General features: G+C 46.8%; 6 protein-coding genes, 1 long non-coding RNA gene and 1 pseudogene across 19 annotated transcripts in view; 6 read left to right on the forward strand and 2 right to left on the reverse strand.

Moving 5' to 3' along the window:
- The first annotated feature begins 320 nt into the window (after positions 1 to 320).
- On the forward strand, positions 321 to 25,712 carry RAD54L (RAD54 like). 3 transcript variants are annotated; one of them, XM_007077258.3, is made up of 18 exons: positions 321 to 1,116; positions 1,222 to 1,308; positions 2,559 to 2,678; positions 8,080 to 8,140; positions 8,862 to 8,997; positions 9,449 to 9,518; positions 9,618 to 9,906; positions 10,111 to 10,235; positions 15,569 to 15,719; positions 18,867 to 18,993; positions 20,198 to 20,272; positions 20,404 to 20,534; positions 21,068 to 21,178; positions 21,330 to 21,453; positions 21,810 to 21,888; positions 22,197 to 22,376; positions 25,117 to 25,280; positions 25,377 to 25,712. In XM_007077258.3, exons 1-18 carry the CDS (start codon positions 1,114 to 1,116, stop codon positions 25,585 to 25,587), a joined length of 2,244 nt encoding a protein of 747 aa, XP_007077320.1. In that variant the 5' UTR covers positions 321 to 1,113; the 3' UTR covers positions 25,588 to 25,712. The 3 variants fall into 3 exon arrangements, with proteins under 3 accessions (XP_007077320.1, XP_042852923.1, XP_042852924.1); XM_042996989.1 differs by having other exon boundaries at positions 21,363 to 21,453; XM_042996990.1 differs by lacking the exons at positions 321 to 1,116; positions 1,222 to 1,308; positions 2,559 to 2,678; positions 8,862 to 8,997 and having other exon boundaries at positions 8,088 to 8,140.
- Positions 17,913 to 18,758, reverse strand: LOC122241239 (annotated as a pseudogene).
- On the reverse strand, positions 25,706 to 45,451 carry LRRC41 (leucine rich repeat containing 41). The gene is given in 11 exon segments (XM_042996988.1): positions 25,706 to 26,403; positions 26,497 to 26,572; positions 26,794 to 26,916; positions 27,455 to 27,553; positions 27,643 to 27,807; positions 28,324 to 28,584; positions 31,255 to 31,449; positions 31,452 to 32,394; positions 39,841 to 39,911; positions 40,815 to 40,901; positions 44,997 to 45,451. Coding segments are annotated over 11 exon segments (2,439 nt in total). The 5' UTR covers positions 45,196 to 45,451; the 3' UTR covers positions 25,706 to 26,183.
- A 42-nt stretch (positions 45,452 to 45,493) lies between these two features.
- LOC102972429 (cytochrome b-c1 complex subunit 6, mitochondrial) lies at positions 45,494 to 53,456 on the forward strand. 2 transcript variants are annotated; one of them, XM_042996991.1, is made up of 5 exons: positions 45,627 to 45,692; positions 49,253 to 49,279; positions 49,768 to 49,915; positions 50,023 to 50,184; positions 53,241 to 53,456. In XM_042996991.1, exons 3-5 carry the CDS (start codon positions 49,853 to 49,855, stop codon positions 53,271 to 53,273), a joined length of 258 nt encoding a protein of 85 aa, XP_042852925.1. In that variant the 5' UTR covers positions 45,627 to 45,692; positions 49,253 to 49,279; positions 49,768 to 49,852; the 3' UTR covers positions 53,274 to 53,456. The 2 variants fall into 2 exon arrangements, with proteins under 2 accessions (XP_007077318.1, XP_042852925.1); XM_007077256.2 differs by lacking the exon at positions 49,768 to 49,915 and having other exon boundaries at positions 45,494 to 45,692.
- Positions 53,457 to 65,120: 11,664 nt separating this feature from the next.
- Positions 65,121 to 80,340, forward strand: NSUN4 (NOP2/Sun RNA methyltransferase 4). 9 transcript variants are annotated; one of them, XM_042996996.1, is made up of 7 exons: positions 66,254 to 66,341; positions 68,120 to 68,940; positions 69,476 to 69,819; positions 74,275 to 74,429; positions 77,623 to 77,783; positions 78,959 to 79,083; positions 79,666 to 80,340. In XM_042996996.1, exons 3-7 carry the CDS (start codon positions 69,530 to 69,532, stop codon positions 79,940 to 79,942), a joined length of 1,008 nt encoding a protein of 335 aa, XP_042852930.1. In that variant the 5' UTR covers positions 66,254 to 66,341; positions 68,120 to 68,940; positions 69,476 to 69,529; the 3' UTR covers positions 79,943 to 80,340. The 9 variants fall into 9 exon arrangements, 7 of the variants coding, with proteins under 7 accessions (XP_007077317.1, XP_042852926.1, XP_042852928.1 ...); XM_042996995.1 differs by having other exon boundaries at positions 66,255 to 66,341; positions 67,916 to 68,940; XM_007077255.3 differs by lacking the exons at positions 66,254 to 66,341; positions 68,120 to 68,940 and adding an exon at positions 65,121 to 65,229.
- A 13,465-nt stretch (positions 80,341 to 93,805) lies between these two features.
- FAAH (fatty acid amide hydrolase) lies at positions 93,806 to 118,900 on the forward strand. Of its 2 annotated transcripts, XM_007077254.3 has the most exons (15): positions 93,806 to 94,209; positions 102,229 to 102,342; positions 104,806 to 104,940; positions 105,171 to 105,304; positions 105,382 to 105,588; positions 105,840 to 105,880; positions 106,104 to 106,228; positions 113,348 to 113,473; positions 114,016 to 114,113; positions 115,591 to 115,690; positions 115,976 to 116,016; positions 116,786 to 116,825; positions 117,301 to 117,409; positions 117,976 to 118,121; positions 118,495 to 118,900. In XM_007077254.3, the coding sequence occupies exons 1-15, from the start codon at positions 94,015 to 94,017 to the stop codon at positions 118,621 to 118,623; spliced, it is 1,740 nt and encodes a 579-aa protein (XP_007077316.1). In that variant the 5' UTR covers positions 93,806 to 94,014; the 3' UTR covers positions 118,624 to 118,900. The 2 variants fall into 2 exon arrangements, with proteins under 2 accessions (XP_007077316.1, XP_042852933.1); XM_042996999.1 differs by lacking the exon at positions 105,382 to 105,588.
- Positions 118,901 to 122,766: 3,866 nt separating this feature from the next.
- LOC122241302 lies at positions 122,767 to 130,482 on the forward strand. Its single transcript, XR_006221361.1, has 4 exons — positions 122,767 to 123,438; positions 126,551 to 126,688; positions 127,287 to 127,474; positions 129,960 to 130,482. It is a non-coding gene; the product is annotated as an uncharacterized LOC122241302 (long non-coding RNA).
- A 1,018-nt stretch (positions 130,483 to 131,500) lies between these two features.
- The window catches only part of LOC102951924 (vitamin D3 hydroxylase-associated protein-like), a 14,937-nt gene continuing 6,911 nt past the window's right edge, over positions 131,501 to 139,526 (forward strand). The window contains exons 1-8 of the mRNA XM_042993845.1: positions 131,501 to 131,601; positions 134,219 to 134,411; positions 134,653 to 134,802; positions 135,125 to 135,258; positions 136,094 to 136,300; positions 137,532 to 137,572; positions 137,975 to 138,099; positions 139,301 to 139,426. Of these exons, the coding sequence (XP_042849779.1) occupies positions 131,501 to 131,601; positions 134,219 to 134,411; positions 134,653 to 134,802; positions 135,125 to 135,258; positions 136,094 to 136,300; positions 137,532 to 137,572; positions 137,975 to 138,099; positions 139,301 to 139,426 (1,077 nt within the window). The remainder of the gene's footprint in view (positions 131,602 to 134,218; positions 134,412 to 134,652; positions 134,803 to 135,124; positions 135,259 to 136,093; positions 136,301 to 137,531; positions 137,573 to 137,974; positions 138,100 to 139,300; positions 139,427 to 139,526) is intronic.

The following is a 139,526-nucleotide window of genomic DNA, read 5'->3' on the forward strand; positions in this document are numbered from 1 at the left end:
CTCTATCACTGCGGAGTAGACCTGGTGATAGGTAGTCCCGGCCGAGTGACTATCCCCATCCAGAGAGTGGGCGAGATCTGATTCCGACCCTGGACCACAACTCCAGGTCCAGCACAGGGGAAGTGCAGACACGTGCCGTCTTTCATAATACCCAGCCTTCTGCCGACAGGGGGCAACTCCTCCGCAGTCCAGTCTGATGCAAATATCACTTTATTTGCCTGCAAGCCCCGCTTGCTCCGCCCACCTCGCCCAACTGCGCACTTCACTGTTGGCCCCGCCCGTCATCCCTAAGTCCCACCTCCTAGCAGGTCTGTTTAGTCGGCTCTCCGGAGGAGTCTCGGCCCATCGGTGACCACAGCACTAGGCCCACCCCCTTCCTGGGGCCGCGAGCGCCGAACTCCTCGAACGCAGCCAATGGGTGATGCGGCGGCAGCACCGCGGGAGGTTCGATTCACTGGGCCTGGCGCGTCCGGAGAGTCCCGGTGGCTGTTAACGCGCGCTTTGCGAAGAGGAAAGTTAAGCCGGACTCCCTGGGCCCGGATTTACTTCTGCGGCTCTTTCCAGCTCTTCCTGGGATTCCCCTCCCAAGCCTGGGTGTTTTACTTGTTCTGCCTGGACCCCTGCTCGACCTCCCCTAGTCCTGGCCTGGCTGCCGCGCTCCAGACCTGGGAAAAACCCCTCCGCACTCGAGCGCCTAGCCCTCCCCAGGCCTCAGCTTTTCACCCCAGCCCCTTTCCCCTGGCCTGTGATTACTTTTCCCCCTCAACTACTGCCTGCCATCACGTCCGCTTGGACCATTATCCCGACTCTGCCGAATCTGGCACTCCATCTGCCTCCTCCCTCTATCCCAGACTTTTGCTCACCTTTCCTTGGATACTTCCTCTTTGGCCTGCTCTCCCGCCTTGGCTAACTGGCGACCGACACTCTCACAGTCTGGGCTCAAACTCCAGCCCCTGGCTGGATTCCCTCCATCCACACGCCCTCTTTAATTAGCTCATGCTTTCAATAATACAGCAGCCCGCTTTAATCCGCCCTGCTTCTGCATTCTCAGCTGTTGGGTGCCTTTGATATTTGGCTGATGGGTACTTGACATTTTATGATCCTGAGCCCAGGATGGTAAGTATGGGCATAAGGGAGACTGTGGGGAGCCTTGTGTCTGGGTCTAGTGGACTCAGGCTGCAGGATCTCTGGAGATGCTCAGTTTGCATTTTCCCCTTACAGAGGAAGAGCTTAGCTCCTAGCCAGTTGGCCAAGAGAAAACCGGAAGGCAGACCTGGTGATGAGGAAGATTGGCAGCCTAGGACAGTGGTGAGTACTCTACCCCACAGGGGTATAGGACAGGTGGGATGCAGGACTCTTTGGACAGAAAGGAATCCTGGACTTGGTTTCTGGGGTTACACGGAATGAAGCTGGTCACCTCCAGAAACCTCTTTGGTAAACTTTTAATGAGTGCTTACTTTGCATCATGAGGCATTGAACAAGATAAAATCTTTGTTCTCAAGGTGCTTACTAAAAGCTAACATAGCCTCAAATTTTCTGATAGAAAAGGATATCTCAAAGCCAAAGAGTTGGGCTTGGGTTGGGCCTTTTGGCTTCCTTGGGGGAAAAAATGGCTCCCCAATAGCAACTAGCTGCCTGCTTTTTTTCCTCTTTGTCCCCTGCCCAATATCACAGAATAGTAGAATACTATAGGGCCTGCCTTAGGGTCCTGAGCTCACTAGGGCTTAGATCAGAGGAGTGGTGCCCTTCTGGTCCCTCCTAATACTCAAGTACAGTTTGATTTTGATCTGGGTCCTGTGCTCTGTTGCCTGCTTTTGAGGCTTTCTGGGGTTGGCTGTGGGCAGGACCTATATAAATAAAAATCAACAGGATAATGTAGCATGTATTTCAGAGATAGAGAGGAGTTAAAGAAGGGCTTGGCCACTGGAACTTTGGAGGAAGGGATTAGCTAAGGAAGGTCTAGAAGACAATTTTGGGCAGGGGCTGTATGTGAGAGGGGAAGAGACCCGGTGTTTGTTTCAGGTGTGTCTCGTAGGATCATTGAAAGTTCAAGTACTTTTGGCAAGCTGCTACAGGCTTGCCTGATAGTTCCATGGGGTCTTGCTCTGTAGTTGCACCATTGCTGGTGTGTAGGAGGCTCCTCTACCTGTGAGGGACAAGGCTGCCCCTTGTTACTCACATGGGTCTCAGACTTGAATTTGGGGCGGCACTTCGTTGCAGCTGGGTCATAAATGTTTGCGGCTGGTTGCTACTAAAAAATGCTTTCAGTGCTAGTGTCCTCACTGCCTTGGTGTGGGCTGACTGGCTCACTTCATTCACTTCATCCAGTACCCTCCTTCAGATTGGACAAGTTCTGTAACCTCATTAACCTAAGGTTTTCTCACCTGCTAAATGAGTATAATAAATATTTATCATAGGATTACTGTGAAGATGATACACGATAATACATGTAAAGAGTTTAGCACAGTGCCTGGCATTTAATAAGTGTGTTAAATGTAGTTGTCATTTTGGTAAACTCTGTGGTCTTCCAGATTTCACCTTTCCCAATACTCTTCTAGACTCCCAAGAAACAGAAATCCAACAGTGGGACCCAGAGCAAAGAGTGTTTCCTGTCGCCTTTTCGGAAACCTTTGACTCAACTAACGAATCGACCACCCAGTCTGGACAGTAGTCAACATGTAAGTCAGAATTGCTACCTGCTGGTAAATGTGTGTGCCCTGTGGGGGCACCTTTCTTGCTTTGTCTAGGGAGGCTTCTACTGTGGGTCCACCCACAGCCTCGAGGGCCTGGAAGAGTCCTGGCCTTTTGCCTTCTGAGATATGTTCCTGACTTGGAATCTCCCCTTGTTTAGAGCTATTTGGGCACCAGATCTCAGGTGGCTCAGAATCCTGAGGAAAGGGAAGGCCATGGCAGGGTATTGGAACCACGATCCCCATGCCAGCTTAGTCTCTCACTCAGCCTAACTTACAGGTTTCACGTGTTTCCTATAGTAAAATCAAATGTAATCTTTACTATGACAGGTTCTGGACATTATCTCATGTAACTCATTTTTTAAGATGAGGAAACAGTCTCAGAGGGATTAAATAATGTGTCCCAAATTACAGTTGCAGAGTAGTCAGAGCTGCTTAGTTTCACCAAAGCTTTTTCCACCAAACTTTCTGAGGACTGTTGTATTGAGCTCTGGCCTGGACTTCCAAAAATGTTTGGAATTTCTTAAGTGAATAAGTAATAAAGGTGTCTTTTATTATTCATAAAAAACCCTTTCAGCTACACCTGAGTTTATGTTAATGAGATTTCATTTGTAAAGTGCCTAACCTTGATGGCTGCTTGCTAGGGGAACCAACCCACCAGTGGCCAATGTTTAATCAGTCATGCCTATGTAATGAAGCCTCCATAAAACCCCAAATGGTCATGGTTTGGAGAGCTTACAAATAGGTGAACAGGAACTCATCCATGTGCCAGGAAGTGGCACATCCCAAACTCCAGAGGGACAGAAGCTCCTGTGCGCAGGACCCTTCCAGACCTTGCTCTATATCTTCTGGCTGTTCATATCCTTTATTTTATTAAAAACATTTTTTTTAATGTTTGCTTATTTTTGAGAGAGTGTGCTCACGCGAGCCGTGGAGGGGCAGAGAGAGAGAGGGAGACACAGAATCCAAAGCAGGCTCCAGGCTCTGAGCTGTCAGCACAGAGCTCATCTCGGGGCTCAAACTCACGAACTGAACCATGAGACCATGACCTGAGCGGAAGTTGGATGCTTAACCAACTGAGCCACCCAGACGCCCCTGTTCATGTCCTTTAATAGCCTTTGTGATAAACTGGTAATCTAATGGGTAAACTTAGTTCCTGAGTTCTGTGAGCCACTCTAGAAAATGAATTAAACCCCAGGAGGGGGCTGGGACCCTCTGATCTAGAGCTTGTTGGTCAGAAGCACAGGGAGCAACCTGGGTTTCAGATTGGTGTCTAAAGTGGTGGGGAGAGGCAGGCTTGTGAGACTGAGCCCTAACATGTGGGATCTGATGCTGTCTCCAGGTAGGTAGTGTCAGAAATGAGTTAAATTATAGGACACCCAGGTGGTGCTGAATAATTTCTTGTATATAGAAAACACATCTGGTGTCAAGTGAAGTACTGTGGTAGAATGGGGGAGACATACGGGAGTGTGTTTTTCCTTTACAGGGACGTTTTGGAGGAAAAATGGGAATATATAGTGGACATTAGTTATTTGTGTGTTCAGCAAACATTTTAAAACATTTTTATGTAATACTTGATAAATACAAAGGAATATGCATATAACATGTGAGATAAAAAACACCTGTGAACCCGCCATCCTGCACTAAAACATCAAAGTCATAATCCCTTTTCCCATCCTGAGAGGTAACCCCTATCCTGAATTATCTTCATCATCCCTTGCTTTTGTGATAGTTATGTGTATATAATTCACTAAATAATACATTGTTTAATGGTTTACTGAGCCGTTAAAAATGGTGTGTAGTTCTCTGGGACTTTTTTTTTTTCTTTTAATTTTTAAAAATTTTAAAATATTTTTTTTTAATTTAGATTCAAGTTAGTTAACGTATAGTATTGGTTTCAGGAGTAGAATTTAGTGATTCATCACTTACATGCAACAACCCAGTGCTCGTCCCAAAAAGTGCCCTCTTTAATGCCCATCACCCATTTAGTCCATCCCCCCACCCAGCACCCAGCCAGCAACCCTCAGTTCTCTAGTTTTAAGAGTCTCTTATGGTTTGCCTCCCTGTCTGTTTTAATCTTATTTTTCCTTCCCTTCCTATGGGACTCTTCATTCAGGATTCATTCAAGTTGTCCTATGTAAGCATATGACATAAGTGCAGGTGTAGTGGGAGTATACAACAGGCGTCTAACCACCTGGAGGTTGGTGAAGACTTGAATCTGAGGGGTAGGACGATTAGGTTGAGTCCTCAAGGATATGAGGAGTCAGCCAGGTGAAGAGAGTGGGGAGTGTTCTAGGTGTGTTCTAAAGGCAAAAGTGCCTCAGGCCCAGAAAAATCTTACAGTGCAGCCCTGGGGATGAGCACTTAGATGTGATGTGTTTTGAAGTCTGATAAGATATCTAGGTTTGGGGATAGTTGCAAGTATAGGTAGGTGTGGAGCCTAAGAGGAAGCTGGGGACTGGGAATAGATTTGGGATCCTTAGCATAGAGATGATATTTGACACCTCCAAAGTGTATTGGAGTGTCACAGTGAGTGTGCATTCAGGAGCTGAGAGACAAACCCTGAGCCCTGAGAAACACTGACTTTTAAGGGGGTTAAGCAGAGAAAGAAGAGCTCATTAGGGGGCTGAGCATGAGGTTTTAGGTCCTGACCTAGAGGTCAGAATAGTAGGAGAGTGGTGTCATGGAATTCAAAGGCAGAGAATATTTGAGAAGAAGGAGTGGCCAGCTTTGTCTTCTACCAACATAAGGATAGGGACATGTCCACTGGAATTAAGGTCATGTAGGCCATTGGTGATCTTGGCCAGTCATTTCAGAGGAGTAGAAATGGCAGAAGATACGAAGAGTGGAAGATTAGAAAAGGGAGGCAGACAATTTGTAGCAGTTTGAAAGGGAGGAGATAAGAGGTCAAAGGAATTTTTGTTTTTAAGATAGTTAAGCATGTTTTGAACGCTGGTGGGAAAGTGGTAGTAGAGAGGGAGAGGCTGAGATACAGGAAAGATCTAGCAGAACTGATTGAGTGAATCTCTCTGGAAGAGGGAAGCTTTGACCTTGGTGGGAAGGAGGGATACTCTTCCTTTTCTATCAGAAGGAAGGGATGGTATGAATTTTCAGTAACTAAACAAAGTGAGAGCATGCTCTCTCCCCTGCCTCTGTCAGTCTTACCAGACCAGATTTTCTGAAGCAGGCCATTGCAAGTCTTACAGGCTGTGCCCTCGTGTTTTTGACCAGGGATGCTCATGCTAGTTGTACAAACTTGCAGTTCTCCCTGCGGACTCTATGGTTACTGGGTTTTATTGAAAGTCTTGCTTTTCAAATCTGTGCATAAGTTTTTGGCTACCCTGAGCCTCAAATCTAGCCTTCTGTATTGAACATGTCATGTCATGTCATTTCTTCTTAGGGGGAGGTGCAAGTGAGTGAGGGGCGGAAAGAGAGAATCCCACAAGGGGCAGAGAGAGGGAGAGAAGCAGGGCTTGTGCTCACCCAAAGTGGGGCTCATGCTCACCCGAAGCGGGGCTTGAGCTCACCCAATGTGGGACTTAAAAAAAATCTTAGGGGAGTCTGGGTGGCTCAGTTGGTTAAGCATCCAACTTCGACTCAGGTCACGGTCTCGCAGTTTGTGGGTTCAAGCCCCATGTTAGGTTCTGTGCTGACAGCTCAGAGCCTAGAGCCTGCTTTGGATTCTGTGTCTCTCCTTCTCTCTCTGCCCCTCCCCTGCTTGCACTCTGGCTCTCAAAAATAAATGTAAAAAAAAAAATAAATAATTTTTTAAAAATCTTTGAAAAAATTCAGTTTTAGAATTGAAGCTAAATTAGAAAGGAGAGTCCATCTCCCTTCTTTTCCTCTCCTTTGAAGAGTAACTTTTTGATAGCATTGTTCATATATGTTTCTCATTATCATTGCTATTCATAATTATAATAAGCATAGTCAATATGCTTATTATAGTCAATAAAAGATTTTATTCAGCTGCAAAGAAATATGCAATTAACAGAGAATTTGGGCCTTCCTCCAACCTTCCCTTGTCATGTTATTTAATGTGATGAAGTTCAGTTCTCCACATTCTTTTTCTATCTTCCAGTAGATTGTCAAATGTGTTCATTACATTTTTCCTATTTAAAGTACACTGAGTTTCTAGAAATTTATGATCAGTATAGCATTGGGTCAGAATAAAAAGGTAAAAAATTTCAGGGCAAGACAGGTGTGCTTTTTTCCCTATTAAACCTTTTTGTTTGAAGGGAGTATTTTTCATTATTTCTTTTTCCACTAATGTATTACCCATTAAAACTACTGTGAGGGGTTCTGTTTTTTCTCTTTGCTATCTTGGGTTTTAGCTCTTGTTTTGTTGAGGTTCACAGGCCATTGTAATTCCCCAGAGGGCTCAGGGACATTACACACACACACACCCACACCTACACCCACACCCACCAACCCCAGAACTTTAATGGGAGTTGTCAGAGTTGGCTCAGGGGCTGGTGCTATGGACTCCCCTACCTTCTCTCCTGCCCCAGCCTGACGTGGGTCTTGAACTCATGAACTGTGAGATCACCACCTCAGCCTAAACCAAGAGTTGGATGCTTAACCAACTGAGCCACCCAGGCACCCCTCTGGTATTTTCTCCTTAAGGTGCTGCACCCTAGGGAATATTTAATTGTCCTCACTGACATGGCCTTTCATGAGCGGATGGGTCTAAGCCTTGTGGTTGATTGAGGTTGGTTACTTTCCAGTGGCACTCTCCTCTCCCTGAGTATTTGTGGAATCTTATGTAAAGCCTCAAAGATGAAAGCTGTTGTATAAAACCTAATAACCTAATAAGGAACACATGTCCTTATGTTTTTTTTTTTCTTTTAAGTTTTTATTTATTTTGAGAGAGAACACATGCATGTAATCTGGGTAGAGACAGACAGAAAATCCCAAGCAGGCCCTGTGCTGACCAGGGGTAGGGTGGGGTGGGGGAGCTCAGTCTTATGGACCATGAGATCATGACTTGAGCCGAAATCCAGAGTCGGACGCTTAGGTGCTCAGGTGCCTAGGTGGCTCAGTTGGTTAAGCTTCAGACTTCAGCTTAGGTCATGATCTCCTGGTCCTTGAGTTCCAGCCCGCATCAGGCTCTCTGCTGACAACTCAGAGCCTGGAGCCTGCTTTGGATTCTGTGTCTCTCTCTCTGCCCTTTCCCCATGTGCACTGTCTCTCAAAATAAATAAGCATTAAAAAAGTCAGACGCTTAACTAATATGCCCCTCCTTATGTTCTAAATGCATCTGAGTGAGATGTAATCAAAATATAATACTCTGAATGTATTTATTATCTTTAAATTTTAGACTGCATTTGTAGAAATATTATCCCCAAACCTCACCAATCAGTCCTGAATCCCTGTTTCTTTTTCTTTTTAGGAAGCCTTTATTCGAAGCATTTTGTCAAAACCTTTTAAAATTCCCATTCCAAATTATCAAGGTAAAAATAGAGACTTTTCTGTCTTTTGAATCAATCATGTGCAAATGTATGATGAAATGAATAGAGGAAAACCTCTCCTTCTGTAATACATGCTTACTTTGGAATTGAAGATGCCAGCCCAGTGGTGTCTGTGTATGGAATGGCTACAGAGGCTTGCATGAAGGCTGTATTTGATAGTTTGAGCAAGGGCTGCCACACCTGACTGCCCCTCATCTCCTTGGTGGGGATGTGCCTGTGCTCAGGAATCTCCTGGTGGGCCCAGGTGGTTGACGGGCCCAGGCTTCATTCAGTCTGAGTAATTTCAGTAGCATCTTGTGTCTGAGGTTGGCTGTGTCTGAGACCTGGGTTCTACAGCGTTTTCCCTGACCTTTGTAGAGCATATTATTGTGCTAAAACTGGGACTGGAGAGGGAGGAGGCCAACTTTCAAGAGCCCTCCATCTTGAAAGGCCCTTTGGGTTCCACACCTTTCTAGGATTGACTTGAGATGAACAAGACCCAACCCTCCAGAAGTTTATAGTTAAATGGAAGAAACAAAATGGGGAAAAACTGATCTGAAGCAGGTTGGGATAATGGTTAGGTAGAGGTGCCCCGCTGGGTTTGGAGAGGTTCTGGGAGAGAGAAGGTCATATGCAAGCTTAAAGGTCATATGAAAGATAAGTATTTAAGCTAGGCGTGCTGATCTCAATATAGAGCCCCAGGTGACAGATTGTTGGTTTCTAGGTCCTCTGGGCTCTCGTGCATTGGGCCTCAAAAGGGCTGGGGTCCGCCGGGCCCTCCATGACCCCTTGGAAGAAGGTGCCTTAGTTCTGTATGAGCCTCCCCCTCTGAGCGCCCACGACCAGCTGAAGCTTGACAAGTATGTGCATTGGTATTTCTTGAACAGGTTTGGTTTTCTGTTAAGTGCACATACCTGGGAGGGCAGAGGGAATTTTGGTATGACTTTTTTTTTTCCCCCTTGGGATTGGCATGCTTTCAGAGTGCTGTCATGACCACTGCATCATCTAGAGAGTGGGTAGGTGGGGAAGGAGAGTGTGTGGGGAAGAGCTTGTGGGCATGTCCAGTTGGTGGGGGTTCCTCACCCTTCCTGCCAAGCTTGCTCAAGGGAGCAGGAGGGATTGATGACACAGGGGGCCCTCTCCTCACCTTCTAACTCCTGGAGCAAAATTTTGCTATGGTTTGATTATCAGGCTAAGAAGGTCTTCTCTTAGGCAGCTGCCTCTGGCCTCTGGATCAGCAGGACACAACTTCCTGAGGGTGTGGCCTTGCACATGTCTGAGCACTATATTTTCTTTGCTGTGTTTTCTCAGGGAAAAACTCCCTGTCCATGTGGTTGTTGATCCCATTCTCAGTAAGGTCTTACGGCCCCATCAGAGAGAGGTAAGGGGAGCTGGGGTAAAGAGGTATGGGATGGGAGGCTGTCATCCCTGGGGCTGCAGCAGTGTGGATCAAAGTGGCCTGAATGCTGTTGTTCCCCAGGGAGTAAAGTTTCTGTGGGAGTGTGTCACCAGTCGGCGCATCCCTGGCAGCCACGGCTGTATCATGGCTGATGAGATGGGTCTGGGCAAGACGCTGCAGTGCATCACGTTGATGTGGACGCTTTTGCGCCAGAGTCCAGAGTGCAAACCGGAAATTGACAAGGCAGTGGTGGTGTCACCCTCCAGCCTAGTGAAGAACTGGTACAATGAAGTTGGGAAATGGCTTGCAGGGAGGATCCAACCTCTGGCCATTGATGGAGGCTCTAAGGACGAGATAGACCAAAAACTGGGTATGGAGCCTAACTCTTCCATAGAGCTTGCTCGCTTCTTGTGTGTATGCTCACTGATGGCCAGCAGGTTGAGGGCACTGAGGGGGTGGAAGAGAATTCCATGGAAAATAATTGAAGTAGTTTCAGGCTAAATTAAAGAACCGTGAAACTTTTTTTGTTTAAGGTATTCTAAGATTTGTTCCCTTGACCTGTTTTCTGTTGTAGAAGGATTCATGAACCAGCGTGGAGCCCGAGTGCCTTCTCCCATCCTTATCATTTCCTATGAGACATTCCGCCTTCATGTTGGAATCCTCCAGAAAGGGAGTGTTGGACTGGTCATCTGTGATGAGGTACTTGCCTCTCAGCAGTCTGGGTGGTAGGAGGAAGTGTTGAAATCTCCTAATAACTGCCATCCAAAGGCTGTGCCAGTCACCAGGGAATATTAAGGACAGAGCTTGTTGCCTTAGAGGACGCAAGTGCGAGGGAGAGCCTTTGATACCAGCCTGCCAAAAGGGATTAAGCAGTGCTTGGAACTTGAGGAGGGTGAGGTACTGTGGGCTGTTTGATTGCTTCCAGTCAGTATTCTTAGACTGAAGAAGGACTTTGAAGGATGAGAGGGATTTGGATAGGTGGAGACAGACTGTAAGTGTTTAAGGGAACAGGTTCTGGAGTCAGACTAGTTTTGTTTGTTTGTTTGTTTGTTTTTTAATATTTATTTTTGAGAGAGAGAGAGACATGGAGTGTGAGTGGGGGAGGGGCAGAGAGAGAGAGGGAGACACAGAATCTGAAGTGGGCTCCAGACTCTGAGGGGTCAGCACAGAGTCTGATGTGGGGCTCCAGCCCACAAGCTGTGAGATCATGACCTGAGCCAAAGTCAGACACTTAACCGGCTGAGCCATCCAGGCACCCCAAGAGTCAGACTTGTTTTCAAATTCTAGCTCTTCTGCTTACCAGTAAAATGACGTCGGACAAGTTACTTAACCACCCGAGCCTCTATTTTCACGTCAGTAAAATGGGCTTATAATATTTGTTTCATGGGTTATTGTGAGGGTTAAATGAGGTAAATGAGGGAAAGCTCTTACCAAGTGCCTGGTATGTCCTAAGACTTTGGTAAAGGTCATAGAACTCTGTTTTTTATTCTAGGCTGGGGGAATGCATATGAACAGAAGCACAGAGGTAGGAAAGTCCAGTGTGGACAGTCCATACACCTTACACCGGTCCGTATTGACTCGCTGGGACAGAGGGAAATACGGCAGTAGTTACTAGCCTTTTCCACCACTATGCATGAATGGTGGTAATGATGCTACTACTTAGAAAGGAATGAGGGTGGTGGGAGCTTCCCAGTATAAAGAATTTTCCAGGGGCACCTGGGTAGCTCATTCAGTTAAGAGTCCAACTCTTGGTTTCCGCTCAGGTCATGATCTCATGGTTTGTGGGTTTGAGCCCCACGTTGGGCTCTGCGCTGACAGTGCAGAGCCTGCTTAAGATTCTCTCTCTCCCTCTCTCTGCCCCTCCCCCCTGCTCGCGCTTTCAAGGTCTCTCTCAAAATAAATAAACTTAAAATATGAATTTTCCAGGTTTTCAGGGTGCTTGGCTACCCTGAGGCTGCTACCATTATTTGTACCTCTTGGGAAGAATTAAGGCCACCTTGCACACCCCTGGGTCTTTAGTGGAGATGTGGCTGAAAGACTTGGCCCCCATTTGTCAACTGATTGGGAAGCTTGACTGTGCTCTGGGAATTGTAGGTTATTAGCTCAGTATCCGAGGGACTTTTGGGACAGGACAGAGAAGAAAGTCTTACTTTTGGGATGCCATGCTTGCTACTTATAAGCTCTTTCCCAATTAGGCTTTTTCCTTAATAAAGAGTTAGTCATTGTTGGGCAAGTGTGCCAACTTCTGATACCTTGATGGGCTGTTCTTGTAAGAGTAAAGGATATAGGAGGTTGAGGTAGGGTATATGTGTGATAAACCCTATGAAGCTCAGGGTCCTAGCCCATCTGGATTTTATTCTGCTCTGTAGTGTTTCTTTTCTTTCTCATTCTCTCTTGTTTTCTGAGCTGACTCTGCAGGGCAGAAGGGACCAGGCTGCTGCTTGTCACACTTAGCATCCTGGCCTGCCTTTTTACTCATCTACCTTTTATTTGTCAGCAGTTTGTCAATTGTCAGAGACCTGAGGAAGCCAGTCCTGGAAGACTGCCTACTCTAGGAGGAGTTTGTCCTGTTCATACCCACAACTTCCTTCTAGCTGATGGGTCTTTCTGGAACACAGAAGTGCTGCGTAATAACTCTGTGTACAAAATCTTTGATCCCTCACAGTAACCTGAGCTAGGCAGGGCAAGTCAGAAGACATGGGGTCAGCCTTGGTGTTGCCACTTGTAAGCACAATGCAGAAGAGACTGCTCAGAGACTCAGTGACTTCTGTACAGTGGATGGCACAGGGTATACCTGAAAGGGACACGATCCTGATCAAGAGAGATCTATGGAAGCATTTTGGAAAGTGTATGAATAGGTGAGGGATTGACATCATTGTCATCTCCGTTTTGGAGGTTAGGAGTGCAGTGACTTGCCTAGGGTTTCCCCTGTGAGGACCTAGTGAGCTGGGACTTGAATTCAGGCCTGGGGTTTTAAGACCGGGCTCTTATCCCTTACTGCCTTGGATATAATCCAAAACGTGGTATAGGAAGCTTGGCTTAGGTATGGAAAGACTGGCCCTTTTGTCTTTAAAAAGGATAAACGGAGAACTCTGCCAGAATAGAAATTCAGCAGCAGCTTATTAATAAGAGCTCTGACAGCTTTTCATCTGGCCAAATATTTGATTTGCTGAGATGCCAGAGTTTGGGTCTTATTTTTATTATTTTTTTAAAATTTTATTTTTAAGCAATCTCTAACACGGGAGCTCAAACTGAGGACTCTGAGATCAAGAGTAGCATACTCTTCTGACTGAGCCAGCCAGGCAACCCAGAGAGTTTGGGTTTTAAATCTGTGGGTGATGGTGGGAGGAGCTGGGTCTGGAGCTGGGGTGTTCCCATAGGGAGCTGGTATTGGCTTTCACTTCCACAGAGACCCACAGGGATAGTGTGTCAGCCCAGTTCATTTGTTGGATTATTTATTAAGTGCCTGTCATGCATCAGGCCCTGGGAATCCCATTGATATCTGCCCTCAGGGAGCTTCAGTTTAGAGGGACCCAATTGTTGACCCCTATTTCCCTAGGGTATTTTTTGGGTTTTTCTGTTTGTTAAAAAAAATTTTTTTTTAATGTTTATTTTTGAGAGAGAGAGAGACAGAGCACAAGCAGGAGAAGGGCAGAGAGAGAGGGAGACAAGAATCTAACGCAGGCTCCAGGCTCTGAGCTGTCAGCACAGAGCCCTACGTGGGGCTTGAACCCAAGAACCGCAAGATCATGACATAAGCCAAAGTTGAATGTTTAACTGACTGAGCCACCCAGGTGCCCTTCCCTGGGGTCTTTTGGGGAATTTCCTCACAAGCTTCAAGTTTTATTTCCCTCTTTGACTCCAAAGTCTCAGCCTTCTGTTTTCAGAACTAGTGCTTGGAGCCTCTAATCATTTTTTATTTTTTTGTTTTGGATGTCTTAAAAATTATTTTAATTGAAATGTAATTGACATGACATTGTATTAGTCTTAGGTATACAACATCCAGTCATTTTTTTTTTTTTTAACGTTTATTTTTATTTTTGAGATAGAGAGAGAGACGGAACATGAATGGGGGAGGGTCAGAGAGAGGGAGACACAGAATCCGAAACAGGCTCCAGGCTCTGAGCTGTCAGCACAGAGCCCGACGCGGGGCTCGAACTCACGGACTGCGAGATCATGACCTGAGCCGAAGTCGGCCGCTTAACCGACTAAGCCACCCAGGCGCCCCCATCCAGTCGTTTTTAAAGATTAAAATTCTATGTCTAATTCTTCTTTAATAGCAACGTTGGTTATTCTTTCATTTAACAAACATTTACTGAGCAGTTCTCTGTGGGGGACTCTGTCATGTACACCAAGTTATATAAAGGCAAATCTGACATGGTCTCTGTTTTAAGAAGTTCCTGTCTAGGTGAGGAGATTGAGTACATACAGTAGAGTATGATTAGTACTCTGTGTAGCAGTAGACGAGAGGCAGAGTAGTACAGTGCCCAGATTTTGGAATCACACAGACCTGAGTTCAAATCCTAGTTCTGCTACTTCCTTAAAAAAATTTTTTTTTATGTTTATTCATTTTTGAAAGACAGAGAGCACAAGCAGGGGTGGGGCAGAGAGGGAGGGGGCACAGAATCCGAAGCAGGCTGCAGGCTCCGAGCTGCCAGCACAGAGCCCGACGTGGGGCTCAAACTTATGAACCGCGAGATCATGACCTGAGCCGAAGTCAGACACTCCACCGACTGAGCCACCCAGGCACCCCCTAGTTCTGCTACTTTTTACCAGTGTGGGATTTTGGTGTGTTCACCTTTCTGAACTTCATTTTCTCTAAAATAGGTATTACAATTCCCACTCATCTAATTGTTATCTGGATTATAGAAGAGAATATACAGGAAGTGCTGCTTATTAGTCCAGTGCCTGGCACTTGGAAAAGATTTAGTAAACAGCTATTATGTACAGAGTGCCATAGGAGCATGGAAGTGGGAGACACCAACAGCTTGGGGTCAGTGAGGAGGGCTTTGCATCGGAGGTGACATTGAGGAATTTGCCTGTGGGAGAGAATTCTGGGCAGAGGAGAGAATGGCATGGGCAAAGAGACCTAAGGAACTCCAACATTAGGAGCGAGGAGGAGTTATGGCTTCCTGGACTAAGACGAGCTGTGAAGACTTGTCACAGAAGTTAGCTGGGGTCTTACTGAGAAGTGCTAAACTAATGAGCTTGGACTTGATCCTAGACACAGGAGGGTCAGTAGAGGGTCTGTGTTTAATTTCATCGTACAAGGCTATCCAGAGGGAGCATGCTGACTTGTTTGTCCATTCTTTCATTGGTGGTTGCATTTGGGGCTGAAATGGGGACTGTGGATAGAACAGGCGCAGGCTTGATCTTGCCCATGTGGTTCTTGGGGAAAGAGGGAAGATGATAGGGTCCTTTACCACTTCCTTGAAAAGGGCTTAAAAGAGAGAAGTAACAGGGTGTGTATGAAGGATGGGTGACGAATTGGGGACGAGATACAAAGGGAGGAAGAGAGGCTCTTAGGATTCTGCAGGGAGCGGGAAGGAGGAGCCTGGGCCAAGTCCAGAGGGACTTGGACTCTGACAACCCACACATGGCCTGTAAACCAATCCAGAAAGCATCTGGCTCAGGAGGTGTTCTGGGTTGGTTTGGCTAGTGGGAAGGGAGGATTCCCTGAAAGCATGGGTCACTAATGTGGCTGAATGTCTCTGAAGAGGATAGGCAGGCTGCTAGGGCTCTGGAGGTTAGGGCAGGGAAAAGGAGGTGAGGTAATAATCCAGGGAATAGTTCTTTTATGGATGTATGTAACACGAGTGGTCTGGAAACTGAAGGTCTATCTCTTGAACATGACATTTCTCCATAAGCAAGCAGGTAGGTTCTCATTCTTGCTGTGCCCTGCCCAGTTCCTAAGGTGCCAGAACCTGTAATGTTTGATTCCTCTTTCCTCTTTTCCTGTCTACACAAGACTTTGCTATCATTAGGGATGCCTTATCATGCCCAGGCCTAAATGAGAATTAATTTCCTTGCAGGGACACAGACTTAAGAACTCTGAGAATCAGACTTACCAGGCCCTGGACAGCTTGAACACCAGCCGGCGGGTGCTTATCTCTGGGACCCCCATCCAGAATGATCTCCTTGAGTATTTCAGCTTGGTACATTTTGTTAATTCGGGCATTCTAGGTAAGATTCCAGCCTTGTCTGCTACATTGGAGAGGAGCCTTGCCTTGGCCTTGGGAGTATAACTCTAGCTGAAGGGAGAAAGGAGAGAATGCTAGTTATAACATGTGGGTCACTAGTCACTCTTGTAGGAAGGCTTCTCTTGTCAGGGAGTAGCAAAGCCATTGGGAGACCGTGGTTCTGCTGAACAGCTCAGCAAGGACCACTGTAGCCATTTTTCCAGTACAGAGGTAGCAGGGGCTGTGCACAGTATGGTGTCACTATGAGCTGGGGGTGGAAACACTACCCCTAGGCATTTTTGCTCATTGCATTGTAGCTGCCTCATGAGAGCTTTGGCCTCAGAACAGACTGTCTTAGGCTGTTTTGTTTTGTTTTAAACTACTTTTTAGTGTACAGTTCAGTGTCCTGAAATATACTTACATTGTTGTGCAAATATCACCACCATCCATCTCCAGAACTTTTTTCATCTTTCAGAACTGAAACTCTACCCATTAAATAATAACTCCCCATGTCCCATCCTCCCTCACCTCCCAGCCTCTGGAAACCACAGGTGGACAGTTCTTGCGCTTAAATATCTATGGGAGGATGTCTTAGTGCCACCTCAGCTTGCTGTTGCTCAGGAAGATGGCTTTAGGCAAGAACCAGCTAAGCAGTAGAATTTTCATGTGAACACATTTGTGTAACCACTATCAGATCAATTACTGCCGCCATCTCAGCGGCACCCCCTTCTAATCATTATTCTCACCTTTTCCCCCAGAAATCTCTTCTGACTCAAGATTGGTTTGTCCTATTTTTGAACTTTTGTAAATGGAATAATACAGTCTTCCTTGGCATCTAGTTTCTTTTTGTTCATTATGTTTGTGAGATCAATCCATGTTGTGCAGTAGTTTGTTTTCTTGTTTGTGTATTTCATTTTCATGAATACACCAGGCTTTATCTGTTCTGTTGGACAGTTGAGTTTCCAGTTTTTTATTCTTTTGAATAATGATGTAAACATTTTTGTACATGTCTTTACCTGAGCATAGTATGCATTTCTGTTGTGTACATATGCATTCTCTGTCCTATGAGTGGAATTTCTGGGGTATGCATGTGTTTAGTTCATGTGTTATGCATGTATTCAGCTCTAGTAGATACTCTGGCTTTCTTTCCGAAGTGTGCCAGAAGTGTATGAGAATTCTAGTGTCTCTACACGAGGGGTCAGTAAATTTTTTCTTAAAGGGATAGGTAGTATTTTAGGTTTGCAGGCCTGTCTCTGTTACAACTACTCAATTCATACTGTAGTATGAAAGCAGCCATAAAGTATAAATGAATGGGCATGGTTGTGTTCTAATAAAACTTTATTTACAGAAACATGTGGCTGACCCATGGCTGTAGTTAGCTCACCTCTACTCTATACCATGACTAATATTTATCTTAAGAAAAATTTTTTCTGCCCTCCCTGCCCTCACCATGGACTTGTCAGGGCACTGATGAGCCGAACTTCAGGGCCACATGGGGGCCAGTCTGTGATGCACTCTGAGGGGAGGGGCCTCGTGCCTGCATTGAACCCGGTGAGGGCCCTGGCGGCTGACGTTTGTCTCCTGTTTGTAAAGCTCAGGTGTCTCTCGAGTCCTTGCACCAGGCAAGGAGAAAAATTAAAGATTTGGGGTCCCCCCCAATTTTTTTTTTAATTTTAGTAATTCTAGTGGGTGTTTAGTGATACCTTATTGTGTTTACCTGATGTTTAATAAAGTTGAATACCTTTTAATATGTTTATTGGCCATTTAGAGATCTCATATGTGAGATAACCTGCCCTTTTTATTCCTGGCCAAAAGAAAACTCTGTACCCATTAAACAAGTATTCCCTGTCTCTCCTTAACCTCAAACTCTGGCAACCACCAATCTTCTTTCTATCTCTATGAATTTGTCTATTCTGGACAGTTCATATAAATGGAATTCTACAATATGTTACCTTTTGTGTTGATTTCTTTTACTTAGTATAATATTTCAGCTGCATTGTAGCACGTATCATACATGCTACTTCATCTCTTATGAGCAGCATATAGATGGGCTTTAAAAAAAAAAAAAGCCCGGTCTGACAATTGTATGGTCTTTTAATTGGATTATTTGGTCCATTTATATATAATGTAATTAGTTATATATTTGAGTTTTAACCTATTTGGCCTTTCAAGTCTCCACTGCTTTGGTTAGCTTTCTGATCCATTCAAACAGAAATTGCCTATAATTTGTTCAGCTTTGTTCTTGGCAGGAAGGTGGTCTGTAACAAAGCAGTCTGTCATTATTGGCAGTGGGATAATCATTCTGGTTTTGTTTTTTTTTTTTAATTAAAAATTTTAATACAGTTCTAATCAGTGTGCCAGGTTCATTTCAGCTCCTTCACTGCCAGACCTGGGGGTAGGGATTGCTTCAGTTTCTCTGCCTTTTTTTTTTTTTTTTTTTTTTTTTTTTTTTTTTTTTTTGTGATGACCAAGCTGCATGAAACTTTCACCTTCACATTATCCTTATGTTTTCCTTATGTTTTCAATTTTTTTAAGAAGGAAGTTGATATAGTATTTTTTTTTGTTTTTTGTTTATTTTTGAGAGAGTGCCAGAGGGGCAAAGAGGGAGACACGGACTCTGAAGGAGGCTCCAGGCTCTGAGCTGTCCACACAGAGTCCCATGAAGGGCTTGAACCCCTGAACCATGAGATCATGACCTGAGCTGAAGTTGGAAGCTTAACCAACTGAGCCATCCAGGCACCCTTTTTTTTTTTTTTCCCCTTGAGAAAGAGAATCCCATGAGGGGCAGAGAGGGAGAGAGAGAGAAGCAGGGTTTGAGCTCACCCAAAGTGGCACTCGAGTTCACCTAATGTAGAACTCAAACTCACAAACTGTGACATCATGACCTGAGCTGAAGTCAGGTGCTTAATGACTGAGCCACCCAAGCGCCCTTACGTTTCTTGATCTTGGCAGATTTGGCATCCTTTCATTTGGCTGTGAGCAAAAAGTCCTTGATTTCTTCAATTTTGTGAGGCCTGGCTAGGAGGGGTGCAGGGGAACACATGGCAAAAAGAGCAAGTGGCTAGAAGTGGGATGTAAAAGAGCGAGACTCCCCCACTTTTTTTTTTTTTTTTAATGTAGTACTTTATTTTTCCCTTCTCTCTTGTCTTAGGAACTGCCCATGAGTTCAAGAAGCATTTTGAGTTGCCAATTTTGAAGAGTCGAGATGCAGCTGCCAGTGAGGCTGACAGGCAGCTAGGAGAAGAGCGGCTACGGGAGCTCACCAGCATTGTGAATAGGTAATGGCGGGGTGGGTGCTGGGCTAGGCAGTAGCACCTTTTTTTTTTTTTTTAAAGTGTTTATTTTGAGAGAGAGGGAGAGACAGAATCCCAGGCAGGTTCTGCACTGTCAGCACAGAGCCCAACGCGGGGCTCAGACTCATGAACCATGAGATCATGACCTGGGCCAAGACCGAGAGTTGGACACTTAACCGACTGAGCCACCCAGGTGCCCCAGCAGCACCTTTCTTTGGGATTTTCCCCCAAGTTAGGTCATCAGAATTGCCTACTAAACTATCCAAGTCCAATCCTTTGGTGCTTTGGCCCATGAGGCTGGGAAGGGAGTGGGATCTGTGCCCTGACTATAGCCACTGAATAAATGGAGAGGTCTTGCAAGCCAAGTTCCTGCTTTCTTCCTGGCCTGGGCCCTGTGGTCTGGCTTTGGGCTGCTTAGCATCCTGCTGAGGAAGCTCTTCTCTCATGCTGGTCTCCCTGAACAGAATATCCCTTGGAGCATTGTTAATACTTCAGAAGCTTCCTGTCAGTCAGTCTTAGACCTAAAGCACCAGGTTTCCCTTCTCAGACCCCATAGTCTTCTGTGACAGGTAGAAATAGATCTGACTGATGGGTGTGGCTCCCAGACTAAGAGGGCTTTTCCATAGGGTCCACATAATCCAAAAGGCAAGTACATTCTAGATTCCCTGTTGTAGGTAGTACACTTGATTTATATCCTGGAGTCCCGCCCTCTCTCCCTCCCAATTTTCGATGGCAGGAAGGAGAGTCACTATATTCTTAGGAGCTGCTCCTTAGGTGTCTGATCCCTGTCCTTCCTGGTCGGCCAGGAGGTATGGGCTTAATTTCATTGAACCTTGGGCTATGTGGTATTTGGGCAAGTGCAAGTAGAAACTCCTCTAAGGACTTGGTGGTTTGCAGCTTCCTTCTCCTGTCTGAGCACCAGGCTTAATGGGAGATCTTGGCCTTCTCTTGAAGACTAGCTAAACTTTTGAAGAGGAAGAGTTGTCACTGTAAGCTAGACTGTTCGAAAGAGTCTCTGTTCCCATGACTGAGACCCTGATAAAGATTTCTTTGCCATAGAGCTGATGTGTCTCTGACATTTGATTCTACAAAAGAGACAGTCTTTTGGGTTCCTTGGGTAGTAGCTTTTATTCTAGTAGTTAGCAGGGCATTTTTACCAGCCTCTTGCCTTTTTATCTTCTCTCCCCAGGTGCCTGATACGGAGGACCTCTGATATCCTTTCTAAATATCTGCCTGTGAAAATTGAGCAGGTGGTTTGTTGTAGGTACTGAACTCAACTGAGGGATGTAGAGTGTGTAAAAACTCAGCCCTTGAGGCATGGCTGGGCTCTCACAGTATTCTTAGGGCAGAGGTGTCGTCCAGCCTTTCCCACTAACCCAGCTACCCTTTTTTCAGGCTGACATCCCTTCAGACTGAGTTATACAAGAAGTTTCTGAGACAGGCCAAGCCAGCAGAAGAGTTGCGTGAGGGCAAGATGAGTGTGTCTTCCCTTTCTTCCATCACCTTGCTAAAGAAGCTTTGTAATCGTGAGTTGGGTCCATGTCCTGGGGTCCCCTGAGAGAGGAAGCAAGGAAGGCTAGGCTCCTGTAAGGTCCAGCCACCTTGACCAAAACTTGTCTAGAGTCCTCATAAAGGCCACCTGTGATTCCAGCCCTCCCCAAGGCATGAACCCTACATTTTGTACTCCGTACCAGACCCTTTGCTTTGGAAAATTTTGCTTACCCTTTGCCCAGCCCATGCTTGATGCTTGGGAGTATATGGGACTTGTGAGTATATGGGAGTATGCACGCACACCTGTGCATATAAAATGTTGGACAGGAGGAAAAATAACAAATCTTGCCCTCTGTGGTATAGTTCCCTTCTTGCTGGGAGAACACACTAGTAAGCAAGGTGGTCCTAGATGGAACTGACTGCAAACTGGGAATTGGGACCTGGTAAGTCTGGCGCTGAGGAAGGTCTGCTGGGTAGGCTTCTAGAGGAGATTCCAATGAGCATCGAAGTGGAAACTGGAAAGCACTGTAGCTGGCATTTTGGGTTTTGTTTTTGTTGTTATTTTCAGATCCAGCTCTAATCTATGACAAGTGTGTGGAAGAGGAGGGTGGCTTTGAAGGTGCCTTGGAAATATTCCCCCCTGGTTATAGCTCCAAGGCTCTAGAGCCCCAGCTATCAGGTAAGCCAGTCTTTGGGCTCCTCTGGGAGGAAAGGTGGGAAATTGTCTCTTTGTGCTAGATGTATCCTTGCCTCAAGGCATGATATCAAAAGTAAGAATCCTGGGCCATGGGGATGGCCTGTTGGGAGCTAATGGTTGATGATTTCCCCAGGTAAGATGCTGGTCCTTGATTACATTCTGGCAGTGACCCGAAGCCGCAGCAGTGACAAAGTAGTGCTGGTGTCCAATTACACTCAGACATTGGACCTCTTTGAGAAGCTCTGCCGGGCCCGAAGGTAGGGAAGAGTCAAATCAGTTTGCCAAAGGAGTGCCTCCCCTACCATCCCCCTAGGAAGAGTAGATGGTAGGTGTTCTGATTGGTGGATATGGGCAAGAAATGGGTGCAGGGGGGACTTCCCAGAAAATATGTTCTTTTACTGTGATGATCCTGACTCCATCTCCAAGCAGAATAGCCCCTGGCCCTTCAGGTACTTCCAGAGGACAGAGTCCTAGCCCTTAGTCCCCTGCCTCTCCCTTTGGGAATTTAGGCCCTCAGGCTCTACATGAGTAGCCTCAAGCCTGGTTAGTTCAAGTCCTTCAGTAGCAAGCCTCTGCTTCCTTCTTGGGTTTTGATGTTTGAATTCCCCTTCAGGTACTTGTATGTCCGCTTGGATGGGACAATGTCCATTAAGAAGCGAGCCAAGATTGTAGAGCGCTTCAACAATCCATTGGTAAATGTACAGCCCCTGTTTCCATACTACCAATGCAGTAACATCAGAATCACTGGTTGATAGAGAAACTAGATGGGTGCTCTGCTTTAGGGTCTCTCTCTCTCTCTCTCTCTGTCTCCCTCCGCCCTTGGTGGGTGTGGTGGAATTAGCCTGGTTGGTGATGGTGGGGCTGGGGAATTGGTAGGCAAATTGGTGGTCCTCACAGCATAAGAGTACAGATGTATGAGAGAGAGAACTGTTGGCTGGACTGAATAGGATTCCAGTTCAGGCTGCAAGAGGTTCTTTTCTCCTGCTTCCTTTCTTTCCAGAGCCCTGACTTTGTCTTCATGCTGAGCAGCAAAGCTGGGGGTTGTGGCCTCAATCTCATTGGAGCAAACCGACTGGTCATGTTTGACCCTGACTGGAACCCGGCTAATGATGAACAAGCCATGGCCCGGGTCTGGCGTGATGGTCAAAAGAAGACCTGCTACATCTATCGCCTGCTGTCTGTAAGGATGGTGACAGTGGTCAGAGTAGGGGTGGGTCATGAAAAAGACCTTTAGGACCATCTTGGGTTTTTTCTCAGTACCTGTTTTGCCTCTGCCTCTAGCAGTGGCCAATCTATGGGCTTAGCCAGACCCCTGTATTTTTCTGTTCTTTCTCCCTCTCTCCACCCCATTCCTTCAAAACCTATGCCTCCTGATACCTGTTCAGTGGTTGACAAACTCCCCTGTGGCCTCATCTCTTCACAGGACACCTGCTTTCCCTCATACCTTGATTTCTACTGTGCACTTGACTTGTAATCTTCTCATACTCCATGTGTCCCCTGGGACTAAGAAGTAGTATTGGCATTCTCCCAAGTTCTCAGTGATCAATCATACAGACTGTAGTTCTCTTTTAAAGCTCATGTTCTCTGACTTGACTACTCTCTTTTCTTCCTTGTCACTGTCATCTACCCTATGCTAGTTTCCTAATTCATTGATGACTTTGGATACCAGCCTAGTCTAGTCCTTCATTTCTTCCCCAAATTCAGTTATCATCTTGACTTCAAGGACTATGCAGTTATCTAGCACTCCGGCTTCCATGTTTCCTTGACCTCATCTCTAATGACCAGTTCAACTCCTTCCCATTTAGTTACTTCCAAGGCCACACTCTGGAACTTTAGTAATACCAAAACTATACACAGTACCCAAAACTATCATTCTATTCTCAACTTCCTGTCCTTCCAGTTTTCTCATATCTCCTATATCTGCTTTAGCCTAAATGTCCCTAGTACCTCACCTTTCCCCCAGTCTGGCTTCACTTCTCTTTGTTTGGCCTGATTCCTACTGTGCATCCTTTCAGTCACTCTTTCTGTAATACTCCAGTTGGATCACTACAACTGTTCTCAAGTTCTGCACCAGATAAAATTTGCGGGTGTAGATTAGCACTACCACAAATTCACATATTCCATTTTGGGCTGGGCTGTATCTCGTTTCTTTCAACAGCCACTTCAAGCCTTCACCACTTCCCTCAAGTTTCTTACCTAACCCTGTCTCTCATTCTTTTTGCAGAGACCTTGTCTTCTGCTTCACAGAAAAAAATGTAGGCTACCAGGCTTGAGTTCTCTTACCTGTCTTTTTTGTATCTCTAGACCTGCTCTTCCCTTCCCATCTCAGAGGAAGATAATTTCCTTCTTTGAGCTTCATCATTCCAGCTCTGCCCTGGATTGTTTTCCTTCTTTCTTAGTTGATTAAGGTCTCTCTTATTTACCTAAGTCTATAAACATGCTGAGGGAGCTCTCACCATTTAACTCTCTGTCCTATTGTAGCCACTACCTTGGGTTACTTTCCATGCGTTCACCGTCACATTTTTCCAAAGCCTACAGATTAACTTCACTTCCTCATCTTCTATTCACTCTTCAGACTGCTTTTGAACTTGCTTTTGAATGTAATATTGGCTTCCTAATTGCCAGAACAAGAAACTCTTGATCTGACACTGTGTATCTGACACTGTTGACTACTAGTCTTTAAAATTCTATTCTCTTTGGAAATTCCACTCTGGTTTTCCTATCTCTGTGATTACCTACACTCATTATATTGACAAATCTCTAAATGTTTAGCCAAGATCTCTTACCTGAGTTTTAGACCCATATTTCCATCACCTATTGTACATTTCCACTTGTATGTCTCATGAACACTTTAGATGCAAGGTGACTAAATTCATTTCCTTTCTGAATTTTGTCATTTAATGGCTCCATTATCCAACCAACCCAAATCTGGGTATCATCCTACTGGACCATTCCCTGTCTCCTAACAACAAATCACTATTTGTCTTCTGGCAATTTCCTTATCTAACCTTCCTCTTTACCCTGTGCTAAAGTCACAGTTCTCTTTCACTTGGATACTGCAGCAGCTTCCTAATGCTTTACCTTTGGTCTTAACCTGTTCTTCACATATTGCTTCCAGAATGAACTTTCCAAAAATCCTGATTTTGCTTTTCATCACTTGCAGGATAAGGCCAAGCTCTTTCAGCCTGGCATCCATATTTCTCCGGTATGGCCTCTGCTGACTTACTCAGTCCCAGCTCTTACTATACTCCCACCATCCTCAAGACAGGCTCAACTCCTCAGTCCTCCAGTAGGCCAGGCTTATGCCTTTGTCCTATGTGGGGCCTACGAGCTTTCCTTCTCTCTTCCCTTGTAAACCATCTATTCATTTTTTATGATTCAACTCAAGGATCATCTTTACTTCAAGCTTTTCATCACTTTCCCCCTCTACTACCCCTCTTGTGGGCCCTTGGGAATCCTATGCAGGTTTCTGTTATTGTGCCAATTAGTTTATGTGTCTCTCCCAGAAGCCTAGGAGTTCAGGAATAAGGATCATATTTAATTCTTCTTTGTATCCTAGTGTTGGCACAGAGCCAGGCATAGGATACCCAAATGATATTTGTTGAGTGTGAGAGGCCTGGGCTTGGTGTGGAGGTCTGGTGAAGCTGCTGCAAACCTCAGCTCACTCTGAAAGAATTTAGCCAAGACATGAAACCCTCCATTCGTACAGAAAATATCCTGGGTGAGCAGTGGCTACAAGTCATGTTCCCAAGAGACAGATTGGGAAAACGGGCTCAGCTGAGCAGATGTGTTGCTATAGGACTTTTACTTCTCATTCATTTCCCCTTCTCTTGGGTGGCTATAGTTTCAACCCCTGGGTATTCCTGCCCCCTATGTTTGGGAATGACTTAGCTGTACATCATTGGGCACCCCCACCCCAGGCAGGAACCATTGAGGAGAAGATCTTTCAGCGCCAGAGCCACAAGAAGGCACTGAGCAGCTGTGTGGTGGATGAGGAACAGGATGTGGAGCGGCACTTCTCTCTCGGCGAGTTGAAGGAGCTATTTACCCTGGATGAGGCTAGCCTCAGTGACACACATGACAGGTGGGTGGGGTGCCCTTGCTGGCCATTACTTCTGAACTCCCTGCACAGCATGGAGACGGGCTCTATAGTTACCATGGCTCTGTCCTCTGCCCCCAGGTTGCGCTGCTGCCGCTGTGTCAACAATCACCAGGTCCGGCCACCCCCTGATGGTTCTGACTGCACCTCAGACCTGGCTCAGTGGAACCATAACACTGATAAACGGGGGCTTAAGGATGAGGTACTCCAGGCCGCCTGGGATGCTGCCTCCACAGCCATCACGTTCGTCTTCCACCAGCAGTCTCATGAGGAGCAGCGGGGTCTCCACTGATAACCAGCTGGTCTGGGTGTAGCTGTTAGAGGAAGGAGACAGGGAAAGGGGGCTCCTTGCCCCATAGGACCCTACTGAATTTTGTTCTCTGGGACAAAAATCATCAAGGAGGGCTGCATGATGTTTGCCCAAAGTTTATTTTATAAGAAAAACTTTTTTGGTTAAAAAAAAGAAAGGAATAAAGGTATGAAAGGGACTGAGGCTTGGGAGCAGCATGGTGAGCCCAGCAGAGAAGAGGCCTGGTAGTGGACACTCCTGTACTTCTCTAAAGCCTGGGTACCTGCTTGAGGAAGGAAAGCAGGAACCTCAGGCAGGGGGAGAGGAGCTGTCCTCAGTGACTGATGAGCACTGTAACCTGGCCCAGGGTTCCAAGAGTAGTGGGTAAGGGGCCCAAAGCCTCTAAACCCAGTTGTGAGAGTGCCTTTGCTGAGCCCAGCAAGACCTCCAGGACCTCAGTGCAAGGGAAGAAGGAAAAAGAGGAAAAAAGGTTGCAGAAAGAGAAAGACAGAATTGGTGTTTGGGAGTTCTGGGCAGCCCATGTCTCAGCCCCTGCAAGCTGATGGTGCTGAGCATGGGCCTGTGAAGCATGGGCCCCATCACATGGTGCTGACATAATCTGCGAAGGCCTGGGATGAGTCCCACGAGTCGCTAACCACGTGACAAGTGGCCCGGAGCCGCCGAATGGCTTCCCTGGCTGTGACTGCATCCTGGTCCAGCCAGTTCTGGAAGAGGCGCAGGTGACCAAAGGCTCCACGGCCCCAGCGCTCCAGCCGCTTGGCGAACTCCAGAAGACCATCTGGCTTGATGCAGTTGGAACTGGTAGGGGTGAGATGATTAGACACCCAGGAAACAATCCCTAGTCTATATCCTTAGAGCTCCATCCCTTGTCCCTTCCTCCTCCCCATGTACCTGATGTCCAGCTGACACAGAGAGGAGGATGAATCCTCTGAGAAAACATCTGCCAGGGCCAGCAAGCCAGCATTCCCTGGGGAGAAGGGGAGAAATGTCTAATCACCCAAGAACAGGGAACAAGGGTATCCCAACCCGTTTCTGGTGGGGAGAAGCCCAGCCTCCAAAAGCCCCAGCACACAACTATATTCCAACCCCCATGTTCCCAGTGGAGAGGCCTATGCCTTCCTCCACTGAATTTTGAGGTCAAAGGACTGGCTCCTGCACCCCTGTCCCTTCCCAGGGCCCTGCCCCCACCCAGACGGTTCCCTGGCAGCCGGAGGCCCTTCAGTGTGGAGTTGCCCTTCATAGCAGCAACCATCTCAGGCAGAAACTGGGCCGGGCGCTTCTCAAACAGACGGCAGAAGGAGAAGGTAATCTCTGTCAAGAGAAATTAGAATGAATTCTGATGGCTAACATTAGGACTTGTTGCTGCCCCTCCTGCCCCAGTTGGCCTTAGCAAGGGGTCTGAACATTTTATAGAGGCCCAGAAAGAGAAAGGAATTTGTCCAAGACCCCAAGCAAGACTGGAACTAAATCAGATTTAAACCAGAGACTGAACCCAGAGGTTCACCCTAGAGAGGTCCTCTGTGTGGACAGTTCTCCATTCACTTCTTTTCCCTCTATCCATTGCTTGCCCTCTATGCAGGGGTGGGGATTAGGGACAAGAGTATGAGGGGAACCTGACAGCATATTTATCCTTCCCCACCACCATTATTTCTGTTGGCCACTGAAAGGTAAGAAAAACTTGAGTAATTTTCCCATGTTAAGTATAGGAGGAGTTGAATTTGGGTCCTTTTAGAAGGAAGATGATACAGTTTCTATAACTTATAGTTGAGGATATAAGGCCAAGAAAAGAACAGTGGCAGAGCCACAATGAGGACCCAGCAATGCCCCAGGTTCTGAATGATGAATTTACCTTGAAGAGTCAGATTCTGTAGCAAAAAGAGCACCTCACTCTGACAGTCAGCCAGATTCATGTCGTGGAAGCTCAGCCTCTTCAGGGCTAGGTTGTACTCTGCATGGGGGTAGAGGCCATGGGCCTTAGCTTTCCCAAGGAATAACAGGGTCTCCTACCCTCCCTTTATCATTCTAGCTGGGTCCTACCTTTGAGTGTCTGTAACACAAGCCCAAAATCTTGGGGAGAGGCAAAGGTAGCACTATCCAGAGACAGCTGCTGCAGAGAACCTGAGGCCTTCAGTACAGAGCAGAGCAGTGGGGCTGGTTGGGCTCCCCGTGGAAATCCCATCTCCAGCTGTTCCAGGCAGTTTTCTGGATATGATAGGGAGAAAAGATTCCAGTGGGCCATCTCTCTTCTATTCTCAGAGCAGGTCCCATCCTGTCCTTTAGAGGCTCACTGAAAAATCTTGTTTACTTGTCATTAAGTGCCTGCTATAACACTAGGTTCTGGGAAGAGAGTACTAGGAGATTTAGTCCTTGTTCTCCTGGAGCTTTTAGTCCAGGAAGACTAGACTATTCAGACAAGCAAACAGGAGTGTGCAAGAGTGGTGAGCTAGGAAACAGGATCCAAGGGGACATACAGAAGGGGGACCTAGACCCCTTTTCTGGAGACTTATCTGCCATGGTCACTTTCTATTGGGCTTGTAGTGGTCTGGGCCCTGTCCAGCCCATGGTCATCTTTAACAGCAGGCTCTAAAGAGGGAATGGATTTCAGATAAGCCAGGAATGAGTGTTGCTAGGTCTGGATTAGGTCTTCCCACCTTTTCCACACAAATGCACCTGCACATTTGTGTGAACACATGCACACGCACACGCACAGTGCTTCACCTGGTATCTCCTCATCCCCAATTATGTGGCTAGGGGGCCCTGCATTCCCTGGCACGGCAGGGTTGTCCCTCTGGCTGGGGTGGTCAACACGAATAGAAAGGACCCGCAGCAGGGGCAGGGCTCGCACAATGGCACGTGTCAGCTCCAGGATGGGCAGTGGTGAGAACAGATCACTGAGATGCAGGGCACGGAGGCGGCATCCAGCCTGGCCTGACAGGGCCCGCAGACTGTCCAGCAGGCGGAAGATGTTAGAGCCCAGGCCTATGGCAGGAAAGAGGTTAGGTCAGTCATGTGGGAGTGTCAGCAAGAATAACATTCAGAGACCACTCCAGATATTTCTGTTGATGACCACCAATTTTCTTGAGCTTCCGATCAGATTACTTAAAAATCATTTGTCTCAACTATTCATCGTCTTGCTTTTTTCCTCAGGTAACCAGCAAACTGATGTCTACTGTACTGGGCCATGCCCTCAAGCATCAGTCAGGGCAGTCACAAAATAAGAGGATGTGGTGGGGCATACTGTGCTGCCAGCTAAATGACAGGCCCAGAGGGCAGCAGAAATCTCTGGACTTTTCTTATAGGTCATGTGGAACATTTGAAATCTAAGGGGAGTGGCAATGACTCAATAGGGAATACTTTAAAAGATTAATTAGGTGGGAATAGAGCAGAAAAGGATAACCACATCCCACAAAAGGGAACAGGATGCAGAAGGGTTAGAGCAGATGCTTAATGCCACAAAGCAAATAATTTCTTGGAACCTACTTATCTCCCCTTGGACTGAGAAGGCCCCTGTTGATCCATTTCAACTAAACCTCACCCAGCACCTAGTAAATACTTTTTTTGTGTGTTTTTGCTAGACAGTAGCCAGCAACAGCTCTTGCTCCTGCCTATGTAGGCTGATGAACAACAAAAAAGTGTGAGGGGAACTGGAGAAGTTGAGTATTGTAGAAGCACAAAGGATGGGTACTTAGCACCCAGTCCGGCTTCCCTCAGTAAAAACTTTACAGCTGAGTTGTAAAGAACACAAAGGAGACAGGCTAAAAGGAGGTACGGGAGGGACTGGCAGGGAGAACTCAGTATATATAAAAGCCTGAAGGAGGAAGAGTGGCAGCTTCCAAGAACTGAAAATATTCACTGTGGCTGCTGTGTAAAGTATGGGGGGGGGGGGGGGGGAGGGTTCAAGATGCCACTATGAAGGTAAGCAGGAGTGAGAACACAAATGACCTGTAAGTAAATTAAGTATGGTGCAGGAAACCATTCAAGGGTTTTTAAATGACCTTTTCATTAAAAAAAAAAAAAAAAAAGGGCTGCAGTGTAGACTGTGAATTGTATGGTGAGTATGAAGTCAGGAGGAACTACTGAAATGATGAATCCAGGTGAGAAGTAATCATGGCTCAAATTAAGGATGTGGAGATAGAGAAGTAAGTGGATTTGAGAGATCATAAAGATATGTGGTGCAAAAGAAAGAACCCAGCTTTCTTTTGGGCAGCTGAGTCAGCTGTGAGGTCACTGACAGAACAGAGCTATCAGGGGAGAAGATGCATTCAGGCTGCGGGTCTTGTGGTTTATGAAGTGACATCTAGTAGTCGGCTGGCTAAATAGTTCTGGAGTTTAGGAGAAGGATCTGGGCCAGTGTCCTAGATTGGGGAATCTTCAGCATAGTTGGCCTTTCAAACTACAAGAATGGACAGAATTGTTCAGGAAGCATGTATAAAGAAGTGGCAGAGCTCTGAGAAACTCTGGACATTAAGATATGAGAGGTAATGTCCAGAGAGGGAGAAGAGAAAAATAGATTTTTGAGATAGTGGAAATGAGAATGTTTGATGAAGACTACTTCATAGCAGCAAATGCTGCCGAAAAATAATGTGAGAGGCGGACTAAAACATATGTATTGGACTTAGCAACAGGGAGGACCTTGGAGAAGGAAGGCAGCATTAAGGAGTGGTGAAAACCTTGGATTCGGGAAGCCGGTTGCCTCCTGGCTCAGTGAAGTTATCCTGGGCAAGCCACTTGGCCTCATAGGGTTGGTGTAAGGATTCAATTCATACAGTGCTTAAATTATGCCAGATACATACTAAGCAATATATAAAAGTTCCTATTACTAAGGCATCTGAGAAACAAGCTTTCCTAAGAAGGCAAGAAGGTATGGATCCAGAAAACAGGTAAAAGAGTTAGTCTTAGATAGGATGGCCATCTCTTCCATTGTGATGGAGAAAAGGATGAGTGTAGATGTAGGAGAGTTTACAGGTTGGTTAACAATAAGTTGAAGTTCATGTGTGATGGCTTCTATTTTCTCTGAAGGAGGTGAAGTCATCTGCTAAGAAAGGAAAAGGGAGGATTTGGAAGTAGGAATGGGAGCTAATGTTACAAACACAGGATTCATATAAGGATGATGACTGAATATACAGTAGCACTGGTCTGCACAGTTGTGATTTTCTCCATCAAGTGCTCAGCATCCTAAGTAGATTGATGGATTTACCCAGAGTTGAAGTTTGGCTCGCTGGGCACAGCCAGGTGGGTAAGAACTGAGGACTGCTTTACAGGTTGCTGGTCTGATAAAAATGTGGTCTACACCTTGTCTGTATAGCTGCTTTGATATGAGTGGTGGGACCCAACCTTAGACTTGGTGGGCCTGCATACACTATACTGTTCCCACAATATGGGAATTGCCTACCATATCTAAAATGTACCCATTCTTAAGGTTCTCACTGCCTCTCAGGAACTCCTTCCAACTCTAAAGCCTATAAACCTCATGTTCTTCCCTAGCATTGAAAGTCTGCCACTGTTTCATGTATGTGCCTTCTGCCCCACTCTGACGCAGGCTGGGCCACATCTCCAGCTCCTCGATCGCATTCCCTATTCCCCTCTGCAGGATTGGGCACACGGATGGTGCTGCTGTGAGACCCATCTCTGCCCCTGCAGGGCACTCACCATTATAGGAGAGTGTGAGGCTCTCCAGAGACACCCAGGAGCTCAGCAGGTGGCACAGTGTCAGAGCCGCCTCTGTGGAGAGCGGAACTGTGAATAGCTCCAAGGTGGAAATGCTTCGGAATCGCTGGGAGGCCTCCAGTGCTGGAAGCCCCAGGCAGCTGGGATCTGATCCATCCAAAGCTCCACAAGCCACTTCCCGATCTCCATCTCTTCCCCATCCTCCTTCTCACCAGCCACAATGAAAACAAAGTCATACAGGTCTTCAGACTCTGCTCCAGACCCCTGACGGGTGCGAGCACCCTTCTTCCCTGCAGCTCGCTTAAAACGCTTTAGGGGCTTAGGCTGTGGGGCTGAGCTAGCTGGAGCCCGTTTGGATGAGGATGTGGAAGAGGAAGCAGAGGCAGAGGAGGTGGTGGCTGGAGCAGAGGGTGGCCGCTTGGTGCCAGGAGCCTCGTAGGTTGCTGGAGGGTGCAGATCCCTCTTAGGGTCTGTCCCACCTGCTATCAGGCTCTCCTGTGTGCTCCGGCGTGTTACCCGGGTAGCAGGTGCAGCTCTGGCCGTCTGCTTGGCTTCATTCTTCCGCCGGGAGGCCATCAGGGCTGCAGCACATCGCTCAGCAGCATCCCTGCGAGGCCGGCGTGAGCCCAACAGGAGGGACCCTTCATCTCGGGATGGGGCCCGGCCTCGGGAGGCTTCTCCACAGAGGCGGCAAGGTGGACCACCAGGGCCTGGCTGCCAGAAGCCAGCACTCATGGTGAGGATGAGGATGAAAAGGGCTGACTCAGGCACAGGCCAGGAATACAGCGACACCTGGCTGACAGCCCCATGGTGAATAAGCTGATGCAACAGCTGCCGAAGAGACTGCTGAGCAGCCACATCAGAGAACAGCAGGTGGCGGAACTTGAGGGTGTGCAGGGAACTGGCCAGGGTCTCCAGAACCCTGCGGTTGGGCTCAGCCACCAGCTCAGTCGCACCCTGCAGCATATTGCAGATGGTCAGCTGTCGGACGTGGCGGGAGCTATGCAGAAGAGGTGAGAAGCGCTGGTCACAGAGACGCCTGTCAGAAGATACATCAATGGTCCCACGTAGAACATGGGAAAAAAAGGCCTCCATAAACTTGGCTCGCCAACAGGTCACACTCTGAAAGCAGAGAACATGCCAGACAGCTGTGATACTAAGGGCTACCCACTGAACCATCATTTCCCCAAGTTCCTCTGTTCCAATAGCTATTTGATGAGTCAGGCAACATTCTAAATAATTTATACAAATTAATCTTCACATCTTTGAGGCATATGTTAGTTATCCCCATTTTACAGGTAGGAAAAATAAGGCACAAAAGTTGTTACTGCCTGTGGTTACACAGGTAAATAGTAGAATCAAGATCTGAACCCAGGAAATTTGGTTCCAGAGATGATTTTGTTATAGTGACTGCCATTCAAGTGAAACATTCACTCCTGTAGTTTCTTCCATGTTTGTTTCTAGAACCTGACCCCAACTTTCCACTCTTACCACTACCACATTTGTTCAGACCCTTACCCCCTCACACCTGACCATTAGCTTCCTGATTACTTCCCCATCTCATTTTCTCCTTCCCAAACTTTTATACACAAGTCCACTGGATTCGTCTTTGTAAAACATGCCTGACTACATTCTGCCTTAAAACCCTCAGAATCTTTCCATTGCTCAGAGTTAATCTGAAGTTCCTTAGCCTGGGAGGGAAAGCCCTGTACAATGTGGCCTCTAAGATTTATCTCTCACATCTTGCTCACGTGAATGTTTTGTTCTGGACAAACTGATCACCTTATTGACCGAGACCTGCCTTCTACGTGCTTTTCCTACATCTGCCAGAAATGCTCTTCATTGCCAGACCAAATAGGCTTCCTGAGAAGACCTACTAACATTTCACTTTTTTTAAAAAATAATTTTTTAAATGTTTATTTTTGAGAGAGAGGGAGGGAGACACAGAATCCGAAGCAGGTTCCAGGCTCTGAGTGGTCAGCAGAGCCCAATGCAGGGCTTGAACCCACAGACTGTGAGATCATGACCTGAGCCAAAGTCGGATGCTTAACTGACTGAGCCAATCAGGTGCCCCAACATTTTACTCTTCTTGAGGTTATTCATCTCAGTGTCTCTGTGTGCCCCCTTTTACCCCTCCCCTGCCTCTCTTGTGGGACTCTTCTGATAATCTGACTACTCAGGTGTTAGACATTGGTAACCTTGTCTCATGGTGTTGTCTCTGCACATGTTTTATCCCAACCAGATGAAAAATTCCTGGAGATCAAGGTCCAAATCCTAGATTTGGATTCTCCAAGGCAATAGTTACTGGCTTTGATGCACATGAGATTTTATCAGACTATTCTGGTACATTTAGAAGATCTCTGAATGCAGGTGTTTCTTAACCTTTGGTGCACATCAAGATTTACTGTGGAGCTTTTGTTTCTCCAAAATTCATGTCAGCTACCCAGACTTGGTGATCCTCTTATATCTGCAGTAAGGCCCATAAAAAAATTTTTTTTTAATATTTATTTTTGAGAGAGAGGGAGAGAGGGAGAAAGACAATCTAAAGGAGGCACCAGGCTCTGAGCTGTCAGGCACAGAGCCTGATGCTGGGTTCGAACTTACAAACCACGAGATGGTGACCTGAGCCGAAGTCAGACGCTTAACTGACTGAGCCACCAAGGCCTGTGCATCTTTATTTTTTAAACTTCCCCCAGATGATTCTGATATATATCAGAGGTCAGCATTTACTGCTACCTACCCTCCCCACCCCCAAAAGGGCACACAGCCTTCCTTAAGTTCCCATTCTCTCCTAAGGTGCAGTAGAAAGTCTGCTGACTTTGATACAAGTGTTATCTCTGCCACTATACTCTGGACCTCTTGAATCTCTTCATCTGTAAAAGGTGGATAATATCACTTGTTTCACAGGTTTGTTGTGAAGATCAAATGAGACCATGCAAGTCAAAGCACTTTGTAAACTGTAAAATACAAAATGTTACTTCTGTTACTGCTAATGATAATAGCCCAGATGGGCAATGTGAAATGAACTTGATGGAGGCAGAGCCTGTTAAGCAGGGTGCTTATTCAGCCTGAAGCAAAGGCAGTAGGGGCCTGAGGTTTCCCAAGACTAAAAAGGCACTTCTCTTTGGTATTTGCCCTGCCTCTATGCATTCGCTCATACCACAGTCACCCTCAACTTATATCTGAGGTTCTTGGCAGGAGTTGGGCCCCTATTCTTAGGCAAAAGTGTCATTCCCTTTGCCCTGGCCATTCCCTATGACACTGCCTGCTGTGGTAATAATTGGGAATGACTTCTTCGTGTTTGAGCTAATTGCATGGCAGCAACAAGGGGGAAGGACCTCTCACCAGCAATAATGTAGGGGCATTATGGGACCAGGAAAAATTACCTGACAACCAAATCTCCACTCAGCCTACAGTAGAAGCAGAGCGGGTATTCCTGAATCCTATCTATAACACTTTTCCTACACATTTGCTGGCCTATGCTCACAGCCTTGGAAAACACCTGCAGGTAACCTAGCAAGGCTTCAACTTCACAAGTGAGACAGTCAAGGCCTAAAATATGGACAAAAATGTGAACCAAGATATTGTGGCTGTTTCTGACCAGGAGGCACATGTAATATGTTGTTTTGGTAACTAAATATTAGTGTTCCCCTCTCCCCACATTTTATTGGTTGATGAAGACAGTGGGAGAATATTTGAAACTGGAACACCCAGACATGTGGTAACTGCTGTGAGAACAGCATGACATAGTGAATAGGAGCAGGCACTCCAGAGCCAAATTGCCTCAACTTGAATCCTAGGTCTGCCATTCACTAACTATAACCTCAGACAGTAACTTCACCTCTATCTGCCTCAGTTTCATCATCTATAAAGTGAGGAAGGTAACTAAACCTACCTACATCATAGAGTTGTGAGGATTAGATGAGTAAAGTTAGTTATGACAATTATGTCAATTAATTATGAGCAGACAGCAGTTCACTGCGTTTTATTCCATCACCACCTTTTAGAAGAATCTCTGCTAAAATTTCAAAGTTGAGGGGTGCCTGGGTGGCTCAGTTGGTTAAGCATGACTTCAGCTCAGGCCATGATCTCATGGTTCATGGGTTTGAGCCCCGCATCAAGCTCTGTGCTGACAGCTCAAGGCCTGGAGCCTGCCTTGGATTCTGTGTCTCCCTCCCTCTCTCTGCCCCTCCCCTGTTCACTTTCTGTCTCTCAAAAATAAACATTAATTTTTTTAATTTCAAAACTGAAAACAAGCTAAGAGATCTAGTTCAAGCCATTCATTGTGTGAACTTATACATTATTGAATACAAAATGACTTAAACACATTCTTTTGGGGGTGCCTGGGTGGCTCAGTTGGTTAAGTTTACGACACTTGATCACAGCTCAGGTCATTATCTCAAGGTTGTGGGATGGAGCCCTGCATTGGGTTTCATGCCGGGTGTGGAACCTGCTTAAGATTCTCTCTCCCTCTGCCCCCGTCCCTCACCACTTGTGCATGTGTGCACACAGTCTATCAAAAAATAAAATAAATAAAATTGGGGCGCCTGACTGGTTCAGTCGGTTAAGCGTGGGACTTGATTTTGGCTCAGGTCATGATCTCATGGTTCATGAGTTTGAGCCCTGCATTGCGTTCTGCACTGGCGGTGCGGAGCCTGTTTGGGAGTCTTTCTCTCCTCTCTGAGCCTTCCCTGCTCATGTTCTCTCTTTCAAAATAAACTCAATAAATTTAAAGATAAAAGATTGTTTTTTTAATTTTTTTTAATGTTTATTCACTTTTGAGAGACAGAGAGTGAGAGTGGGGGAGGGGCAGAGAGAGAGAGAAACACAGGATCCGAAGCAGGCTCCAGGCTCTGAGCTGTCAGCCCAGAGCCCGCCCGATGTGGGGCTCGAACTTACAAGCTATGAGATCATGACCTGAGCCGAAGTTGGATGCCCAACCAACTGAGCCACCCAGGCGCCCCAAAAATAAAAGATTTAAACACATTCTTTTGGAGGCACCTAGGTGGCTCAGTCAAGGTTAAGTGATAAGACTCTTGTTTTCAGCTCAGGTCATGATCTCACAGTTCATGAGTTTGAGCCTCACGCTATCAGTGCAGAGCCTGCTTGGGATTCTCTGTCTCAAAAATAAATAAACATTAAAAAAAAAACCACACACATTCTTTCAGGCAAGAGTAGGGGAAATAAGGCACCACCAAAGAGGTAAAATAACATTTGTCTACCAACACAGTCCTTGGCCCATCCACAGGCTGGTGGCTTAGGCACCAGTTGGGGAGGAAGAAGTGTGTGTACAAACTAGAGAAGGCTAAATATTTTCTTGTACTAAACAGAGCCAGCAAATGTTCACAAACTATTGTCCACTATTTTTCTGACAACAGAAATATTATTTGCGGAGAGATAAAATCTGTAAACCAACTCTTTGGAATGTATATGTAAATGTGAATAGCTATAATTGTTTTTTTTTTTTTAATTTTTAAACATTTATTATTTTCTTTTTTTTGAGAGAGTGCAAGTGGGGAGGGGCAGAGAGGGAGACACAGAATCTAAAGCAGGCTCCAGGCTCCGAGCTGTCAGCACAGAGCCCGATGCGGGACTCGAACCCACAAACCGCAAGATCATTACCTGAGCTGAAGTTGGACACTTAACTGACTGAGCCACCCAGGGGCCCCATATAGCTATAATTGTTTTTATAACATTGAGACAATTTTGAACAATTTCAAATTCTGGGCTTTTTAAACATTATACCACCGTGTCATTACATTTTACCACCATGTATTTAAATGTTTTTAGAACATGACTTTGTTAATATTTTGAAAATTTGGATATACTACATTCAATAATTCATGCATTATTGAAGAAATTATTTCCAGGTTTTGATATTAAGTTGCTGTGATGAACATCTTGAAATAAATCTTCATGAGTATCTCAACTTTTATGTACTATAAATTCTAAGAAATAGAATTTCTAGTCTAAGAATATTTTAAAGACTCTTGACAATTATCACCAGATTGCCCACCAAGACAGTTATGTAACATTTCTGCTCCCACCAATACCATATTAAAATGCAAGTTTCATCCACCCCTGGAATTATCTTTTAAAACAAACCAAAACAAGACTTCACTAATTTAAGAGTTATAAGTTTATTTTCCCATTTTTTATTATTGAGATTGAATAGTTTTCACTTTATTGGAGATTTTTGTATATTTTGTGACTTGTCCCAATCTTTACGTACTCTACTGGAATAGCTTGTCTTTGTCTTATTCTCTGTATCTTCTTGTTTTACAAATGTTGTTGCAAACATTCTTTCCTAGTTTATGTACCTTTAAATTGTGTTTATTGTATTGGCATTTATTGTCCATACTTTTTTTTTTGGTTCTGCCCATTTAATAATTAACACTCTCCATCCTGAGATTAGATAACCAGTCACCTTTATTCTTGTTTAGTTGTTTGATGCTTTTACTTTTTACAGTTTAATCTTTAGTTCCATATAGAAATTATTTGAGTATATTGTAAAATGAGGCTCTAACTTGATTTTTTCCAAATAGTGAACCAGTAACTAGAGAATCATTTACTGAATAATCCTTCATTTCCCCATTGCCTTGTCTCCAGAATATCAGATCTCTTAATACACATAAAGTACTGCACAATTTGAAATTCTATTTCTTTATAAGCAATCAGGGACCATGGCTATCTTGTTCACCACTGTATACTTAGAACCTAGTATAGTGCCTGGAATTGAGCAGGCACTTATTAAGTGTTTCTGAATTATGAGGTTAAGGTTACTGTCATGCAAAACTGGGAAACAAAAAGAGGCACCCTTTGGAATGGATATGATCCAAGTCAGGACCTCTGTCTAGGTGACTGTTAGGCCACCAAGCCTGGGGTTTCCTTAATGTTCTGAAATGCTCTGAGACAAGAAAAGATAACAAACATATATTCTTTACCAGGAAGCTTGAGATAATGTTGGGAAAAAAAGCGTATTCTAAGTGAAAGATATTACAATCTCCATCAACTGCTAGTCAACCATACTGCTTGGGAAACACTAGGCCACAGTGACTCTCATGCTTCTTTAAAGGTTTCAGGAAGCTGTTACTGTTTTCAAATCTTGCATCTACTTCTCCTCATGAGGCCTAATTCCTGTATATAGTGCCTGAAGATTTTGTTGGGCCTTAGCATTGTCTCACTGAACTTCAAGAGTTGCATCCAGATCTGGAAGTAGAAAAGCTGAAGGATATGGAGCTGAATGTTACTGAACCCAGTGCATCCCCAGAAATTAAATCTCCAATTCCTGATAAGAGCTTGTTTTCTTATCACTTGGCCTCACCCACCAGTTCAAATACTACTTCCCAAGAAACACTTTCATGCTCCCTTCTCCCTCAACCTTCTTGTTACTATCACACCACTTATCCTCCCATGCATAATGTATTTCTTTGCAGACTTCCTGCTAAACATGAAGTTCCTGAAGATTAGGGACTGTGTCTGTACTTCCAATATCTAACATAAGACCTGGCATGTGGGAAGTTTTAGTAATGTTTATTGAACTCAATCTGTTCTGTCACCTAGTTATGGAGCAGCAAAAGAAATTCTGCTTAAAAGAGAGATCCAGTGAGTTATATCTGAACCAACACATAATAGAACTGCAGGGCTACAAGAAGCCCTAAAAGTCATCTTGTCCAACCTCTCTTACAATGCTGAATTTCTTCTACAATATCTTTGTGTCAGGTAGTTATCTAGACTCTATTTGAACACTTAGTGATGGGAAGCTTATTACCTCTGGAATTAGCTTGTTTCATCACCAATAAGTTCAGGGTTTAAAAGTTCTACAATCACTTTGGCAAAAATTTATCCTCCTTTAGCTTCTACCCATACAAGTCTATTAATTCCTCTTTTATATAATAATCATTCAAATATTTCAAGACAGTTCATGTTCCCCAAGTCTTCTTTTTTTCAGGAAAAACATCTCCAGTGTTCCAAGTGTGACTCACATGATGTGGCCTTGACTTCTTTCTCCATACTCCAAGGGTAGCCTGACCACTGCAAAGCCAGGCAGGTCTATCATCCCCCTTGTCCTTTAGCATATGTTATAGTTACATTAATTCACACAGCTCAGGGTATAGTCATTGTATGAATTACTTTAGCACACTGTTGACCAAACCCCCTTACTCATTTTTATACAAGTTGCTAAGCCAGGCCCCTCCACCTCTTTCCCTGAGGTCATGCAATTGGAATTTTTTAGATTCAAGTGAGGAATTGGTTTATTCTGTTAAATTTTATCTTGTTAGGTTTGACCACTGCTCCAGCCCTGTCAAGACCTCTACGAATCTGGGTTCTGCCTTCCATTATGATCACTACCTTCCTCTGTTTTGTGTTAACCTATAAACACGGTGAGCAATCAAGCCAGTGACAAATGCCAAATGGAAAGAACCTTGTGACAAGACATCAGAGCCCTCCTCCCAAATTCATTCCAACCCTGTGTCTGCACTTTACCAGTACCCAGCTTGTGTTTGTAAGCTATTCCTGCTTTCAATGTGCAAAGTCAGGCCAGAGTTCTACCTGGTGCTAACTTACTTCCAAACTGGAAGGCCTTGTCTTCATTAGCTCATCCCATAGTCGGCGCCAGATGGCTTGAGTGGAGAGGCCTGTGGGGAGAAATATCACTTTTATTTGGCTGCTCTTTGGCCACCATGAGTGAAGTACATCAGCCTTTATTGTTGCCTTCTCTGGATTCACAGGAGCAATATGGCAGACTAGTATAGAGCACTGGCTCTAAAGACAGACTGCCTGGGTTTAAATATCAGCCAACCACACTCTAGCTGTGTGACTTTGGGCAAGTTTACTTCATTTTTCTGCACCTCAGTTACCTTATCTGTAAAACATAGTTAATAATAGTTATTTCATAGAGTTGTTGAAAAGATTAAATGTGTTTCTCCAAGTAAAGTGCCTAGGAGAGTGCTTGGCACATCAGGATTAGATAAATGCTGGCTATTAAAAGATCTGTCTAGGGGCGCCTGGGTGGCTCAGTCGGTTAAGCGGCCGACTTCAGCTCAGGTCATGATCTCACGGTCTGTGAGTTCAAGCCCCACGTCGGGCTCTGTGCTGACAGCTCAGAGCCTGGAGCCTGTTTCGGATTCTGTGTCTCCCTCTATCTCTGACCCTCCCCTGTCCATGCTCTGTCTCTCTCTGTCTCAAAAATACATAAACGTTAAAAAAAAAAAAAATTAAAAAAAAAAAAAAGATCTGTCTAATGAGTGGTTTGGGAAACAGCAAGGTAAAATAGAAAAATTAAGATTCAGAAGATCTGGGTTTTAGTCTGACTTAGCTATTAATTGTGGTGTGCCTATGGTTTCACTTTCATTAGTATAATTGGGATCATTTATTTGCTTTGTGTTTCACTGGACACTGTAAGGAATCTGGTAAGAAAGCAGGTGTGAGGGTACTTTTGAAAAGCGTGAGTTCTACACAGGTATCAGGTGTAATATTTACCAGAACATTATGGTGCCTGGCTTATAATCACTGAATGAGAAAGAGAGAAAGACACTCACCTTTCTTGAGGGCAGTTTCCTCAATCCTCTCCAAGTAATATATATTGAGCAGAGGTAAGATGCTTTGAAGTATTGGGCCTGGGAGAGCTACAAAAAAAACCACAAAATTTATTTTTTTCTCCTAGGGTTCCAAGCATTATTTATACTATTGGAAAGGAAAACAGAAGGACAGACTTCTCATTTGGCAAATGGAACCTCCAGTAGCTAACCTAAGTCTAATTCAAACTCTAATCCACTTATCTTTAGCCACTTAGTTAGCACCTGGAATTTCAGGGACATGCACATCTTCAAGGGTGAGATAATAAAGCAAGCTGATATACTCATTTAGGAGCTGGTCAGTTCATTTCTGCCCAAGCATAATGAAGCATTCTGCATTTGAAAGGTCCTATTGAGGGGCACCAGGGTGACCTAGTTGGTTAGGTAACTGAGTCTTGATTTCAGCTAGGGTCATGATCTCACAATTTGTGGGTATGAGCCCTGCATCGGGTTCTGTGCTGGCGGCTCGGAGCCTGCTTGGGATTCTCTCTCCCTCTCTCCCTCTCTCCCTCTCTCTCTCTGTCCCTCCTCTGCTCTCTCTCACAACAAATAAACTAAAAAAAAAAAAAAAAAGATAAAAAGGGGTGCCTGGGTGGCTCAGTCGATTAAGTGTCCGACTCTTGATTTTAGCTCAGGTCATGATCTAGCAGTTTGTGAGGTCGAGCCCTGCATCAGGCTCTGCACTGACAGTGTGGAGCCTGCTTAGGATTCTCTCTCTCTCCACCCTTCCCCTGATCTCGCTTTCTCAAAATAAGTAAACTTTAAAAAAAAAAGATAAAAATACAAAACAAATAAAAATTCCTATTGAATATGTGTGATAAAAATGTCCAACATAATCTGGGCCGTACTAACTTTTCCAGCTCCCTGCTTTGCCTCCTATGCTTTATCCATGCTAAATTACTTTTACATTTATTTAACGTGTCACACTATTTTTTGTCTCTGTGCCTTTGTCATGCTGCTCTCTACTAGGAATGTCCTTGCCATTCTCATCATATTAACTATTCATCTTCCAAGTATCATGTGCCTTTTATCAAGCCTTTTCTGAATCCCCTTCCCACTCTTCCAGGTTGGTGATTCCCATCCTTTGGGCCCCTACTATATTCTGAACTAGTACTTTCCGGTGAACAATAGAAATAATCCAGCCCTAACTCTAAATTCAACATATCATAAAAACAAAACTTGCTCTTGCTGATGTCTAGAGCCGAAAGGCTTTACAGTATTATGGCTAAACAGTTTAGTCTCTAGAGTTGGACCAAACTGAGTGAAATTCTGATTCTATTACTTAGGAATCCTTGGGCAAATTAACATCTTTAAGACTCAGTTTTCTCAATTTTAAAATGGAAGTAATAATAACTACCTCATAATATTGCTATAAAAATTAAAGAAGATCATACCTGTAATCTTTTTAAGACCATTCCTGGCCATAATAAGCTCACTAAATGTTGTCTATTTTTATCCTTATCCTGTCAATACCATCTCTGTCCTGCCAAGAACAGTCTAAGATCTTAGAGTATACCATATCTAAGTAAAATCTTTCAAAACTTCTAGGATCTCCCTTTATCTTTACTTGTGGAATAAGTGAATCTTGATGTCCACAGTCTAGTACAATTCTTTGTACATAGTACTCAGTGTACTTGCTGAATGAAAGTATTAATTCCCTAAGCTATTACATTAACGTAAGTTCTCTATTGCATTCAAGCTCCATATCCTGGCATTCAAGGTATAACATACCTATTCTACTTGTTTCCTCACTGTATCCTTTCCTGCTGCCTCTACTCACTTTACCCTTCTCTCTCCCTACACAAAGCAACGGTAGTCCACTGCCTCCAGGAAGCCTTTCTTGGCTGTTAGCCCACACTGAGACCTTCCTCCAAAGCAGCACTTCTTCCCAGGCCTCTTACTTGGCCCTCCTAAGAGGCCTAACCTGATTCAGCTTTTTCTGTGTGACTATTTACCTAGGCTAGGCCCATAGGAGCTCGTCCTCCTCTGTCTCTCCAATCTGCTCTGTTTAGCCATCCCCTCTCACAGCCATAGGGATTCTCATCCCCTATTATCCACAAACTCCTCTCTTCCTTTCTCCATTCTTCTTAAGCCAGGCTCTTCCTTGCTTCTTTCCAGCCTCTACCTTTACTGCCTCCTCTTCCCAACTTGGGGCCTCTATACCCAGTCCTCTTCCCTCCTAGCCAAGTTTAGCATTCTAGAAGCTCCAGGCTGATAGAGCCAATCCTCTCTCTGCCTTCTTCCAGGCAGACTCTTCAGGACTCTTCTGAGCCCCCTGCCCAGCTCCACTGAGACTTCACCTATTCCCCATGGGTCAGCCTGACCCTTCTCCTCTCATCTGTTGGCACAGGGCCTCCACAACCCCTCCCCCCATCAGCTTGAGGACTCTAACAGTCTTCCCCACTACAGGAAGACACTTGGGCCTCCTCAGGATCGCTGCCCCACCCCCACCTCACCAAGGGCCTTCCCACATCCCTAGGCCTTCTTTAACCACTCTCCACAGCCTTGGGCCTTATTCCTGGAGGCCCAACCCGTCAAACTCCAGGGCCCTTTCTTCACAGCCATCTCCTCAAAGTGCAACTCAAACTCAGAATCCCAGGACCTCAAGCCTTCACTTCTGACCTTACCAGGGCCTTCCTCCTGGCAAAGGCACTACCACCACTCCCGAGGCCTTCTCCAGAACCTCACCCCCCCAACCCCTTCAAGGCCTGGGGGCCTCCTCTTCTCTCCTGCCACTCCCTCCGGGTTCCCTGGGCCCTGGGCCTGGCCTGGATCTCCTCACCCAGCTTCGGCCGGGCCTCTGGACCCCACCCCCTCACACCACCAGTCTGTCAGGCCCAAGGCCTCCCTCATCCCCGTGCGGCCAGGCCTACCCCCCCCCCCCCCCCCCCCCCCCACCCAGGGCCCTCACTCTGCTGTCTATCACTCTCACCATCAGTGTTCGCCAGGCCGACCCGAGTTTTTCCTCACCAGCTGCCAGGCTGGGGCCGGCGGGGCCCACCCCAAAGCCCGGCCTCCGCGTGCGCATCCGGCTGCGGGCCTTCTCTCCTGCGTTACCTGACCCGCGCCGGGCCGCCCTACTCCCAGGCCCACCAGCCCGGCTGGTCGGTTTGCCCTTCCCGGCCCCTCGGCCCAGGGCCGCGGGCCGCCCGCCTTGGCCGCTCAGCCTGGGCACCCTCAGCCCGGAGCCGGGCCGTCGGTCCCGGCAGCTTTCGAGCTTTCGGGCCCGGTGCCTCCTTTGGCTCCGACTCAGCCCAAGGCCTCCTAGCTGCGACGCGCCCCCTCCCAGCCGGGATCCCCGGGCCGTCGCCCCGCCTGGGGCCTCCCTGGCCCTTCCCGCCTGTCCGTCATTCGAGCCTCCCTAGATTGCTGACCCGCTCCCGGCCTCCCTTCACCCGCTCGGGCCCTTCCTCCGCTCAGGCCAGTCCGAGTGGCCTCCGGCGTTCCCTGCCCTGCCAGTCAGTCAGTCAGTCCTGCGCTGAAGCAATTGGGCACCCGAGGCCCCGGTCGTCAGTGCGCTCCCCTCAGCCCTGGGTCGTCGGACAGGCCTCGGCGCCCCAAGCCTTCGGCATCTCCCCCAGCCCCTCGCTCTCCATTCCACTGGGCTGCCCTGGCCCGTCAGCCTGGCCTCGGGAGTCTCAGCACCCGCGGTCCGTCAAGCAGACACCGGAGGCCCCGCGCGTCAGTCAGGTTAGGTGGCCCCGGGCCTGGCCTCCTTGCCTTAGGCCGGGCCTCCCAACCTCGGCCCCCGCCCCCAAGCGGCAGGGCCATCTCTGCCCGCCGGTTCGACATCCGAGACTCCCCAGCCCGGCCCGTCTCGAGCGTCAGTTCGGTGCCCACGGCCGGTCCGTCACTCCAGCCTCTGTCGTCCGGGCCCTGCCTGCTTGGCCCCACACCGGGCCTCCTGCCCTCGCCCCCCGCGCCCCCCTAGCCAGGCCGCGGTGCAGGTCCACCTGCCGATTTGGTCCCTGCTTTTACTCTGCCTAGTCCAGTCAGTCACGGAATTCGTGTTCCGACCCGACGGTGCGGCTTCCAGTACCCCGGGCCGGGCCTTGCCCCAGGCCTCCCGGCCTCGCCCCCCGCGCCCCCCGGCCGCTGGGCCGCCTCCGCTCGTTGCCAGAGGTAGCCCCTCACCCCGCGACTTACCCCACACCCCGCTCTCCAGAACCCCCATATGGGCGCTCACCGCCCGCCCGCACAGCTCGAACAGGGCGGGGGGAGCGCTGGGGCCCGAGGCCGAGCTCTTCGCTGGCGCCGCCTCCCGGGACGTGGCCTCCATGGTCGTTGCCGCCGCTACCTCACAGAACCAGCAACTCCGGGCGCGCCAGGCCTCGGGCGCCGCCATCTTGGGGAGGTGCGCGATCCCGAGAGTGGCACCCTCGCGCCGCCATCTTGAAAAGGTCAGCAGTTAGGACGGTTTCATCAGCGATGTGGGGAAGACTGGGAACTGCGCTAAAGGAACGTCGAGTCAATGCGCATTCTTACCAAGTCTCTTAGAAGCCAATACTTTACATAAATTCGTATATCAATGTATTTGGCTCTGGCGCGATCAAGGGGATATTTCTTAGCAAATCCTCCTTAGGCACGAATACTAACTCCCCCTGTCCCCTGCCTGTGGACGGTAGTATATGCCAATCCGAGCGTGTGTTCGCGACTACGACGAGTCTGCCGCACTTCCGGCCAGATCGCCGGATATCCGCTGAGTGACCCTTACAAGTCCTTCTTGATCCTGAAGTGGAATAGGTGCCGCTGTTGCTGCTGGTGTTGAATTCAGGACCGTAGCGGAACATGGGGCTGGAGGACGAGCGAAAGATGCTGACTGGGTCCGGAGATCCCAAAGAGGTAAGGCAAGGCGACCGACTCGGGCCTCTTCACTGCCCTGAGGCTCAAGACCAAGCCCGCCAAAATACACGCGGGGCCCTGTTGGCCTTGGATTCGCCCCTGGAGTTTGCACGGTCGGGATTTACTGGTTCCCTCGACCCAGCCCCCAGAATTCGTCGATTCATCTTGGGCTAGTAGATGACTAGCTTTTCTCTGGACCTTGGTTTCCCCATCTTGTGAAAGCGGTGACGGTTTAACGAGAGCGAAAATGCTGTGTCGCCTAAACTTTTGTAAAAATAGTATCTGTGTTTTTAGTCAATCAGGTGTTCTGAGATCCTGGTTTGACAAGGTCAGGGAGCAAGCAGACCAACCCTAGCGCTTCCCTCCGCTCAGGTCAGGAATCCTGCTACATCTTCTGTTGAGGTTCCGGAGATCTGGCCTTATGCTAGTTTCTGTGAAGAAGGGGTTTCTTTTTCTTTGGTGGGAGTGGGAGGTATATTTGGGGACGGTGTAGGAGTGTGCAGTATAATTCTGTGAGGATGGAAGAGGGAGCTCTTTCCCAGAGGAAGAATTCCAACCTAGTAATAATTTATTGACAGCTTACTGTTCCATTCCAAGTTCTTTATATGTACTCATTCCTTTAAGCCACCCCATAGTCCTATGAGGTAAGTATTAGGTACTATTCCTGTTGTCATTTTACAGGTGAGGAAGCTAGCATAGAGAGGTTACACATCTTTTCTAAGGACCACACCTAAGAAATCATGGAGCGAGGAATTGAACCCAAGCCACATGGTTCCAGAGCCAAGACTTAGCCACAGTGCTGTACAGCTTTAGAGAAGCCAGCTAACTTTTGGTTTTCAGCCACATTTCCTATCCTTTGCTTTGTTCTCTAGTCACTTCTGGGCAGCTGTTCTGGGTTTATGGGTTCAGAGTAGTTGGAAACTAGTTGATCCCATGATTTTTCTTAGTCTTATTTTCAGAAAGAGGACCAGAAAGAAATGGAGCTTGCCTCAGGAAGTTCAGCAGGAAGTATACCAGAAAGTTCAGTAGAGCTCACCACAGCAGCAGATGAGAAAAAGAAAGTAGTCAGTTTTTTTGTTTTTTGTTTTTTTTTGTTTTAATTATGAAAACTGAGGTCTTTTATGAAGAACCTATCTATACCTTTTGGACAATAAATCTTTTTATCTAGTGTGACCTTGGTTTTTGTCATTGACTGGAAATTTTATATGAAGTAGTCCCATTTTCAGACTTGTATTTGGATTTGTTTTTCCAAAACATGCTGTGATACTTCTGCTACAAAATCATCAAAATGGTCAACGTAGTAGCATTGCTAATAGGGAAACGATACAAAGGTCTTGCTTCTGGGATACAGATTTCAGGTTTCTAACTCCGGCAGGTTAGGATTTCAATTTGGTGGGTGGGAGGATTTTTTTGTTTTTTTTGTTTTTGTTTTTTTTTAATTTTTTTTTTTAACGTTCATTTATTTTTGAGACAGAGAGAGACAGAGCATGAACGGGGGAGGGTCAGAGAGAGAGGGGGACACAGAATCTGAAACAGGCTCCAGGTTCTGAGCTGTCAGCACAGAGCCCGACGCGGGGCTCGAACTCACGGACCGCGAGATCATGACCTGAGCCAAAGTCGGCCGCTTAACCGACTGAGCCACCCAGGTGCTCCTTGTTTTTGTTTTTGAGAGAATAAGTGAGTGAGCTGGGGAGGGGCAGAGAAAGAGGGAGAGAGAGAATCCCAAGCAGGCTCTGCACTGTCAGCACAGAGCCTGTCGTGAGGCTCAAGCCCAAAAACAGTGAGATCATGACCTGAGCTGAAACCAAGAGTTGGGATGTTCAACCGACTGAGTCACCCAGGTGCCCCTGGAAAAACTTTTTCAGTATGAATTTTTTTTAAAGAGCAAGGTTAAGAAACCTTAATGAAAAACTGGAATTTGACATCCTAAAAATCATCTTCATGTTTAGAAGAGATCTTTGCTAATTGTGAGAATAAATAGCCTGGGTTGAACCTGCCTTACCCTTCCCAGCTTTCATTAGAATGAAGCCAATTGTGTTGGAATTTTGAAAACATAATGAAGGATTGCTAAGCTAATTTGTTGTGGGTTTTTTTTTTTTTTTAATATCTTCGTATATACCTTTTCTTTCCCTTCCCCAAATGTGGACATGTGCATTCACAGGAAGGCAAACACCTTAATTTAGACAGGTTGAGATACTGCAGTTCAGACTCTGCTATGCCTGAGATTTAAGCCTATGCTGATGCTCCCACAGGGAATCTTTTACATTATTTGTAAAAGTTTACATTATTTGTAAATTTGAGGCTGTGTCCCTGAATCAGAAGTAAATAGGTTAGGGCGTGGTTCCAAGTTTGTGAATGGACTACTCTAGACTTTTGATGCACTTAACACTGATAGTTTACTTAGAGTCCTGAGGGTTCAGCAAGCCAAATGCAGTAACTGGAAAGCATTGGCTATAGAAGAGTTTAGGTTTGGCCATTTTCATATTCCCAGTTCAAGTTCAGTGTCTAGAAAAAATGTTTTCCTCCTAATTTCATTTGGGATGTAAGGATGAAATTAAGCTATTTTTGGTGCTAGTAGGACCAAACAAACCAGAATTCCAAACAAAATACTTTAAGTTATATAGGTTCCATGTGAACATCAGCTTGAATCTGTATCAGAAAATGTCTAATTAGGGGTGTCTGCCTGGCTCAGGCTGTAGAGCATGCGACTTTTTTTTAAATCTTGGGGTGGTGAGTTTAAGCCCCACTGGGTGTAGAGCTCACTTAAAAAATGTCTAATTAGTGTTTGTTATTTCTAAACTGGGAGCCCTTTAAGGGGCTGTTGTGATTAATCAGATTACAGATAAGTACTTTAGAGGCTTTAGAGTGTCCTGCACACTTTAGGTTGTTGCTAATTAAAGTGAGATAGTGTGTCCTTGTTGCAATGTACTCAGGGTTTGTTTTAATTAGGTATGGTAAGGTTACAGGCATGGAGACAACTGTTTTTGAAAGAAGAGTTTGTATGGGTTCCAAGAGAAGGGGGGAAGGCCACACCACCCAGGGCCATATGGGAAAGTGCCTGGACCAGCGGAGAGAGCAAGGGAAACCAGACTTTTGGTTTCTGAGGGAAAGAATGGGTGAGGCAAGATAGTCAAGCTCTGGCAAGGTTAGGATTAGATAGTTTGAATAATTTCCTTGGGTTCTGGGCTATAGAGGTGGTCTCCAGTTGTTTGGTACTTGACTCTAAGGTGATTAGGGCAGGGACAATAACAGGTTTAGTGTAGGAGAGTTAGATAAAGGAGGTAGTTGGTAATAAGGGTTTTGGATTGGTTGGTTTATATATGAAAGATGTGTCCGTAAAGCAAGTTGCTGCATAGAAATTAGCCAGCCCTGGGAGGGGCTTTCTCTCCTGGATTAGTAACGTAGCAATGCCCTACAATGTCAAAGCATCATAAAATATAGAAAATTTAAAAAAACACAATTAATACAATGCTTATCCTCAGTAATTACAACAATCGGTATGATTGGGAATATGTATTTCCTAAATTGCTGCTGACATTAATTTTGTTTTCCTTTTTTAGGAGGAAGAGGAGGAGGAGGAATTAGTGGTAAGAGCCGTCTCAGGTTTGGAACTACCTCAGTAAAAGAAAGTTTGAGCTTCGTGAAACTCTTAAGGGCATTTTAAGGCGTCTTTACTTGACACCTTGGAAAAGATGGAAGTGGAAAAGGCCTTTAATCCTTCCTGTGCTGTGGAGTGTTTGGGGGGTGGTGTGGGCCTGGGAAACAGTCTTTTCTGGGTTTGGGGCTTTAGTCATGGCGTCAGGGAGCAGAGCAGCATGTTGAGGACCTAGTACTCAATTACCTGCTATTTATGGTTTAATAAAGAATTCTGGAAGGAACTCTTCTTATATAGTCCTTCTCCATGTTAACATTGCCTATCTAGCTGGACAGCTGGGGTTGCATAGGCCTGGCTGTCAGATGAGGAGAATTCAAATTCACAGACATTACATATCCCAAAATGCTATGTTAACAAGTAAGGCCTCCTATAGATCTACTTCAAGTTTGGCTAGGTTTCCTTTACCACCTTGTTTTTCAGATAGGACTGAGGCTTTCAGTGCATACTGGCAACCTTGGAAGGCAGGAATGTGAAACTTTCCCCTACTACTTAGCATCAGAATTGAATGGGAGACCCCATTCTGCCATTTCTGGAGGCAGTGTGGCTCTGCCAGCTGGCCTTCTGCACGGTAATTCAGAGGCAGCACCTTGGTTTGGTGGTTGTATTAATCAAAGCGGATGGTTGTGGGTCTCCTCCTATAACCCCATTTTGGTTCCCTCTGTGTTTCTCCTTCAGGATCCTCTAACAACGGTGAGAGAGCAATGCGAGCAGCTGGAGAAATGTGTAAAGGCTCGGGAGCGGCTAGAGCTCTGTGATGAGCGCGTATCCTCCAGGTCAAAGACAGAGGAGGATTGCACAGAGGAGCTCTTTGACTTCCTGCATGCAAGGGACCATTGTGTAAGTCATCCTAAAGTCAGGAAGGGGGAAACTTATAGTGGCCAGGCAGACTTGGTGCTGACAGCCTTTCCATCCTAGGACAGTTCCGTCAATAAGCATTTACTTATTGGCCCAATATATGTCAGGTCCAGTTCTGAGCACTTTACATAAATAGTCTTATCTAATTCTGTTTTCACTGGAGATAAGGGGTCGTTATCCCCATTTTGCAGATAAGAAGCTGAGGCTTAAAGAAGAGAAATGATGTCCCAACTTGGATTGGGAATCCAGTAAGAAAGCTGGATTTTGTATCTTTAAGTAACAGGCTATTTTAGAATAATTGATATCCTTGGGGCGCCTGGGTAGCTCAATCACTTAAGCGTCAGCTTTGGCTCATGTCATGATCTCATGGTTCGTGAGTTTGAGCCCTGTATCGGGCTCTCTGCTGTTGGCACAGAGCCCGCTTCAGATCCTCTGTCCCCTTCTCTCTCTGCCCCTCTTCCACTCAGTGCATGTGTGCATGCATGGGTGTATGTGCGCGCATGCGCGCAGTCTCTCTCTCAAAAATAAACATTAAAAAAAATTTTTTTAAATAATAATTTATATCCTTCAGTCTGTCTTATACATAGCAGTTGGTCCAAAAAGTTTTCTTTCTTTTTATTTATTTGTTTATTTTTAAGTTTATTTATTCAGAGAGAGAGAAGGGTGGGGGGAGGGGGCAGAGAGAGACAGAATCCCAGGCAGGAGATCATGAGCCAAAATCAAGAGTCAGGCACTCAACAGACTGAGCCATCCAGGTGCCCCTTACTTTTTTTTAAAATTTTTAAAATTTGTATTTGACTCTTTTACATGTAAGAGTAAGGTATTTTAAATAAATTACAGAGGAGGCAAAAGTTGGATATGATTGGTTACATTAAAACTGATTGGTTAATAAGCATATGAAAAGGTGCTTAATACTTTTACCCCTCAGAGAAATACAGATCAAAACCATGAGATACCAGTTCATACCTACTAGGATGGCTATAATCAAAAAGATAGGGAGAAATGGGTGAAGGGGGTCAAAAAGTAAAAAGGAGAAAATAAATGACATTTGCCCCCATGAAAAAGTTAATGATCTCCATTCAACTAATTTTATGCTTCAACAATCCAATATTTGTGTTTTAATTCTGTAATATACACTGGAAATACACAAATGTACACATGTACCCCCATTAAACACATTGTGATAATCAAGGAAGGTATTTTATGAATACATAAAAATCTAACTGAAATCATACTGGCTAGAGATAACCATGTTTTCTTGTATATACTATCAGATTTTTAAATAAAAATGACATCATAGATACATTTACATATAAAATATGAATAGAGGCATTTCTTTTTCAACATAATTTTAGTGGAAAGAAGCAAAATTTATATATAAAATATGTGTCTGTAATTCTCCATATCATGAAAGAAATAGATTGGTGTTGGTGAAATGTGGAGAAATTGGAAACCTCATACACTAGTAATGGGGATATAGATTGGTATAGCCCTATAGATAAATGGTCTGGCAGTTCTTCAAAAAGTTAGAGTTAATATGACCCAGTAATTCCACTCCTACCTATATACTCAAGAGAAATGAAAACATGTCTATATAAAAGGTTGTACGCAAATACTCACAGAAGCGTTATTCATAATAGGCAGAAAGTAGAAACGATATATATCAACTGATACATAGATAAATAAAATGTAATATATCTGTATAATGGGATATTATTTGACAGTAAAAAGAAATCACGTACTTTACTCAAAAATGTAAATTCTACCATATGATCTAGCAGTTCCACTTCTGGTTGTATACCCTAAAGAATTGAGACTGTTCAAGGACTCAAACAGATTAGTACATGAATGGTCACAGCACTCATAGTAGCTAAAAGGTAGATGCAGCCCAAATGTCCATTGTGGTATATGCATACAATGAAATTGTTCAGTCCTAAAAAGGAAAGAAACTCTGACATGCTACAACATATATGAACCTTGAAGACATGCTAAGTAAAATAAACCTATCACAAAAAGACAAATAGGTCATTCCACTTACTAGGTACCTAGAGTAGTCAAATTCATAGACAGAAAGTAGAATGGTGGTTGTCGGGGGAAATGGGGAATTCCTTAATAGGTACATAGTTTCAGTTTGGGAAATTGAAAAAAAAATTGGAGATTGATAATTGCTAGACAGTAAATTACTTAAGGCCACAGAAATGTAGAGTTAAAAATCATTAAAATGGGGGTGCTTGGCTGGCTCATTCAGTGGAGTGTGCAACTCTTGGTCTCGGGGGTTGTGATTTCAAGCTCCATGACTTTAAAAAAAAATAGTTAAAATGGTAAATTGTATATTATTTAAATACTTTTATGAGCCAAGCACTGGGCTGAGATCTGGGGATGAGATAGGCATGGTCCTTTCCTTCACCAAATTGAGCCAGCATAGAAGACAAGTAGAGTAGTAAACTCTCTTGGGTGTAGCCTTTTCAGGATGGCCTTCACTGATCCTCCTGTTTAAAGCTGCTAGCCCTCCCTGCCTTTTTATTTTCCTCAGAGCATTCCTATCAGAAGTTAATCTTACATGTATTTTATAATTCTGTCATTGTGTAAGTTCCTTAAGAGACAGAGGTATTACCTGGTTTACCATTGTAGCTTACTCAGCATCTAGAACAGTACCTGGCATATAGTAGATATTATATATAAACATTTGTTGAGTTAATAAACACTGTGATATGGGACGTATAAGTTTCTGTGGGGAAGACAGAGGAGAGACACATTTGTGTGGGGATAGGAGTTTGTTTAGAGAAGGCTTACAAGAAATTACATGTAAACTTAAGTTCTAAAGGAAAAATAAAGGATGAAAAAAGTGGGAAAGAGTTCCAGGTAGAAGGGAGATAGTATTCAAGTAACTAGGGAGTTCACTAGGGCTCAAGAGGGGTGTGGGTGTATGGAACGCTGTGGAGAGACAAGAAGCAGTATTGTTCCAGGTCATGAAGGACCTTGTAAGCCAGGATATTAAAGCTGCCGTTTGATGACATCCTTTTCTTTCCCCCATGTAGGTGGCCCACAAACTCTTTAACAGCTTGAAATAAATGTGCAGACTTCACCCCAGCCTTCATGACCTGGTCATCAGGATACTTTCTTATGGTTTTGACCATGCCATTTGTTTATTTGTGTAACTGTAAGTTCATGTGAACCTCATGGATTTTAGCTAGGCAGGTAGCTTCTATGTAATTAGCAGTGATTCCTCTTAATAAAGGCCAGTGATCTGCAGACCTGCTGCATCTTGTCCTTTTTTTAAATTTAATTTGAAAATTTCAAACATAAGACTAGGTAGAACAATAATCAACTCCCGTGTACCCATCGCCTAGCAAGTATGCATCTCTTAATGATACAAAATTTACCTTGATGCCATTATCACAGTTAACATGAACAGGGATGGCTCAATTTCATCGAATGCTGAGTCCATGTGAAATTCTCTCTTACAAGCGTCTTTTGACAGTTTTTGGTCTCAGTATTCAACAAGGTTGCTTTTTTAAAATACACAAATTATGGGGCCCCTGGGTGGCCTAATCAGTTAAGCATCTGACTCTCGATCTCAGCTTGGGTCTTGATTTCAGGGTCATGAGTTCAAGCCCTGCATTGGGCTCCACGCTGAGCATGGAGCCTACTTAAGAAATAACATACATACACACATATTTTAAAAAGGAGTGAGGAGATAATAAGTTTGTGAGGGGAAAGGTAGTGGATTCCAAGAAGGATGAAAAAAGGGCACCTGGGTAGGCAGTGCTGGCAATGGGAAATTGGTTACATACATATGAGTAGAAGACATCTAGTAAGTTAGTATATTGAAGGTAATAAGTGCTAGCAGAGAATGAGTTACAAATAGGAAGAAACCAGAAGGAATTGAACAGTGTTGAGGTATTTGTGATCTAAATAAATACAGATTTCAATGTAAGTAAATACAGATGCCAGTGTATAAACATGTAGGGGATATATATTTCTTTAGCTCAGCCCACAAAGAGGGCTTTATTCCCCAATAAAAGGAACCAGGGTTCCTTGGAGGAATGGGTGATTCCAGAGTTGGGAAAGTACAAGACATTTGTTTGTTCCAGAAAGAAGGAAATGCTCAAAGAACAATAGGGACGTGTCAAGTACACAAAAGCAACTAGCCAAATCCAGAACAATTTGAGCATCAAAATATATAATGATAGTACTGGGTTGTAACTCAATTGAATAAAATAATACAGGAATCCAAGCTAATAAAAATAAGTGAATCAATTAAAGGTTAGGTGAGGGGGGCACCTGGGTGGCTCAGATAGTTAAGTGTCTGACTTTGGCTTAGGTCATGAGCCAAACAGCCTGCCTGGGATTCTCTCTCCTCTCTTTCTGCTCTTCCCCCACCTGCATGTGTGCTCTCTCCCTTTCAAAATGAATAAATAAACCTAAAAAAAAAAAAAAAAAAAAAGGTAAGGAAGGTGATACATATTACAAAAGGAGAATGTACAAACTGTAGCTTAAATGAAAGCTGGTATCCCCACTAAGGAGACACATGGCTGTAGGCAGCAATGAGAAGAACACAGCATCACTGATTCCTGCAAAAAATAGATAAGCTGAATCTAACCAGATAAATAAAACTGAGGGACATTCTATAAAACTAGACATCGTACAAAGTAATCCTCATTTGTATCAAGATGGTAAAAGTCAAGGAAAAACTGAAGAACTGCTCCAGATAAAAGGAAACTAAAGAGACAAGACAATTGAGTGCAACATGTGATTTCAAACTGGATCCTTTTGTTATTAAGGACATTATTGGGGCAACTGGTATCTATTCTGTATTGTCCAATATGGTAGCCACTAGCCATAGATGGCTACTGAACACTTGAAATGTGGTTGAGGTATTGAGGTTTTAAATTTATTATTATTTTTTTTAATTTCTTTTTAATATTTTTGAGAGAGAGAGAGCATGAGCAGGGGAGGAACAGAGAGAGAGGGAGACACAGAATCCGAAGCAGGCTCCAGGCTCTGAGCTGTCAGCACAGAGCCCAACATGGGGCTCGAACCCCCGAACGGTGAAATCAGACCTGAACCAAAGTCAGATGCCCAACCAACTGAGCCACCCAGGTGCCTCTAAATTTATTTAATTGCAATTAAATTTGAATTAATTTATGTTCAAATTGCCACGTGTGTCTAGTGGTTACCATATTAGACAGCAGAGGTCTAGGCATTGCAAATTGAACCACCTGAGTGCTGAGGGAAGCTGGCGCTGTAGATGTTGGAAAACTGCTCCAACTGCATAAGCTGTTGCTATGTGGGAATACACAGCCAGTGTTGCCAGACCACTTGGTAAGGAGCCAGAAATCCAAGTTTTATGTTAGCTCTCCCAATTTTTTATTTTTTCCTGTCCCCATCTCCCAATTTTTAAATGTGGACAACTAACTTCTTAAAAGCATTAGGCCAAATAACACACATCTATGGGCTGGCTTTGGCTCACTAGTTTGCAACCTCTGGTTGCAAATGAAAAAGACAATATGCAGATAGTTATATATGGATAGAAAGTGAACCATGGCAAAAATGAGTACCTTGTGCTTCAGAAGTAATTGATACTCAGTATAGCCAGCAAGGCTACAGAAAGCTTCATAGATGAAAATATGGCAGTGGAGCTTCTGAGAATCTGAAGGATTATGTTTGCAAAAATGGGGCAAAGGGCCACTTGAACCTAGAAGCTCTTTCAACCTGTTGTCCTAGCTACAGGGACGGCCAGCATTTCCCAGCCATTTCTGACTTAGAACCCATTTCATGGTGATGTATAATCTCACAAAATACCTTTAAAAATAGTGGGATTGTATTTGTTGTACGTAATCTGATTATTTTCAAACAGCTCATTAAAATTCAAACATATAGGAAAGCTGAAGTTTTACAGGGAACATTTCCAAACTCATCACTCAGATTTCAGTGAATGGTTAGTAATGTGTTATTAGTTTTATCATAGGAGGAATTACCCAGAGAAAAAGCTCCAGAATTCTGCCTAGAGGATTCTTGAGTCTGTTGCTGAATATTAAGCTGCAATTGAATAGGGCAACACTCTGTGTAGCCAGGCAAAGAACTACTGGGTACCTATAAATTGACTAATTCCCAAAGTTAACAGAGGGCTGGGAGTTGTTTGAGTTTTGGCGAGCTAATGTGGGGAATTCCTATTAAACTTGTTGAACACCTGGAGCATTGACTCCGGAAGTGGACGCTTCAGCAGTAGGGCTAAAGCTAGCCCTAGAAAGAGGATACTGAAGATAGGCTATACCACATCTTAAAAAGGAGCCTTGAAAGGATTAGACTGATTCACAAAAAACCTGACTGCCTGCTGGAACAAAGTCCAAGACATTTTAAAAGAAGACAACAAAATCTAGCATTCAACAATGTAAATTTTGCAATACCAAGCATTCAATAAAAAATTGCTAGACATGCACAAAAACAGGCAAATGTGACCAGGAGAAAGATAGTCAATAAAAACAGACACATGATGATAAGATGAGAAAATAGTAGACAAGGACTTTGAAAGAGCTACAAATATGCCCAAGAATTTAAGGGAAATGAACATAATGAGAGAAGTGCAACATATAAAATAAATCAAATAGAATTTCTGGAGCTTATAAGTGTAATATCTGAAATTTAAACTTCACTGGACAAGACTGACACAAGATTATACAGTGAAGAAAAAAAAGTGTATGTGTACTGGTATGCTCTTCAAGACCCAGTAACTGAAACTATAAAAACTGAAGCACATGAGGAAAAAAAACACTAAAAATAAATGAACAAGGAAAAAGTAAACTGAGACAACATCACATGGTCAGAAGAGAGAGAAAGTGAGAGATGGGAAGAAAGAGAGAAAAACAAATTTTGGGGGGTGGTGGGGAATACCATATTATTTTATTTGAAGGAATGTTATAAATGAAAAAACTTAAGTAGATGTTTTGGAACAGAAAAAAAATGGAAACAATAATGGTTGAAATTTTACAAATTTAATGAAAATTATAAATTCATAGTTCCCAGAAGCTCAACAGACTCTAATCAGTATAAACAGAAAGGAAATCACACCAAGTCACCTATTCTCAAATTGTTGAAAACCAGTGATAAAGTGAAAATCTCAAAAAGAAAACATGCATTACATACAGAGGCACAATGGTAAGAATTACTACCCACTTCTAAGAAAAATCATCTTTAAAGCTTTGAAAGGGGCGCCTGGTGGCTCAGTTGGTTTCAGCTCAGGTCATGACCCCAGGGTTGTGGGATTGAGCCCCACATCGGGCTTTGCACTGACTGTGGAGCCTGCTTGATATTTTCTCTCTTCCTCTGCCCCTCTCCCTGCTCCCCCACTCACATGTTCTCTCTCTCTAAAAAATAAAGTGTTGAAAGAAAGAGATGTTTATCCTTAAATTCTGTATCAAATGAAAATATCCTTAAATGAAAACAAAATAAGGATGTTTTAAACAAACAAAACAGAATTCATTGTCAGCAGACTTGGATTCTACAAGAAATATTAAAGATAGTTCAGGAAAAATAAAATGCTAAATGGAAACTTTGATCTACACAAAGAAACAAACAGTCCCAGAAATGGTAAATAAATATTAAATAGAATAGATATTCTATCTCATTTAAAAAATTTATTTAAAAGATAGCTTACAGGGGTGCCTGGGTGGCTCAGTCGATTAAGTGTCCAACTTAGCTCAGGTCATGATCTCACAGTTTGTGAGTTCAAGCCCCGTATCGGGCTTCCTGCTGTCAGCACTGAACCTGCTTTGGATCCTCTGTCTCTGCTCCCCTCCACCCCCACCCCACTTTCTCTTTCTCAAAAATAAACATTAAAAAAAATTTTTTTTAAAGATAGCTTACAATGAAAAGAACACATTAAGTAGAAAGAAATTATAAAGAGTAGAAATCTATGAAATAGAAAAGAAAGGAGGGGTGCCTGGGTGCCTCAGTCGGTTAAGCATCCAACTCTTGATTATGGCTCAGGTCATGATCTCACATTTGTGAGTTCAAAGCCTGAAATAGGCTCTGCACTGACAATACAGAGCCTACTGGGATTCTGTCTCCCTTTCTCTCTGCCCCTCCCCTGCTCTCTCTCTCTCTCGCTCTCAAAAATAAAGAAATAAACTTTAAAAAAAAAGAGAGAAAAGAAAGTAGAAAACCCATAAAACCAAAATCTGGTTCTTTGTAAAATTCAACAAAATAAACCTGTAGTTAGGCTGACAAAAGTACCCAAGAGAGAAGACACAAATTACCAGTATCAGTGATGAGAGAGGGGACATTACTATAGATCCTACAAACCGGGTCAGCAGCCTTTTTCTGTAAACATTCAGACAGTAAATATTTTTGGATTTGTGGGACATATGATCTCTTGAGCAACGATTCATCTCTATTAGAGCCACAGTAAATGAAAGGTGGCTGTGTAAAAATAAAACAGTATTTGAAAAATTGGCTGAGGCTGAGTTTGGTTTGTGGCTATAGTTGATGCCCCTTGCTACAAACACTAAAAGGGTAATAAGCAGATATTCTGAACAACTTTATGTGAAGAAAACTGGCAACCTATGTGAAACAAATTCTTTAAAAAACTCAAATTGTTAAAACTGCTACTGGAAAATTCAAATAGCCCTATATCAGGGTTTCTCAAATTTTAGTAGTACTTACATTTTGGACTAGATAATTTTTTGTGTGGGGGATAAGGTTTTCAGCAGTATCCCTGGCTTCTGCCCACTAGATGCCAGAAGCACCATATAGTTATAATAACCCCAAATATCTCCAGATGTTACCAAATGTTCCCTGGGGAAGGGATATCATCTCTGGTTGAATATAACTGCCCTATGTCAATGAAAGAAACTGAATTCACAATTAAAAACCTTCCTTTCCACCTTACCCTGTACACCCTCCCCCCCAAAAAAAAAAACAAACAACAACAACAAAAAAAAAAACCAAAAACAAAGCCACCCAAACACCCAACTCTACGTGGCTTCACTGGTGAATTCTATCCATAATTTAAGGAAGAAATAATACCAATCCTATAAAAATTCTTTCAGAAAATAGGAGTGAAGGGAAAAAAATAGGAGTAAAGGATGCTTTCCAAATTCATTTTATGAACCCAGCATTACCTGGATATCAAAATCAAGCAAAGATATTACAGAAAGAGAAAATTTCAGGCCAATATTCTCTGTGAACACAGATGTAAAAATATAACAATATATAAAAAGAATAATGATACATCATGAACTAGTATGTTTTTTTACAGGAATGCAAAGTTGGTTCATCATTTGATAATCAGGCAATATAACTCATCATATTAACAATACAGCAGAAAAATCATATGATCATCTCAATAGATACAGGAAAAGCATTTGAAGAAAATCAACAACCATTCATAATTAAAAAAAAAAAATCTCAGCAAACTAAGAAAGAGAAATTTCTCAATCTAGTAAACGACATCTGTTTTTTTAAAAAAAAACCTATATAACATCATATATAATGATGAAATACTGAGTGATTTCCCCCAAGAATGGAAACAAGGCAATCTACTACTACCACCTGTATTCAATGGTGTGCTGTAAGTCATAAACAGTAAAATAAGGCAAAGGAAAACAAAAGGCATACAGATTGGAAACAAGTAAAAATGTCTTTATAAAAAACATGACCTCGTGCACAGAAAAAGTGAAAATAGTTCCAAAAAGTTACCAAAACATAATTTAATTTAGCAAGGTCTCAGGATGTAAAATCAACAGACAAAAATCAATTGTATTTTAATAACTAGCATTCTCTTGAAAAATGAACAAAGTAAGCCTGTCACTGTCAATTCAAACAATTGATAGTACCAGTCGCCAAAGATAAAAATTGAGCTAATTTTAGGGACACCCGGGGTGGCTCAGTCAGTTAAGTATCTGACTCAGCTCAGGTTATGATCTTGTGCTTCATGAGTTCGGGCCCTGCATCGGGATCTGATGTCAGCAGGGAACCTGCTTCAGATCCTCTGTCCCTCTCTCTCTCTGCCACTCCCCCCTCACACTCTCTCTCTCTCTCTCAAAAAAAAAAAAAAAAACCAAAAAACAAAACATTAAAAAGAAAAAAGAGAGAGACAGAGAACGAGCAGGGAAGGGGCAGAGAGATAGACACAGAATCTGAAGTGGGCTCCAGGCTCCAAGCTGACAGCACAGAGCCTGATGCGGGGCTTGAACTCACAAACTGCGAGATCATGACCTGAGCTGAAGTTGGAATCCTAACCGACTGAGCCACCCAGGTGCCCCCAAAAAACATTTAAAAAAAAATTTTGCCTTCAAGCAAAATTAGCATTTTGAGAGGCACCTGGCTGGCTCAGTCGGTGGAGTGTGACTCTTGATCTCAGGGTTGTGGGTTTGCAAACCATGCCGGGTGTAGAGATGAAAGAAAGAAAAAGAAAAAGAAAAAAAGAAAAAGAAAAAGAAAAAGGAAAAGGAAAAGGAAAAGGAAAAGAAAAAGAAAAGAAAAAAGAAAAGAAAAGAAAAAGAAAAAGAAAAAGAAAAAAAAGAAAAGAAAAGAAAAAGAAAAGAAAAAAGAAAAGAAAAAGAAAAAGAAAAAAAAAAGAAAAGAAAAGAAAAAAAAGAAAGAAAGAAAGAAAGAAAGAAAGAAAGAGGTGTCTGGGTGGCTCAGTTGGTTAAGCATCGGACTTCGGCCCAGGTCATGATCTCATGGTTTGTGAATTCAAGCCCTGCATCAGGCTCTGCTGACAGCTGATAGTGCACAGCCTGCTTTGGATCCTCTCCATCCCTCTCTCTGCCCCTTCCTCACTCTATCTCAAAAATAAATAAACATTTATAACTAACTAATTAACTAAATAACTAAATAAATAAAATTAGGATTTTGAAAAAAACTGGTACCCATTATTGTGAGCTTAAAAGTTTTCCTAACATTTAAAGTTTTCGATGAGATCAGTAGTGATATTAACAAATATGATTTTTGATGTTGTATAATGAATGTGAAAGCATTTGTAAGATCTGCATAACTCAGTGACCCTGATAATTTCCAAATAACCACTGTATGATGTGACAAATCACGCTTAGGCAAAAGAGTCATTTTAACTACAAGATAGATCAATGGATCTCAATGTAACAGAGTATGAAAAGTTCTAGATATGGTTTCAGATTCCACACTGCTATCAACTTTTTTTTTTTAATATTCATTTAGTTTTGGGAGAGTGTAAGCTGTGGAGGGGCAGAGAGAGGGGGACAGAGGATCCAAAGCAGGATCTGCACTGACAGGCTGAGAGCAGCCAGCCCAGTGTGGGGCTTGAACTCACCAACCCTGAGATCACCACCTGAGTGGAAGTCGGATGTTCAACCAACCAACTGAGCCACCCAGGTGCCCCTGCTACTGACTTTTTTTCCCCTGCTACTAACTTTTAAGAAAACTACCACTTGTCCAATTTTGAGATAGTACCAAAGAACATCCAGTATATATGTCCTATATATATATATATATACATATATATATGTAATTAAATATTAAAATACTCCTCTTTTCTAACCACCTATCTGTGTGAGACTGGATTTTCTATATATACTTAAACAACATATAACTATTTTTTCATAAAGATACCTATATTATCATGCAATGGGTTTATTGTTATTTTTAATGAGTAAATATTTAAAATATTTTGTTTTAATTTCTAATCTGGCAAATATTGATAGCAAATAAAAAGCTTAATAATTCTTAAGTTTTAAGAGTGTAAAGTGTCTCAAGACCCAAAGGTTTGAGAATCATTGATCTACTCCAACCCTCTCTCTCTTGATTCCCTATTTTATAGATGGGTAAACTGAGGCTTGGAGTTGGAAAGGACCCATCACAGGGAGACTGTGGTTGTGGTCCTGACACTCCACATTCGGTTTAAATCTGTGCTGGGATAACTCCTATTTAGTGTATTCAATTTCTCTTCACTGGATCCTTATCTGGATTTAAATGTCATGAGATTTTTTTTTTTTAAAGACTTTTCTCTGGGCACCTGGGTGGCTAAGTCAGTTAAGCATCCAACTTCGGCTCAGGTCATCTCGAGGTTCATGAGTTCGAGCCCTGCATTGGGTTCTGTGCTGATAGACCAGAGTCTGGAGCCTGCTTTGGATTTTGTGTCTCCCTCTCTCTCTGCCCCTCCACCACTCTCTCTCAAGAATAAATAAACATTAAAAAAAATTTTTTTTAATAAAACAAAAAAGGCTTTTCTCTATGCACACATCTCCCTCCATCTTACAACTGCTAGGTCCCTGTTACAAACTTCTTTCTCATCTTTCACTCACTCATTCAATGACTATTTACTGAGCGCCAACTATGTACCATATACAGCTCTAGGTGCTGATAATCTAACAATGAATTAAACAAAATCCTTGATTTGATTTTTAAAATCTTACATTCTGGTGAAGGGTCAGAAAATTGGTCCAGAACTTGTAAATGGGCAGAAGAGAATTACTGGGTGCTCTTTCATTGTAGTGCTAGAGTATACCTTTGATTGACTTTATATTGACTAGGCTATTGCACAACTTTGTAGGGGTAAAGGTTAGCTTGTAAGAAACCAATGGCAAATGCAAATTACTCCTATCCATAGTAATGCAAATGGATTTTGATCAGTAGAGATGGAATTGATTTCCATCTGGTATAAGTGATAATCCCAAACATTATAGTTTATTACTGAAGATTTTAATGTTTTTGCAACTATCAGCAAATTCATTTCAGCATTCCTTTGACTGATAATCTAAATATCTGAAACTCAAATTCTCATTTGCACAAGTCTTACCATCTAACTGGTTCCCTCATTATTTAGGATAATAATGGAGGAGTAGTTTATTATGATGAATAAAATCTTTGGCCTGCGCTCACTTTATCTTTGTGTAAGAATTATGTTTCCCACCTTTTGCAAATTGTAATTTAGCAGACTATATGAAAAAATACATAAGTTATAAGAATAAAGGCAGGTTAAGAGGACAGTTATTAACTGGTGGTGTAGCATGTACTAGTTTAGATAGATAGGGCCAATCAATCAATTCTCTCTTAATTGCAAGTGGAATCAATCCTTTTCCTTTTTAAAAAAATGTTTATTTATTTTACTTGTGTGTGTGTGTGTGTGAGAGAGAGAGAGAGAGAGAGAGAGAGAGAGAGAGAGAGAGATCACCAGCGGGGGAGGAGAAGAGAGAGGAAGACAGAGAATCCCAAGGGGGCTCCACACTGCCAGCGCAGAGCCAGATGTGGGGCTCAAACGCACAAACCGTGAGATCAAGACCTGAGCCAAAATCAAGACTCAGGCACTTAACTGAGCTACCCAGGCGCCCAGGAATCCTTTTCTATCTTCCTTGGCACCACACTAATCCAGAACTGTCTTCTCTTATCTGATCTACCTCTCATAATCCTACCTACTCCGGTCATCAACTGTCAGATGATTTTTCTTTTTTTGGTGATAAACACAAGATTCTATTTGTGATATTTAAAGTTTTGGTAACTCCTCCTGCCCTGTAAATGTGGAAATAAAGGTGTATGTTTCTCAGTGGAATTTTACAACCCACATCAAGAAGAATATAGTTTGAGCAAAGGTCAAAAATTCCCTCATTCATACGTAGCCTTGGCAGTTCACAATCCATAAAATACTGGAAAAGCTCAAAGTGCTACAAGGTTCTTCACTACTTCTAATTTTCTATGGTAGTGAAGAGATAGTTTGTTGTCTTAAAATTCACACTTGCTTCATCATTCCTGTAACTTCAGTAAAAATGTACCCAAACTTCCTGCCTTCTGACAGTGATAGGACTTTTTGATGGGAGTTTGAAATGGTGGCTGATTACTTTTGAATACTTAAGCTCCACTGGCTGACAGTTCACATCTGTACTTCTGATCCACTGCCTAGAGATCAGAGGTCCCCACCAGCCCCTCCTTGGCTCTGTTAACTTGCTGGAGCAGCTCACATATTTCGGGAAACCAAATACTCACTAGATCACTGGCCTATTATAAAAGTATGTAACTCAGGTATGGTCAGATGGAGATGCACATAGGGAAAGGGCGCTTCCGTGCTCTCTCCCAGCACCTCCGTGTATTCACCAACCAGTAAGCTCCCAGATGATCATTTTAAAAACACTTATCTGAGGGGACACCTGGGTGGCTCAGTCGGTTAAGCGACTGTCTCTTGGTCTCTTGATTTCGGCTCACGGCTCACGGTTGGTGAGATCTCAAGCCCCGTGTGGGGCTTCACGCTGTCAGCGCCAGAGCCTACTTGGGATTCTCTTTTTGTCCCTCTCTCTGCCCCTCCCTCATGCTCTCTCTTTCAAAATAAATAAACTTTAAAAAACAAAACAAAACAAAACAAAACCCACCTATCTGATCACGTCCTTCCCTTCCACCGTCTCCCTATGAGGGGGTCAAGTTTTGTGGGACCTACAGCTTACAGAATCCGAGAGGTGCTCTTCAAGAAAAACAATACAAAATTAGGTACAGGGTCTTGCAAGGGGCACTGCAAACGGCAAGTTCTGAAATTTCAAGCTTGGTTACCTTCAGTATAAATCTGCTTCTGCCCACAAATCTGACCTCATTTTTCTCTACCTCAGGATCTTTCCTCGTGCAACTTCTGCCTAGAAGGCCCTTCCCGCCCCCATTTGCCTACTGCCACCTCCCGGTTTTCTCTGATCCCCCAGCTGGGTTAGGAGCCTTTACGGAATCTCTCCCAATGCTCCAAGCACCCAGGCAGAGACGCCATTCCGTGCGAATGGTTGCTCTTTCCCAGAACCCACAGAAAATCCCTGGAGGAGCGGGGCTCGGTTTGCACCTAGGCTGTAAAGGTGTGCTGAGCCCCGAACCCGAGGCCGCCGGAATTCCCTCCTGTTCTCGTCCAGAGTGGCGCCCCCACCTCCCCGGAACCCGCGGGTCGGCCCTTGCGGTTCCGGGCGGAATGACTCGGCGGTGCACGCTGATATGGCTGCGCTGGTAGTGAGGGGTGTGCCCGGCGTGCTGAAGCGTGCGCACTTCGCGACCATCCCGCGGAGACATCGACATAAGAAGAAATGGGTAAGGTCCAGCCGCTGGCCCACGAGGAAACAGTGACAGCGGCCTTTTGCCGCCGCCCCTCGGGAAACTTCTCTAGCCCCGCCACCTCCCGCCACTGTCGGATAGGTTCACTACTCCAGCCCCTCCGGAAGGCCCTTAGCCTCTTTTCCCCGCCCCTCAGGGGCCGTCTCTAGGCTCCTCCCTCTCGCATCTGTTACGTCATCGCCTCTATCTGCCCTGTTGTTTCGTCACAAATCTTCGGCTGTTTTAGTATGTCCGCTGTACCCCGACTCCGCCCCCCTAAGTTACGCCATCACCTCCGCCCTCATTCTTTCAGTTATGTCACCACCACGTGTTCCCCTGCTGTTGGTTACTTTCCCCTTGGCGCCCACTATCCCTTACACTTCCCTTCCTCCCTCTTCCCCGCCCTCCCCTTCTTTCCTACCCCGCCCCCCTTCATCCCTCCCTGCATGACCTCGTCTCCGCCTTTCCTCCTAGAACTTTCGGCCCGGCCGCCCTCACCCCTCGAAAAATGTCTTAGCGACAACCCCTTCCTTCCTGGGTCTCCGCCGCCCACTGGGAAAAGATTCAACCCTGTCCTCACCCTCGAGGTGCCTCTGGCGTCCAGGCAAGGTTACAGCGATCACCCTGCCCACACTTCTGGCCTTTCCCCAGACCCAGGCAAAGGATGCAGCGACTCTCCTCACCCCCTGGAATCTCCTCACCTCTCCAGAGACCCTTTCTCTGGCCTCAGCTGTAGCCCTGGAATTTCTTCCATAACCGCCACGCCCGCCTCCCTACCCCCTCCGGTTCCCTCCCCGCCCCCACCGCCCCCACCGCCCCCACCGCCCCCTTCCCCACCTCCACAGCCTCCCCTGCGCCCTGGGAGATGTTCTTTTGAACCCTGTTATCCACTCTTTGGAAGGCCTTACTGCCGTGAGTCTATTATCTCGGGTTCGCCCCCTTCGAGCCCTTGTTTTGACCGGCGCAGCCTTCTGGGGTCACCCTCTGTTCGTCCACGGAGCCCTTATTGCAGCTGGATCAGTCCCCTGAGAACACCGCGTCCCTGTCCCCGAAGCCCTTACACTGACCAGCAGACTTACCTGTGTTACTGTGGATACCCTTCAGCCCTGGTAACCAGCCCTGTGACTTCCCCTCCTCTTCCTCATCGGCCCTCAGGAACCAGCCCAGTGACTTCTCCCACCCTCCCTCATGCGCCATTGGAAACTGGCCCAGTGACTCCACCTTCTGTCACTCATCAGCACCCAGGAACAGATCCCATGATTTCACCTTCCATCGGTCCTGGGTCCCAGGGAACTTGCCCCATCATGTCACCTTCTCTTACTCATAGGCCCCTGAGAACTACCCTCATTATGTCACCTCCTCTTGCTCACCGGCCCATGGAAACTAGACTTATAGCTTCCCCACTCCTTTCTCACAAGGTTTTGGAAACTGGGATCTCCCCTCTGCTCTCTCCCTGGTCCTCAGGGAGAAGTTATAATGACCCTCCTCTTTCTCCAGCATCTTCCCCACCCACTGGCAGCTTTTACCATGTCCACCTTAAGCCTCCAGACTCTTGTGAGCCTAAACCACAGCTTGACCTGCCCCTTAGGAAAAATTTCTGTGGCTCCCCACTTTCTTCTCAGGCAGGTACATCTGGCTCTCCCAGCTCACCTCAGGAGAGCTCTTATCACTGTTCTCATTTTTCTCCAGAGGCCCATGTACCTGCCCCCGGTAGCCCTTATTGTGCCATCCGCCTATCCCCTAAGAGTACTGGTTCTCTTTGCTCACCCCCGTCCCAGGCTCCCATAAAGCCTTGCTTGGAGTCAATTTTAACCTGGGAGACTAGTGGGAACTCTTACCTCTTGGTAGAGTCAGGCACCCCGATTTCTTGTGCCCCCTGTGCTCCCTGTCCTCCCTGTCCTCCTTGTCCTCCTTGTCCCCCTTGTCCCCCTTGTCCCCCTTGTCCCCCTTGTCCCCCCTGTCCCCAGGAACCACCTCTTCCCCTCTCCTCTTGCTGTCCTTATACTGTCGTCTCCTTCCCTTCACCCCTGGGCAACCAGTTTATATCTCCATCCCAGTCACCCCCCTGCGGAAGCTGTAATGAACCCCCTCTCCCTACCCCAGTTTGCCCCCAAGTGAAGTCCCCCAAATCCTCAGAGTTAAAACAACCATGTGCTCTCCACAGATGTCGCTCCCTGGTCATCCCTCTCCAGCACACTCCTTTTGACCAGCCCAGGGCCCCTAAGGCCAGCGCCTCCCCTCCACCACCGTCCCGCCCTTCTGGTCCTTCTTGTATGGTGACATCCATTACCACTTGCTCAAATCCCTGCCCCAAAGAAATTCCCCAAGGAACTACCTTACCTACTGTGATCCCTAGGACCCTCAAACCTGTTATCCCCACTTGTCTTCCCCTTCGCCTTCCTTTTGGTACTGTCTCACCCAATAGTTATGCTCAGAGCAGCCCCCATGGATTCTCCATAGGACCCCCATGCAGTACCCATATATATCCTGTGGTTTCCTCGACCCCTGATCCCTGCCCACTCCTTGCTTCCCTCAATCAATCCATTTGCCCCTCTCAGTGTCATAAACTGCCCATGGTGCCCCCCTGTGGCATCTATAGCACTTCCAGGGGCCCAGCCCAACCTTATTGCCAGCCTGTGGCACCTCCTTGTTCCACCCACATCTATTCTTTTATCCCTTTGAGAACACCCTTTGATCCTCAAAGTTTACGCATTGGCCCCCAAACCCGGTGCCACCCCGATACTATGCCCTGTGGCTTCCACGTCTACTCTGTGGCTCCTCGAGTCTCCTGCAAAGAGTGCCCCCAGGTACCCTTCGGCTGTCCTTTGCCTTCATCCAAGACTTCCAGCTGTAGCACTAATGTCAGCCGTAGCTTAACTGTTATTAGTGAATGCCAGAGCAGTGCCAGCCAGAGCAAGAGTTCCCGCCAAAGCAGAAGTCAGAGCCAGAATGAGAATACCCACCACCCCTGCAGAAGTCGAAGTCAGAGCAAGAGTCTCCATCCTCACAGAAGTCAGAGTCGGAACAAGAGTCCTAGTCGAAAGAGAAGTCGGAGCCGGAGCAATAGTTCCCACCAAAGCATAAATCAGGATAAGAGCGAGTGTCATAGCAGAAATCAGGGCCAGAGTGAGAGCTCTCCATGTAGCAAAAGTCAGGGCCAAATCAAGAGTGGCCTCCATGGCAAAAGTCGGAGCCGAAGCAAGAGTTCCTGCCATGGCAAAAGGCAAGGCAAGAGCAAGAGTCCCTCCCACAGCAGGAGCCGGAGCAAGAGTCCCTGTCCCAGCAAAAGTCGAGGCCAGAGTGAGAGTCCCCACCATAGCAGAAGTCATGGTGGGAGCAAGAGTCCTCGCCATAGCAAGAAATGAGGGCCAGAGGAAGAGTTCTGACCAAATCAAAAATGCAGACCAGAGCAAAATTCATAGACAATAACAGGACTGCCAGCCATAGCAAGCGCCCAGCTGTGGCAACGCGGATAGACCTGAGGACTCCTCAGCTGAGGTCTTCATTTTCCTCGTAATCTGTGTTTATGCTCTGCAAGGTTGACTCATGTCTCTCTCTGCTACCCCCATAGAAGTCCCCATTTTGGCTCACACCTCAAGGTTTCTGTGAGCTCCCTTTATCCCATGTTCCTGGGGTATAAGAACTCCCCAAATGACCCTCAACCCTGTGATTCTGAGCATTATGGTGTCAGCCACTGCATGCCATTAGGTAAGTTACCTTATACCTGTCCATCGAATGTGGAGGGTTGATATTTTTTTGTATCCCATCGAGCTATCTGTTGTGGTGCTCACATAAGCTAGGAGACCAGAAAATGCTTTAGAAGATGGAAGGACTGTTCAGAGAGAAAGCGTCTTTTGTTTTTAAGGCTGAAGCTTCCCGGGGCCTTCATAGATTCTTCCAACCTTCGGTAGGCCCTCCTCAAGAGTCCTATCCTGAGCTGCCATTTTCTTAAGTTCTTCTTACTCCCAGGCCTGAGGGAGTGCCCCGCACCTTTCTTGGTGACCCCACCTGCTGTTGTGAGAGCTACAGCTTGCTTTCTCTCACAACACTGAGATAGAAGGGCCGACTTCCTACTACTTTTCTCTCTCACACTTCTCTTCTGGCTGGCAGAGGTAGGATGCAAAGGCAGGAGTGGGCACTAGCTGGAACCATATTGGCTGCAGGGCTCTGAGGTATTGGTGAGGTTAGGTGGGAGGGGAGAGGCAAGGCTGGAAGACCAATAAGGCTGTTCTTTTCCTTTTAGGCTGCCACAGAGCCCAAATTTCCTGCCACCCAACTGGCTCTGCAGAATTTTGACATGACCTACAGTGTGCAATTTGGTGATCTTTGGCCATCCATCCGGGTCAGTCTCCTTTCAGAGCAGAAGTATGGTGCACTGGTCAATAACTTTGCTGCCTGGGATCATGTGAGTGGAAAGCTGGAGAAGCTGAGTGCCAGGGACTTTGTGAATGACTCCATCTCCCATGGGGAACTGGAGCCTGAGAGTGGCCAAACTGCAACTCCATCCCTAGCCTCTGGGACCTGCAGCCCGAACCTTCGATGCTTCACTTTCGCCAGAGGGGATGTCAGCCGGTTCCCCCCTGCCAGGTAGGATCTGGAGTCATGACTAGGGCCATCCTGAGTGTCTACAGGAAGTAGACAGCAGGAGACCCAGCTTTTGTCCCATTTAATGAGGATCCTAATATTGCTAATATTTACTGAGTGCTTATACATGCTAGGCGTTTTTCTTTTTTTTTTTTTTTTTTTTTTTAATTTTTTTTTCAACGTTTTTTATTTATTTTTGGGACAGAGAGAGACAGAGCATGAACGGGGGAGGGGCAGAGAGAGAGGGAGACACAGAATCGGAAACAGGCTCCAGGCTCCGAGCCATCAGCCCAGAGCCTGACGCGGGGCTCGAACTCACGGACCGCAAGATCGTGACCTGGCTGAAGTCGGACGCTTAACCGACTGCGCCACCCAGGCGCCCCAACGTTTTTCTAAGTGTTGTGTGTGCATTATCCATGATCTCCTTTTGTTCTGTCAACAGCACTCTGAGGTAGGTAATATTATTGTTCCTCTTTTATATTTGAGGAGACTGAGGTGCAGAGAAGTTACTTGCTTGCTTTAGGTTCCTTGGATAGCAGGTGATGCAGCTAGGACTTAGACCCAGGCAGTTTGACCCCAAAATCTGCACTTTGAACCTGCTCTTCTCCGCTGCCTCCCATCGAAGAGTGCTCTAACTTGAGCACTTAACACCCTCCACAGTTAAAGTGTGTATTATTTATAAGGGCTTTCTCATTTTGCCCTCACAGCCACCCATCCAAGTGAGTGGGACAGGTAAGCTCATGGTATCAAAGAACAAGTGGGACTTGCTAGGGACACCAAGTACCAGAGGGGCGTGGTGGTGAGGGGACTCCTGGTCTTCTGATCCAGTGCTCAGATTTATATAAAGTTGGATGAAAAAGACTCTTGCGATCAAATGCTGTGTTGTGCTTTAGAAACTGAGAAAACGAGAGCTCAATGTTAGTTGTAGGATATGGGAATTGATCTTTGAGGGACTGATTCACTCATTCAGTAAATAATTATTGTCTACCAAATGCCAGGCCTTCTTAAGTGCCTGGGTTACAGGTGCAAAAGCCCTCATTGACCTTACAGTCTAGTGAGGAAGATAAGTATTGAGAAACTATTTACAATTGTGACAAGTGCCACAAAAGAAAAGTACAAGGTGCTATGAGGTATTATAACTAGGAGATCTAACGCAGTCTTTTCTGAGGAAGTGAAATTTAAGCTTAGACCTGAAAATGAGTAGAAATTACAGCTGGTGGCATGCGGGTAGTGACAGGCCAAAAAAGCTGGCAGGAGCCAAATTTTGAAAGTCTAAGCCATGAGGGATTTTGGACTTTTTCTCTAAAAGGAAGAGGGAGCCATGAAAAGTGTTAAGGTGGGGAATGACATAACCAGATTTGAATTTTTGAGATATTTTTCTGGCTGCTGTGTGGAAAACAAATTGAAGAGGGGCGAGGCTATGTATCAAATATGAAATAGGGAAGTAAATTAGGAAGCTTTTGCAATAGCTCTGGCTGCTGGCTTGAGGGAGGGCTACATGCTTAGTAAAGCTAGAAGGTAAGGCTGGAAGAGTATGTGGGGGGCCATGTTTGGGAATCTTGAATGCCAGGAGCTTATAGGTTGGGAGAAGGGGATTTTTCTGATGGCCCAGGGTTGCTTATAAATGGTTGGACCTGCCAGGGCTGAATGGCTTCAGACGATGCACTCTTTAGTACATATTGCTGTAAATTGCCAAGATCTGTTCTAGAGAACTGGTGGAAAGGGTTTCTAAGTAGGGGAAAGGCAATAATGCACAGTGGTTATAAGCATGGGCTTTGGAGTCAAGAAAACCTAGATTTGGATTCTAGCTTCATTACTTATTGGACATTAGCTTTGAATAACTGACTCTTGGTTTCCTTTCCTGGAAAATAATCTGGAAAATGATGGTACTGATACTATAGCTCATTGTGTGGCAGCTGCTATTCTAAGCACTTGACTTCTATTAATTCCTTTCATTTTCACAATAATCCTATATGGCATGTACTCTTATTGCAGATGAGGAAACTGATGCACAGAGAAATTGAGTCATTTGCTAAAGGCACACAATTGTTGAGCACCTGGGCTGGATTTGAGATGCAGCCAGTGTGACTCTGGATCCTGGGTTCTGCTGCATCACAGGGCTGTGGTGAGGCCTGAATGGAGTGATGTATACGAGACACCTAGTGTAGTACCTGTGGTAGAGCACTCCTAAACAGTATCTCTTACTGTCTGTGTCATTCTCATCGAAGTTATGCTTCAGGAGGATCACTGTAATAAATTGGGGTGGGAGGAAGATAGATTGGGGCAGGATTAGAGACCGGTTTGGAGGCATTGGTCTTAGGCAGAACCATAGACTAAGCAGGGTTTCCTAAGTTGCCTACAGTGCTTGGCTTCTATTCAGTGAGGTTTGGGTTTCCTTCTCATCTTGATAGGCTCCCTATAAATCAAGGGAATCTTAACCTCTCAGGAGGACAAGGATGTATTTAGGGAGTCCAGGAACCTCCTGAAATTGTCTGAAAAACTGTTGTGCTTTTTGTTGTTGTTGTTGTTGTTGAAAAGAGGGACTGTAGCTTTCAGCAGATTCTCAAAACTGTCTGAACCAAAAAAAGGTTAAGTGACACTTCCAAAGGAAGGAACTGGATGAGAATGAGTTTTGTAGACCAGTGCTGGTTGATTCTCTTTTGCAGGGGCAATGGGAACACAGCTTCAGGGACAATCCAGGCATGATTCGATTTTGAAAGTATCCTATTATAGTCTGAGCCTATCTGCGAAGGTGTTACAACCTCAAGACCGGGGATTATAGCTTTTGTAGCAAACCCTCAGTGCTGCTATGTCTCATGTCTCATCACATTTTTCTCCCAGAGCCTTCCTGTCAGGGCAGCAAAGGTCAGCTTTCTGTCTTCTTGAGTCTGTCGCCAATGGCTGAGCTGTGTCTCAGGCAGGGGAATGGCTTATGACAACTGGCCTGGGAGTGACCATTAGGTTGTTGTCTGTCGTCCCTCTCTCTACCCACATGGATCCTGCCTGTCTTCATGCCTCATTGGCTCTCACTTGGACTTTCATCACAGCCTCATCACTGGTGTCTGTTTCTAATGTGTTCTTTCTAGCCTACCTAGCTTTCTAAAACTCTATTTAGGTGATCATGTCATTTTCTTTACAAACTGGTAACTGCCTCCAGGTTACAGTCCAAACTCCTTAGCATAGGGTCCTAGGCTTTCTACAACCTGGCCTCTACCTGCTTTTCAACCTCAATCTCCTCCACTTTGTATTTCTGCTGGTGAAGATTTCTCATTGTTTCTGAAAGGAGGTATGAGTTTGCATGCTTCTGTGCCTTCGCTTGGTCTTTTCTCTTCTCTTGGAATGCTCCTGTTTCTTCCTCCATCCCTCCCTTTTTTCACCTAATAGGGCCTGTTTCTTCATCAGGCCTGACTCAGGTAACTGTGAGAGGGACAAGTGATGGCGCTCTTCTCTGAACCCAGAAAGCATTTTGTATCTTAATATGTAACCCAATAAGACTGAGCTCCTATTGTATGTAAGGTGGTGTTTCAGGTGCTGAGGTTATTCCAGTGAACAAACAAAGTCTCTGTCTTTATTCTAAAGAGGGAGGAGGAGGAGAGTACACACACACACACACACACACACACACACCTGTACATATAAAGTGAACAATAAGTGCCTTAAAGAAAAGTAGTGTCACACAGAGAGATAGGAAGTGATGGGAGTGGGGGAGGGGTACTGTTTTATTTTTATTTATTTTTTAAGTTTTATTTTATTCTTTTAAAATTTATTTTGAGAGAGATAGGGAGCAAGTGGGGGAGGGACAGAGAGAGAGAGAATCCCAAGCAGGCTCCTCACTGACAGTGCAGAGCCCGATGTGGGGCTCAAACCCACAGATGGTGAGATCGTGACCTGAGCTGAAGAGTCAGACGCTTAACCAACTGAGCTACCCAAGTACCCCTATGTATTTTTTAAATGTTTATTTTTGAGAGAGAGAGAGAGAGCATGCGTGTGCCCATACGTGAGTGAGCAGGGGAGGGGCAGAGAGAGGGGGACAGAATCTGAAGCAGGCTCTGGGCTGACAGCAGTGAGCCTGATGCTGGGCTCAAACTCAGGAACCGTGAAATCATGACCTGAGCGGAAGTTGGTTGCTTAACCGACTAAGCCATCCAGGCGCCCCTGAAGATTTTAATTTTAAGTAATCTCTGCACCCAGTGTGGGGCTCAAACCAACAACCCTGTGATCAAGCATTGCATGCTCCACCAGCTGAGCCAGTCAGGTGCCCCTTGATCTGTGTTTTAAATGGGTCACTCTGCCTGCTGTGTGGATGAATGAGTGAGTGAATAAGTGAGTGTGGGTCTGAGAAATGAGTTTTTGGTGAGTAGAACTCAGTAACCCCCGAGGGCATGGACTTGGTGGCCTTGACTTCCAGTGGGTCTCCTGACTTGGAGTTGGACTATAAGGTGGTCTCCTCTCTTGTAGGCTTGGCAGCCTGGGTGTCATGGACTACTACCTGATGGATGCTGCTTCCTTGCTGCCTGTCTTGGCCCTTGGCCTGCAGTCTGGTGACACTGTGCTTGACTTATGTGCGGCCCCTGGGGGAAAGACACTAGCACTGCTTCAGACTGGCTGTTGCCGTAAGTCAGAGGGCTGGTGTCTTGGGCAGTGAGGGCTCCCTACCTCACCCAGTCAGGGGCATACCGAATCTGATGGGATTTCAGGTCTCAAGGTCAGAGGGAGTATAGTGCTTGCTTGCTAAGGTGGAGTATTTGTGTTTGCAGCTGTCTCTCCTCTCTCTCTGTGTCAGTTGGCCAAAGAAGATTGCTGAGCAGAGCAAGGTCTCTGGAGGCAGACTAAAGTGGGGCCCTGACCAATCTATACCTGACACTTTTACCGCTCTGTATCTGTTTACTTTGTCTCTAAGTTCCATTTCCTTAGTCTGCCAGCTAAAGCAATAAGATCTGGCTGCAGCCACCCTTTATAGCTTTATGTCATTCTTCCTCAGACTTTATATGCTTCAGCCACATCCTGCTACTCTCTGTTTCTTGAATAAGCCTCCATCTTTTGCTCATGTTCCATTTTCTCTCTAGAATACCCTCCATCCTATCCTAGCTGGCCTGCTTATATCCTTTTAGCTTTCAAGTCCCAGCTCAAGTGTGCCACCTCCTGGAAAGTCTTCCCTCATGACCTCTAGGGGCTGGTTGCAAAGTGACGCCTCTGTCTCCTATGCTCCCTTACCATGGGCAGTATCCTAGCAACTGTTAGCACATTAGCCTTGCATCAGAGCTTTACCGGGTATGCATCTTCTCCCTCTTCAAGATTATGAATTCCCTGGGGATAGGCCCAAGTCTAATCGCAGTAGTGCAGCCACCAGCCTGGGCTATGTGTACCATAAGAGTTCACTTCAGCCATCTACTGGCTGACATCCTGCCTTAAAACAGGCAACACTTTTGCCTTGGGGATTTGAGAAATACCCAGAGCAGGACTGTGGTTTTTCCACTCACCCTGCCAGTTTTCTCTTGCCTTGTGCCCTAGCCTTTTTGTTGGACCTGGGCCCTTCTCTTCAGTTCTTGTCAGCCAACTTGCATAGTTTGGGTTAGCTTCCAGTCGTGTTGTAGACCCTATGGGTGATTGAGCAAGGTTGCACATTTGATCTTACCTCCTGGAAGTGCAGAGGGAGAGGAGAAAAAGTGTTGATATGGTTTAATGACTCCAGTGCAGGAGATCCCAGCCTCTGTGCTGGGCTGTGCTGATCTGACTGACTGCTGTAGGAATCCATCAGAAAGGGGATGAATGAGGTAGGGTTACTTGGAAGAAGAGGAACTTGAACTAAGAGGCGGGAGAAGGGCCAAGGAGAAGTAACTGAGAGTTGCTTTTCTAAGGTGTACTAAATTACCAGCACCTTACCCCCATCCTGGCCCCTCACCAAAGTGAGTCCTTGATTCCAGTCAACAAAGGCAATTTCGAGTTTACCTAGTCTAGCCCTCATATTTTACAGAGGAGGAAATTGAGTCCTGAAGAGATGAAATAACTTAACTTTTACCTGAGTTGGAGATAGAGCCAGAACTGGAACCCAGCTTTTTCTGTTCTTAGTTCCTGGCCTTCTGCAAATTTCTCCTGAGCAGAGAATCCAATTTTTACTTCTTTGAGTGCCCTCAAAAATTGGGACTCTATGTGTTTGTGGGAACACTAAGCTTGTTCATGGGAGTGACCAGTCCCAGTGGATAAGGTATGTACTCTCTAGTTCTTCACCGCAGCTCCTGCCTCCTTTTCATTTCTTGACTCTGAGGCCAGGTATCAGTCATCATTTGTTATCAAGCTTACAGTAATATTTTTTCTTATAGGAGATCTAAGAACAAAGTAATTAAGCTCTTTCTTTTTCTTTTTTAATTTTATTTATTTATTTTGAGAAAGAGAGAAAGAGCACGAGCGGGGAGGGGCAGAGAGAGAGGGAGAGACAGGATCCCAAGCAGGCTCCGTGGTGTCAGCACAGAGCCCGACATGGGGCTTGAACTCACGAACCACGAGATCATGACCTCAGCTGAAACCAAGAGTTGGACGCTTAACCGACTGAGCCACCCAGCTGCCCCAAAGTGAGCTCTTTTTTGTTTTGTTTTGTTTTAATTTTTTTTTAACTTTTATTTATTTTTGAGACAGAGAGAGACAGAGCATGAACGGGGGAGGGTCAGAGAGAGAGGGAGACACAGAATCCGAAACAGGCTCCAGGCTCTGAGCTGTCAGCACAGAGCCCGACGCGGGGCTCGAACTCACGGACCACGAGATCATGACCTGAGCCGAAGTTGGCCGCTTAACCGACTGGGCCACCCAGGTGCCCCAGTGAGCTCTTTTTTGAATTCGCACCTGTCACAAAAGGGAAAGTGAAAGACAGATGGTAAGTTAATTAGGATTAGGTTTGGTCATATAAAACAGAAAATCAACAAATTGGCTTAAAGAAGTTTATTTCTGTCTTACATAAGAGAACTGGGATATCAGCAGTCCGGGGCTGGTATGGAGTCTACACAGTCTTAGGGAGTTGGGCTCCTTTTTTCTTTTTGCAACCTATTTTATTTCTGGCTTCCATCGTCAGGATTGCCTCATGGCTCAAGATGGCTCCTAGAACTCCAGTTATCACATTCAAGTTCAAGACAGGAAGAAAAGATTGGGTAAAAGGGGCACATCTAATTGCATTAACTTCTTTTGAACATCTCCCCAGAAATCCCACACGATAATTATGCCTATAACTCATTGACCAAAACTTAGCCATATAGTCATACTTAATTATAAAAGGAGGCTGGGAAATGGGGCACATCGCTCCCCTCTACCTCAAATAAAACTGGAGTTCTATTAATAAGGAATGGAAAGAGAATATATTTTTGGTAAATAATGTATAGCATCTGCCAAAGATGTAGAGAGAGACACGTGATTCAAGAAAAGTAGGAGAGAGCATATTTGTTTAAAATATTCATACTTGGTCTGCTTTATTTATTTACATATCCTTTCTGGCTGGTGTAGGTGTTTGCCTTTGCAACTCCTGCTCTCGAGTGTCTAGGACTGTGCCATGCACATAGTAAACGTTTCTTCTCCACTTGCCCCTGCCCCTGGGGCCTGCATTGATTGGCTGTGCCTGAGAATTGGTCTGATTCTCCATCAGCACCATTGCTGGTGTGATGTTTTGTTGGGCGATGGGTTTGAAGTTTCTTTATTCTCACAGGCATTTTAATGTCCAGACTACCCACAGCCATCTATAGATTAGTGCAATCCCTATCAAGTTTCTGATGGTATTTGTTTTTCAGAATTAGAAAAACAATGCTAAAATTTATATTCCCACAGGCAATCTCGCTGCCAATGATCTGTCCACTTCTCGAACAGTCAGACTACAGAAGGTTCTTCACAGCTATGTGCCTCAAGATATCAGGGATAGGAATCGAGTTCGAGTCACCTCATGGGATGGCAGGAAGTGGGGAGAACTGGAGGGGGACACCTATGACCGGGTAAGTGATTCCTGACCTGAGACATCGAGCTAGTCGAATCTGGCCTTCCCATCTCAGCTGCAGACCCTGAGTGAGTAAGATCCAGCCCTCCATATTTGGGGATGTAGGGCCATTTCTGGACCTCGCCAGCTCTCCGTGGGTGATTGAGAGAACACAGCCTTCTTCACAGTCATCAGTAGTGTCTTCATTGGAGACAATTAACAGGAAAGAGTTTGAACCTGACTGAGTGGGAAAAGGGTTATTTCTCAAGTAAAATTCACAGCTCTCTTCCATAGATGAATTTTTTTTTTTTGGAAACATAATTATAGGACTTTTTCTTTTGTTTTAATTTTTGTTTTTGTCTCTTGTGCCTAGCACAGAGTATAGGCTCTTAGTAAATGAATGGATGATTTTATATTTCTTACTTTAAAACTTTCCATATTGGATATGATGTTTCAGCATAAAATAATTTTGAATCCTGATCCTGTTATTCAGTATATTAGCTACCTTCTGGGCATTGTATCATTTTGTAAATTGGATATTTCATTCAAATAGCCAAGGACAGAGTCCTAAACCATGAAGGGCACCTGGCTGGCTCAGTCAGTAGAGCATACAACTCTCTAATGTTGTTTTTTTTTTTTTTTTAATTTATTTTTGAGACAGAGAGAGCAGGAGCATGAGAGGGGCAGAGAGAGAGGGAGACATAGAATCTGAAACAGGCTCCAGGCTCTGTGCTGACAGCACAGAGCCCAACACGGGGCTCGAACTCACGAACTGTGAGATCATGACTTGAGCCGAAGTCAGATGCTTAAGCAACTGAGCCACCCAGGCACCCCAAGAGCATGCAACTCTTGATCTCAGGGTTGTAGGTATGAGCCCCATGTTGGATGTAGTTATTACTTAAAATCTCTAAAAAAAGGGAAAGCCTTCCTTCTAGGTTGATATCAATTATTTAATTATGGTTACTTAGGTATTGGCTTTGGTTTTTTGACTAGCCATGAGTATACCTAAATATACTCTTTTCCCACTCATTATTTCCCAGTTGTCTACCAGGTTAAAGTGAGAAGCTTTGTCAGGTACTCTGCAATGGAAGGATGGGCAGAGGGAGCACTGAGTGAAACCTCTCAGGGCAAGGGCCTAAGGGAGAGGAGCCAGTAAGGAGCTCTAACACAGTACCCTTTAACACTTGTGGGTAGGTGCTGGTGGATGTGCCCTGTACCACAGACCGCCACTCCCTTCATGAGGAGGAGAACAACATCTTTCAGCGGTCGAGGAAGAAGGAGCGGCAGATGTTGCCTATGCTTCAGATGCAGCTGCTCGCGTGAGTAACAGATTTACAAAAACTGAGGACTTTGTGCCACAGTGCTCCAGGGGACCAGTCACTTGGGGAACTGCGAGCTCTTGCCAACACCATCACCCACAGAAGGGTCTTCTGATTGAGGAACTTCCAGATATGATAGGATGGCCTTTCTCTGGAACACACAAACCCTATGTGGTAGGACACACATAGCAGGGTGGGCGTCACAGATTCATTTACGTTATCTTACCTCCACGCTAGTCTCAGTCCCAGTGAGTGGCACAAGTTTGAAAGCTTGAAAAAAGTTACTGAAGTCAAGGTAGGGCTGGTAAGGATTCAGTGCACAGCTAGCACCAGGGTTTGGCCCATAACCAGAGTCAGAGTTCAGGGGATTGCTTCCAGAGGAGAGCCCATGGAGTAAGGTTGGGTTGCTGCTCTCTTTCGAGAACGACTTTTCTGGTGGTATCTTTGGGGGAGAGACTTCAGAAGCTAACACAGCTGCGTAGCCCACAGTAGACTCCACTGTGCATGCTTCTAGCTCCTCCTGTTGTCCTTCTGCTTCTGGGAAGCTCAGTAGTCACTGATTTTCTCTCTTTCTGGTTTCAGGGCTGGACTCCTTGCCACCAAACCAGGAGGCCACGTTGTCTATTCCACCTGCTCACTCTCGCATTTACAGAATGAGTATGTGGTGCAAGGCACCATCGAGTTCCTGGCCAATCAATACAGCATCAAGGTTCAGGTGGAAGACCTGAGTCACTTCCGAAAGCTTTTCATGGACACATTTTCTTTCTTCCCATCCTGCCAGGTTGGGGAACTGGTAATCCCAAACCTCTTGGCCAATTTTGGGCCTATGTACTTTTGCAAAATGTGTAGGCTGACATAGCATCACCCGGTTCCCAAAGTCCTGGGGTAGGAAGGTAAAGGGTATACTTCCATAGAGGCACCAGAAACCAAGACCAGTGGCAAAGATGCACTCTGGGTCCTATCTCCATCATGTTGAAGTCTTTGTGTAGACAATTCTCAGCATTAGAAAGTAGGAGTTTTTCTGTCCTACTGTCCAATTATGGAGCATCAGCAGGTTTCTCACTCACTTATTGTACCCCCTTCCCCCATTTCTAAGCCTGTGCTAAAGGTTCCTGCCCGATTAGGGGCTTAGGAGGAAGAGGAGCCAGTGAGCAGGCCCACACTTTAAGCTGTAAACTTGGGGAGAAGCATTTAGCCAATAAAATTATTGAAGTTCCATAGAGCTGGGGCTGTAGTTGGGGCCTCATGTCAGTCCAAGTACTGTTAGTTCCATTTTTACCAGCTGCTGCTACTGAGCACTAGCTCCTAGGGGTCCAAAGCCCAGGAACTCAGCCTGGTTACAGACCTCTGGTTACAGAGCACCTCTCCCATTTGAAGTGAGTTCTGTGTGATCAGTCTTCAGCAGCCAATGGGCCCAAACAAGCCTCCCTAATTTCTTCAGATGGCCCATGATCTAATTTAAGGAACAAGCAACTAAAAACGTTAAGCCAATGCATGATAATCTGCTTACTTATACCGAGAAAGCTCTCCCGAGCTGCACAATGGAAGCCACTCCTCCTGCTGTCCACAGCACTGCTGCCCAAGGTGGCTGGGGAAGCTGCTTCTGCCACAGGGCTGTGCTCCTCTTCTGTGTGTTTCTCCCATTGTTCATTCATCTAGCAAGTGTTCCTTGAGCTCCTGTGTGACAGCTCAGCCAGGGAGCTGTTGGAGGTGTAGCAGTTGGGACTGTGGGAGGTGAGACCTCCTCATCCTTCTTCATGCAGCTCTCCTTTTGCTTTCTGAGCACCTCAGCAGCTCCTAGTATCTTCTTCTGTTATGTTTTTGGTTTTGTTTTTCTTGTTCCTGGTCTGTGGCCAAGCTCTGGTTTCCATTGTTCGGCCCACCCCCAAATCCCTGAGCTCTTCCCCAGTGTCACAGGGCCTCATCTTCCAGAGTGTATGAAGTTTGGGTCGATATTACATCACTGCTGTCTGCATGCTAGTTATGTTGTTTTTGTAACTTTAACGTAAAGAAGGTAATCCTTTAATGGCATGGATATTAAAAATTGCTTGGTCACTTGCAAAATATTGCTGTTTTTAATTAAAATTTTTTTTTCCTGAAAAACTGGTTCTTGTGCAGAAAAGGGAGCATAATTTCAGAATACTTATGTTCCTGGTCCTTCCCACTTTCGTTATCCCTCTTCTTCCTCTTTTTGTCACTCATTTTGTTCTTTATGCCTTTCCTGCTAATTCTTGTTTGGGTATTAGAGGTGTCAGCTGAGAAGGATTTTAGATAAGGTTAAGCCCTCTCTTTTCTTGGGATTTGCATTGTAACTGAGGGCCCTGGAAGATCTTCCAGACTCAAAATCAAGTGAAGCTAGGAAGACGGAGCTCGAGGGAGTAGGACCTTAATTAGTCTCCATATATGGTATGTGGTCCCTGTCTGCTGTTTACTCTGCACTCAGTATTGGCTGAGCCTGGGAGGCCTCAGGTGCCTAGGCTTCTGCCCTGCCTCCTGGGTATCCAGCCTGGTGCTAACTAAATGCTAAGCAGTGATAATTCAAGAAGAGAGGGTCTCTTGCTCCGGGAGTCCCAATCAAATTGATGATAGACTGACCCAAATAGAAAAAGCAGAGAACTACTTTGGAAAAAAGTTTGATTATCTCCTATAATTGAATATTTACTTGCCCTCCAGCCCAGTTATCTCAATACTAGGATAAATCAAGAGAAACTCATACATGAATAGTAGCAGACTTGTATAAGAATGTTTATAGCAATCCCAAAAGGAAACCCAAATGCCCATGAGCAATGGAGTGGAAAAATAAATTAGAATATTCACACAATGGAATATTATATGGCTGTCAAAACATGAACCACAGTGACACATAACAATATGAACGAATCTTTACAATAAAATATTAAATGAAAATGTTTAGTCCCAAAAGATTAAATGTAGCATCATGCCCTTTTTAAAAAAAAGAAAACTGAGGGGCTTCAGTTTGATTTAGTTGATTCGGTCAGTTGAGCATCTGACTTGATTTTGGCTCAGGTCATGATCCCAGGGTTGTGGGATCGAGCTCTGCATCAGGCTCCGTGCTGAGGGTGGAGTCTGCTTGGGATTCTTTCTCTCCCCCTCTGTCCCTCTCTCTGGCTCGTGTTCTCTCTCTTCCTCTTTCAAAAATAAAATTAAAAAATTAAAAATAAATTTAAAAACTTATAAAAATTTGTTATAATTTACATACAATATAATTGATCAATTTTCAATGTACTATTTAATGAATTTTGATAATCATATAATATAATCACCATCACCATCAAAATAGAGAAAATAATTCTATCTTCTAAAAAGTTTGCTTGTGCTCCTTTGCACTCAATCCCCTCCCCCTTCCTTGGCCCCAGGAAATCACTGATCTGCTTTTGTCACTATCTGCAAAACATATAGTTTTGCCTATTCTAGAATTTCCAATGTGGCATTTAAATGCTGAAGCTCCCCTGATGATTCCCAGGGTCACTTTCTTTACTGATGGTTTACAATTGGCCTAACTGGTTACATGTATCTGGCTTGATTACATGGCCAGAGTAGTATAAAAACCCTTCCTGTGAACTTCTCATTTGAGCTCTCCCAAAGGCAAGGTTCCTTACACAGATCATGGTGATTCAAACATCCTTGTTAGTACTTGGTATTATAAGTTTTAAACTGTATTCTAGTGGATTTGTCTGAGTATCTCATTGTGGTTTTAATTTGCATCTCTCCCATGTTATTAGAGTTAAATACGACTAAGAATTTAAGAACATTTTTAAAGAACATATATACAATAAAACTATGTAAAAAGAAGTACAGAATGGTTCTCTGTTTCATCATTCAAGATAATGATTCCCACAGGTAAGGTGGATACGATAGAGCTGGAGGGACCATATAGTTCCATTATTGTCAACTAAATTGGTTAAAAGCTATGCATAAAAGTGTTGTGTGGGGCACCTGGGTGGCTCAGTCGGTTAAGTGTCCAACTTCAGCTCAGGTCATGATCTTGCAGTCCGTGAGTTCAAGCCTCGTGTCAGGCTCTGTGCTGACAGCTCGGAGCCCAGAGCTTGCTTCAGATTCTCCCTATCTCTCTGCCCCTACCCTGCTCATACTCTGTCTCTCTCTCTCTCAAAATAAATAAATGTTAAAAAAAAGTGTGTTGTACATGATAAAAATGATAAAAGCAGTCATGCAAAAGGATTATGATTAATCCAATGTTGTGCACAAGATGGCCAAAAATAGGAGGGGGTACAGAACCAAGCTCGCAAACTATAAGAGTGCCAAATGTGACTTGATATGGGTTGTGGGAGATATCTAGAGACCAAGAAGCTTAGTGATGTTGCCTCAGTCTTGCTTGTGAGTTCTTTCTGTGTGACATAAAACAGCCCATCCTTGTCAGGGGGCCATAAATGTTGGGGCAGCCGTAGGTTACATTAGAGAGATAGCTTGGGTCTGTGGTTTTCAGCTTGTTGGGGGCAGGGGTCATAAATCTATCTGAGAGACTGGTAAAAACTTTGGCATTCTCAGGGGAAACACACATTTTGCACATAATCCCAGGGGGTTGGGCATTCCCCAAAGACCATCCATAAACCCTAAGTTAAAAACTTAGTTTTTAAGTTAAAAGTTAAAAACCTTTGAGAAAAAAAAGTTAAAAACCAAAATCCAATTTTGGATTAGAAGGTCTCAGGATTTGATGGGGCACCTGGGTGGCTCAGTTGGTTAAGCATCCCAACTTCAGCTTAGGTCATGATCTCACAGTTTGTGGGTTCAAGCTCTCCATCAGGCCCTGTGCTGACAGCTCAGAGCCTGGAGACTGCTTCGGATTCTGTGTCTCCCTCTCTCTCTCTCTCCATCCCTCCCCAACTTGTGCCCTCTCTCCCTCTCTCTCAACAGGAAATAAATAAGCATTAAAAAATTATTTAAAAAAAAGAAGGTCTCAGAACTTGAGGGTTTTTAGAAGAGGATGGGGGGGGTGGGAGGTGGGGGGCGGCAAGCAGAGCCCCAGTGGCTAACTCAAATCACTCTTTCTCCCGCCAACCTGCTTTTCTTCCCATCTGCATTCCTCATCTCCAAACATAGCACCACCATGGGCCCTGCTGCCCAAACCAGGAACTGCAGTTACCCTTGATGCCTAATTCATAATAGCAGTGACAGTAATCACTTTTGCATTTCGAACAGTTATCTGTCCCAGGCTGATGCTAAGCATTGTTTTATAGGCATCATTGTTTCTTATCCTCACAAACCCCCTGAGAGGTACTCTTTTTAGTTCCATTTTATAGATAAGGAAACAAGCTTAGACCACTTAAGAAACTTTCCAGAAATTACACATAATCTAAAGTTTCTTTCCTGATCCCTCTATAGCAGACTGAGTTGCTCCTTCCTCTCTGCTTTCCCAGCCCTCTATATATACTATGAATGTAGTTCCTCCCATGTTTGCTTTCTCTCCTCAACCCATCCCTTAGGATGGAATTACTTGGGGTAGGAAGCCAGTATGCATCTTTGCATCCCTAATCCAGAATGCTTGATATATAATTAGGTAGCACACATCGAGTATCTGTTGGGTGCTAGGCCCAATCCTAGATACTAGAGAGAGTGGTGAACAAAACAAGGTCCTTTTTCTCATGGAATATATAATCTACTGGGCAAGCTAGGCAAGTAATTACAAACGAATTTCAACTGAATGATAAGTGAGCAAAGTACTGAGAGAAGTGTAGAGTATCTTCACCCAGGAGACCCAACCTAGCCTGGAGGAAGAGAGGTTTAAACAGACCCGAGGATGAGGAGGAGTGAGCTAGGCAGCGGGGATGTGGGGCATGAGCAAGAGAACAGGTCATGTGACTGTGAAGCTCCTGAGGCAAGAGAGGGTGTATTCCAGGACCTGAAAGAGGTCTAGTGTGCTGAAATCTAGTAGGAGGGGATGGCTGTGAAATACGAGGTCAGAGAAGCAGGTGTAAGCCAACTGCACCAGGGCCTTGCAGGCCACTTGAAGGAGTGGGTATTTTATCCTGAGGAATTGGAAGCCGTTGCAGGATTTTTAAGCCAGAAAATGATCTGATCAAATTTCCATGGGCCTCCTGCTGGGAATTTGATTATCAGTAGTATTTGCAGAATGAGGAAATTAGATAACTGGCTTAAAAAAAAAAAAAAAAAACTCTTCTGAAGGTCAGTCCCATCCTTAAGCTTACTCAGCCTTCATGTCTCAGAGTAATGGGAATTGTTGAATGTCAAGCTGCTCAGACCACATTTTGAGGTGACATGTTAGGAGGTACACTGGCAAATGGGTAGAGCCTGAGGAGGGTGGCCAGGATAGAGAGGAAACTGAAAGTCTCAGCCTGGGAAGAGGAATTGAGGGAATTGAGGGTATTAAGCCAGGAGAGGGGAAGGCCGAGGGAGGAGAGATGCCATTTCTAAATAGGACTGTTCTGAAGCAGAGTGTGCAGAGGTGTTTTGAGTATCCCCAGGGGGCTGAGCTGGGACCAGTGGAAGGAATCTGTAGTGGGCCAGGTTGCAGATCAACATAAGAAACCTTTAAACTAGTGTTTTCTGAACTACGGTTCACAACACTGATTCATTAATGGTCATGAAGTCAGTTCTGTGGGTGTGGTGGGACTTTTCATAGACGCCCTTGGAGGAGTTGCCTTCCCCACTCCTTCTGCAAGTAGGCATGGCCATGTGACTTGCTTTACGAAATATTAGCAGAAATGGTGTTTTTCTTCCACATTTCTGGATGGAAGCTTCGAATGTGAGCATCTGATCTGCCATGTCATTCCTGCTACAGTGGTCGTGGGAACATTTGTTGAGATGGAACCTGCATCAGCTTGAGTGCCCAAGCGACTGTGTTGAACAGAGCCCCCCATGGACCTGAATTAGACATGTGGTGAGAGTGAAAAATAGCTGTGGTTGTGTTAAGCCACTGAGAGTTTGTGTTGTTCCTGAAGTATAACTTAGTCTATCTTGACTATGGCCATAGGTATAGGCCAGCTTTTATTATTTATTATTTTTTAAAATATGCTGGGCATGGAGCCCAACATGGGCCTTGAACTCACGACCCCTGAGATCAAGACCTGAGCTGTGATCAAGAGTCAGACACTTAACCAACTGAGCCACCCAGGTATGCCAACCAGCTCCTCATTTTTAATGAAAGAGAATACAGTAGAAAATATCAAATTCACAGCAATCTATAGTGACAGACAGCAGATCAGTGGTTGCCTGGGTGGGTTAGGAGGAGAATAAGATTGGGGAGCAAAGATAGAAAGAATAGATAAAATATGAGAGGGACTTGGAAGGATCAATGATGATAATGTGCTCTAAACTGGGGAGTGTGGTGAACTCAATCATCTGTACCTGTGGGAATGAATGAAAGACTAAACATTAGTTACTAAAGGTGCTGGTGGTGTGCGTTTCCTACTGAGTTGGGTAGGATTGCCTGCCAGGAGGCCTTTCCCCTGATCCAGAGGGCTGACTGGTCAGGAGAAGGAGTATGACCAAGAAGTGGGCAGGTAATTTAGGACTCCTACAAAATCACTGTCCTCTTCTCTCCCCAACCCCCTTTTTGTCTGTTTAGGGGATCAGAGTCACTCAGTCCCTTTCTGTTCTGTTCCTTTCAAACCCTGATGCCCTTTATGGTTGCCCTTCCCAGACCGGGCCACTTTATTTATAGAGTATTTCACCACACTTGAACCTGGACTGTTACGTTATTGAGGGGGCAGGGGGCAGGAAAAGCCCCAGAGTTGCAGCAGTTCCAAGCAGTACTCTGTGTATTCCCATGACTGTCGTCAGGGCCATTCCTGCTTGGATCTTCCCCAGAGCTCCCTCTGGTGTCTTTAACAGCTTCTCCTTTTCCTTCAGTTTGATATCACCTGCTTTCTATCTTCTAAGAATTTTACTTTTTTTTTCCTGGTTTGCCAAAAGCTCATGTTTATCTTTTAAAAGAATTTTTCTTCTGTTATTTTAATGGAGAAGGTAAATGCATGTACTTTATGTGCCATCTGGAACCCGAGGCCTCTGAATTGGGTCTTGAAGGATGAACAGAAGTTTGTGAGGCATTGTGTGTTGCAGGGTGTGGGTGGTTAGAGGAAGAGTATGGAGGAACACTGAGCATTAGAAGACAAGGGAATAGCATGTTCAAAGGCACAGGACATCACTGGGGCCTAAGGTGTCTGAGGAAGGCTAAGAAGTTAGTTAGGACCTTCCTTCATACTTGTGCTTATTCCAACAGCCTGGCAGAACCATCAGATACTGAGTTTTACCCTATCCATATGTTCATCCAGCTCACAGAACCAAATGTGGGCATCTGCTAAAACTGTGGGTTCTCTCTCTCGTAGATGCCCCTGTTTGTGAAGGAAGCTCTAAGCAGGTTGTTGCCTTAGGCAAGAAGCCAGGGAGTTGATAGCTACATGTCTAGGCTGCCAGCATAGTGACATCAGAGTCATTGCAGACAACAGCCCCGTACCTTCTGATTTCAAGGGCATTCACTTTGGTAGACTCAGGAATTGCACAGGTTCCCACAAGAGCCAAGAGCAAGAGCCAAGTGAGAGGAAGTAAGAGACCTCTTGGCATTGTTCTGAGGTTCAGCGCAGCCAGCCCTGGAAACTGGGGGGGGGGGTATCCTGGGAAGAGAGAAGGACCAGAGTCCTCTGAGGGAAACCCAGGTGGACACATTTGTTTTAGACACAAGGAAATTCAATCCATCTTTAGTCAAAATTTTGAATGTCCCTTAAAGGGCTCCCGATCTGCTTTACAAAAGCTATCTTCACGGGGTGCCTATGTGGCTCAGTTGGTTAAGTGTTGGATTTTGGCTCAGGTCATGATCTCATGGTTTGTAGGTTTGAGCCCCACATTGAGCTCTCTGCTGTCAGCACAGAGCCCACTTTGGATCTGCTGTCTTCCTTTCTCTCTGCCCCTCCCCCGCTCATTCTGTCTGTCTGTCTCTCTCTCTCAAGATAAACTTGAAAAAAAAAAAAAGCCATCTTCACTTTGCAGAATGATTCCCCAGATGAGCTTTAACATAGATTTATGTTAGGATTTGATTTACATGCAACCTACCAAGAATATGCCCTCTGTGAAATAAGAGGTAAATGTATAATAATGGCCTACCAGTGCTTCTCAAGAAGGGACTCATGTGCTTTTCTGCATGCCTGGTTTTCAAAAACTGGTTTGTCATCCTCGAGATGTCTCCCACACTATCTTGGAGAGAAAGCTTATGGCATGTGGGCTGACTCCACACTCATGCTGATGTCACCAGACACAAGTGAAAAATATGCAGCTTTCAGGATCAAAATAAAACGTTCCCCTAGGAAAATTGCTACTGCTGTGGCTCATTTCTAGTCACATTCTTTTATTATTTTATTTTATACAGCCTTTGCTAGATGTCAGGCACTGTTCTGAACACGTGACTAACATGAACTCATTTAATCCTCCTAACCAATGAGGTAGTCCAATATCCCCATTTTACAGATGGGGAAACTCAAATGCACAATGGTAAAGAAACTTACCCCACAGTTTCCAATAAATTTAGGAGGGAGAAAGCATAGCGTTTTGTGTATATCCAAAGAGTGCATGGGTTAAAACAAGTTGACAAAAACAGAAATAAGATGATGTGTGGTTGATGTGTTTCCAAGCTAATGAATGGGAACTTTTAATAACAGTTCTAAAGTCTAGATGTCTGTGTCCATATTACAGAGGCAGCAGTGAGTCTCAAAGATCCAGGTTTGATTCACAGTTGGGCCCCCCCAATGGTTATGCAGCACTGAGCAAGTCACTGGTTGTGGGCCTCGGTTATCCATCTGGGCAATGGGGATCAGGAGGTGTATCAGTCAGCTATTGCTATGTGATGAATTGCCCTCAAAATTAGTGGTTAAACAGCATTTGTTGTTCTGAGTCTACCAGTTGGTTGGTGGCTCCGCTGAGCTAAGCTGGGCTTGGCTAGGCTCATGCATGTATCTGTATGTAGGTGACCCTGCTTATCTTGGCTGGGTGTTCTCCCCTGTGTGAGGGCCTGAGCAGGGACAACTGGCCTGAGTAGGTTCCCCCGCACATGGCCTTATCCTCTAGCCTGGACTTGTTCTCTTGGCAGTGGCGGGATACCAGAAAAGAGAGAAAATTCTCTTGCAGCCTAGGCTCAGACTAGCACAGCATTCCTTGCACAAAGGTAAACCCAGGTTTACGAGGGTAAGGAAAGAGATTCCACCTACTGAAGGGAGGAGGTACAAAGTTATTTTGCAAAAAGCACAGATCTAGAAAGGGGTGTAGTACTGGGATCATTTATGTAGTAAGCTTACCACAGGAGATGGACTCCTCTAACTTAGAAGAGAGTGTAGGGGTAGTGGGGGTCTTTAAAGTGGTAGGGAGGCCCAGACAACTAATGTCAAAGACCTGACAGTGCTTTGAGAATTATAAAGCACCCCATGATTAGTACGTCTGAGATTGGTATCCTACCTCACCTGTGGGAGTGGGACAGACTTCAAACCTTCTGGAATCTGAGAAGCTCCCTTCACTTTTGCAAGCTCTCCTTCCCCTTCTTGCAACCCTGCCCCCACCTCCAAGGGAGTGAGGCAGGGAATTACCTGTCTTCCTGACAACTGAGCACACACAAGGGTGAGTTGCTCAAGGTCGCCAACTAATGGGGGAGGGACACACTGACCCTGCTTCAGGGAACCCACCTGAGGGACCAAGGGACTGACACTGACAGCTGAGTGCAGGTACTTGCTGTTCTGGCTCACGGATGGTATGGTGTTGACTGACTTACAGATGCCTTTTGGATAACACAGCTGGAGCCTTGGAAACCCATCCCCCACTTGGGATCCTCGAATCTCCCTGCTCTTCCATTCCATGGCCTCCGCCTCCCGCTCCTCCACACTGCCTTTCCCAAACACTGGTAGGACTGCATCACATTTCTGCTTACTAATGAACTAATGTTTATTGAACTCTTACAATGGGCGATGGGCTGGGTGCTGTTCTAAGCTCTTTCCTTGATTTAACTCATTTAATCTGCTCAATTCTGTAAGGTGGTCACTATTTTTATTCCCCATTTTGTAGATGAGGCAACTAAGGCACAAGAGGTTAAAGTGACTTATTCAAGGTGATATCGTAAGCAAGTGGCAAACAGGATTTGAACTCAAGCAGTCTGGTTCCTGAGCTTGGGCTTCTCAGGCCAGAAAACCCCTCTCTCTCTCTTTTTAAATAAATAGTAACAATAATATAATGATTAACATGCATGGAATCCTTACTATATGCTAGGTCCTGTTCTGTTACATGCATTAACTCATTTGATTCGTATAATAGTACTAGAGAATGGGGGGGTACCTTTATTGTCCTCATTTTACAGGTGAGGAAACTGGGGCACAGTCACACCACAAGGATGGGTTGCCAGACACTCTAGCTCCAGAGCCAAGCTTTATATACCTCTGAACTATCTGATTCCCCAAGGGCTGTTCAGCACAAGGGCCCAGCATCCAAAGGCTCTTTGGGTTTATGCAGTATGATCTCTGCTTTTTCCACCAAAGTATATCTTTTGTCTCTTGGCCTATGCATGTTTTTTCCTTCCCAACCAAACCTTGAGCCCCACAAGGCCAGATCTGAGGTCTGGTAGTTGCCTCACTTTCTCCAGCTCACCTCAAGAGGCCTATCATATAAGTAGCAGGGGCTGGTGGCAGTCTGTTGAACTGAACCACAGAATGTCAGAAGGTGAAGGGATGATCTCTCAGAGGAATGAAGTGGTCACCCACCATGACCTATGCATTCGACTTGGTCCAGAACTTACTGCCGTGGCTTCCAGACCCCACCAGATCCTTCAGATCCTTTCTGTAAATTAAATCCTGCTTAATATGCCCCCAGGAGGCTAGTACTTAGAGAAACCAACATCACAGCAAAGAAATACAAATGAAGATTTTGTTAATGGAGTTCCTAAATTAACACATTTTAGCTTGGGGTACCTGGGTGGCTCAGTCAGTTAAGTGTCCCACTCTTGATTTCAGCTCAAGTCATGATCTTGAGGTTTGTGAGTTGGAGCCCTGCATCAGGCTCCATGTTGACAGTGTGGAGCCTGCTTGGGATTTTCTCTCTCTCTCTCTCTCTCTCTCTCTCTCTCTCACAAATAACTTAAAAAATGAAACAAAGAAGCCCTGCAAATTTTGGTCCAACTCACAGCAGGTTATAAACTTGGTGATTAAACCTCAGAATGGCCTTAGTTTCCCCATAACTATAGTCTTTTTTTATAATTAAAATTTTTTTTAATATTCAGTTATTTTTGAGAGAGAGAGCGCACGCGTGCGAACGTGAGTGGGGGAGGGGCAGAAAGTGAGGGGAACAGAGGATCCAAAGCGGGCCATTCACTGACAGCAGACAGCCAGATGTGGGGCTCCAACCAATGAACCATGAGATCATAACCTGAGCTAAAGTCTGACACCCAACCAACTGAGCCACCCAGTCGCCCTCCTGCCATAACTACAATCTTAATTTCTCCTTTGTGAGAGGGAGTGTATGTCGGAAAGAATGCTTCTCACCTTACAAAAGGGAAAGAAACTTGAGTTACCCGAGGTCACCCAGAAAGCGAAGGGTTGAGTCAAGGAATAGAATCCCTTTATTCCATCAGGAGATGGGGTGAGATGACCTTGCAAGACCTATTTCAGATTGGGGTTTCCATCATCCTGCATTGTCAGCTCTCTTAGGGAAACTGAGGTCCAGGAAAACTTACAAAAAGGGCCATGAGTGCTAAGTAAGAACTCAGCAGCACTCAACTGGGATTGAAGACCTAGAAACACAAGGCTTTGAATGCCTCCAGAATATGCTCAAGAGCCTGACAGTGATTTACAAGACCCTCAGGTCCGGATTCTTCCAATATCATTTGTGAAAACTAATAAAAGGAAACTTCATTTATTATTTTATTTTTAAGTAAACTCTACACCAAATAAGGGGCTCAAATTCACAACCCCTAAGATCAAGAGTCCCACGCTGTAGCAACTGAGCCAGCTAGGTGGCCCAGGAAACCTCATTTAAAGTGGAGTCAAAGGGGTGGCTGGGTGGCTCAGTTCATTAAGCATCTGACTCTTGATTTCAGCTCAGGTCATGATCTCATGGTTCATGAGTTTGAGCCCTAAGTTGGGCTCCATGCTGACAGTGCAAAGGGGGTTGTGGTGCCACTGCTTGGGATTCTCTCTCTGCCCCTCCCCCCACTCATGCTCTCTGTTGCTATCTCTCAAAATAAATGAATAAACTTAAAAAAAAAAAGTGGAGTCAGAAGGAAGAGTTCTCATGCCCTATCACTCCCCAACTGCAGACCCAACAGGAAGGGACACACCTTATAAAATTTTATTACCCAGCTGGAGGAAAAAGGGTTTTTTTCTCCCTAGCAGCTGCCCAGCCAATGAGACAATGCCACAATTCAGCCAATGAAAAGCCACTATACTTCAAACTCTCAGTTTTCTTCAATGGACTTTTTGTTTCTAATAGCCCCTCCTAACTTCCTCCTTTCCTCTGTAAAAGAACTTCCTCTCCTTTGTTTCCTAGACTTGCCTGTGGTTTTTGCCAGGCTTAGTTGTCAGGAGTTGCAACTCTCTGCTATTCCAGAATACACCACTTTGCTGTTAAAATAACTGATAGTTTTCATTTTAAGGTTAACACATCTAGGCTTTTTACAGGTGGGCCTTTCATTCAGTCAGACATTTCCGCAGGGCCGACTACGTGCTAGGCACCAATCATAAAGGACCTCACACACTGCTCACAATTATGTGAGGTAGGCATTATAACTACCCCCCCCCCCTTTTACAGGTTAAGGCGGCATTATAACCACCCCCCTTTTACAGGTTAAGGCACAGGTTCAGAGAAGTAAACACAGAACTGGAGTAACAGCGGAGTGTTTCAGCAGGCGCCATTTCCAGCCACAAAGCACTTTCCCACACCACATCCCACAGAGTTTCACTTCCAGGGGCAGTAATGGTAGTACTGCTTGATGGTTAAGAGCAATGGTTTGAGATTAGAGCTGAGTTTGAGTCCCCACTCAGCCATGTGTGTGACCACAGAAGTCACTTAACCCCTCTTGTCCTCAGTTACCTGACCTAGAAAATAAGGTTAATAAAAATGCCTTCCTCATAGGTCTGTTGGGAGGACAAATGACATAAAACACATAAACAGAAAGTCCTATGATAGAGGCCTGGATGGGAGTATTTTGTTTGTGTATCTAACCCCCCACCCCATCCCCTCTTTGGAAGAGTGCCAGGTCCCCAGACTCCTGGTCAGGTGTTCCTTCTGCTCTCTGGATGTAAAATCCAGGAGGGCCCATGACTGGAGAAGGGGAGGTGGTCGAGCAAAAGGACAAGTGATCAATGATCTGGCCATGAAGAGCCTTGAGTGAGAGACATGTGGTCCCTGATTTGGGGAAAGGGATTTGGGGAAAGGGAGGGGGCGGCAGGTGGGCTCCCCAGGGAAACTTCCTGTGCCCCTGGAAGCTCTGAGGGTGGGAGAGGTGAGCATCCTGGGAGGGTCTCCAAGAAAGATGCAACTGAACTGTTTGCGGGGGGGGGGGGGGGGCCTTTATCAGGTCCTCGAGTCCAATCGGTCGCTGCTCTCGTCCTCTTGGCCGGCTTTTCCCCGCAGAGGGCTCTTGCCGGCCGCGTCTTCCGGGAAGCTGGGGCTGTGAGGTGCGCTGGGCGTAGGCTTACCGAGGGCGCGCGCGGAACACGGTTGCCGCTCGCGCCCTTCCCGGCCGGGTGCGGGAGAACGCGAGGAGTGACCCTAAACCTGTCGCCGGGCTTCACCTTGACGGTTGCGCACCATCCGCCTCTGGCCCGTGGGCCAGCGGCCGCGCGTCCTCCAACCCCCTTTCCCGCAGAGGGGGCGCGGGATCCTAGGCCGATCCAGGCCGGGTTTTGCGGCGGCATGCGCGTGTGCTGATCCCTCGTCTGCCGTTCTCCGCACAGTTGGCGGCGGGAGATCATGGTGCTGGACGAACTGTGGGCCGAGTTCCCTGGCGCCTCTGTGGCTGCCCTGGCCTGCTGCTTCGTTGCAGCGGCCGTGGCCCTGCGCTGGTCAAGTCGTCGGCCGGCGCGGGACGCGGGGGCCAGGGCACGACGCAAACAGCGGGCGGCTCTGGAGACCATGGATAAGTCGGCGCAGCGCTTCCGCCTCCAGGTGACCGCTGGGGTCCCGTGGTGTGTGTGGGGAGGCACAGGGTGGGGTATCCCTAGCAGCATTTTCAGCCGCACTGGCGCGCGGAGGGGCAGGTGGCGGGCCGCGCAGGTTTTACGTTCGGAACCTCTCTTTGCCCTAATACATTCCATACTCTTTCTGAGGTAGAGCCGAGGGGAGGCTGGGAGACCAAAGGCCATCGCCGCACTGGGTCAAAGAGAGAGGAACTTTGCTCGGTGCCAAAGAATTTCAAGACTTTCATTTATTTATTTTTTAAAAAATGTTTATTATTGAGAGACAGAGAGACAGAGCATGAACATGGGAGGGGCAGAGAGAGGGGGAGACACCGAATCTGAAGCAGGCTCCAGGCTCTGAGCTGTCAGCACAGAGCCCCAAGCAGGGTTTGAACTCACAAACTGAGCCCAAGTCGGACGCCCAACCGACTGAACCACCCAGGTGCCCCTCAAGACTTTTAGAAAGCTAAAATGCAAGCATGAGAACCAATATGATGCTCAGGTTAAGACTTTGTAATCACAGAGTCATGGCCAAGGGAATCCGGAAAGCTCATAGTTTAAAGTCATTGATTTGTGCGTGATGATACTAAGAGAGAGCCAGAAAAGGACTTGCCCAAGTGCAAAGGGGGCTGGGCTGGAATAGAAGTCTCCCCAGCTCCTGCTCTAACCCCTTACAGGCCCCTTTCCTTAAGCAAGTGTAATTCCAGCCCTTCCCTGGGTGATCTGTCAACAAGGTTTTCTCATTCTGGTTCAGCTCAGTGTGTGCATAGGTGCTGGGGAGGGGCCTAGAAGACGAGGCTTTCGCTCAAGGTGTTTGAGACGCTGGACCCAGTTAGAAGTCAAAATGATAAATTCTGGGAGAAGTTCTTATGTACTGTGAGAGGAAAAACTTGCCACGATTGTTTGTGAGGCTTTGTGTTTGATAGGATTCAGATCTGGCAGGTGGGAAAGCATTCCAGGTGACTGGGGACACAGCAGGTGTCAGGAGGATGTGCCTAGGTGGGAGTCAGGGAGGGAGTCACAGAAAATTGCTTTTAGCAGATGCTGTGATTTTAGAGTTGGGTGCAGAGCTGGAACTAGAACCTACACACCCAGTGGTACTCTCCAGCCTCATTCCAGTGGAGGAGAGCAGGGAGGGGATATTAAGTAGGGAGACCAGGCCTTAGGATGCCGGGCCCAGGGTGCAGCCTTGATCACGGTGTCTTTTAGCCGGTATGGATTTACTCCACACCATTTCTGGGCCAGGATATATCATATTTATTTATTTGTTGAAATAAATATGTATCTGGTTCCAGCCTCTATTCCTCAAGCTTGCTGAAAAGCCCACCATCAGTCAGTTTTTAGATGTTCAGTCCACACTGGCCACTGACCCTACTACCTGAGCACAAGTTCTTCACTGAAGTCCTCCTTCTCTGGCTGAGTTCCAAGGTGCCCCACTCAGGGATCCTTGCAGTGACACCCGGCTCACCCTGGAGACCCTCAGCTGCTCCTGAGGCCCGAGTTCTTTAGCAATAGCCCGAACTGCAGCCAGCCGGCAAGAACTGTGCGGGGGCAGCTTCAGCAGTCTGCCCACTGTTCCTGCCTACTGAACTCCCCTCCCAGTCACAAGACACCCACCTGCTGGCAGGGGTGCGACGTGGTAGAAGGGTAGGTCTTCCTCACTTCAGCTCCAAACACCAGCATCTATACAGGTCCCCTCTGGAGCAACCGCCTTTCATTATTTTTTTAGAACCAGATCTTCCAGGGGCACCTGGGTGGCTCAGTCAGTTAAGGGTCAGACTCTTGATTTCAGCTCAGGTCATGATCTCCTGGTTTGTGGGATTGAGCCCCGCATCGGCCTCTGTGCTGATAGTGCGGAGCCTGCTTGGGACTCTCTCCTTCTCTCTATGCTCCTCCCCTGCTTGTTCTCTGTCTCTCGAAATAAATAAATAAACATTAAAAAAAAGAGAGAATAACCAAAATTTCCAGGGTAGAGGTTATGGGCCTGAAATACAAAAAGCTGTTTACATACCCTTGCCGGGGCAAGAGAGCCTGGCTCTTCCAGGTGGGTAAACAGCGAAATGTTTTTCCAGTGACTGTAGAGGAGAAAAGGAGAAGTATCTCAGGAGTCTCATTTGAGCAGTCAGCAAGGGTCTTGATAACAGTAACTCTGAAAGGCCTTGGGGGCAGTTAAGAAGTAGGTGGTTTAGCTGAACTCAATCCCTTGGAACCTTGGGACGAGCTCCTTCCTCTCTCCTGCCCCTAAGGTGCCTTTCTGCTTGGCTCTGGAGTCTCTGGATGATGGGAATGTGGGTTTTGAGGCTGTATAAGCAGCCTTTCTTCTGGGGCTTTTTCAGGCCTGCCCCAAATAGTAAGGGGCAGTGAGGTAAGCAGGGCCCTGGGCAGGCCCCAGGGGAATACAGCAGCAGGTAGTACAGCTCCAGCCTGATAGACTCCTGACAAAGCTAGCTGGGAGCCTAGATACCACCAGTGTTCCCAGGCATTGCTGGAGGAGGGGGAATCCTAATCACCTCCAGAATCATCACAAAATGGTTCACCTCTCTCGACTATAGAGCAACTGGGGAGGGAGGCCTGTTTCTGGTAACTCTCTGTTGACCACGTGAGGCTTAACCTGTAACGACTCTTTGCCCACTTTTTTCCCACCCTGCCCCCTGAATGAGTGTCAATATCCTTTCTAGACTGAATAGAAGAACTACCATCAATAGAATCTCATGGCTGGAAAAGATAAGCCAGAACACCTGCTCATGCCTCTGTGCCTTTGCACTTGTGGTCTTACCTCAAAACAAATTTCTTAACAACCCCTTTTGCCAGAATTCCACTGGTCTTAACAAATGCCACTTCCTTCAACTGGATCTGATGTGTGGTTCCATCTCCTGGCCTTCTCCAAGCCCAGCTTGAAACCTGACTTTAAAACAAAATGATTCAGTAGATGAGTTGAGGGTGAATGTAGTTTTTGTTGAGACCACTATCGGTGGCCTGTGTGACCAAATGGAAAAGATATCTTGAAATAAAACAAAGGTGATAAAAACCATGAGGGAAACTAAAAAAGACATGGAGGATAATGTAGGACAGCTGAAATTAGGACAGTCGGGGACTCAAGGAGAGACAGCTGGAGGAGGGGCAGTGATTCAATGATAGCTATAGTATCCCTCCCTTGAGAAAGAATATGCTACTAGGTGGCCGAATGCTTAGTTACAACTTATTTGTACACTTCCCTGCATTCTCCGTACAAATTTAATTTCCCCTGTGTTTGTAGACTGGCCTCCTGGAGGTGCAGACTTTCTCTGGTGTCTTGTGAAAGAAAAAATGTCTCAGCTGCCTGATAACTAGTTGAAGATTTAAAAATAGCTGTTAGCGGTGCTGTCATCAGCTGTCAACATGGAAGAACATAGGACAGAATTAAAATTTGTGCTAATTTTTTTAAAAATGGAGAGAACCTGCTGATAGCTTCAAGCTGAGGCTCACAGGGACTTCGTGGCACCTTGTAGCAAGGTGGGAAATGGTGGTGACCACACTCTCAGTGGCAAGTCTCCTAGTGTGGTGGGCTCTCAGCTAATTTTTACTTTCTTCCCCATACTCTTAGGCATTTTTTTTTTCATAATGAGCACACTTATGTAATCAGAAAAAAAAAATAAAGCAATCTTGCTATTTTCAACTCGAAGCGAGAAAGGCAAGGTGTAGTAAGTACTGTGTATATAGCATAGTCCTTTTGTACAAAAATAGAATATATGAAAACAATTACATACATGGTGAGCTTTTCATAAACTTTTTTTTCCCTGTGAGTTTTCATTAGAAACCATTAACTATGGTTTCCTTTTCAGAGAGGGACTGGGCAGGGTGGTCCCAGGGGTAGGGTGAATGTTCATTTTCATTTTGTGTATGTATGTATATATATATATATATATATTTTTTTTTTTTTTCTGGCTGAAAGAGAACTTTTTGTTACTTTTAAATGTACAGAAAACTACAGCGTCTACTTAGCCCAGTTTGGTGGCCAGTGCTTTAGCCTTTGTCTTTTCTAGCCTGGCAATGCGAGCCACCAACTCTGGACCCAGGACGTTGCCTCCCAAGTGGCAGTGGATCTCATCATATCTGTCATTGTAATTGGTCCCGATGGCTTCCACCAGCTTAGTCAGAGCTCCTCTGTCTTCCAAGTTAACCTGTGTGAGGGTGACAGTGGTGCAGGTCTTCCTGTGGACCAGATGCCCCACCTGGCCTTCCCCTTGATGATGCAGTGGGGAACTCCCATCTTACAACACAGGGCAGGCAGGAAGACAACCAGCTGAATGGGATCCACATCATGTGCCATCACTACCAGCTGAGTCTTCTTGTTTTCCGCCAAGATGGTGACACATGAACCCCTGCTCGAAGGACAGGCGGCCTCTTAGTGGGGACATCCCCTTTGCCGGCAGCTTTCTTCTCAGCCTGGACCAACAATCTCTGCTTCTTTTCTTGCTTTGTCTCTGGTCTGTACCTGTGGGCCAGCTTGAGCATCTGAGGAGCTGTTTGGCAGTCTATAAGGCCTGGGTGAACTGGTTAATTGCAGGGGGCAATTTTAGATGCTTGTAGAGTAGTCTTTTGCCACTACAGCTGGATGTAGTGGGGCCATTTGACAAAGCAGGTGAGGTCCCTTTTGGACTGGATGTCCTGTCTGATCCCAAAATTCTTGGGCTTTTTCTCAAACGGGATTGACCACCTTCTCAGCCTCCTGCTTCTTCAGAACAGTAGGGGCTGGGGCCACCTTCTTCCCCTTGGCCTTTTTTCCTTTTGGTATCTTGGATGGCTGGAAGAGAGAGAGCGCTTTCATTTTGTATATGTTTTTAAAACGTGTATCACCAGGGATTATCTAGTGTATGTGGGGAGAGATCACAGCAGTTTGCACATGCTGTTCTTACTGTCTGGAGCATTCTTTGTCCTCACCCCTCTTTGCCAGGCCAACTATACTCTACCTTTCACCTGAGTATCACTTTTCAATAAAGCCTTCCCAATCCCCCAAGGCAGGGTCAGGTGGCCTTTCTTTCTGCTATTTTTTTCTGCTTTGTGGCTCCCTGTATTATATATATATATATATATATATATATATATATATATATATATATATACACACACACACACACACACACACACACATTACATTATATGTTTTATATATACATTATATTTATGTATATATAAAATATATATATTATATAAACATTATATTTATGTATATATACAATATATATTATATATACATTATATTTATGTATATATATACTATATATATTATATTTACATTATATAATATATATAATTATATATATATATATAAATATATATAAAATCCCAAGTGAGTATTATATCTGTTTAACAAATTAAGAGAAGCGGGTAGAGCAGTGCCTGGGTGGCTCAGTCAGTTAAGCATCCGACTTCAGCTCAGGTCATGATCTCACGCTTTGTGGGTTCAAGCCCCTCATTGGTCTCTGTGCTGACAGCTCAGAGCCTGGAGCCTGCTTCGGATTCTGTGTCTCCCTCTCTCTGTGCCCCTCCCCTGCTCATGCTCTGTCTCTCTCTGATTCTCAAAAATGAATAAACGTTAAAAAAATTTTTTTAATAAAAAATAAATTAAGAAAAAGAGAAGGGGGTAGAGTGTTCCTGCTGTTAACTCCTGGGTACAAAGGCTCTGTGGTGGGTGTGTGTGGAGGGTGTGAGTAGGTGGTATCTCATGGAAGGATGTGGAGGAGTCTGACAGGAACACAGCCTGGAAGCACTTCCTGGAACACCTCTGGAACTTGTGGTGTGACAGAGACCTTAAGGAGCAGCCAGTCCTGCTTTGCACTGGCTGGCCTGGCAGGAAGGGTGGGTAGATGGCTTGGGCTTGATAATCGCTAAGGTGGCCCTGTGTGATCCAGGAAAGAAAGGATGGACAGGATGACTAATTGGATCTGGATGCGGGGGAGAGGGGGAGGGAAGGGCCCTGGCCTGTTCTTGCACTCTAACACCTGGATGGACTCAGCGCTTCCCTGCACAAAGGTACGTGGAACAGGAGATGGTGGAAAGTGGGGGAGCAGCGAGCTCAGGGAGAAGGACACAAGGGTGGGCGGCAATGGGAATAGCCCCTGAGCACCAGAGCTCAGTTGGGTCAGGCTGGGTGGAGGGTCAGGAGGCCGTGGGTTAGGTGGAGAACCTGGAGTGGAAGCCACGAGAAGGATTCACTTCTCCCAGCATTAGGGAGGGAAGAAGAGGTACCCAGAAGAACGTGTCTCTTCCCACATCTGGCTCCTTCTCATCCTTCAAATCACACAAAGAAATGTCACCTCCTCAGAGAGGCCTGACCATCCCATCTGAGTCAGTCATCTCTTATTTCCATCACAGCAGCTGTTCTTGTGTTCTCATACTTCCCATGATCTGTCCATTATTTGTTAACTTGTTTGTTTTCTTGAATGTAGGCTCTGAAAGCAGGGACTTGTCTGTCTTGGTTAAGTCTAAATTCATAGCCCTTAACGTAGTCCCTGGCACATAGTAGGTACTCAGAACATGTTTGTTGACTAACTGAATAAATGGATGACAAGTAGCAGAGAAACAGGAGAAAAACCAGGGAGGGTAGTATCTCCATGCCCAGGAGGCAATTGAAGAGAGCTGGTATGTGGTCTCAATAGCTTTGAATACCTCAGTGAGACATGGAGCAAATATCAGAGTGGAGTATCTCTTGGATTTGTCACCAGGAGGTCCCTGGTGACCTTGGCAAGAGCAGAGGAGAGTGGGGGTGGAAAGTGGTGGCTGTGATTCAGAGACCCTCTCTCTGACCGTGTTTACTAATTGCCTCAATACCTTTGAGGAGGGAGCAAGCTGGGTTTTCAGGCAACGGCTGACCCCAGAGACTGGGAGCCTTCAAGGTCTGGCAGTCAGGTGTGCGATCAAATGTCCCTCCTCCTTGAGAGATCTTCTCTGACCACCCTCTACCTACCTGTGTGCCACCCACTCACCACACCAGGTTTTATTTTCTTCAAGTTATTTCTTACTATCTCAAATTCTTGTTTACTTATTAATTACATGCTTGCTTCCCAAAGCATGGACGTGCCTTTTTTGTTCACTGTTGGATCCCCAGGCCTAGTATGGTGCTTGGTAATATGTATCTAGAATGAATGAAAAACTCCTCTCTTTTAGGTGTGAGCCTCTAGCTACAGCCCCAACCACCCAGGATAGTGTCTTCTTTTTCTCATCTCCCTTGCCAGGGATTGAGTGGTTAGGTGCAGGTGGACAGCCAGTGGACAGCCTATGCTGAGTGGGCGGAGAACTATAGTTTACCTGTATGGTCCTAGGTGATGCACTTAGCCACTTGGTGCCTTAATTCCTTCCTTCCTTCCTTCCTTCCTTCCTTCCTTCCTTCCTTCCTTCCTTCCTTCCTCCCTTTTTTTTTTTTAAGTTTATTTATTATTTATTTTGGGAGAGACAGAGACAGAGTGAGGGAGGGACAGAGAGGGAGGGAGACAGAGAATCCCAAGTAGGCTCCACCCTGCCAGCATGGAGCCTGACACAGGGCTGGAACTCATGGAACTCACAAAACCATGAGATCAGGACCTGAGCCGAAACCAAGAGTCAGACGCTTATACTGACTGAGCCACTTAGGCGCTCCGGTGCCTCAGTTTCTTTATCTGTGCGATGGGAATGGTAGCAAGATTTAGTCAGAACAGAGTGCAGCAGCATGGTGCAGTTGGCAGCTGTCAGTGGTGGTAGTTCGTAATGGTTTAATAATCATACTGGGCATGGCCTCTCCCAGGGCACCCCGTCTGATACCCTCCTAGAAGAGGTATATCTGTCCTGTCCATAGGTGACAAGTGCCTGCCTAGGCTGGGCCACAGTTTCTGGTCTCAGAGCTGCAGGTGGGCATGTCTGTCGTGGATTGGCATGTGACAGTTAGCATCTGCTTTGGCAGGTGTGGGGACTTAGGGGCATGGGCCGCAAGTGTCAGCTGTAGGCACTTGAGGCCTGTGGGGTAAGGGGGTACTTATAGGAGGTGTCTCCCCAGAACCCCGACCTGGACTCAGAGGCACTGCTGGCCCTGCCCCTGACTCAGCTGGTGCAGAAGTTACAACGAGGGGAGCTGTCCCCGGAGGCTGCACTCTTCACCTACGTAGGAAAGGTAAGGCCCTAGTAGGAAAGGTAAGGCCCTAGGCTGGGGATTGCCTGGATCCTTCCTCTCTCTGCAAAGGCTGGGGGGAAAACCTGGCCTGGAGTTACTCTCTCTGGGGACCAGGGTGGGGCCACAGTGCCAGGGGCTGCCAGGAGCTGTGTGCATGAGAAAAAGAGAGAGAGAGAGAGAGAGAGATTGAGAGAGAGGGAGAGGCAGGCTGACTTTGTGTGTGTGTTGGTGAGAGGGCAACACTGAGCATCTTGTCTTAGCTAAAAGCCTGGCTTTCAGCCCAGACTTCCCTCTCGCTCCCGCCTCCACCCCATCCGTCACCAAATGTGGTCTGTTCTCTTTCTATAGCTCTCTCTGGCCCATCCCCTTGTCCCCATTCTCCCGTCCCCCACAGCCACCCTGGTCTGCCACCACCATCTCCCTCCAGGGTGGGGCCCCAGCCTCCTGGCCAGATTCCCTCTCAGGTCTCCAGTTCTTTAGATTCTGCTCTTCTGCTCCTTTTCAGTCTCTGGCATCCTGTCTGGTCAAGGCCTTCTGGAGTGTGGGCATCAATAGCTCAGCTGCCTACGGTTCCCTGGCACCCAGAGCCTGCCACACTGTGCACTGTGGGATTCCCTTTACCTGGAAGCCTCTTCTCCCTCTTCTCTTCTCCCTCTTCTTTGCCCCTCTTGGGGCAACAGGCACTGCTGGCTGAACCTTCAGGGCTCAGAGAAAGAGGCTGTCTTCCAGGGAGCCTCTCCTGACCCTCCCCAGCCTGAGTTAGGGTTCCCTCTTCAGTGGTCTTTCTTTCTTTTCTTTTTTAAAATGTGTATTTATTTATTTTGAGAGAGAGAGAAAGAAGGAGGAGGAGGAGGAGGAGGAGGAGGAGGAGGAGGAGGAGAAGAAGAAGAAGAAGAAGAAGAAGAAGAAGAAGAAGAAGAAGAAGAAGAAGAAGAAGGAGGAGGAGGAGGAGGAGGGAAGAGGGGCAGAGAGAGAGGGAGAGAGAATCCTAAGCAGGCTCCATGCTCAGCACGGAGCTTGATGTGGGGTTTGATCCCATGACTGTGAGATCATGACCTGAGCTGAAATCAAGAGTTGGATACTTAACCGACCGAGCCACCCGGGTGCCTCTCTTTCTAACATTCTAACACATTTTCTCATGGCATCCTAGGGCTTGTCTTATCCTTTGCTTTCCCCTGTGGCTCCTTGTGGGCAGAGCTTGTCTCATTTGTCTTTGTACTTGGTGCTGAATACTTACTGGCTTTCATACAGTAAGTATTCAAGGAATGTGTTTGAAATGAAATGAAAGAAAAAGAATCGTGCTTTGTGAGTTGACTTGTGTGTAATTTCTTGAAACAGAGTGTGTGACAGTGGGTATGACCACTAGGCAGGTGGACATGCATGCCGGGTGACTGATGGGTGTGTGACAGTGGTGTGAGTGCAGCAGAGAGTGAGGGAGATTGGCTGTATGGGGAGAGAGGACTGTATGCAGACCCCCGCACTGGCTGTGCCGGGGGGACACAGGCAGTCTTGACAGACTGTGCTGCGTCTCCTCTGTCAATGCCCCTGAAAAGTTGCTGCCCTTCGTAATCACCCACAAGTGAGCATTCTCGTCACAGATTGGCCTCTTCCCTGCCTGCCTTGGGTAGCCTGGAGACCGATTTCATGTGCCAAGTTGTGGCAATGGGACCCACACCCATTTTCCTCAGATGTTTCACAGGGACAGGAGTATTTACTGAAAGCTGTGTATCATTTTGCCCTGGTCTATCCCTCCCATAGGGCCTTGTGGAATGTGGTTTGAGGGCTATGGAAAGACCCCATGGCAGATGGCTACTGTTAGTGCATTGTTCCTTTTAGGCAGGCTGCCATCCCTTTAAGTGATTGGTATTAGTCAGTCACTCCTCTATGTGACTTCATGATCAGATTCAAGAGTTTCTGGGAAAGGGGAGGGTTAGCTGGGGCAGGTGTGGGCCAGGCCTGGGGCAGGAGATAACATGCTGGCCTCTGGGAGGCTGGAACCTGGCTCTAGTCCCGCTCTGTGCTGACTCCCGGTGTGGGCTGAGATGGGGATCTGCCCCTATCTGGTTCCTCCTGACTGCTTCACAGGCAGAGATGTACCTTAGGGGAGGAGGTGGAGCGGCCAGAGGTCATCTTCCTCCCAGCTCATCCCCTCTGGGGAGCATCTGAGGCCAGTGTCTTGCTCCTTTGCGTGCCTTGTTTGTGCCCTGGCCCTGGAGTTACTCTCTCTGTCTTTGGGTTGAGGCCAGAGACTGCCAGGGTGAGGTTGGGACTAGAGGTCCCCAGTGAGATGGGTGGTGGGCCCTAAGTTATTCTCTGCCCTCCTGGCTCCGGGCCATGTTGCTGGTTTTTCCCTGGGTATACTTTAAAAGGCCAATTTCATGTTATGTATATTCTACCACAATTTTTCTTTTTTTTAAAAAGGCCAATCTCACTTTGCCTTGTGTCCATTTCTCCCTCTTCCAGGCCTGGGAAGTAAACAAAGAGACCAACTGTGTGACCACCTACCTGGCAGACTGTGAGACTCAGCTGTCCCAGGCCCCAAAGCGGGGCCTGCTCTATGGAGTCCCTGTGAGCCTCAAGGAGTGCTTCAGCTACAAGGTATGCCCTTGCCTCACATCAGGCTTCAATCCCCACCCCTGCCCCTGCCAGCCATGTCTGCATCCTGGGTTACCCTGGGCCCTCAGAGGAAGTATCAGGTCCAGAGGCCTTGAGAGGGACCATGGGTGTGCTCTGCCTTGGCCTGTGAGATGGCAGTAAGAGTGGACCCTCTGCTGAAGGGCCCCTGATCCATCAGCTGTACACCTCTTGGCGCCTATCCTTCCCTCTAGGGCCAGGATTCAACACTGGGCTTGAGCCTGAACGAGAGCATGCCTGCAGAGTGTGACAGTGTGGTGGTGCAGGTGCTGAAGCTACAGGGCGCTGTGCCCTTCGTGCACACCAACATCCCTCAGTCCATGTTCAGGTTGGATTGGGTGCCGGGTGGGGGCAGGGGCATTGGCACCAGTGTGACCTGAGCTGACCCTTTCTTGCTTCCCCCAGCTATGACTGCAGTAATCCCCTCTTTGGCCAGACCTTGAACCCACTGAAGTCCTCTAAGAGCCCAGGTGGCTCCTCTGGGGGTGAAGGGGCCCTCATTGCGGGTGGAGGCTCCCCCCTGGGCTTAGGTACTGACATCGGAGGCAGTATCCGCTTTCCCTCCTCCTTCTGTGGCATCTGTGGCCTCAAGCCCACGGGAAACCGCATCAGGTATGGTGTGGGTGGTGGGTGGAGGGAGCTCCTGGATCTCTTGCTCTATGATCTTGGCCTAGCTCTCAACCTCTCTAGGCCCCAGGCAAGGATTTCCTCACTCTGGGGTTTTCCTGGGAGGGAATGTCACAGCACCATTGGTGTTGGTTCCTACTTTCTAAAGTGGTGAGAGTTCTAAGCTGCTGTATGGGTTTGAGGTTGGGCAGAGGGTGACCATTTCCTGTTTCCAACATTTTGTGTTTCTTATCCAGCAAGAGTGGCCTGAAGGGCTGTGTCTATGGACAGGTAGCAGGTGAGGTCTGGGGTTCCCTCAGTGCCCTGGTGGAGGGGGGTCTGCCTGATCCAGTTCTACCCTGCATCTCCTGGGGGCAGTGTTTGGCTCCCAGCCTGGTCTAGGTGGGAGTTCCTACTTCCATGTCTCTGCTCACACTCCTAGGCCATGTCCCAGCCCTTGCTTGTGCCCCAGAGCCCATTAGGGTAGGGTGATCTTTTTCCTTCCCCTCCCTGCCCCACAGTGCAAATGTCAGTTGGCCCCATGGCCCGGGATGTGGAAAGCCTAGCACTGTGCCTGCGAGCGCTACTGTGTGAGGACATGTTCCGCTTGGACGCTGCCGTGCCCCCGCTGCCCTTCAAGGAGGAGGTGAGCAGGGTTGGGGGGCATGGGGTTGAATTTGGTTATCACTGGTGCTCCTGAGCCCAGAGAGCAGCCCCTTGGCATTGTGGATAGGGCTTGGAGGTTCTGTTTCCTGAAACCCACCCTCAAGGGTCTGCAGCCAGGGTCAACTTCTCTGCAGTCAGCCACCAGATGGAGCTCTTGCCTGCATGTGGAGACCCTGAAGCTTCCAAACTGGCCTGGTGGGGTGGGGCCTCTGCTGAGGAAAGGCCCCCCCTTCTGACCCCAGCCTCTTCTGCAGTCATCGAGAAACAGGAGACGCATCTCAGAGAACAACTTGAGGGAGAACTTGGGTGTTTCTTGGTAGGCAGAATATCTGGACTTGGTGGGGTGAGTTCCTGCTCCTTGACAGAAGATATTCTAACAACCCAGTGGTTCATGAACCCCTTTCTGAAAGGGAGGAAAGGAGGAGGTGAGGTCCCTTTTATGAGGTCTGGAACAAATTATCATGGGAGCCAGGACTTGCATTCTTTTTTTTATTTATTTATTTATTTATTTATTTATTTATTTATTTATTTTTATTTTTTAATATATGAAATTTACTGTCAAATTGGTTTCCATACAACACCCAGTGCTCATCCCAAAAGGTGCCCTCCTCAATACCCATCACCCACCCTGCCCTCCCTCCCACCCTGCCCTCCCTCCCACCCCCCATCAACCCTCAGTTTGTTCTCAGTTTTTAACAGTCTCTAATGCTTTGGCTCTCTCCCACTCTAACCTCTTTTTTTTTTTTTTTTCCTTCCCCTCCCCCATGGGTTTCTGTTATGTTTCTCAGGATCCACATAAGAGTGAAACCATATGGTATCTGTCTTTCTCTGTATGGCTTATTTCACTTAGCATCACACTCTCCAGTTCCATCCATGTTGCTACAAAAGGCCATATTTCATTTTTTCTCATTGCCACGTAGTATTCCATTGTGTATATAAACCACAATTTCTTTATCCATTCATCAGTTGATGGACATTTAGGCTCTTTCCATAATTTGGCTATTGTTGAGAGTGCCGCTATAAACATTGGGGTACAGGTGCCCCTATGCATCAGTACTCCTGTATCCCTTGGATAAATTCCTAGCAGTGCTATTGCTGGGTCATAGGGTAGGTCTATTTTTAATTTTCTGAGGAACCTCCATACTGTTTTCCAGAGCGGCTGCACCAATTTGCATTCCCACCAACAGTGCAAGAGGGTTCCTGTTTCTCCACATCCTCTCCAGCATCTATAGTCTCCTGATTTCTTCATTTTGGCCACTCTGACTGGCGTGAGGTGGTATCTGAGTGTGGTTTTGATTTGTATTTCCCTGATAAGGAGCGACGTTGAACATCTTTTCATGTGCCTGTTGGCCATCCGGATGTCTTCTTTAGAGAAGTGTCTATTCATGTTTTCTGCCCATTTCTTCACTGGGTTATTTGTTTTTCTGGTGTGGAGTTTGATGAGCTCTTTATACATTTTGGATACTAGCCCTTTGTCCGATGTGTCATTTGCAAATATCTTTTCCCATTCCGTTGGTTGCCTTTTAGTTTTTTTGGTTGTTTCCTTTGCTGTGCAGAAGCTTTTTATCTTCATAAGGTCCCAGTAATTCACTTTTGCTTTTAATTCCCTTGCCTTTGGGGATGTGCCGAGTAAGAGATTGCTACGGCTGAGGTCAGAGAGGTCTTTTCCTGCTTTCTCCTCTAAGGTTTTGATGGTTTCCTGTCTCACATTCAGGTCCTTTATCCATTTTGAGTTTATTTTTGTGAATGGTGTGAGAAAGTGGTCTAGTTTCAACCTTCTGCATGTTGCTGTCCAGTTCTCCCAGCACCATTTGTTAAAGAGACTGTCTTTTTTCCATTGGATGTTCTTTCCTGCTTTGTCAAAGATGAGTTGGCCATACGTTTGTGGGTCTAGTTCTGGGGTTTCTATTCTATTCCATTGGTCTATGTGTCTGTTTTTATGTCAATACCATGCTGTCTTGATGATGACAGCTTTGTAGTAGAGGCTAAAGTCTGGGATTGTGATGCCTCCTGCTTTGGTCTTCTTCTTCAAAATTACTTTGGCTATTCGGGGCCTTTTGTGGTTCCATATGAATTTTAGGATTGCTTGTTCTAGTTTCGAGAAGAATGCTGGTGCAATTTTGATTGGGATTGCATTGAATGTGTAGATAGCTTTGGGTAGTATTGACATTTTGACAATATTTATTCTTCCAATCCATGAGCAGGGAATGTCTTTCCATTTCTTTATATCTTCTTCAATTACCTGCATAAGCTTTCTATAGTTTTCAGCATACAGATCTTTTACATCTTTGGTTAGATTTATTCCTAGGTATTTTATGCTTCTTGGTGCAATTGTGAATGGGATCAGTTTCTTCATTTGTCTTTCTGTTGCTTCATTGTTAGTGTATAAGAATGCAACTGATTTCTGCACATTGATTTTGTATCCTGCAACTTTGCTGAATTCATGTATCAGTTCTAGCAGACTTTTGGTGGAGTCTATCGGATTTTCCATGTATAATATCATGTCATCTGCAAAAAGCGAAAGCTTGACTTCATCTTTGCCAATTTTGATGCCTTTGATTTCCTTTTGTTGTCTGATTGCTGATGCTAGAACTTCCAGCACTATATTAAACAGCAGCGGTGACAGTGGGCATCCCTGTCGTGTTCCTGATCTCAGGGAAAAAGCTCTCAGTTTTTCCCCGTTGAGGATGATGTTAGCTGTGGGCTTTTCATAAATGGCCTTTATGATCTTTAAGTATGTTCCTTCTATCCCGACTTTCTCAAGGGTTTTTATTAAGAAAGGGTGCTGGATTTTGTCAAAGGCCTTTTCTGCATCGATTGACAGGATCATATGGTTCTTCTCTTTTTTTTTTGTTAATGTGATGTATCACGTTGATCGATTTGCGAATGTTGAACCAGCCCTGCATCCCAGGAATGAATCCCACTTGATCATGGTGAATAATTCTTTTTATATGCTGTTGAATTCGATTTGCTAGTATCTTATTAAGAATTTTTGCATCCATATTCATCAGGGATATTGGCCTGTAGTTCTCTTTTTTTACTGGGTCTCTGTCTGGTTTAGGAATCAAAGTAATACTGGCTTCATAGAATGAGTCTGGAAGTTTTCCTTCCCTTTCTATTTCTTGGAATAGCTTGAGAAGGATAGGTATTATCTCTGCTTTAAATGTCTGGTAGAACTCCCCTGGGAAGCCATCTGGTCCTGGACTCTTATTTGTTGGGAGATTTTTGATAACCGATTCAATTTCTTCGCTGGTTATGGGTCTGTTCAAGCTTTCTATTTCCTCCTGATTGAGTTTTGGAAGAGTGTGGGTGTTTAGAAATTTGTCCATTTCTTCCAGGTTGTCCAATTTGCTGGCATATAATTTTTCATAGTATTCCCTGATAATTGTTTGTATCTCTGAGGGTTTGGTTGTAATCATTCCATTTTCATTCATGATTTTATCTATTTGGGTCATCTCCCTTTTCTTTTTGAGAAGCCTGGCTAGAGGTTTGTCAATTTTGTTTATTTTTTCAAAAAACCAACTCTTGGTTTCGTTGATCTGCTCTACAGTTTTTTTAGATTCTATATTGTTTATTTCTGCTCTGATCTTTATTATTTCTCTTCTTCTGCTGGGTTTAGGCTGCCTTTGCTGTTCTGCTTCTATTTCCTTTAGGTGTGCTGTTAGATTTTGTATTTGGGATTTTTCTTGTTTCTTGAGATAGGCCTGGATTGCAATGTATTTTCCTCTCAGGACTGCCTTCGCTGCATCCCAAAGCGTTTGGATTGTTGTATTTTCATTTTCGTTTGTTTCCATATATGTTTTAATTTCTTCTCTAATTGCCTGGTTGACCCACTCATTCGTTAGTAGGGTGTTCTTTAACCTCCATGCTTTTGGAGGTGTTCCAGACTTTTTCCTGTGGTTGATTTCTTTTTTTTTTTTTTTTTTTTTTTTTTTTTCAACGTTTTTTATTTATTTTTGGGACAGAGAGAGACAGAGCATGAACGGGGGAGGGGCAGAGAGAGGGAGACACAGAATCGGAAACAGGCTCCAGGCTCCGAGCCATCAGCCCAGAGCCTGACGCGGGGCTCGAACTCACGGACCGCGAGATCGTGACCTGGCTGAAGTCGGACGCTCAACCGACTGCGCCACCCAGGCGCCCCTCCTGTGGTTGATTTCAAGCTTCATAGCATTGTGGTCTGAAAGTATGCATGGTATAATTTCAATTCTTGTAAACTTATGAAGGGCTGTTTTGTGACCCAGTATATGATCTATCTTGGAGAATGTTCCATGTGCACTCAAGAAGAAAGTATATTCTGTTGCTTTGGGATGCAGAGTTCTAAATATATCTGTCAAGTCCATCTGATCCAATGTATCATTCAGGGCCCTTGTTTCTTTATTGACTGTGTGTCTAGATGATCTATCCATTTCTGTAAGTGGGGTGTTAAAGTCCCCTGCAATGACCACATTCTTATCAATAAGGTTGCTTATGTTATGAGTAATTGTCTTATATATCTGGGGGCTCGGGTATTTGGCGCATAGACATTTATAATAGTTAGCTCTTCCTGGTGGATAGACCCTGTGATTATTATATAATGCCCTTCTTCATCTCTTGTTACAGCCTTTAATTTAAAGTCTAGTTTGTCTGATATAAGTATGGCTACTCCAGCTTTCTTTTGGCTTCCAGGAGCATGATAAATAGTTCTCCATCCCCTCACTCTCAATCTAAAGGTGTCCTCAGATCTAAAATGAGTCTCTTGTAGACAGCAAATAGATGGGTCTTGTTTTTTTATCCATTCTGATACCCTATGTCTTTTAGTTGGCGCATTTAATCCATTTACATTCAGTGTTATTATAGAAAGATATGGGTTTAGAGTCATTGTGATGTCTGTATGTTTTATGCTTGTAGTGATGTCTCTGGTACTTTGTCTCACAGGATCCCCCTTAGGATCTCTTGTAGGGCTGGTTTCGTGGTGACAAATTCCTTCAGTTTTTGTTTGTTTGGGAAGACCTTTATCTCTCCTTCTATTCTAAATGACAGACTTGCTGGATAAAGGATTCTCGGCTGCATATTTTTTCTGTTTAGCACACTGTAGATATCGTGCCAAGCCTTTCTGGCCTGCCAAGTTTCAAAGGAGAGATCAGTCACGAGTCTTATAGGTCTCCCTTTATATGTGAGGGCACGTTTATCCCTTGCTGCTTTCAGAATTTTCTCTTTATCCTTGTATTTTGCCAGTTTCACTATGATATGTCGTGCAGAAGATCGATTCAAGTTACGTCTGAAGGGAGTTCTCTGTGCCTCTTGGATTTCAATGCCTTTTTCCTTCCCCAGTTCAGGGAAGTTCTCAGCTATAATTTGTTCAAGTACCCCTTCAGCACCCTTCCCTCTCTCTTCCTCCTCTGGGATACCAATTATGCGTATATTATTTTTTTTTAGTGTATCACTTAGTTCTCTAATTTTCCCCTCATACTCCTGGATTTTTTTATCTCTCTTTCTTTCAGCTTCCTCTTTCTCCATAACTTTATCTTCTAGTTCACCTATTCTCTCCTCTGCCTCTTCAAGCCGAGCCATCGTGGATTCCATTTTGTTTTGCAATTCGTTTAAAGCGTTTTTCAACTCCTCGTGACTGTTCCTTAGTCCCTCGATCTTTGTGGCAAGAGATTCTCTGCTGTCCTGTATACTGTTTTCAAGCCCAGCGATTAATTTTATGACTATCATTCTAAATTCACTTTCTGTTATATTATTTAAATCCTTTTTGATCAGTTCATTAGCTGTTGTTATTTCCTGGAGATTCTTCTGAGGGGAATTCTTCCGTTTGGTCATTTTGGAGAGTCCCTGGAGTGGTGAGGACCTGCAGTGCACTTCCCCTGTGCTGTGGTGTATAACTGGAGTTGGTGGGCGGGGCCGCAGTCCGACCCGATGTCTGCCCCCAGCCCACTGCTGGGGCCACAGTCAGACTGGTGTGTGCCTTCTCTTCCCCTCTCCTAGGGGCGGGATTCACTGTGGGGTGGCGTGTCCCGTCTGGGCTACTTGCACACTGCCAGGCTTGTGTTGCTGGGGATCTGGCGTATTAGCTGGGGTGGGTAGGCAAGGTGCACGGGGGCTGGAGGGGCAGGCTTAGCTCGCTTCTCCTTAGGTGATCCACTTCAGGTGGGGCCCTGTGGCAGCGGGAGGGAGTCAGATCCGCTGCCGGAGGTTTGGCTCCGCAGAAGCACAGAGTTGGGTGTTTGCGCGGAGCGAGCAAGTTCCCAGGCAGGAACCGGTTCCCTTTGGGATTTTGGCTGGGGGATGGGCGGGGGAGATGGCGCTGGCGAGCGCCTTTGTTCCCCGCCAAGCTGAGCTCTGCCGTCCGGGGGGCTCAGCAGCTCTCCCTCCCTTTGTCCTCCAGCCTTCCCGCTTTCCGCGCAGAGCTGTTAACTTATGACCTCCCAGACGCTAAGTCGCGCTTGCTGTCGGAACACAGTCTGTCCGGCCCCTCTGCTTTTGCCAGCCCGACTCGGGGGCTCTGCTTGGCCGGCGAGCCGCCCCTCCGCCCCGGCTCCCTCCCGCCAGTCCGTGGAGCGCGCACCGCCTCGCCGCCCTTCCTACCCTCTTCCGTGGGCCTCTGGTCTGCGCTTGACTCCGGAGACTCCCTTCTGCTAATCCTCTGGCGGTTTTCTGGGTTCTTTAGGCAGGTGTAGGTGGAATCTAAGTGATCGGCAGGACGCGCTGTGAGCCCCGCGTCCTCCTACGCCGCCATCTTCCGGAACCTCCAGGACTTGCATTCTTGAAACAGGCAGTGGAGGGCCTTGGCTCAGGATGCCTGGGTTCTGGACCTAGTGTTGTCAGTATGTACTGGGCCTGTTTGCCCGTCTTCCTATCAACACCTAAAGCCTCAGTTTCATCATATGACCAGTGGGAACCCTCATCCTTGCTGGGCCCCTCCTGCAGAGTCATTGTGAAGGTGTTTTGTGAAAGGGTCAGAGGCAGAAAGGGCTGGCCTCTCAGACAGTCATTTTCCGGGGATCCAGGCTGCAGCTTCTCAGCTGTGTTTGGGGCTGAGTAGCTTCTAAGATCCCTAGGAGCCCTACTTTGGGCTGCCCTCTCTTGACCTGATTCTGACTCCTGTGTTTGCCCCCAGGTCTACACAAGCTCTCGGCCCCTGCGTGTGGGGTATTATGAGACCGACAACTATACCACACCAACCCCGGCCATGAAGCGGGCCCTGCTGGAGACGAAGCAGAGCCTGGAGGCTGCTGGCCACACGGTATGGCTGTGGGAACCTGGAAGTCCTGGTGTGGCCCCTCCTTCGGGAAACGTTCCTGGTACCCATGGCTGCCGCCTGTCCCTGGCATCCTCTCACCCTGATTATTCTGTGGTTGGGATGGGAACTGTGTTCCTGTGGGACCATAGATAGAGGGCTGATCGTATTAATTAGGTTAAGTGATTGGTGATGAACTCAGCCCTGTGCTGGGGATGTGTGAGTGCTATATGGGAGGCTCTCATCAACTACAAACAGTGGTGCACAACTGTCCAGAGATTCCCACCATCCCAGGGTGGTGAGCCAATGGGCTCTACTCTGCTTATCTGAGACAAGTTAGTTCATGTATGGCTTGGCTTGACTTCTCTCATGGTAATGCATTTTAAGGGAGTTTTCCTGGGTCAGTAAGGCTGCCTTTGTGGCTCCAGGGGGTGCTACCATGCAGGCAGGATTGGTCCAGTCCATCCTCAGGGCCTCCTGGGAAGCATGGGGGTTGTGGCAGTCAAGGGTTTTTAGGTGTGGGGGCCTTACACTCCTTAATCTTGCAGCTGATCCCCTTCCTGCCAAGCAATATACCCCATGCTCTGGAGATCCTCTCAACAGGTGGGCTGTTCAGTGATGGTGGCCACAGCTTCCTACAGAACTTGTGAGTGATGTGGACTTTGGGGTCTGGGGTGGGGACATTAGACCCAGAGAGAGCAATGGGTTCTGTTACTCCCAGTGTGGGCCAATCTGGCAGAAAATGGGAGACAGGCCTCAGCTGAACACAAAGAAGCTCTGAGAATTCTGGGCAGGGACCTCTCTGCCCCTCTAATTGTGCAGACTGAGCCTGGAGATCCTTTGCCAGGGAGACTTTAGAAAGGTACTGGCTCAAGGGGAGGCTGGATTGAGCAGAGCTTAATTGATGGGAGCTCATTGGGAGGTAGGAGGTGGTCAGGGGAGTTGCTTGTCTATTTGGGGAAGATTGGGAGACAAGGGCAGGATGAAACAGGAAGAGAGACATCTAGACATCATGCTGTGACTCCAGGCTCTTCTGACTTGAGCCAAGTCTGCCTTTTCAGTAGTTTTCTCTTCTGTAGAGTAGGAGTGGGTGGGTTGGGCCAGGCCTACTTTAAGGGACTTTATTTTTTATTTTTTATTTATTTTTGAGACAGAGACAGAGCATGAATGGGGGAGGGTCAGAGAGAGAGGGAGACATAGAATCCGAAGCAGGCTCCAGGCTCTGGGCTGTTAGCACAGAGCCCGACTTGGGACTCGAAGTCATGGACCATGAGATCATGACCTGAGCTGAAGTCGGACGCTTAACTGACTGAGCCACCCAGGTACCCCACTACTTTAAGGGACTTTAAAGAGCTCATGTTTAGAGAAGCCTTTGGTCCTTAAGGGTTGATAGGAGTGGAAGATAGATCTGTGAAGGTGCCTCCTGGTCATGTGCCTGGGCTGACTTGACTTCCTCTCGTAGCTGAGTATGGTCCAGTCTTCAGCAGAAGGGGCTGCTCCTCACTCTGGCCCTGGGAATGAACCCTTAGGATCAGCCTCCTGAGACCTTTCCCTGAACTCTAGAGCTAGAGACAGCCTCAGAAACAAGAGTCATGACGGCTCCGCTTGTACCTCTAGGCTGGCATCAGCATTTACAGGGGATACTCTCAGTGCCAAGCCCTGGCCAGGAAGCTATTGCCCTCATTGAGTCCTTATTGCTTTAAGCTGAGTTTGCCAGGGAGGGAGACACAGAGTCCTGCCTTGGGGAACTCCAGTGTGGAGTGGAGTCCAGGCATCCCAGTGATCAGCAGAAACAAGTCACGTGTTTAAAAGGAGGCAGATAAGGGTGTCTGGCTGGCTCAGTCTGTAGAGCATCTCGGGGTTGCCTGATCTCAGGGTTGTGGTTCTGAGCCCCATGTTGAGTGTAGAGATTAAAGAAAAAAAAAAGAAAGAAAAATCTTTTAAAAAATAAATAAAAGGAGGCAGGTGAAGGGGTTGGAGACCAGTGGTTACCAGAGTCTGTTGAAGAGAGAGTCTAGAAGGTATCACCGAAGAGATGACACTGAGTAGGGAGTGCTGGACTGGACCCAAGCCAGGAGGGAGGCCTGGGGAGGAAATGCTGAACTGGACCCTTTGTCTCCCAGCAAAGGTGATTTTGTGGACCCCTGCTTGGGAGACCTGATCTCAGTTCTGAAGATACCCAGGTGTTTGAAAGGACTGCTGGCTTTCCTGCTAAAGCCTCTGGTGAGGGCACAAGGAGTGGAGGGTTGGGGTGGGCTGGCAGGGGGCCTCTGGGGCTCTTCCCCTCTCGCCTTAGCCTCTCTTGGTTTGGGTGAGCATGGCCTCCTCTTCTCTCCAACCCCCACCTATACTCCTCACCCCATGCCCTGCAATCTTCAGCCAGCCTGTGTGCTAAAAGAGGTGCTGACCTGGGACCTGGGGGAAGGGACAGAAGGAAAAGAGGCACAGGTGGCTTGGCTGCACTCAGCCCAAAGCTGAGTCACTAACACTGTGTTTGTCCTTTGGCAGTTCCCGAGGATGGCAGCCTTTCTTGGCAGTATGAAGTCCCGGTAAGGACATTTCCTATGCCTAGATCCCACCCCCTCTTCCCCTGACCTGGGGTTAAGTGGTTTCTGACAGGAAGAGATGAGGGAAGTAGCTTCTGAGGTGGAAGTGGCCCAGCCAGGGTGGCAACCTCTGTGGCTTTCAGATGGGACCTTGAAGTTTACCTTCTCAGGGTCCAGGTCTGGCTAGAGAGGAGGAGCCTGAAAGGGATCACGGAAGGATGGGTTGGAGAGGAGAAGACCTGGCTATGCATGGGTAGAAAGGACCAGGAAAGGAAGCATGTTGAGGCACAGGGGAGAGGGGGCTACTTGGGAACCTGTGAGAGACGCTGCTCTTGGAGGTCTGACATGAACTGAGCTTCACTGGGTCCTGCCTGCCCCTTAGTGCCTCGGGTGGGAAAAGGGCATAAATGGCCTTATTTTTAGGCCCTGACATCCTCTGGACTTGCCCCTTCTCTCACTGCCAGGCATTTAGGACCTTTGGCAGCTCTGGCCTCTCTTGTGTACTAAGGGTAGTTGGGAATCAGGCCTGATATGGTCCTGGCTGTGCTGTGAAGTCACTAAGTGGCATAGCCTAAGTCCCTCTTGGGGCCTGATTTTCTCAGCAGGACATGAACTTAGGGATTTGAAATTCTCCCTTGTATTGCATCTGCCTCAGAGCTCCCATAGTTGAGAAGCGCCCATGGAGGATTGAGATCTGGGGGGGGGGGGTGTTAGGAGTAGGAGTCTGATGTTGCAAATCCCCATGGCCAGTGACCTCGTTCCCTCTGCCTAGGTCGGCTGGAAAGCTCTGGGAACTGCAGTACGAGATTGAGGTGAGGTCAGAGCCCCTAGAGTGGAGTAGGGTGGGGGATGGGGTAGAGTTAGACAGGACACCTACCAGTGGGCTCTCTTGGCCACTGATCCCTCTGGTCCCCTGGAGTAGCCTGTCATTCCCCCTTTTGCTCCCTGGACTGGTCTGTGATCCTCACTTGCCTAGGTGCTCATCCTTAGGGACTGGGTCAGTCAGCTCCTGTCCTGGCTGCCTCTTTGCCCCCACTGGTGCTGTCTGGCACTACGTGGCCCCACCCTGGCAGGAAAAATGATGTTTATGATTCGTGTGGGAGGTGGAGCAACTGATGCTGCCTGAGAGTGGCCATGCCTGTGTGCCCCAAGGACCTCCATCCCTTCCAGGCTTAGTCCAGATCCAGGGGCAGGTGCTGGGGCCCGAGCCACCCTGGCCACAGTCCCTTCATTAGAGAGTCTCTGTGATGGGCTGGGTCCAAGGGCTCCTGCTGGCATCCTCCCCAGGTGTACCGCAACTCTGTGATTGCCCAGTGGAGAGCACTGGACCTGGATGTGTTGCTCACCCCCATGCTGGGCCCTGCTCTGAACCTGAATGCTCCCGGCAGGGCCACAGGTGAGGCCTGCTGCCCCACCACACCCCTGACACTCCCACCTGCCTTTCCTCCTCTGGAAGTTCGGCCCAGTGTCCAGAAGGCTGCTGGGAAGTAGAAGAGGAGCCTTAGGGGAGGGCTACACCCCTTGGGGAGGGCCCTGCCCTTGGGGAGCTCACAGTCTGGCTGGAGAGATGGGAGTCATGTGGGATGTCCTGGGTGGGAATGAGCTCCCTGTTCACAGCACTACTGAAGTTGGTGATCTTGAGTTACAGAGTCTATGGTTTGGGGAGGTGGCGTTTAAAGTCCAGGTGGGATTTAGATAAGCCAAGAAAATAGGGACAACATTCCAGGTGGGGAAGCTTCATGGGCAAGGGCACAGGGCAAGCCCCAGCAGGTTCTCCAGCCTACCTTGAATCTGGATTCCTGAGCTTTGTCACTCACCTGAATCTCTGTGGCCCTGGGAGAGAGCCCCTCTCTGTCTGTGGAGGCAGGGTGCCATTTCCCGGGATGAAAGGCTGGGGTACAGAGAAGACGGTTGGCATTGAAGGTCGCCTGGCCTGCTGTAGCCGCTTGTGTTGTGTTTCAGCGGCTGTCAGCTATACTCTGCTCTACAACTGCCTGGATTTCCCAGCGGGGGTGGTGCCTGTCACCACAGTGACCGCAGAGGATGAGGCTCAGATGGAACATTACAGGGGCTACTTTGGAGATATCTGGGACAAGGCGCTACAGAAGGTGAGGCCACAGGGCCTGGCTTGGCCCCCAGGGTCCCCCTTCCCCTGGACTCCCACCCGCACCCCAATGCTGGCTGCTGTGAAGGAAGCAGCATAAGTGCATGTAGTCCTTGCCTGCATTTTTTTTCCTTTTCTTTTTTAAGTAAGCTCTACATCCAATCTGGGGCTCGAACTCATGACCCCAGGATCAAGAGTCACATACTCTACTGACTGAGCCAGCCAGGCACCCCCTCGCTCACCTTTCTTCATGAGAGAACCTGAAGGACAGCAGCCCGGCCCTGCCATGCTGCCCCTCCTCTCCAGCTGGGGTGCTTTCTGGTCCATCGCGGGGTCTTGCCTCCTCTACCTCCCATCCTGATACCTGTCCCTCACAGGCCGTGAAGAAGAGCGTGGGGCTGCCCGTGGCCGTGCAGTGTGTGGCTCTGCCCTGGCAAGAAGAGTTGTGTCTGCGGTTCATGCGGGAGGTGGAGCGACTGATGACCCCTGAAAAACAGCCATCCTGACTGCCACCCACTGGGCTCTGGGGACCTGAGATCCACTCGATCTGTGCCCAGCCTAGTCTGGGCACAGCTGCCACCCTGTGAGGAAATGTTCAGCCTGGGCCAGAGGCTTCCATGTACCCCTCCCCTGATCTTCTACAAGAAGCACAGACGCCCTGAGTCTGGACCTTGCCCTGCCTTCTGATCCCTCCCTCTGCCCTGACATGCCCACCACATGGCAGGCAGTGGGTGTGACATGGGCAAAAGCCCACTAACAGTCAAGAAATGTTTCTAGTCTGTATGCTCTCTGGCCATCATTGTCAGGGCATTGGGGGTTGAGCCCTACTCCAGCCTCGGCAATCTCATGGTTCCCATCCCCCACAGGAGGGACACAGCCTTCTCACCTCACCCATCCCCCTGTCCCCTCACTTAGACAAAGCCCTACTTTGCTAAGCATTGCCCTTCTCTTCTTCTTTCCTTTGCTCCTTCCCTCTCCAAGGATGCCCTTTCTGCTCCTCTACCATTAAATCCTTCGAGGCCCAGCTCAGATCCCTCTTTCCCAAGAAGGCCTTCCCTCCTTCCTCTGAGCCCTGGACTAGGTGGACTGTTTCTTCCCAGTCTGTTCTCTGTGGTGAGCATCTGTGGGTGGGTTTGCTTCCCTTAGTACGCTGGTTCTCCTTGACAGGAGGGACCCTAATGCTGTATCTTTGTCCTCAGCGGCCAGCAAAGGGCTGGGCATAGGGCAGCAGGGAGTCTGGAGGGCTGGCCCTGAGCTGGCTCTGTTGTGGGGAGGGGGCCCATAGGCCTCGAGAAGAGAGCATGAGACAAGGCGATCTGGTAGCACTCACAGGGCTGGCCAAGGACTGGATTGTTCTAGGAAGGCTTCCTGAAGGAGGAAGACATGTATTGAGTGTAGAAGGTTTCCAGAAGCTGAGATGGGGATGAGGACATCCGAGGGATAAGGAGCCACACACCCAAAAGACCACGATGAGTTTGGTAGATGGAGGTATTGAATGGGTATAGGAGAGGCAGCAGAGATACAGGTGGGGGCCAGATCAAGGTGGACTTTGGGGGTTAGTTCAGGAATTTGACTTCTGTCTCAAGGGCAATGGGGAGCTCTTAAAGGATCACACAGATGCAGCAAAGAGCACAGACTTGGGGGACAGAGCCTGGAGAGGGATAAGGAGGCTGCTTCATGATCCTAATCTGAGGAAGGGAGCCTGAGGCCTGAGCTAGGGCTGTGGCCTAGGGGTAGGCAGAGAGGTGGTTTGGGAATTGACAGTTGGGTTAGAAGTGAGCTGTCTCAGCTCAGTCTCACCTCTGCCCAATCTGCCAGCCCACCTTTTACAGGACTGCATTGCCTGGCGGGTGGGCAACTAGTCTATGACTAGTCTGGGGACTTCCTGGCCCCGCTAAGCAGAGCTCACTCTTCCCTGGCCCCAGCTCTAACTCCCCTACTTACTGCAGAAGATGTTTCTGAGCCTAAGCCCTCAGGCCAGGCGGGTCCTAACCCTATCTGGCCCACTTCAGATTCTTTTCAGGGTAAGCTGCCTTCCCAAGGCTTCCTTCTCCACCCTGATTTTCCTACTTCTTTGGAGGGACTTTGCCTTCCAGGTTACATGGCCAGGGGCACCTCCACTGTCTGACAGTGGTATCCCTGCTCGGCCTGAGGCCTCACACTTCAAGACCAAAATCACATGGACATCCAGATTGGGACAGCCAGATACTTGCTGCACTTTGCCCAGATTCCTTGTAACTGCTGTGTCATTTTGCCTCATATCATTCCATAGAATCATCTGTGCCCTGGCCTGTACCCCTCCCTTGGCTTCTTCCCGCCCCATTTCTCTTTGGTTACTGATAAACTTGTGCTTTTAGACACAAGGCCACAGGGCGAGGGTGCCTATCCTTGCCTTCACTGCTTCATTGATTTGCCCTTGGAGGCCAGTGTGGGTGGCCCTGCCTAGCCCTGTGCTCAGTTCAAGCTTGACTCCCATCCTCCAGAGGCTCCAGGGCTTCTGGGGGTGGTTGGACATTGACACAAACACATCAGCAACCTGGGTGATCACTGCCTGGGGAAAGGTTAGACAAGGGTCAAATGCTGCTGAGGGGTGGGGGAGGTGGTCACCGCAGCCAGTGAATGTCCAGAGGTCCCAACCCACATAGACAGCTAGGTCGAGACAGTTAGGTAGTGCTGCATTTTCCCCCAATTCCGTGTAACTGCAGTGTCAGTTTGTCTCATATCGTTCCATAAAACCACCTGCCTCCACTTTTCTCCTCTTGCCCCACTTTTCTCTTTGGTTACTGATATCCTTGTGCTTTTAGACCTGAGGCTGCAGGGAGGAGGCACCTGTCCTTCTATCCTTCACTGCTTCGTTGATTCACCCTTTGAGCCCCAGTGTGGACCTTCCCAGCCTGTGCTCAGTGGTGTTGGAGCTCTACCAAGCTTGACTTCCATCCTCAAGAGGCTCCCGGGCTTGTGGGACATTAACTCTGGGGGTTGGACATTAACTCTGGGGGTTGGACATTAACTCAAACATCCGCTCCTGGGTGATCAGGGCTCAGAGAAAGGTTAGACAAGGGGTAAATGCTGCCAAGGAGTGGGGAAGGTGGTGCCCGGGGCCAGTGAGTAGCCACTGTGTTCCATCTTCACTGCTACACTAGCTCTCTAGTCCATGCCACCTGCCTCTCATCTGGCAGTGCAGTAACCGAATGGGGCTTCCCTGCTTCCATCTGCACCTGGTCCCCAGTCCACTTTCCATGCAATCACCAGCGGGAATGCTTTGAAAGTGTAAACCTGATTGAGTCACTTGCTTCAGGCCTTCTCATGGCTTCCCATCACACCCAGAATCAATAAAATCCAGTCTCCTCCTTGTGTCTTACAAGGCTCTGTGGGATAGGGCCCTTGCTTACCTCTCTAGCCTCATCTCCGGTGGCTCTTTCTCTCATCCATTGTGCTCCAGTCACATGAGCACCTTTCTGTTTCTTGATCATCTCCAGCTGGTTCCTGTTGCAGAGCCTCTGTGTTATGCTGACTAGTTTCCCCTGCTTGGAACACTCAGCTCCAGTGTCACTTCCCTGATCACCCACTTGTAAAACAGCTTGTCTGACCCTGTCTAATGTGTTACCCTTTGTACTTTGTAGCACTGATGCTATCTGGAATTATATGGTGGTTTTTTGTCTCCTCCACTCAAACAAGCTTCCTGAGAGCTGCACGTTGTCTTGCTCACCATTATCTTCTTGGCATGTGGAGTGGCACTTATAAGGTGCTTAATTCAGTGACTATCAAGTGAGCGTCTCCTAGGGACCGAGCAGTGTACTGGGTGCTGGCACTGCAGGGACTAGTGAGACAGACTAGATTCGTGTCCTCCTAGAGCTCACATTCTGGAGGGTGTTTGTTGAAAGAAGGGAGGAAGAGAGGCAGATGGGTGTGGTGGTGAAGACCCTGAATATTTAATGCATGGAGTGCTATGGTGACTTTTGATCAGGAAAAAGAGAGAAGGGCAGTCTGAATGATACTTACCATATACCTACTATGAACCATCTACTTTCTGGGCACTTTATAGTCATCATGTCATTTAATCTTCCTATTAACCCTGTGGTGGGCATCTTTGTCCCCTTTTACAGAAAGGTCTACAGCTAGAAGTAAGGGAATTAGCATCAAAACCTGGGTTACTCTGTGTCAGAGCCTTGGCAGAGAGCTCTTTCTGATGCCCCATGATGCTGAGGCATGGAGGAGTGACAGCATAAGCCAGCCACCTCCTCCTTCCTATCTGACCACCAGTCCAGCAGCCTCAAGACCCTGGGCACCACATGGCTACTGTCTGTTCTCAGCCTTCTCCCCTCTCCCCAGGTCCACTACTATGCTTCTTGCCTGGTGCTCCCTGCCTCAGACTGGTCTTCTCCAATTGTCCTTCATATGGCAGTTGGGTGACCTTTCTTTCTTTCTTTCTTTCTTTCTTTCTTTCTTTCTTTCTAAAAAACTTTTTTTTAAAGTTTATTTCTTTAGAGAGAAAGAAAGAGAGAGCAAAGGCAGGGGATGGTCAGAGAGGAGAGACAGAATCCCAAGCAGGCTCCACACCATCAGTGCAGAGCCCAATATGGGGCTCGAACTCATGAACAGGGAGATCATGACCTGAGCCGAGATCAAGAGTTGGACGCTTAACCAACTGTGCCACCCAGATGCTCCTGGGTGACCTTTCTAAACACAAATCTTATTATGTCTGAAACCTTTAGTATCACTTGTGTTCAGTCAGACTTCTGGCCGTGACCTATATGGTCTTGCCTGACCTGGCAAGTCTCCTTCCCGTCCACATCCTAACCATGTAGGCCTCAGGTGGTGCTTGGGACACTGTGCACACCTCCACCTCCACCCCTTTTGCTCACTGTACTTGCTGTTCCTGGAATGCTCTACTTCACATTTCCACCTACAGGTCTCCCACTTATCTGAGGTGAGGGTAGACTTTACAACTGGCAGGCTGAGTGGGAAGGGCTTCTTTGTGCTCCTGTTCATACTCCGAAGCACTCCATGTCTTAATAGATTCCAACATCTGTTAGGCTGTGGAGTTGATAACCCATTATCCCATTGGAAAAAGATGGGAATTCTTACTTCCATTTTATAGGTGGAGTAACAAGTTTAGAAAGGGTTGCTACTTTGTCCAGGGCCAAAGACTTAGAGAGACTTGAAGCCACATGCCAACTCCAAACTTCATGTACTTTCTGCTTTTGTAACACAGTTCCAAGAACATGGACAACACACCCTCAGGGTGGCAAGTTCTGGGCTAGGTGACCACAAACACTGGAGACAGAAGCAAGGTCCATGCGCTGTGCTCCTCTGCTAAGGTAGATTGACAGGAGGTCTGTCATGTCCCTTTCCACCTTCCCTTCCTCTCCCTGGGGTTGTGATATTGGAGTTTAGAACACTTAGTATACCTGCTATTTGTCCCTGTTAAGGCATCATCTTTTAGGTCATCCCAGGGCTCCAGCCTATTGAGAGCCTTTGGGATTTTCTTTTTTTAAGTTTATTTATTTTGAGGCGGGGGAAAGGTCAGAGTGTGGGGGAGAGAGGCTCTGCACTGGCATGGGGCTTGAACTCAGGAACTGCGAGATCATGACCTGAGATGAAATCAAGAGTCAGAAGCTTAACCAGCTGAGCCACCCAGGTGCCCTGAGAGCCTTTGGGATTCTGTTGGTCACTCCTTCTGCTCTCTCAACTTGCCCATCCACAAGTCTGAGCACAAGACCTCCTTGACTTCTAAGTCACCAATAAATATATTGATCAGATCAGGGCTGAGGAAGGACTCTGGGGTATATCACTGCAGGCCACTTGCCAGGGCAATCCGACCTGCTGCACCCTTAAGAGACAGCCACATAATCAAGTCCTGAGCCTTCCAGCCAGCCTGGACTGCCCCCTGCTCCTTCCCCCAGTTTCCCACACATAAGTTTGGGAGTGGTAACCTGTGTGTCTTAGGTCGCTCGGGGTCAGGGCATGTGGGGTTTGCTCTTGTGTGTCCAGCACCCACCATGGTGCCTGGTACTCAGCAGGTACCTGGTAAAGGCTTGTTGAATGGAGGTTTGGATGACTCATTGTTAGTGAACCCATTTTGCCCACCTGACTACTTCCTTCTCTTGTCCCCAACAGGAAACCTCCCAGCCAGTCCCTGCCCTCAGGCTTTCTCCCTTCACGTTCATCTTATCCACCACCATGACCTTCATTAGTGCTCATTAAGACAACTCCCAGTCTATATTCCACATGTGGCTTTCTGCAAATCCTCCTCCATTCACTTCCCCCATCAGCCTACCCCTTCATCCTTCCCTCCACCCACTAAACATTTTGGATGCTTCCCACAGTATACTCAGGGTAAACAATCAGAAATGGTCACTGCCTGCATGGAGCTTTTGTTCTACCAGCAAAGAGACATCAAATGCATAATTACACAAAAACTCTTGTTAGAAGTGCAATAATGCAGAATCAATGCTTTATTATTTATTTAGAAACTTTTTAGTGTTTATTTAAAAAAAATGTTTATTTTTGAGAGAGAGAGAGAGAGAGAGAGAGAGCATGAGCAGGAGAGGGGCAGAGAGAGAGGGAGACACAGAATCTGAAGGAGGCCCCAGGCTCTGAGCTGTTAGCACAGAGCTCAACACGGGGCTTGAACTCATGAACTGCAACCATGACCTGAGCTGAAGTTGGACACTTAACTGGCTAAGCCACCCAGGCGCCCCATTTTAATGTTTATTTTTGAGGAGGGGGGGAGAGAGAGAGAGAGAGAGAGAGAGAAAGAATGAGTGGGGGAGGGGCAGAGAGTGGGAGACACAGAATCCGAGGCAGGCCCCAGGCCGTCAGCACAGAGCTCAACACAGGGCTCGAACTCACAAACCGTGAGATCATGACTTGAGCTGAAGTCAGACGCTTAACGGGCTGAGCCACCCAGGTGCCCCTCTTATTATTTTATGAGAGTAAACCAAGTGGGACCTGCTCTGGCCTGTGTGTGTGTGTGCGCACGCACCTGTACGAATGCTTCCTGCAGGAATTGACATTTAAGCCAAGAACTGCATTGTCACACAAGCCAAAGAATGACCGTATTTCAAGAAGTATGGGGCTGAGGACTTCAAATGCTGCTGATTCAACATCAAAGAGATGGTTAAGATGATTTGGGCATAAGCCAAGATGGGTTGGGCACAGGAGAACAAATGGTGAAGTAAAGGCAGCAAGGTGCAGAGGACTTGAGAAGCTTAGGTGGGAAGGGGAGGAAAGACATAAGAGCAGCAGCTGTGAAGGCTATAAATCAGAGAGAATCTTTTTTTTTTTTTAAAGATGGGAGAGACTTAAGCATGTTAAATTCTGCTAGGAAGGAGCCAGCAGAGACACATAGAGATAAAGGTGAGAATGGAGGGCTCAACCTGGCCATCATTTGTCCATTTAAGAAGTATTACAAAGCACCTACCCTGTGCCAGGCACTTTGAAAAGGGCTGACAAGGTCCTTGCTTTCATGGAACTTACTTTCTATGGAGGAAGGCAAGGAATAAGTAAACAAGATAATTTCAGCTAATGGTAAGCGCAATGAAGAAATAAAATGGGGTGATATGCTAATGAAGGGGTACAAGTTTAGAAAGGGTGATGTAGCAAGGTTCAGGGTGCTGTAAAGGGGTGCAGGTGTCAGATGGCCTGGGGGAGCTGAGCCATCTGCAGAGCCAGGGTTCAGTGAGGGAGGCCTGGTTATGGGGGAAGGAAATGGTCAGAAAAAAGGAGGAAGGACACGGGGAGTTTGCCAATGAGCGGGGCTAGTTCCAGAGACCCGTTGGAGCAGACGCAGAGTGTCAGAGGGCAGATGACCTTGGGGTTACCTTTTGGGTTGTGACAGGTCAGTTGCAAACTGCACATCTGGCTCTGGGCAGCCCCCAGGTGCTCAGACTCAACATTACTAACCACAAACCCATCTCCTTCCCGCCAATCCTTTTTTGTTTTTTTAATGTTTATTTTTGAGAGAGAGGGGCAGAGAAGGGGGACAGAGGATCCTGAAGCGGGCTCCACGCAGACAGCAGCGAGCCTGACACATCACAGCAGAGCAAGTGTGATGCCTGGTGTTGGAGGGAGCCTCACATGGGGCTGGGGATCAGGACCTGAGCCAAAGTTGGTTGCTCAACATACTGAGCCACCCATGCACCCCCTCTGCTCTCCCCCTACCCCCCCCCCCCCCCCCCCCCCGCCAATTCTGCTTCTAACTTCCTGGTCTTGTGGGTGGAGCTATCATTCTCCTAATCCCAAGGACTGGCAGCCTCAGTTGTGATGGATTGCTCCTGTCTCCCCTCTGAGACAGGACTGGGCCAAAACATCCAAGAAGAGCCAAAGGGCTCCCAAACCAATCCTTCCTGCTCTGGGGCCCCATATCTTCCCATCGTTTGCACCTCCTTGCCTCTCAGTCCTCCTCTCCACTGCTTCCTTTGCCTGTAGGGGGCTCCTGGAACAAAGAGAAGATGGGAGATGAGTCCAGGAGGGAGAACCATTTGCCTGGGGAGGCTGGAATCACAAGGAATGTGGCCTTGTGTTGGAGTCAGCAGTAAGAGCCCAGCTAGGGGAACAGAGGCAGAGGTGAGGCTACACCTGCCTGCCTCTGTCCTCACTTCCTTGCACCATCTCCCCTCAGGCTGATGCCTTTGGAGCCCTGCCTGCTCCCCCAGGGTTCCTCCTTTCTTCTCCGCCTGCTCCCCAGACACCCTCCAGAGTGAACCGGCTCAGTCCACTTCTATGTAGCCTGTAAACCACTTTAAGGGGGGTTGGCGGTTATCCTGGAAGCAGCAGGAAATCTCAGGGGCAACTCCATTAAGAACTGGCCTGGGTTAGACGATGGTTTTGGTGCCATGTTTGAGAGGTGGGATGGGGGAGAAGGATGTGAGGACCTCTGACCAGAGTCTGGTCACCTGCCGACCTGCAGGCTTGGGCTCCTCTCCAGGCTTGTCTCTACCAAGGCCTATTCCTCTGCGTTGCCTGAGGCACAAGGGCTCTTGTCCCCAGGACAAAAGGTGGTGTAAGAACTAGGTGGGAGGAGTTTGGATTCTACCACCTGTAGGGCCCGGTGTGGCCCCTGCCCCCTGCCCCCTGTGGCCTCAGATGTGGGAGGGCGCTCTAGCATTTAGCTGGAGAATAAGCAGCTGGTGTTCTTGAGGAGGCAGTTGCTGTATCCACACAGGTTCCATGATGCCCGGGGTAGCTTGGCTGTTATACTCCATGCTGGTACTGCTCCTGCTGGCCCTGCTGGGGGCTGCTCTGTTCTTCTGGCAGCATACTCCAGCAAGGAACAAGATCCCCAGGGCACAGAGGCGTAGAGTGGTAGCTTTGCAGCAGATGGAAGCACTGGCAAAGCGTCTCCGGCAGCAGGTGGGTGGATATCTATACATGAGGCCCCCAGCCCTCCATCCCAATAGGTGGATTCCACCTCCGGACCCTTACTCTGTCTCTTTCAGAAGACAAGGAGCCTGGGGCAATGGGGGAGGGAGGACAGTCCCCCACCCCTAGCTCTTCCCATGCTGGCTTTTTGTACTGCTGTCAGTTCCTACTCCATCCATGTCCTTTGAGCCCACTGAGGTTGGGGACAGTGTGTTTTCATTGTTCTCCCAGTGCCCACACAAGACTCAGTAACATGGTGGGTGTTCTCTTGAGCTATTTGTTGAAATAAGATAAACTGATGGAAGCAGTTGGAGGCAGGAGGTCTCCTTCAGGTCTCTTCCAGCCCCTGAGTACCCCCAAGCCCCACTGACACAGGAACCCTGGTCTACATAGTCTCTCTCCCATCCCCACCCCACTGAGTTCTGCAGATGTTTGAGAGCACCTGATAGATGCAAAGCGCAAGGTGGTCATTGGAGATGGGATCCTCCCAGGAAGCCATGTGTCTTTTTTTTTTTTTACAGTCTATTTCTTTGTTTTTTTTGAGAAAGAGACAGACAGCATGAGTGGGGGAGGGGCAGAGAGCAAGGGAAAGAGAGAGAATCCCAAGCAGGCTCCGCACTGCCAGCACAGAGCCTGGTGCAGGGCTCGAACTCACAGAACTGTGAGATCATGACCTGAGCTGAAACCAAGAGTTGGATGCCTAACTGAGCCACCCAGTTTCCCCAAAGCTATGTGTCTTAAAAGGGGCTTTTGACAGCTTAGGTGGTGACATTTCAAGGCACTGGTGCAGTTGTTGCGGCTAGGTGAAGGGACTGAGCTATGGGTGTTGCAGCAGAACCTGCCTAGGGCAGAAGAGAGCAGGGTGGGAAGGAGAGGCTGCTGACCTTGCACTGTTCCTGGGCTCTGCTGTGGGGCCTGGAGGATGTGACAGCCCCTTTCTGGGCTCCCCAACTGCCCTACAAGGGGTGGTATCTTAGGGTCCTCAACTTTGGTTGATGGTGGCTGACTCTCTGGGATCCCCGGGAGTGGGGGTTGTGGATAGTGCCTGAGGTGCCGTCCCCATGCTCTGGAGTTCCTGAGTGTCCTCTGCCGTCCCCTAGATGGTGATTGATGGCCCCAAGGGGCAGCTTCTCTGCCCGAGCTGCTGCAGTTCCCGAGAATGTGTATTAATATTAATTGGGGCTAATTAGTTGGATAAATCAATCTGCCCCCAGAGAGCAGCTGCCCCTCCCTGGTTGATGAGGAGGAAATCTGGGCTAATGGGGTTGCTGTGGTGAATCAGCATGATGGAGAGGATTCCTGTGTGTGTGTGTGTGTGTGTGTGCGTGTACCATCAGTGTGTGGTGGTGGGTTTGGGTTCCTTTATTGCACATACCAGAGCCTGCTTATGTGTGTCTCCTGCTGTGGTTTTATTGTGTACTGGTCAAGTGTATGCTTGGCTGTGTTGCTCCTTGTGTTTGGTTGTGCTGTGTGTGCCTGGCTTGGTGTGTATGAGTCGTGTTACTGGTTGGAGCATATACATCTAGATATGTGTGGCTGGTTTGGTTTTGAATGTTTGGTTGGGCATGTACATGGGTGTATGATGTGTGAGGACACCTGGTTCTGTGTGCATCTGGGCATCTGGTTGGTATACAGGTGGGCATCTGGGATATGGGGCTACTGGGCCAGATACCCGGGGGTGTGTGTGTCTGGTTGGCTGGAGGAGTGGAAGGGGTGTGGGGTGAGATCACCCATGGTGTCTCCAGCTTCCCCCCAAGGCTACAGGCCTCTTGGCTCACAGTACCTTATTCTCTCCCCAGCAAAGCAAACCCAGGGATACCCTCAAGGCCTCAGGCATCCAGCTTTATGTCCCAGGGAGGTGGGAGGCTGAAACATAATAGGTCGCATCCTGGCGGGGTTCAAACTAATGCAATTCAGTTCAGCTTAGCAAAATTTTACAGAGGGCTCCTCTGGGTCTTGCCTTTTGCTGGACCCTGGGGACAGATTCATAACAAAGATGAATTTGACATCTGACTTAGACTTGCCTTAAGGATGCTCCTGGTCTGAGTGTGGTGAAGGCCAGATGCCTGTGGAGCTGTGGGACTCGGCAGGAAGGGCTTTGCACCATCTGGACACGGCTGGGTGGGGAAGGCTTCCCAGAGAGGTGGTGTTGGAGCTGAGCCTTACAGAATGTGTAGGAGTTTTCCAAAAGCAGGAAGGACGAGAAAAGGCAGTACCGGAGAGAGAAAAGCCTGAGAGAAGACAGTGTTCGTGTAGACCACAGAGAAAAAATACTCCTAGTCAGCTGGAGTAGACAAGCTGCCCATGGCTGCTGGCTGCTGGCTAGGAAGTTCTGGTCACCTCAGGGGGAAATTAGCCACCCTAAGGGCTGAGGGTTTTTATGATATTAAACATACTTAACAACCATTTGGAAATATTAATACTATATCAATTTACTAACAACTTTATATTTTCTTTGATTTTCAAACCACAATAGGAGGCAGCAGCAGTTAAGTGTGGAGAAGGCCAGATGTCCATGGAGCTGTGTGACCTGGCAAGAGGGGGATTTGTTCTAAACCAAAGCATATGTTATAACAACTTGAAAATGATATAAGACTCAGTTCTTTCATCAAATTATCCTAATAATTTCCAAGTAAATTATTAATTTTTAGAGAACTTGTGGGGATCTTTTGATGTAGCTATCATCTTTGGAAGATGTCCCTATCTTTCAAAGCTCTCCCAATAAACTGAGAGTCGTTAGGTGATTTGTAGTCTCCTTAAGCAGAGACTATCCATCAACATCAACAATGTTCCTTGGGTTGAGTCCTTGCTCAGCTTCTGCCAAACCAGTAGCAATTACACTCAAAATTGTCTAGCTCAGAGCCCAATGTGTGGCTCTATCCCATGAACCTGGGATCATGACCTGAGGCCAAAATCAAGAGTAGGATGCTCGACCGACTGAGCCACCCAGGTGCCTGTTGTCTAGCTGTTCTAATTCTGAGATTCTTTAAAATCAAGCATTTCTGTTGCCAACTAAGTTGTAAATATTGTTATTAGAATGTCATAATAAACTTCAATGACTAATCTCACTGGCCTCATGAAAAGTTGTGTAACAGTATAGTTAGGAGTGTGGTAGTTAAGAGAGGGCGGACAGTCTGTGTTTGAATCCTGACTTTGACGCGTACATTAAAAAAACAATTTTAATGTTTATTCAGTTTTGGGAGAGAGAGAGACAGAGCACAAGCAGGGGAGGGGCAGAGAGAGAGGGAGACACAATCCAAAGTAGGCTCCAGGCTCTGAACTGTCAGCACAGAGCCCAACACATGGCTCGAACTCACAAGCTGTGTGATCATGACCTGGGCCATAGTCAGACTTAGCCACCCAGGTGCCCCCGATGTGTACACTTCAAATAATTCCTCTGTGCCTTAACATACTCATCTCCACAATGGGGTGATGATTATATTTATAGTACTCAAGCAAGTTCATAAGTGTTTACAGTGGCACCTGGCACACAGGTTTTTAGAGAGAGAAAACTCACACAAGAGCCCAGGAGGGGCAGAGAAAGAGGGAGACAGAGGATCTGAAGGGGGGTCTGAGCTGACAGCAGAGAGCCTGATGTGGGGCTTGAACTCACGAACTGTGAGATCATGACCTGAGCTGAAGCTGGAGGCTTAACTGACTGAGCCACTCAGGCACCCCTAACAAGCACCATATAAATGAAAGCTCTCACTTGAGTAATAATAAAACTAATGTCCTTGCTGAGTGGGCGTTTAGTGAGTTTCAGTGAATTTGTTCTGTTAGGTGGAAGTGGCACTCAACCAAGTTGGTGAACATGCTGCTGGACCCTTGAGAGCCCCGCCCATCCCACCAAGTCATTGGAGCGTCTGCCATACTGGCAGAAGAGCAGTCCCAGCAGTCACCTCCAGTGGCCCCCATTAGTGCCCTCTGCCTGCTCTTCGCACCTCTCCCCAGCTCCCTGAGAGGCTGCCATTTTTACAAGTGGCCATGTGGGGACAACTGCAGGGGAGCACTAGCCTCATGGGTCCAGATGGACATCGGGCACTTGCCGACCAGGGTGCCACCAAGGGGGCCACCTCTCCAGGTAGATATGTAGGAGTCGGGATGGGCATGCAGTTTTGGTGGGTGCCTGTGGGTCAGTGTGTGCTGCGATGGTCCTCGGTGGGCCCTACTGGGGCTCCTTAGGGCTGGGGGCCGCAGGGCAAGGGATGAGCACAGTCCTTGAGGGAATCAGAGACTATGCCTAGAGGGTCACTGCTGGGCTGGGCATTAACCTTTTACCTGCTGTACTGTGAAGAGAAGGTAGAATCCCATGGCAGGGTCTAGGGCAGCTGGGAGTGGTGGAGTACTCATGGGAGTGGCTTTTTGCTAAGTGACTAAGGAGGATTTCAGTATTTCAGCCACAGTGCGGCTGTAGAGGTGCATTCTAGCCAAATGCCCACCCTATTCTAGAGGCATCCAGGTCTGGGCCCTTCTGAAGGTCTTTGTGGCATGCAGGCAGGGAATTCCAAGCTGAGGCACAAGATGACAAAATGGCACAGTGAGTGGAGGGAATGGGCAGTGTGGCTAGAGCAGCAGAATACAGAAGTAGGGCAGGGAAACAGGAGGCTGGTGAAATGGGCCTACAGGGATCCAGGCAGCGAAAGGGCCTCGTACAGTGCCTGGCACCCAGGAGGTGCTTCATCATAAAAGCTTCCCTCCCCAGGAGCCATTAGGGGTGGTGTAGACCTTAAGTCTCTCCACTTTTATGACTTTGGGCCACAGAATTAACCTCTCTGTGTTGCCCTTGTTGGTGAAGTAGAAATATTGATAATGAAAGCACCTATCCAAGGGATTTTGTGAGGATTTAATGAAATGGTGCAAGCAAAGTGCTTAACATGGTTGCCAGCCACACAGTAAGCAGTCAGTACATGTGAATCTTGGTTTGTAACACACATTATACATTTATGGTGAAAGCCCTGTAAACCGTACTGAGGAGAATGGTTTTACAACTTTATACTGAGGGCAATTGGGAAATATGGTGTTACAGCATCTGAAAAGGATCACCTAGGCTGTAGTGAAGTGGTTGAGCTGCAGGGGTAAAGACTAGAGTCAGGGAGGCCAGTGAGGAGGCTGTTGAGAAAACTGAGAGACAGAGAAAGTTCTAGGCAAGGAGTCTGGTGAGTCAGAGGTGGAAGATATGAAGGAGGCAGAACCACCTATCGGCAGTACTTGTGGGTAAGAGAATGGTCACTGGGGCCAGACTGGTGTGGATCCAGGCTCTGCCACTTATGGCTTATGTGTCCTTGGCAAGTAGCTCTGTGCCTCAGTGTCTTTTCTACTGTAAAATGAAAAAATAATATGCCCTCCCTCCTTGGGTTGTTATAAGGAGCGACATGAGCTATTATATGTAAAATGCTTGGAATTTGGCCTAGAACATATTAAGTGTAATAACACATCTTCCATGTGATTGAAATTAGCTATTATGACTATCATCAGAACTGGGATGTAAGGGAGTGACCCGGGATGATTCTGAGGACTATTGCTCTGACATGAGCATCATCACTTGGGAATTTCATGATGAACAGATTTGGTCTTAAAACAATGAATCCTGGGGTGCCTATGGATATGTGGATCAGTAAATGGGTCTGAGGCATGGCAGGAAATAGGACTGGGCTGTAGTCACAGGGTAATCGGGGCATCCTTGGGACACATCTGGCTGCTGAAGTCACCCAGGGAGGGTGGGTAGGTAGGGAGAGAGGAGGCCAAGTCCTGAGGAGCACCAACATTTATTTACAGGAGGGAAGAGGGGCAGAGGGGACTGAGAAGGAGCCACCCAGGGGCAGGAGGAAGCCAGGAGAGTTGAGGGCACAGAGAATTTCCAGAAGGCAAGTGCCTAAGAGTCAGATGCTACTGAGGAGAGTAAGATGGGAACTAAGAAGAAACCAAGAGATTTAACAACCAAGAAGACTTGAGCACTAACCTCCGGGGAAATCCCCTTGTCTGCCACCTCCCCTCTCCAGGACCAAGAAAGGCCCACTGTGCTGTCTTCCCACCCAGCCCCCACTCCAGCTTGTAGGCATCAGGGTCTCAGCTGGGGGCCAGGAGGACAAATGAAGACTATTTCACCTTCTTGAGTGCCTGCTGTGCTCTAGGTCCTTGTCTTATCACACTTGCCTCTGATAAGAGTCCTGAGGGGCTGGTGTCACTCCTCCCCTCATACTCTGAGGGGAGTAGCTGGGTAAATCATGATTGGCTTCTAGTCCTTTCTTTTTTGGAGAGACCTGGGTCGTGGGAGGGGAAGGGATCAACCCTGGGTTACCCAGATGACCAGTCCTGTGTGTGGTCAAGGCTGGGTGCCAGATCTCCTGACACTCATGCTGGATCTTGCCCTTTCCCAGGTCAGATCACCAGAAGTGGGAGGGCTGGATAGGAAGGAAAGGTGGGATGCCAGGGTGCCCCATGAAGGCAAACCATACAGAGATGAGCCTCAGTTCCATAACCCCTGAGTTCCAAAACGTGCATATAGAGTCACTCTCACTGCACTTGTGCCCTTTTTGGGTAGCAAGATGAGGAGCAGGCTCTCCTCTGTGCCAGGCCTCAAGATGGGCACTGGAGAGGCAGAGGCAGAGGAAACATCTGTGCCCTGTAGGGCTTTCATGCCAACCTGGAGACAGATCAGGAAATGTTCTTCATGCTAAAGGAGAAGCACAGGATCATGTGCTGAACACATGGCTGTGTGTGCAACTGTGTATCCAGTGGAGTGTGGGGATGTGATGCTGAGTGTGTAGGAGTGCACTGGAGTGGATCATTGACCTCTGTCCTCCCATCTCCACAGGAGCCATCCCTGGACCCCAAGCCCATCCTGGAGCTGCCCCTGGAGACACTGGTCCAGAAGCTGCAGGATGAAGAACTCAGTGTGGAGAGCGTCCTGTGTAGCTACTTAGAGGAGGTGGGGGTCTGGGTCAGGAGTGGGGTGGGGGCTAGCACCTGTTGTTGTCCTACTCAGAGGAGGTGGATGTCCGGTGTAACATCGTGGTGCTGCAGCTAGCTTGGGAAGGGGTGCATGCCACTGTCATCTGTCATTTCTATCCTGCTCTGAGTTGGGGTGGTGGGAGGGGCTGGGGTGACTAAGTGCCCCATCCCTGGCCTCACCCTGAGCCCCTTATCTGGTCTCCCTCAATGTTGCTCAGGCACTGAAGGTACACCAGGAGGTGAATTGCCTGACGGATTTCCTGGGTGAGTGTGAGGAGCAACTACAGGCATTGAAGAAGCTTAAGAAGACTGAGAGAGGCCTTCTTTATGGGGTCCCTGTCAGCCTCAAGGACCCCTATGACTGCAAGGTGAGCCGGGAGGTGTACGTTCACATGTGTACATGTCTGTGTGTGTGCCTGTATGCCACTGAGCCTGTGAGCATCTGACTGTGTGACATTGGGCAAGCTACTTAATCAAGGATGCAGAACTAGAAAGTGGCCAGTTAGGATCTGAACCCAGCTCTTGCCCACCATATTCTTCTGCCACTCGTGAGCTCCCCTAAGGGTACAGCGTGCATGTCTGAGGCCATGACAACGTGTGTGAGTGGGAGCAGAGTAAGGAGGAGAGTCTGTCCATTGGATGGTTTCATCCTGGCCCCTATGGGCTGGAGTTAATGTCACTTTCTTGCAGGGCCATGATTCTACATGTGGTCTGACCCAGTTCCTGGAGAAGCCAGCGGCCAAGGATGGGGTCATTGTGCAAGTGCTCAAGGCTCAAGGAGCTATTCCCTTTGTTAAGACCAACATCCCCCAGACAATGTACAGGTCTCTGAAGTGTGTAGGCAGGGGCTGGGTTTGGGGCTGGGCTCAGGACTGACAGCAACACAAAATCCCAATTCAGAGAAGAAGGTGAGGTGGGGGCCAGTCAAGCAGATCTCGAGGATCAAGGTTCTTGGGCAAGTCTTTTCTGCCCTCTGAGCCTCAGCTTCGTCATCTTATAAATTTTTTTTTTTTTTCAACGTTTATTTTATTTTTGGGACAGAGAGAGACAGAGCATGAACGGGGGAGGGACAGAGAGAGAGGGAGACACAGAATCGGTAACAGGCTCCAGGCTCCGAGCCATCAGCCCAGAGCCCGACGCGGGGCTCGAACTCACGGACCGTGAGATTGTGACCTGGCTGAAGTCGGACGCTTAACCGACTGCGCCACCCAGGCGCCCCAGCTTCGTCATCTTATAATGTCTGGGTGGACTCCATAGTCTCTACAGGCCCTCAGACTCTGCGGTTCTGAAGAGTTTCATCTCTGTGTTTATCCCCGTTTCTCTCTCTAATTGTTTTTCTTATTCCCTGTTCTCTCTCCTCTCCCTCAGCACTTAGTGTACCTACTTTTGTGAGGAACCTGCTCCCAATTCTGACAGCAGGGCTGTGGGCTCCTGTCCTTAAGTTAGGAGTTGTGGTTGGTGTCCACTCTTGGTCTTTCCTGTGGCAGTAGGCCCTCACCTCAGCTGTAAGGGAGACTGGGAGACTCAGCCCCAGGGAGGAGTTTGGGAGCCAAAGAAGCCCTGGGGTTGATTCCTGGGGGGATCAGTCTCTACATGGGGGGGGGGTGTCTCCCCAGTTAAACTTTCACCTCCCAGCCCCTTTTCTTCTGCTTCCCTCAGTTTTTATTGCAGCAACCCCATCTATGGACAGACTCTGAACCCTCTGAACTTAAAGAAGACACCAGGGGGCTCCTCAGGGGGTGAGGGAGCCCTGCTGGCAAAAGGAGGTTCCATCCTGGGCATGGGTACTGACACTGCTGGCAGCATCCGCATACCAGCCAGCTTTTGTGGTATCTGTGGCCTCAGGACCACAGGATACCGCCTCAGGTACTTGGTGCTGGGGGGCGGGGGGGAGGGGTAGACTCAGCTCAGTGTAGGGGAACAGAGGTGTGGGGGGAGTAGTGCCAAGCAGGCCCCTCACTCTTATTCACTTAGCTCAGTACTAGTGAAAGTGGCTAAAGACAGGAGGGCTTCAAATAACTCCTGCTTCAGCCCCAGATAAACACACCATGTTTGGTACAGGTGGCAGAATAGACCTTCCACTCACTCATTAATTCATTTGTTCATTAATTCATTCATCTTTACATCTATCCATCTACCTCCCTGTTCCCTTAGTCATTCATTGATCCAACTGTTTTTCCATCTATCCATCCTTTGTCCATTCATCCACCTATGCAGTCATCATCCCATCAATCGACTTCACTATTCACCCACCATTTAATTTATCTAACAAATATATTGAGTGTTTCTTCCGTCACTGACACTGTACTAGTTATTTGGGCTATATCAGTAAGCAAAAGGACACCTATCTCAGCCCTTGAAAATCATATATACATCCTTCCTTCCCTTTGTTCATCCATCCATCCATCCATCCATCCATTTATCTCCCCATCTATCCACTCATCTAGCTATCTGTTTATCCATCCATATCTGCCTCTGTTCATTCATCTACGTATCTCAGCCCCACCATGAGAACCTACACTGTGGTGGCCCCTGTACTGGGGACACAGAACACTCTCAGACCCAGTCCCTGTCCCCCCCCCCCCACTGCTGTGCTCTTAAATATGCAGATGGATTAGTCAGAAAGTGATTGGAGCTCTAAGAGAGTGTCAAAGCTTGTCAGAACTCACAAGATGAAGCTGACATTTTCTTCAGCAGAGATTTATTGAAAGCCTAGACTTTAAATTTTCAGAGGCAGGGCAAGGGAAAGGAAGGCTTCCTGGAGGAGGCAGAATCTGAGCTTGGTTTTAAAGGATGGACATGCAGGGATGGTGTAGAACCTAGAAGGCTGTAAACTGTGAACAGCCTACTTTGCCTGGAGTAATACGTGTGTGTCGAAGGGCAAGAATGGGGAAGCTGTGAGTTGATACTCCAGAGCCTCGAAGTCAGTCAAAAAGATCAGACTTAATGCTGTGGGCAGCAGGGTCATGGGAGGGTTGAAGCAGCTCATCTTCCTGGGTGTTGGGCCCTGGGGGAGTGCTTGGCTGGGTGCTAAGGCCTGGGCACTCAGGCCCTTCCCTTCAAGTGCTGAGGTGGGCTCTGGGTGGGGGTTTTGCAGCTTCTCTGGAGTTTCCAGTGCTGTCAAAGGCAAGAAATCAGGTAAGCTCCTGTCTGTGCTTGTGTCCATACCCAAAGATAAACTTGCCAGCCTTCCTCCCAAGGACATTTCACTCAGCCCCTATCTGAGACAGATTAGCCCCACTTAATGATAAAGAATGGATCCCACCAGGCCTCCCCTAGTCCAATGAGAAGTGCTTCCTACTATCTAGCTTTAATATCTCCTACTGGTTTTTAGATGTTGGGCCCCAGATGAGATTCTTCTTTCAGGCATCAGAGCTACTTTGGCTGGTGTGCCAACGCTACCTGTCCTCAACCCCTGGCCCAGGTTGGCCCCAGGGCCCTTTAACACTGATCACGGTCCTGAGCTCCACCCTCTGAGGCCAGGCAGTGGGGGTCCCCAGAGCAGAAAGGGTGAGAGGAATCTGCCTCTTCTGTGTTCAGTGACTACAGTGGCTGGCCCCATGGCCCGGGATGTGGAGAGCCTGGCCCTGTGTCTGCGAGCCCTGCTAAGTGAAGACATGCACCGACTGGACCCTACTGTGCCTTTTATGCCCTTCAGGGAGGAGGTGAGCTGGGTTGGGGAACAGGCCACCTCTCCCCTCCCCCATTCCTCATTGACCTGTCTACCATCTGACCATCTTCTGTGGAGACCTCCTTTCCCAGCCCATGGTACAGTGACCAAGAAGCCTCTATGCTCAGTCATGTTTACATCCTACCCCTGCTCGACACCAGCTGCTTTGGCCTCTCAGCTACTTGGAGTCATAGCCAATACTGCCCCCAGAGAGGGACTTCATCATCACATACCCAACACACACAGACATACACTCAGCAGATATGGTTTAGAGAGTCTGGTATCTGGTTAAACGAGGCTGTTAGTCCCCTAGGTAACCTTAGCCAAGTCACATCTCTTCTCTGGGCCCCAGTCTCCTCAGTGGTATAATAAAGAGGTTGCACCTGAAGATTTCTCCAGGCTGGCAGCCTTCATTTATTCAGTAGTTCATTCAACAAAATTTATTGGTACCTACTATGTTCAGGCTCTTTGTAGTTCATCCTAATATTCACTATATAGAATGAGCATTGTGCTTCTCAATTTATGGGCGAGGAAACTGAGGGGAAATGAAATAACTTGCCTATGATCGCATAGACAGTAACTGGAAGAGGTAAGCTTTGACCCCAGCCCTGTCTGCTCCAGAACCCTCTCCATAGGGAGAATCTCTGTCTACCATTCATTCAATGTCTACTCATCTGATTCCCTACTCACATCCTAGTATAATTAACCTGTGATCATTTTCTGTCATCTATTATTTGTCTCTAGTGATCTTTCCATCTCCATTGTCTCCTGGCTGTTTTTTTTAGCTTAAAGATCTTTGTGTCTATTCATCTACTTACTTAACTGCCCACCCACTCAATTCCAATCATCCATTCTCCCACCCACCCATCTATCCATTCAACCCTCTGCCCATCCACCCATTCACCATCTCATACATACACCCTCCCACTCATTCATGAATCTATCTACCATCTATCTACCTATCCACTCCATCCACCCAATCATCATGTCGTCATCCATTTGTTCTTCCAGGAGTTTCTCCAGAGGACCTAGAGCCTGCAAAGTATGTAGAGAGTCTCCAGGGAGCTCTTGGGGAGCCTCTGTAGATTTCCCCTGGGTTGAAAACAGCTGTGTTCCAAGGTCCCAGCCTACAAGTCTTAAGTCTTAAAGAGGTGTAGTCTCTCCTGAGAGCCCCACCCAGCCCCTGTTGCCCCCAGGTATACTCCAGTAACCAGCGCCTTCGAATTGGCTTCTGTGAAACAGATGGCTTCACCCAGCCATCTCCTAGCATGGCCAGGGCTGTGAGGCTCACCTCCAGGCTGCTCCAGGATGCGGGACATCAGGTAGGCTTGCTTACCCCTGGATGGGGAGGGAAGCCAGACTGGCGAGGAGACTGGGCTGGGCCATTCTTGTAGAGAAAGGAAGTTATATCTGAGTTTGAGC

This window comes from Panthera tigris, chromosome C1 (assembly GCF_018350195.1).
Source record: "Panthera tigris isolate Pti1 chromosome C1, P.tigris_Pti1_mat1.1, whole genome shotgun sequence".
NCBI lineage: Eukaryota > Metazoa > Chordata > Mammalia > Carnivora > Felidae > Panthera > Panthera tigris.

What these genes read in the sequence shown, in the direction of transcription:
- RAD54L (XM_007077258.3), top strand. An exon ending in ACATCTATCGCCTGCTGTCT is followed by an intron (nt 22,377 to 25,116) that starts GTAAGGATGGTG and finishes CCCCCACCCCAG; the next exon opens with GCAGGAACCATTGAGGAGAA. An exon ending in CTCAGTGACACACATGACAG is followed by an intron (nt 25,281 to 25,376) that starts GTGGGTGGGGTG and finishes CTCTGCCCCCAG; the next exon opens with GTTGCGCTGCTGCCGCTGTG.
- LOC102972429 (XM_007077256.2), top strand. Translation starts at nt 45,639, where the DNA reads ATGGGGCTGGAGGACGAGCGAAAGATGCTGACTGGGTCCGGAGATCCC. An exon ending in GGTCCGGAGATCCCAAAGAG is followed by an intron (nt 45,693 to 49,252) that starts GTAAGGCAAGGC and finishes TTCCTTTTTTAG; the next exon opens with GAGGAAGAGGAGGAGGAGGA. An exon ending in AGGAGGAGGAGGAATTAGTG is followed by an intron (nt 49,280 to 50,022) that starts GTAAGAGCCGTC and finishes TTTCTCCTTCAG; the next exon opens with GATCCTCTAACAACGGTGAG.
- NSUN4 (XM_042996992.1), top strand. Translation starts at nt 65,481, where the DNA reads ATGTCCGCTGTACCCCGACTCCGCCCCCCTAAGTTACGCCATCACCTC.
- FAAH (XM_007077254.3), top strand. Translation starts at nt 94,015, where the DNA reads ATGGTGCTGGACGAACTGTGGGCCGAGTTCCCTGGCGCCTCTGTGGCT. An exon ending in TCTTCACCTACGTAGGAAAG is followed by an intron (nt 102,343 to 104,805) that starts GTAAGGCCCTAG and finishes TCCCTCTTCCAG; the next exon opens with GCCTGGGAAGTAAACAAAGA. An exon ending in TGCTCCCGGCAGGGCCACAG is followed by an intron (nt 117,410 to 117,975) that starts GTGAGGCCTGCT and finishes GTTGTGTTTCAG; the next exon opens with CGGCTGTCAGCTATACTCTG.